Source organism: Amblyomma maculatum, chromosome 5 (genome assembly GCF_055883805.1).
Source record: "Amblyomma maculatum isolate TAMU_Amacu chromosome 5, ASM5588380v1, whole genome shotgun sequence".
Taxonomy (NCBI): Eukaryota; Metazoa; Arthropoda; class Arachnida; order Ixodida; family Ixodidae; genus Amblyomma; species Amblyomma maculatum.
In genome coordinates, this window is record NC_139348.1 from 68,058,083 (window position 1) to 68,202,261 (window position 144,179).

The window sequence follows — 144,179 nt, forward strand, 5'->3', positions numbered from 1 at the left end:
ATCAATTAGAAATGTGTTCATTTCACAAAACACGTTTTTCGCTACTGGACGATGATTACCACTACTTTCTTTATAGAAACCAGTTTATAAAGATGCGTGCTTTAAATTAACATCCATGCATGCTCTCAAATTTGAGACTAACTGCATTTGCAGAAACGAACAGGCAGGAAAAGAAGTGAAACACAACATAAACAAATTAGAGCCATAAAAAAAACCTAACACAAACACATCACCAAAATTTCTCGCTCAGTATGTGATAGAACAAAAACACGATGAACATTTAAACAGTATATTTTAAAGGAATATCAAAAGAAACAGTTTTCTATGACTCACTAAAACAAACAAAGAGAACACACGCAGAACGCGCCAGCATTTTCATTTTTCGCACATGGCTTACTAAGAAAACAAGTGATAAAATTCCAAGTATTAAGACTGCTCACACAAAATAAAACAGCAATGAGCATCAAAGGCATTCGATATTGCTTAAAATAACACACTAATATGAACAGTACTTATTTCCGGATGGCTGAAGTGGAGGTAAATATAATAGACGTTGAACAATATATAAATGTAAATTAAAAAAAATACAAACGCAAGGAAGTGTAAGCGTAAATAAAAACAGAAGTGGAACTTGAAATGTGACCTGCACAGTTTGGCCGCTTTTTTAATCGAAACAAAATAAGATAAGCCTCAAACACCACTTTGAGGCTTATCTTATTTACATAACTCGATGTAAATAAAAAGCCAATTTTAACATGAATATAAGACGACTAGAACGATCCAGGAAGACGAAAACATAAGACCGTGGGCAGACCATATTCCAATATAATTAATGACAGGAAATCTATAGATTGATCCGCACAGATTGAACCGTTCGGCAGTAATGCGTCAACATCTCGGCACTAATCTACTCCTACCGTCTGCGTTTCGAGGGCAACTGCTCGCCATCATTTTTTCGAAGCAAGTGCAAGGGCTACGTGGACAGGTCACTGGATCATATGATAGTCTCTGACGACACCCACAGCTATAAAAACGACCACGAACGAAGCAAGCTTGTCAGCTCGGCAGCAGTGCGTCAGCAGCTCGGCACTGAACTATATACTCATAGTCTCCGTTTGCAGATGAGGGAAACGATTGAAGGTTTATTTCAGTTATCTTATAGTAACTATATGAACTGCTGCCGAGTTGAGAAAGAGCCAGTTTGATTTTTGTGCTTGCTGTAGATGGTGTGTAGCATCATGGATGGTAAAGGTGCTTCCAAGGATGCAAATGAAGTTGTTGAATTCAAAGGCAACAAAAAACTTGCAAAACTCCAGGAAAATACCAAGCGCGATATGAGGACCGAACTGAGGGAAATCAAAGAGAAAGTCCACTTTTGTTCTGAAACATGTTATGCGTTAAGAACATCAGTAAAGATATCGATGGCCTGCGGGACGAGAAAAGAGAGTAGGCAAAGTAGAATAGTGCCCTGAAGACAGAAAATGTCGCGCATTCGCAGAGGATGGAAGAACTTGAACAGTACCAGCAAGTAAACATAGAACTAAAAGGCGTCTCATAAAGCAATGATCCCATGAAAGTTGTAGAAAAAATGGTGAAGTAGTCAGAGAAAATTCAGGAGGATGATATAGATGCATAACACTGGGTTCCCACCTTGAAGACGGAAGACCGTAATGTTATTGTCCATTTTGTGCAAAGAAACAAGTGGAACGAGTTGCTCGCCAGGGCGCGGAAAATGAAACTAGATGAAACTACACTTGGGTTAGAAGGCAGCAGTTCAATATACGTCAACGAGCATCTCACACAGCAAAACAAGAAGCTGATGGCATTAGCGCGCCAGAGAAAGAAGGCGGCAGGCTGGAAATTTGTTTTGACATTGGGCTCAAAAGATTTGTGCTGGGAAGTACGATGGATTACCCATGGTGCGTATTGCCACTTTCGGTGACCTGGCAAAGTTTGTGACGGTGAATAGCTATAGCATGCCCATCAAAACAGAACATTTAAGTTTTATCGGCCCACCATGAATCCGTGCGCAGAACTCTGTACCTATTACACAATACAATATTTTATTAAGGAATTTAGCAGACGTGTCTTTTCAGGAATACACATTAATGCTAGAAGTATGAAGAATAAATTGGAGGAGCTGAAAACTTTATTTCATTATCTTGACTATGAATTCGACTCGCTTTTCTTCACAGAGACGTGGATTTCTAAATCAGATGTAATGCCGGTATTATGGATGTATTATGGAAGGGATATGTTTCGGATCATCTCCGTAGAGATAAGAAAAGAGGAGAGGGATGCCGACATACGTTAAGGATTCTGTAAAATATAGCATTGACGAAGAACGTACGGTTCTTAATAGTTATATAGAGTGCCTTACTCTGAGCCTAGGAAAAGGTACTGTTTCTGTGAAATACTAACTGCCAAATGGAGATAAAAAAAGGTTTGGTTTCGTTTGTGGGGTTTAACGTCCCAATGTATCTCAGGCTATGAGAGACGCCGGAGTGGAGGACTCCGGAAATGTCGACCACCTAAGGTTCTTTTACGTGCACTGCACACCGCACAGCATACGGACGCCTTGCTTTTCGCCTCCATTGAAAAGCGGCCGCCGAGACCAGGATGCGATCCCCCATCCTTGTGAACAGTAGTCGAGCGCCGCAACCACCGCGCCTACCTGGCTTTTTTTTCTTTATTGCGTAATTTATTATCAGATTTTACACATAAAGAACATTACTCTACCTACACACACAAACACACGCACACGCACACACAGAGATAATATGACGTGAAAAATAATCAACATGGGTTAAACCACATGCGTGATCCTGTACAAATCAGGCATTGGAAGTAGCACTTCCATTCTCGGATGCCAGTCAGGCACTTCGTCGTGCGTCATGAAAACTTCAATAAAACTCGCAACAGCTTCACGAAAATACTGCCGTATTTTCCTCGGATCAACGTCCCTATTGAAAAAACCTATATATAGGACCTATTCATATCGGGTTATTGGACATGGGAGTTGTGGGAGTTGAGGGAGTGGTAGGAGTAAAAGGAGCAGTAGGAGTCGCATGCAATGTGCGTTGCAGAATGTGGTCAGCGCTCCTCGTTCTGGGGAAAATGAGGATGGAGGCTAAAAAGACGTTCAGGTAAATAAAAAAATGCAGGTAAATAAAAAAAATGAAAAAAGAAAAGCTTGGCGCGCCAGGAATCGAACCACGATCTGACGCATTACAACGCATACCAGCCCAGCACGCTAACCACCACACCACGGCGACTTTTTATTTTATTGCCTGACCAGCACAATACACAAAACCACTTACAGGAGACAATGAGCATTCATTAATACAACAATCAGCCAGGTGGGTTGTGGCGTCGTCATGCTAAAATTCTCTTAGGGTCACTAATGGCTCCAATCTTCCGAGCCACTCGGGAGCTTCAGGAGCAAGTTTCTGAATTTCAATATATCTATTCATACCTTCCTGAAAATAGATTCGTGCTGGCCGTGCGTCAGGATCGCAGTGGTATCCTGCCATTCTCGAGCGCCAAATACAGTGGAGGGCCATTAGCATAATAAGGTGAAATGGCACCCCATCCTCATTCTCTACTGGCAAGTACCTAATACCATGCGAGTCTAATGGAAATTCCTTTTTTAAAGTCCTTTGTAAAATATCCCAAAAGTACACCCCTTTCCAACAATGTAGGAAAACGTGGTCTATAGTTTCTGGCTGTTTACAAATAAAGCAATGCGAACCCCAAGATAAAAATAAATTCTTCCTTTCCAAGAACTTCATTACTGGCAGTGTTCCCGTGTGTAACTTGAAGAAAAAAGTTTTTGCGTTTGATGGGACCTGCATCGCCTTCACCCGCTTAAGTACGTCGCGTCCTGGTCCTCCACTGTATAAGGCCCTGTACATTGGTATGGGTAGAACTACGTCGCACAAATCCTTGTACAGCTTCTTCCTGCAAACACAAGATAAATATTCATAAGAAAATCGAACAGAAAGGAATCGCACACTAGCGACAACTTCTCTAAAATAACCAAAAATGCGTCCCGATACACTTTCCGTCGTAACAACAAAGTCCGGCAGTGCATTTCCGAGCCTTAATTGGCACACAGTACGCAAAAATGGATCTTTTACATCGCGAACAAAAAGAAATCTGCTGACAATCTGTCGTAGAAACGAATGCCTCAAACCCAGTCGACAGATGGTTTGTATGCTTATATTCGTCGTTTTCCATTGCGATGTTCTTTTTCGCACTTTGCATCTTTTTTTGTAAGTGCGGTCGTCCTTCGACGATTGCACTCTAAACACGCTGAACCTTTTTCTTTTCTATCAATTCAAACGTATCAGTGTTTTGCACGTACACCTAAGAATATGCGAATATGTTACGTACTCGCAATTTTTTCGCCATGTTAGAGCGCATTTTTCTTTCTACTACAGAGATATCTCGTACGGATCCGCTTGTCATCTGCGACCTTTTAACTTCACATGCGGCCAGCGGTGCAGCAGCGGCAGTATTTTACTTCTAATCACTCCTTTTGAATATGCAAAGTCTTAAATAAGCATCACTGTTGATATGCAGCTATCAATGAATGGTTCGGTGGGCGACGACGTGTGTTTTGAGCTATGCTCGAGCATATTTACGTTCATGTGAAAAGGCGAATTTATTCCCTGCACTTCCGTATTGCAGACTCGTCATCAGTTACAGATATGAACGTGCGCCATAAGGTCGGAAGACGTGCAGCGATTGTTGATTGTAATTACCGCATGCGCTCACAGCAGCGCATGCAGAGATCGACATGCAAAATAAACTTTCTTTTTCATTTTATTCAAATTTGAAAAGGGCTTTTTTGTTTTTAATTCTTGATTCAATTTAGCGGGGACACCGCATGCGTATGTCAAACTTTGCCTTTTCAAACTTACATAAACAAATCCTGAGTAAGGAGCCCATCCAACTCCTGTATCATGGTACACAAGACCTATTCACAACTCCGATAACACCTAATATATATCCCAGATGTGATATACAGGAGTTAAATGAGTCTGAAAAGGAGTCATAGGACCTGTATGCATATCCTGCGCGTCCTCCTACTAGTCCTGAATGCTTCTTTATGGGTCCTTTATGCTCCATTTCGGCTGCTGCATACTCCCATATTATTTCATATAGGACCTATTAAAACCGCAAATAGGTTTTTTCAATAGGGGTCTGCATGCCTGAAAGCCATTCTGGATCGCCAGATACTGTGCAGGCCCAATAACATGATCATGTCCAGCGGTAGCCCATCATCATCCCCAATTGGTAAAAATCGAATGTCCCAGAAGAAAAAGGCTTCCCAACAGTCTAAGAAAGCGTGTTCGATAGTTTCCGGTTTGCGGCATATGCGGGGCTGGAGATAAAAAATGATTCATAGCGTTCTTGGAAAAACTTGTTGAAGCTGGGAGCTGCTATAATCACCCATGCACTATTACGGGGGATGTAAACATAAACATGCACTCTCACGAGGCTAGATCGATGCAACTAAAAAATATACTAACGTCATCTTCTTGCATAACCATGTCAAGCTCCAAACCACGAATATGTACCGTGTCTTCAAGTTAAAAAGATATATGTATCCAACTTGACAAATAGCATAATAGCAGTGGGTGCTTTATCAGCAAACATCAGCGATCACGTACCTGTATTTTATCTAGCATACATTTACGCTGAAAGAAGGCGTATAAACAATGATAATAGTCATCACCGCAAAATAACCACTGAAACACCAGAGCATTCAAAGCATTAGTTGCTGCATTAGATTGGGAACATATAAATAACAAAAAAATGCTGACAATGCGTAGAATGCATTCTTAGCGTGTATTCTTGATTGCTATATAGCTATATTGCAAGCGCTCAACTCAGTGGCAAGAAAGACGTCGCTAGCGCTATGAACAAACATTTTATTGAAGCTGGTGCACATCTATCGGCGATTTACAAAAATGAGAATGACGATGTGTCGAAACACTCATCGTACATGTGTCAAGATCTATATTCTTGAAACCGGTCACTGCAGAGGAAGTGCACATGTTTATAAAGAAGATAAAGAATACTGCTGCACCAGGGGTGATTGAAATTATGCCTACCCCGGTCTGATATACTGGGCCCGAAGTCAGTGACGTGTTAGCTTATATTAATATTGCGAAAGCAGTACTACTCGCACTTTCAAGCCTTCGCGTGACCCGGCCGCAGTTACGTCTTACCCAAGTGACACATGGGCTGGCAGGAGCTACCAACTTGGGTCTCTCGTTTCACATGGCACGGTTATGTCACAACCTGCTGCGAGGACTCTGGCATTCACGTTACCCCTATAGGCCACTAAGGCACGTTCGTATGGGTTGGTTAAAGCAGGGCTTTATATGTGGGCTGAGGAAGAAGAAAAAGAGAAGAACGCTCGGTCACCCGCAACTAATGCTTTCGCTCGAAATTTGGTTCAGCAGCGTTGAACCCTTGTAATTTTTATTCCAGCAGACTATTTTATTGCGTATGCATTTTAGTTTATGCACTTCAATGTATACTCAAAAAAACATATAGCTTTATTGACTTCCTTTTGCTGTGTTGTATTTCTGAACGACACAACCGGCACTTCCGTTGCTGCAGTTTTCAGGGAATGGCAATACGCGTGCCGCCACCCATATGCCGTCCGCTATGGCGTATTGCCGTTCCAAAAAACCTGCAGCAACGGAAGTGCCGGGCGCGTCATTCAAAAGTGAAACACTAGCTTACATTTATTTCGGGTATGAAGCGCAGTACGGAAACTGAAATGCAATATTAATAAAATAGTTTTATGGATTAGAATTACCTACTGTACAGAGCTAAATACATCAGTGGCGTCCATCCCGCCATATTTGCGGCGTTGAATAAGTTATCTTGAAAAACCGCCGTGGCGGCGTAAACCCGTAAAAAAGAGTTTAAAGCATGTTAAAAGGGGATTGTTGCTGAGAGCTGTCTCTGAACGCAACCTAAAGGTAACATAAACTCACTAAAGACAGAAATTGATTACGGTGAAGGTAATTGTTCGGTGTAACCGTTGTCATACCGTCACAACCTGGCTGCGTTCGCGGCTGCTTCTGCTGCTGTTCGGAACAAAAACATGGTAAAATGCAACCAAAAGGGGAACATACTCCAGGAAATATGCTCGTAGTTTATTTGAATGTTGTGAATTAAAAAAAAATAGAAGTGTACCTACAGGAATCGAACACGCAACTGGCATGGTCAGAGGATTACCGCAAGCAATTTCAATCCATCAAACTTTTTTATTGTGTATGCATTTTAGTTTGTGCACTGCAATGTATACTCAAAAAATATAAAGCTTTATTGACTTCATTTTTGTTGTGTTTTATTTTTTAGTGACGCCTTCAGGCACTTCCGTTGCTGCAGTTTTCAGGGAATGGCATACGCGTCAGCCAGCTATGAGGACGCTCCATCGCCGCCGGGCGGGGCTTCTTGCCTTCCGACAGATCCTGCTCCATTCCTTTCCTGTAAACAAATTATAGAACGCCGGTCAACTTAGACGCGCTCGACATGGTAGCCAAGGAGGGTTTAGCTGCTGACGAACGCTGCAGAAGACTGTAGAAATGTTCTTCCGATTCCGAGGTAGTCACTACTTTTCGCTATACGTATATCCAGGCATAGCAGAGCTAAGCCATGTTAAATTTTTTTCGCTTCTCTCCGCACGAGGCAGCGGAGGTGGCTCCGTTACAGAGCCAGTAGCAGGAGAAGGAGGCACGAATCAATGAATCAATAAATGAAGCCTTTATTGGATTGAAGGGATGGCTCTCGGCTGTATATGGAGTTAGGAGGGACATGAGTGTAGCTTCGTCTTCATGGTTCAAGCTGTTGCTCGTTGCTTGCCATGCTGTCGATCTGAACGCTGTCAGTCGACTTCTCTCACATTAATCGAAGAAGGCCGCTCTCACTGCCGTATATAGTAATGGAATGTTGAATTGCGGTATTTGATGGAATCAGATCTGCTAAAGTGAAAATGCTCTCGTGTGGAATTTCACGTATGTTTGCTTCTATCGCACGAAAACGATGGACATTGCAATATAAGGTGTTTAGGAGGAAGAGAAAACAATTATTTACACTGAAATGATTTGAGAAAGGCAGGTGCGTATGGTTGCGGAGCTGGCCCGTGCATTTTCTTATCCTTCTTCCTACAGTCGCAAAAACAACAACAAAGGAGGAACGGTTTACGTGTACACGTTGGTGTTCGGCAGTTAGCTGCAGCTGAGGGTGATAGCTCTTTAGTCCTACCAACCAGAATGGTCCCCGCCGCCTGATGCCCTGGTCTTGTGAACCACAACACTAAACCCGTCTTCGTAGCGCGGACTCTGTGTCCATACCTCCGGAACGTCGACCGAGCCAGCGGCTGCTGCTGCTTCGTCATCGGTGCGAGAACGCTCGGACGCCGACATTCAGCTAAGGTGACATGACAGCACCGAATTACTTCAGCTGGTCCTCCTCAATGCTCCTCTTGTGGAACAGTGGCATCTCCTGAGACAAGCTACAACTCTGGCTATGGTCCGTACTCCGCGTTCGAGATAGTTTGCGAACCACCTACGTTGTGCAACTGGGCTGTACGAGTGGGGCTGTGCCTTACGCGTGCGGACCGTTTGTTTTGTAGTACTGCCGTGTTTTCTATGGGACGCGGGATTGAATCCCGCCCTCGGCGGCCGCTTTTCGATGGAGGCGAAAAGCAAGGCGCCCGTGTGCTGTGCGATGTCTGTGGACGTTAAAGAACCTCAGGCGGTCGAAATTTCCGGAGTCCTCCCCTACAGTGTCTCTCATAGCCTGAGTCGCTTTGGAACGTTAAACCCCACAAACCAAACCAAACCTATTTTCGTTTATGTGTAGTGCGCTGTTTTGCTGGTTCCGTCACATATCAAGTGTGCCCTCATGAGTTTTTTCTTCGAAGCCTTCTCTCTGCTCTTTAAGCTTCCACAAAAAGAGAGCGGTTACCATTCTACAGCGTAAGCAGATTTGTGTGCGTGAGAATATTTGGCCAGCCTGCCTGGTGGAAGCTCGTAGCATCTTTGGACGAATGCCAGCAGCTGAGTCTTGCAGTACGACAAGTTGAAAGATACTTTGCTTAAACTATTTCGGTTGACTGCACATGGGTTTCGTGAAAAGGTAGCTACAAAACCTGCGGCCGCAGAGACTGTAAGTAAGTTTGGTTTTTTCTGAGCGGGTATTTAGATTGTTGGATCGATATGTCTAACATTGAGAAGTCTTTGGAGGGGGTCAAGGGCCGTAACTAACTAATTAGTTTTTGACGCGTGGCAGCTCCAAGCTTGGATTATTTTTAGGGATCGAATATTGAGGTCGTTGAGTGAAATCTCAGACAACGCCGACCAGTTTATAGAGGCACACGGAATTAAGAACTTAGCCCAGATGATGGATGAAACACTCAAAAAAGAGTTTGATGTAAATGGATCACGATCGCCTGATGAAGTGTCCCGAAATTCAGAGTGTTTTTGTGTAAGCATGTAGGACATCGAGCGACCAGTTGTTGGTTAGGTGGTGCGCGTGATCAGGCTTAGCCAGTGTGCGAGAACTGCAACAGGAGGGGACACCAAACAAATGAGTGCCTACTGCGACCGCGGGCAAACGGTGTTTGCGCTTTATACTCGAAAGGTGATCGAGAGTAGGGGCCGCAAAACAGCAAAAGTGATATTAAGGTCGACGTATTGAACATCTTAAGTTAGAATTAATTTAGGGCTAACAAACACATGCATGCTGTCGCGGGAAAGATTCACGGTAAACGCCTCTCTGTGCTGTGAAACAGCGGAGCAAATGCGGTTTTAGTGAAGAAGTGTCTTGTGCGCGATCCACAATTCACAGTACTTGAAGCGAGTGTTGTTAGCAACACGGTGCGTCACTTTCCAGAGGCAAGGATCACACTGTCGACCCCATATTATAAGGAATAGTTAGCTGCAATGTTCGTAGAGAACCCACAGTATGACTCGATTATTGAAAATGCTTCTGGGCCCCGTGTTCATGATCTGCAAGTGAATCTGAAGATGCCAATACGTGGAGGGGAAAAGGGTGCAGGTGTTGCCTGTGATGGGCCTTTGTTTGCTGGACAAGGGCCATTATGCTGTCCTGTGCTGCTCTCTAGATTTTGGAGGCTATCCTATCATCGCTCCTCGATCAATCTGCTGCAATATATAACCGAAGTAATATAGTTACCACTAGCGTCTCCATCTGAACATTGTCTTTTGTCATCTTGAATGCGTTACTGTTTTCATTGAACCTTTTTATCAAGCCAGCTTATATAGATTCATAGTTTGCTTGCTCCGCCTTTAGTTATGTCTTGAATTCCTGTCATGCTATTTTTACTGGACTGCTTCCTCTTTACTTCGAACGAGGGCCTTTACTTCGTTTTGTCAAGATTGCATTCTTGTTCAGTTCCTTCCTCAGATAACTACGCCTTCGTTCCCTATCGCTGTTCTACTGTCCTCTTGAAACTACCCATCCTTGTTGGATTGCTTCAATATTGCTCTCAAACAACCAGTTTCGTGGCTTCCTCTTTCCGTTCCAAAGGTTTCCTCCTTTTACGTCCTTAGTTTTCGTACTTAGGAGTAATTCCAGGTGATTATAGTCTCTTTTTTCACGGGAGGGTTGTCTATTTTTATCTCAATGCTTGCTGTTAGTATTTGTTCGTTTATTTTGCACTCCCTTTTCGACTCTTCGGCACTTGTCCTTTTATCATGGCCCTCATCTACAGAGTACTACGCTTGTGATCACATCAGAAATTTTACTCCCCCTCTGGCGTATTTGTATTTTTGTGGCCTTATTTGCTTGCGAAATTAAGCAGTATTATACGGTCCTCTTTTTGTTCTCGAATTCTTACGTGAATATTTATTCACATATATTTCTCTATTTTCAATTACGCTTTTCCGTCGCTCTCAAATGTCTAAAGTTATTTGCAGTTACAATCGATTTATTTATACAAATCATCAATATAGCCATTGATGCTCCACACAATAAATTATCTGCACCGTCTATAACCTGGTTTATTTCCACATAAGACACCTAATGAGATCGCTGTTTTTGACAACACTTCTCCCCTGTCAGCAAAATAAACAACCCTATCAGCACCTTTCTATCAGAAATAGTTCATAAACAGATATGTTCTGTGCAAGATGCTTTATTCTGTGACAATTTCTTCTTCCTTGGTGTATCAACATGCCTACACTTCCACCCTCCTTCTCCGTGTAAGTACTGTGGCGCCTTTCCAGACCTAGGCAGACATAATTGACTTGTTTCGCAAATGCTTAGAATAATTCCTCCTCGTGTATTTGTTCTATATTTACCACTTTCACACTTTTAGCCCCTTGCACCTTTATCTAACCAATTCTGGTGCTAAATTTGTTTCTGTTGTTTTCTTTCTATTCCGCCACTTCCCCATCACTAAAATTTATTGTGCTTCACATCAACCTAGCCCTGCGTCCAGAGCCCTCCAGAAGCCTTACAATGCTTCTGTCTGGACTGCCAGGCACTGGGAGTTCTCTGACCTCACTCTTTTATCAAATTAGATGCCATCTCACTGAAAACCTTTGATAAATCCCGCTGTACGCAGTTGCCTGTTCGACGTATTTCTCTAGTCTTCCTTCCGTTCCGATTAACCATCGCCATATCCTTGTTAACCTGAGTCTTCCGCCCAAGCCCACCCGTTTCTATGCTCACTACGATCTGCAGTTACTGTGATATCGCACTTATATGCTCAACTCCCTGAGCTAATTTTCCCCCCCTTGAGCAGCATCACCACTTAACCTGCACAACTGATGGAAAGGTTATTTGTACACCATCCTCGTCATATTTCTGAACTGCTACCTTTCAGTGCATTTTTGTGCAGATGGCACTACCTACTTTTATTTCACCTGTACCTATAAATTATATTATTGTAAGTGTGTTGTGGACGCTGCAGCAGTTAATTTTTAAATTTTATAGTAAAAAAAAGACATCTACGCTTTTAAAGGTAAATTTACCAGAAAAAGCTCTGGAACAACCCAACTGGGTATAAACATCTTGCACCTATTATACACTCTACCACAAATAAGCTCAAATCATCCTCACCATGCATATTCCCCGAAAATAACAGAGTAAAGGTTGAAGGCTCCGCCTTCTATAACACGGGTCCGCTAGAAATTTTCTCGCCAGATGCGTCACTAACTCACAGTTTGTATAAAAACACCTGTTTATTCAGGGTCCCAAAAAGAAAAATCGGAAGACACTGAGTAGTACTTGCGAGTGGGCTAGTTGGCTAGACGACTTCGAAGACCTCGGGAGCTGCATAGTTATACGCAAAGAACATACACACAAGAACTTAAAGCAAGACGTTCACCCGATGATGTGCTCACTACCAATTGGCTGTTATTGGTGATACGAAAGAAGAAGAATGCATCACAAAAACGAAGGGTTACAGTAAAAAGAAGAAAACAAAAGATTCAGAAAAAATGCGAAAATAAACCAAAATAAAAAGAATATAATGACAAATTGTGTCTACCTTTTTGTCATATTGTCCAAACGAAGCAGCATCACCTCCTTCCGGTTCAGCGCCACCGACAGAACGCTCATGCACCCACCTTTTTCCCCCAAAGAAGGTTTGGTTTGGTTTGTGGGGATTAACGTCACAAAGCAGGTCAGGCTATGAGAGACGCCGTAGTGGAAGACTTCGGAAATTTCGACAACCTGGGGTTCTTTAACGTGCACTGACATAGCACAGCACACGGGCGCCTTGCTTTTCGCCTCCATCGAAAAGCGGCCGCCGAGGGGTGTCACGAAATCGGCGCCCATTTTCATCAAGCCGGTACGGCGCGAGGCCCGCACGGCGTCGCGTGGAAGGCATGGAGAGAAAAGCCCCCTTCCCCGCGCGGGAGAGCGCGTAGCTTTGTACGCGTTGCCGTCACCCTCTTTCCCATTGCCCGGGGAGGACGGTAGTTCATCGGACTGGAATCAGCCAGAAATTTCCAGCATGTTCTATGGGACCTGGCCAATGGCGACGCGCGGCTCGACGGGAGAAAGAGAGAGCGCTATAACCAGCGAAGCTAAGTGTGTGTGCGCGCTAGCTTTGACGCGTCCTAACAAACAGACGCGGCGCGCCCTATTTAAAGAGACCGCGCCGTTTGATGAGTCAGTCAGTCAGCCAGTCAGTCAGTCTGTCAGTTCGGCCGTGTTTTGCGACGTATTCGCCTGTGCTTCGGCTGGACTCCCGGGGATCACCCGCTGCTGGCAAGCCCACGGACTTTCAAGGGAGCGGCGCTCGTCTCGTATGGCGGCCACATCGTGACTCTTGAGGCGTCGGACTGCAACAGTGCCCGGTGAACAATTTGGTGTTTGTTTATGTACTCTCTCGTGTTTCATCTGTTGCAAAGCCTCTACGTTATTGGATACCTGTGTAATTGCATGCTTAGCGTTTGTATTCTGTGAACCTCTCGTCTATGTATTTCAAGTGATCTTGTGTATTCCCTTGTATCGTCTCTTGCTGTGCATGAATTGTGTTTTGTTTGTTACTTCTGACTCCGATCCTTTCTCTGGTTTGAACCGGCGACCGCTGGGCACCAAACGACCACCCCCTTCTGTCACCACAAGGTAGTTGAATTCCGGCTGAGCTTGCCACGCAGGTCGAGGGCATCTCCTTTGCGACCGGAACAGCTACCCCCACTCACTCAAAGGGTGTCTGGGAGTGTGCGCACCGTTAAGGGCGCATCGTTAATAATATCCCCTTAATTATTAACGGGTGACAATTAATCTGGCGTCCGCGACAGGACGTTTGGTGCACTCAAGCTCAGAGGACGGTGAACGAGTTGGAATAGTTTACGAAGAGGTCGTAAGCAGTGTAACAGCAGAGCGATAGCGTGAGGTACCGCGCTGAAGCGGCTGTATAAGGTCCATTGATAGTGCTATGTATTAGCATTAAGCAGTTCAGATCGAAGATGAATCTCAAAGAGATTATTGCGTTGGGGCTAGAGGAAGGTCTTAAAGGAGCTGAACTGCGAGAATGGGTGGACCGAAAAGAAATGGAGGTTCTAGAAGAAGCTGAGAAAGAAAGAGAGAGGCAAAGAGAAGAACGAGAGAGAGAATGGCAGAGGAAACAAGCAGAGGCAAAGAGACAAGAAGAAAGGGAAAAAGAATGGCTCAGGAAGAGAGCCGAAAGAGAAAAAGAATGGCTGAGGAAGCAGGCAGAAAAAGAAAAGGAATTCTTAAAAGAGAGAGATATCCTTCTTAAAAAGCTAGCTGAAGTTCGGCGTTTGAAAGGTATTACCGAGCCTCCGGAGGTTACCTTTCCTTATATTAGAAAGTACAGCGAACCAAGCGATACATTGACAGCCACAGGTACTGTAGAAACTGGCTCCAGCAGCCAGAATGAGGTTGTGGATCAGCGTGTTCCTGCAACAGGAACTTCAGATGACCTAACAGGAGTTCAGAATTCTCAGAAAAATGAGATTGTGCCCTCTGAGACGACAGGTTGCAGAGAAGCTGCCACGGCAGATGTCGAGCCAGAATGCTCATTCATTTACTCTACGCCTGAAGATGAAGAAGGGCAGGACTGCAGCTCCTTGTTAAATGACACCATGGCTGAGTGCATGAGTGACCGGGATGAGGAGCTTTCAAATAGCAGTGAGCACGAAAGCTTGAATGAAGGTGGCAGTGCAGATCCTAACCTTGAGGATTCAGAAATGGAAGAAAGTGAAGACTGCACGGCAATGAAGGAATTCATGGAAACATTTAAGAAAGAAGAATTAATTAAAAGTGAGGAGAATGAGTCTCTAGTTGAAAATGAGTCCTGCTTCAAGAAAATACGACTGAAGGTCGTAAAGAGAAGAAAGAAAATGAAAACGATTGAGGGAGAACAAGATTCTCAAAAGGACGCTCCTTTCAGACAACAATGTTCTGATTATGCGGGTAAAACTGGATCAAACGTTCCTCGGCCAAAGGTGCGAATAAAAGTGAAAAGGAAAAGAAACAACTTCAGACCTGCCAAGTCAGGTGAAATGGAGCCGGAAAAGTCAAGAAGAAAGAAAAGGAAGCTCAAAGCGCGAATGAGGAAGAACAGCAGGACACTCGTAAGAAAGACGTACCAGTGCTTCGTAAGAAAGAGAACTGGCGCGCTAGGTAGTTTGAGAGGGGCTCACCTGTTCGAAGGAAGAGCCACAAGCCGTTTTTGGAAGTATAGGCGAAAGCATGCCGTGGGTTTGTGCGCATCACATTTGAATAACTATGGGTTTCTGCGTTGATTCCTATGTGTATCCGAGAACAGTGTGTTGACATGTTTGTGAATTTCATGGCATTGATGTGTGAATTTTGTAAGGTGTTATTACAGTTTGTGAAATTTGTGCAATATGTGTGTTGTGGACATTTGCCCCATATATTTGTGAGCGTATGCATGTGCGCGCGATGTTCGTGGTTGTTGTGAATATTGTGGGACAATATTCTTTAAGGGAGGGGCAGTGTCACGAAATCGGCGCCCATTTTCATCAAGCCAGTACGGCGCGAGGCCCGCACGGCGTCGCGTGGAAGGCATGGAGAGAAAAGCCCCCTTCCCCGCGCGGGAGAGCGCGTAGCTTTGTACGCGTTGCCGTCACCCTCTTTCCCATTGCCCGGGGAGGACGGTGGTTCATCGGACTGGAATCAGCCAGAAATTTCCAGCATGTTCTATGGGACCTGGCCAATGGCGACGCGCGGCTCGACGGGAGAAAAAGAGAGCGCTATAACCAGCGAAGCTAAGTGTGTGTGCGCGCTAGCTTTGACGCGTGCTAACAGACTCGGCGCGCCCTATTTAAAGAGACCGCGCCGTTTGATGAGTCAGTCAGTCAGCCAGTCAGTCAGTCAGTCAGTTCGGCCGTGTTTTGCGACGTATTCGCCTGTGCTTCGGCTGGACTCCCGGGGATCACCCGCTGCTGGCAAGCCCACGGACTTTCAAGGGAGCGGCGCTCGTCTCGTATGGCGGCCACATCGTGACTCTTGAGGCGTCGGACTGCAACAGTGCCCGGTGAACAATTTTGTGTTTGTTTATGTACTCTCTCGTGTTTCATCTGTTGTAAAGCCTCTACGTTATTGGATACCTGTGTAATTGCATGCTTAGCGTTTGTATTCTGTGAACCTCTCGTCTATGTATTTCAAGTGATCTTGTGTATTCCTTTGTATCGTCTCTTGCTGTGCATAAATTGTGTTTTGTTTGTTACTTCTGACTACGATCCTTTCTCTGGTTTGAACCGGCGACCGCTGGGCACCAAACGACCACCCCCTTCTGTCACCACAAGGTAGTTGAATTCCGGCTGAGCTTGCCACGCAGGTCGAGGGCATCTCCTTTGCGACCGGAACAGCTACCCCCACTCACTCAAAGGGTGTCTGGGAGTGTGCGCACCGTTAAGGGCGCATCGTTATTAATACCCCCTTAATTATTAACGGGTGACAAGGGGGGAATGCGAGGGGCACCCATTGTGTACCAAGGTTCGCCGAAACCAAAGACAGTTTTAAAAGACAGATTATCGAAGCATTCAATATGATTTCAGGGCAATAAGGGGAATGCGCGAGTGTTCCGTCGTGACGCTAAACCGGAAGGAGCTGATACTGCTTCGTTCGGACAATATGACAAGAACATAGACGCAGTTCGGGGTGGCGCAGTGGTTACTGCTCTCGACTGCTGTTCCCAAGGACGCGGGATCGAATCCCGGCCTCGGCGGCTATTTTACGATTGGGGCGTAAAGCAAGGTGCTCGTGTGCTGTGCGATGTCAGCGCACTTAAAAGAACCCCGGCTGGTCTAACTTTCTGGATTCCTCCACTACGGTATCTCTCATAGCCCGAGTCGCATGGAGACGTTAAATCCCACAAACCAACCAACCAATTTGTCATATTTGCTTTTAATTTTCGTTTTATTTTCGCACTTTTTTCTGAATCTTGTTTTCTTCCTCTTATTGTAACCCTACATTTTGCTGTGATGCATTCTTCTTCTCGTATCACAAATAGCGGCCAGTTAGTAGCGAGCGCATCATTGCCCCACCTGGGTGGCGCAGCGGTTACGGCGCTCGACTACTGTGCCCAAGGAAGCGCGATCGAATCACGGCCTCGGCGGCTTGGTTTTGATGAAAGCTAAACGGAGTGGCGTCCGTGTGCTGTGCGATGTCAGTGCACGTTAAAAAAACCCAGGTGGTCACAATTTCCGGAGTCCTCCACTACAGCGTCTCTTATAGCCTCAGTCGCTTTGGGACGTTAAACCTCACAAAACCAAACCAAACTACTTCTAGAGGCGGTTACTGAAGGGCTGTTTGTGGCAAGCAACTGTGACTGCAAAGCACGTGACTGGGCTGTGAATATAAATGCTGCAGTATTTGTGCCATACTGATAAGTCCTGTTTTGAAGGTCTATCAAGATTCCCGCCTCGGCTATGAAATTATGGCCCGCTATCACTAAATAGGAAAGGCCGAGAAGGTATAGAAAACGCTGTCTGGTCTTTCGCCCATAGATAGTGCCTGTCAAACGTGCTGCTGAGGTTGCGGACCTACGTGAGATGACGCCATACGAAGGTTACTGTTTACACTCTACCATAGAGTTTCTTACTCTTACCTAGAGGGAAAGCTGTGCTCCCGTCTATGGGAGTTTACATGGAGTTTCCAGACGGCCAGTTCAGCCACCATGGGCGCTCAAAGCATCTTGGGCCGGAGAGCTACCGAGTGCAGAACTACAACTTTTGGCCAAAACTAATGCAAGGATAAGCGTTGTTCTACCGTAAATAATGTCCTAAGATTGAATATTGTAACTATAAATTGCAAAAAGAGAGAGAAACAGCATGCCAGTGTGATATTTATCCAATATAAGCGAGGGCTCTTTCTCCTATTGGCTTAGTTTTGAGCAGCACAAATACCAATATTTCGCACTTAATAGGCAAAATGTGAAACAGAAAAACGTTATAAAAATATTTATGGTTGTGCAATCACTTAAGGAAGTTTTTAGTGGCATTTCGGGAAACAAAAACCATTTATTGGTGACGTCTGCTTTTGCGCCTTCGCTACTATGGCTTTCGCGGTCTATGTACGCACCTTCAGATGATGATGATGACGAAAAAGAAACATCGCAGTAACGCCACTCCTCCTATCCAAAAAAGACCGACTGTCCCGCAACAAGTAGCACACCGGCCCATGATTCTTAGCGCGCCCATGGTGGCTGAAGGGCAGCGCCCTCAGCTTTCCCTCTAGTTAGTGTAAGGAACTCTATGCACTCTGCAAGTGCAAGCGTTTCATATCCCAGTCGATTTTGACTCCGATTTTGACAAAAAGACAACATCGGAAGACACTGTAGAGTCTTGTTATGTTGTTGCTATGGATACATTTGAGGCTTGCGGCAGCGCTCTGCCGCAATTAGAAAAAGCATGGAGACTGTGCTATTACACGGACCGGCAAGGCAAAACAAACTAGGCGCGAATAAGGGGAGGCAGCATGACAAAATTACTCCTAGCGGTAACAGAGACATTGCTTGCCGCGTGGCAACAACTCACGCAAACAGCCTAACCCTTCTTCTTCTTCTTCTTCTTCTGCCTTGATATATGACACATATCCACGAAGGGGGATTGGACAGGGTTCTGTGTGGACTGCCAAATGTCCGAATGCCAATCTGTCCGAATTAGTGCAATAAAGTAATTGACAACTAAACAAAAACATAAGATTTAAGATCACAAAATTGACTGAAGAAAAAAATACAAAGCAAAAATTTTGAATTTTGTAAATGTGGAATACAATTAGCAAGGGAATCTGTCCGTAGCTGTGATGTAGTTATGTAAGTACTGAAAAATTTGAGGCAACGCAAATCATTTCACACGTCAACGGACCGTCAACGGACCGTCACACGGACCGTCAACGTCATTTCACACGGACCGTCAACGTAAATCCCAAGCGTGCAATTGAAGTTTCTAAATGCACTCTCCTTTGATGTGAAAACCTTCGGCAAGCGAGAAGAAAGTGATCAATATTTTCATTCTCACGGGAAGCCTCACAAATGTTTGTGGGGCTGATCCCGCATCTACATAAATAAAGATTTAGGCGAGGAATCCTGTATCTCATGAGAGTCATCGTTACCTCACACTGCCGTGATTTGCATGAACGAACTTTCCATGAGTATATGAGGTGCTCGTATTCGGCTGTAGATAGCAAAGGATCATTGCATGAAGCGGCTAGGTATTGATAACGCTGGAAACGGGGCATTCCTAAAATGGTGATATTAGGGATGGTACATGAAACAGATGCATCAAGAGATGATTTAGCCAGAAAATCTTCCGCTTCGTTCTGGAAAATACCACTGTGACCGGGGACCCAAATGAAGCGTATTTCTTTCACCCAGCCCGGTATGAAATACTTTCGTGAGCGGCTCAACAGAGCATCCCGTGCTGACTCCAGTGACAACAAAACAGAAAGAGAGTCGGAATGAAAATTATTTTTGATTGACTGCAGGGAAGCTTTAGTATTTCTAGTCCAATTGCCATAAACGCTGTTAGAAATATCGGTGTGTAGTCCGGGACACGCATCAAAAACCTCCAGGAAAGAGACGGAAAAATTTCCAATCGTTGCTTTGTGCGCAGTCACAGACGCATCAGTGGCAATTACAGTGTGATCAGGAAACTTTTCAAGGTGATCACATAGGAGACCAGATATTAGACTTGAAGGTAAGTGCTTCACATTAGATTGAAATATAGAATCATAATTTATATCCATAAAAGACGTTGAGCAACCAATAGGACATATAGAACCAAGGTCCACACCAATGTTTGCTAAAATGCTCTGCATGAAAACAACCTGGGGCAAGCAGACCCTTGGACACTGGTGAATGAGAAAGAGGGCGGGGTTTGACACAAAAATAGGTATAGCGACACCGGGCGTAGCCTCAAATGATCGCAACAACGATCTAATAGTTAGAATGCGGAAACGCGGAGTTAAGGTCCGGAATGTGGGCCTCAAAGTACAGAACAGTGGTAGAGACTGACTGTGGAAGCCCTAGGCAGAGGCGCAGCGCCCATCTTTCTAAAAGCAGCAAAGGATGCAGCTTATATTTTGGACATCCAGAAAACAAAATGCAGCCAAATTCAAGAATCGGTCTTGCATAGCCTTTGTACAAAAAGTGAAGAGTATCTCGACGCATACCAAATTTCCTATTACTTATCCGTATGAGACTACCAAGGGCACGCTCACCTTTCCGAACATTAGACTTGATGTGAGGCCTCCAATCCAAACTAGCATCATACGCAATGCCTAAATACCACACAGATTCCACTAGAGGTATGACATCTGAGCGGTAGTTTACCGAAACATACAAGGGGGTTTTGGTTTTAAAAACTAGCACACTACTTTTGGAGATATTTAAAACCAATTTAATATTGTCCAACCAGACCTCAAGTACATTTCGGTAAGCTTGTAGTGAACGCTAGAGGTCATGAATATCTTTTGCAGAGGCGAAGAATGCTATGTCATCTGCATATAAATATACAGGGACATCAGTATGAACCGGAATATCGCACATTAATATATTAAAAAGGAGTGGTGAGAGCACAGAGCCCTTAGGCACTCCTCTTGTCGGTGCATAGGTGTCCGAGATTAATGAGCCATCAGTGCAAAAGAATTGTCGTCCTTTAAAAAATTTCTTGATCGACGCAAAAATTTAGAACGGAGGACGTGATAATGACAACTTGTTTAGTATAATGGAATGTTCAATGCTGTCATAGGCAGTATCATATCGAGCGTCACTAACGCTGATACCTCCTTGTTGTACCTTGCAAGGTGAATCCTGCTTTCTAAATCTATATGTACAGACCATATCGAGCGTCCATTGCGGAAACCAATCTGGGAAGAACTCAAAGCATTAGCCTCTGAAATATGCTTTAAGAGGCGGCCATGCACAATTATTTCTATTAATTTTACTAAATTCAAAGTCAAAGCTATCGGCCGAATGTTTTCAACATGAACTCCTATACCGGGGCTTTCAAGAGCAATATAATTTTCGCCACTTTCCAGACGTGCGGCAGCCATGCAGATTCTAATTATTCGTTAACCAGATTCAGGAGATCCTGAGTGAATTCAGTTGCTAAAATGTTGAGTATACCTACCATAAACCCATCCCAACCTGGAGCCGAGTTTTGCACGGAAGAAATCACAGATAGGAGTTCTGACCTATCAACCTCAACATAGTCTGAGCAGGAAATGGGAGCATGCAAGGGAACTCTGCACTACTCCTGGTGACGTAATGCTAGCCCTTATGCAATTTGTTCCAACTCATCCTTTGCCTCGTGTGGAGACAACACTACTGAACTTAACGACTGAGAAATGTGTGTTTCTATTTCGTTCCATGAAACGACACAAAGCCTTCCTGTGCTTTGGGTTTGACAAATAAGTATTTAAATTTTCGTTGTACTCGTCCTTTGCCTGCGCTATGGTTCTTTTAAATGACGCCGAACAAAATTTGTAGTTTATCCAGTTTACTGGGCCCTGGTTATAAGAAAGGCTTTTCCATGCTGCTTCCCTACGGTGGAAGGCTTTCTCACACGCATCAGTCCACCATGGGGATGGAGACCTTTTGTTTACTGCAGACCGCACAGTGAACTGGGAATCTACAGTAGCATTCGCAATTGAGGAAAATACCTGTTTTGCTTTGTCTGTCCTACTTGAACAAAGGTTTGATTTGAGGGAGAAGCGTAGCGAAGCTGCATATTTGGCGTTGTTTACTAGTTTACGGTCAAAAGTGCTATCTCGTGTTGGGCTCATCATGATGGTAAATGTTATTGGAAAGTGGTCGCTAGATGTACCACTGTTTACTGTTGACTATCCTCCTATACCTATCCCACCTGCTGCCAGGGATAATTCGATGAAAGATCGCGAATTTCCGCGCATGAAGGTTATAGCCCGAGAATTGCAGCAGCGCACAGCATTTGCCGACATCCACGTCTATAACAGCTGTTCACCTGCGTCGGAGTAGCTATCCCAAAGAGTATGGTGCAAGTTAAAAACGCCTGCAATAACTACCCTATTAGAATTTGTAAGTAATCTGTCCAAATAGTCTGTGCTACGTACACCTGTGGGGCAGTAAGCGTTAGCGACTGTGACAGGGACACACTGCGGCAATGTGATATCTACAGCCAAACTCTCACACTCAGAATTCATTACTGCTTTGCATACTTTTGCCCGGTGACATAATGTGGACGATATCAAAGTTAATAAGTCACCGCCCGTACCATTTACACGATCCGCGCGGAAAACACGAAATTTCTTAAAGGTAAATGACTTTGCGGGAGAGAGCCAAGTTTCTTGCAAGAGCACTATGTCTGGCTTATGTGTTGAAAGAAGATATATATCTGGAAGTGAAGATACAATAGAGCGACAATTCCACTGAAGAACTTGTACACCTGCCATGATTACTTACCTAAAATTGAGGCCGCAACAGCCTCTTTTAATACATCGAATTGCTGTAGATTTTTGGAAGGCCCTTTTTTAGTTTTGGTCTCAGAAATGGAGGACTTAGAGGGTGAGTAGAAGCGCGGCGCTTCTGAGTAGGTCATGCCATTTCAACATCATTAGAGCAAACACCTTTGCAAGAAAGGCTTACAGGGACACTGTCGATAGGCTGCAGTTGAGCCAGAACTAGAGGAGAAGCTGCATTTAAGCTTTCAGCACAGGTTTGAGATGAAATAGAAGCTGGAGTCATCACAGGTTGAGGTGGGCAAGATGACTGACTACCAACAATCCCAAACAAGGCTTCAGTAAAGCTGGTAAGCATACGGTCAACCCCGACAGAATGGGCTTTTTCAACCGTTGTCACAATTGCGGTAGACAACGTATCCTCAAAGTCTGGAGTAGAAGGGCGCACACAGTTGGCATAAGTGTGTCTTTTCCGATCAAGAAGGGCATACGCATCTACTCGAGAGCCACAATTCTCTTGAACTAAATCTAGTAATGCCTGTTCCTGAGAACGTTTCTCACAACTGGCGTCATCAGCCGAGTGCTCGTTACTACATAGACAACAGCTAGGTTTTGCAGCGGTACAGCCATTAGAAGAGTGTCCTTCCCCACACACACTGCATCTAGTCGCAGATTTACACGCTCTTCCACTGTGTCCAAATCGCCAACAGTTGTAATATTGAAGGGGGCGAGGACGTAGCGGGTCAGTGCGATAAATAGTTCGCCAAAGTTTTAACTCAGATGGACACATGAGACCGGCAAAAGTTGTTTGACTCTGTAGCAACACGCACCCCGGCCACTATGCGAGAGCAGCGATACACTGAAAGAACACCAGCTCCTGCGTCCTGAAATCCCTCCAAACTTTCTTGAGCAGTAGATGCAGGATCCACACCACGCACAATACCCTTAGTGCAAGCCAGCTGTTCAGGAATAAAGGCTTTGACAGGAATCAATGTAAAAGAACTGCAGCGTAGCAGATCTGACACAATGTTGGCAGATTTGGAAACTATACCTTGTCTCCCGGATGGTCGCACCTCAGAGATATCAAGGTACTGATCCGTCAGACTTTTAGGTTACTGCTGAATAGTTCTCGGTTTTTTTTTCATTTTCAGCATTCCATCGCCCATTGAGATGAGTGCGACAGGAATCACATCGACACCATTTTTAGCAAATGAGTCCAGAGGCAAGCTTTCAATAGGCATGCTGGTGAACCAATCTGCCGAGCCCCCTCCCGGGGATGTGAGACATGCCTGTGCGCAAAGTAATGAAACCTTTTCATTACCAAATCCTAGAAAGCTAGGCTGAACCCTGAACCGAAACCCCCCTGAACTTGGAAAGGCCTCACCACGAAGAAGCATCAGGCACCGAACACCTTGAGGACTTCCAGGTTAATGTCAAGCGGATGCCGGCTCTGCTCTTTGAATGTCGCTCACCGAACATCCAGAACACCTAGAAATTCTTGCTTTCTTTCTTGAACCTCACAGCCAACTCAGCTGGTCAACAGCTGGACTCAACAACTTGTTTGGACGTCATGGAAGAGCAATAATAGGACTTTTCGGGAGGCGCTTCTTCCGTCTTCATCCTGGTACGGCTCCGCTCCGCCTAAAGCCCATTGATAATTAACTCCGCCGCCCGTATTTACCAGGGATGGGATGCATCGTGCCGCGTGTTGACAGCATCACCGCGTCCCAGCCGCGCTCTCTCGGAATTCTCTAGGCGTAGCTGAAAGAGCGCGCGTAGTTCAAAAACCAAAAGATGCGCGGGAGCCTCACTGGGAACCAGCCTATTGCGATGCGGCCTGCGGGCTAGAAAGGGCCGCGGTCATAGAAGTGGTAGATGGGAACCACTCCCAGAAAGTAATTGTATCTATAATACGCTTAACGCTGTAATAGCTGAAGAGGCTGCGATAGCGCTAGCATGTACAGGCACTAAAGCCAGACCTATCCTTTCAGAGCGGCTGTTAGTAACTTCACCAAAGACCTAATTTCCAAGCAGGCGGTCAGTCTACTGAGAAAGCACCCGCTAAACCGGGAGGTTTCAGTCATCTGGGTTCCAGCTCACGAGGGTCTGCCAGACAATGAGGCTGCCCATCGCTTCGCTCGAGATGTATATACCCGAGCGGCAATAGAGACCCCGCTACCCGGATACAAAGACCCCCTCATCACCTACAAGGAGCTCTCTGAGAGTCCCAGACTAATCAGAAGGATCTGTCCACCACCGGTCTCTAATACCTTCAGAATGCAGGGCCTGGCGAAAACTTCAGGCCAATCGTTTCTTCACTCATGTTACTCTGCATAATGAGTTGACAGGGGGCCCAGAGGCTTGCAATCTCTGCAACGTACCTCTCAATCAGAATCACCTAATCTAGCAATGCCCCGATTCTCCGGGAGCTAAAGAAGCTGATCCCCTTCCCAAATGTGGATGAACAAAAGATCGTCCTACGCCTGGCGGAGGAGACTTACTCCAAGACCTTCTCTGCGGCCACGGCGCAGGAAAGCCGGCAAGGAGACAGCCCCCCCCCCCCCCCCCTGGCTGAGCCCCTGTCCCGAGGTGCATGTCGGTGTAAATAGTCTTCTCACTCACTCACCTCACAAGGTGATGTTCAGACTAGCATAGCGAAATATTTTTCTGCGCGAAACATGACGGTTGTTAATGTTCATCATTAGTAAAATTTGAATTTTTTGTTTAGCTAATGAGCAAAACAAACAATTTGATCAGCGATACCTATCAAAGACGACGAGGCATGTTCATTACATCTTCGTCAAGAGATAAAATTGCATAGTCTCCAAGTATGCAAACAAATATTTCGCCGCAAGAAAGTGTACGCACTAATGTTATCACAGAAAACTTTCTCATTTACTACACAAGCAAAACTAACCTGACTAGAAAGCTAATTTATAAACGCAATTTCTAAGTAATGCTGAATTACATCTGATCTCATAGCACTACGAACTGCTTTTCCATGGGGATGTGTTTCATTACCTAGAATACCGTGAGACAAGTTGAGCTTTTCTGAAAACCGTTCTTTTTACGATTCCCTTTTTTATTTAAGCAACTTTTCATCTATAGAGAAACAAACGCACCTTTTGAAAACAGAGAGAGAAGAGTCTTTCTTATGTTGTTTGTCCCATTTTTATTCAAATTTCAAGCCAGCTCTGTTCGCCATAAAAATGACGCAAAAATGCCTTCCTTCAACGCCGGAATTGTGCCCACAACTTAACAAAAGTAGCCCGGACTACAGTGAAAAACTTGTCGGCAACGGTCTTGACATCGATGATGACTTTCAGAGTCGCCCACAAGTAAACGGTAGTCTGGTACAGCAGGTATTTGATGCTCTCGAGAGGAATTTGCCCTGAACGCTGCCCGAGCTCATTTTCTGCATAAAGAAAGAAATCGCTATCATCACTATAGTACATGTTAAGATCGTGTGTAAATATGCTGACGTCGTGAGCACTACTGCGATTACTGCGCTGACTTCAGGATGGCGATAGTAAAAGACGGATGAGGGTGAGGCAGATGAAGGTCGTAAAGTGAAGCGGTGACTATGTCAGTAACGCGACACTTCAGGAACGCATGTTTTCGGTAGGATACAGGTAAACATTCACATGTTGCGCTAAATTTGTCTGCAGCTGGTGATCTTGCAAGGCAAAGTGCTGTCCTGAAGGGACCGCGGAATATTTATATGTCAATTTTGGCATAAATTATGTTCTCTTTGGCATTGGACAACGTATTCGAGTAACCAGAACTACCTATCTAGCAGATCAAAATCTTTTCGGATCATAAATTCATGCTGTGTTTGTGAACGCGAAAACCGTCAGTTCGAATCACTTTTCTGAGAGCAGTTGTCATCATTATTCAAATTAAGATTAAACTGCATGCACATATTTTACTTACTCCGATATTCGGAGTGCTTCTTCTTAGATCAAATTTTTTTATAAAAGGCAAACTCTCATTGAAAAGACTGAAATGGGTGCAACCTGTGGCATGCTCGGTGTTTTAAAAACACCTCTGGATACGCCTTGGTTCGCTTGAACACGCTGCTCTTAAGTACATGTTGCAGGAATACTAAAACACAAACGCTCGTTTTTGCAGGCAATACGTACCGTAAGAAGGCGCTGCCAGTTCTTAGCGCGACGCCAGAGCAGCATGCAGTTATTTATTTACTACTATTGTGACTCAACAACGTTCTCGAATACTCTGTTCTAATGTCCGGTACTATTCACCATCTGAACAGGCGATTTTGCGTCACCTCATCACCACCGTTACTCTTAGCACCCCCACCAACAAAACCAGGCACACTGCAGGCCAAGATGTCTCTCATAACCCTCTAAATAATCTGTTATGTGCCAGCTGCATGCGCATAACCCACGTAAACCTCCTCAGTTAATTCGCGCACCTAACGTAGTGCCGCCGTCTGCTATGGTTGTCCTACCTAATTTTATTATAAAGTCTACCTCCGTCAGCGGCCATCGGTTTTCTCGCCTTGTATTGAGTGCCAGACATATATCAATGTCGTGTTCTTGACCTGAACTAAAATATCATAAAATGATGTTTCTGCCTTGGTCCACTGTATAAGCTCCCTACCTCATTCTTACATCCACCTTTTCGCGTTCAATACTCCTGTGCATTGTATACGAATTTAAATTAAACTTTTTTGTTGCCTTCCCCATATGCGAGTACCGGTACGATACATGCTTTGTCTTGAGGAATAATTGTAAGCTGTCATTCATGATATGAGAGTGGTTGTCAAATACATTCTTTCCCAGTCTGATAGTTCCAATTAGTTCCATCTCGTAATTCGGATCTCCTGCCACAATACACGTATCCCTTTACTGCTTGAATTGATTCCTCCATATTTAAAATACTTTTATTTCTCTAGGCTATTGTTGAGCGGCCTTCGGCATATTAACGTAACCCCACCTTTATCGGTTTATGAAGCTAAGAAGGTATCACGCACTCCCGTTGGCTTAATATATATGCACACCATTTCGCAGTCTGGCAACTGGGCTCCGATTTTAAATGTTTTCATCGTGTTAAAAAATTACATTAGTTACACTCCACGCTGCCAATTGGCGATCTGAGCGGCATGAAATCTCTCACAACTTCAAAACCTCTTTTGGAATCTACTCCCGGAGTTCCGCAATGAGACAGAGGTTCCGACACATTCGTCGAGATGCTGCAGCCCACTCCCTGTTCCCTCTTCACTTGTCAGGTCTGATTAGTAATCCGCAAGAGACCACATGCTGGGAGTTCCAATCCCCTACAGAAGAGTTGGGATTTCTCGCATTTCTTCTTGAAACTTTTGACGCCTGGTTTCGGTGACTGGTTGAGAACGCAGGTTTTGGCTCCCTTTGTCGATTTTTTTTAAAGGAATAATTGCTTGTATGTTTAGGGTTTTGAAAAGCACTATTCATGGGCGCATAACATTATTTTGACTTTTTGTTTTTCGAGCACGAACTGTCAATTTACCAGGAAACAAATGCGCACTATTGCGCCTTCATATTAGTGCGAATGGCTTCGGTCGAATAAGCGTCAACATTTTTCTTACTTTTACCAACTGCACTGTGAAGCTATTGGTGGCTGGACCAAGAATAGGCTGTGTCGCGTGATTTGCGCGCTACAGCAAGCAGCAAAATAACTGTCATGGAACCCCTGGGGCGAACCATTTCTCGTGATCCTTTTTTCTCAGTGAACGGGGCCATCTAACCAAATACCCCAAGCGGACGTCGACCAGTTATGCACACAGGGATCCGTAGCATAACAAGAGGATATTGAGGCCCGCTGTCCAAAAAGGGGTCCACTGCATTGCGGACAATGCGTTCAAAGGGATATGAGCGGTAATATAAAGATTAATGTCCCGATGTGCCCTAATAACCTTCCTTTGCGCTGAATTTATTCTTAGGTCAATAGGCGGCTAAGTTGTGCATGCACGTTAGAGCTACTGAGCTCATTTGGCTTTACCTGAATGAAGAAATTTGCACCCAGACTATATTTCCGTTTCTTTTTATCTGCAACTGTAAACAATCACATTTATAAAGCAACGGAAAGAGGGAATCTCGTGCAGTGAAGCCACCAAAAGCTGTTGCGATCCACAGACAATATTTTAAAGCCACGCCTTCAGCGAGAAAGCCGACCTTGTATCTTGTCGGGTAACATGCCGGAAAATTATAATTAGTAGACAATGCCATGATGACATGATCTCAAACGGGATTTTCAAAGCCCCCACAGCGCTTACTTGCAAGGAAAGGGATTAAAATATCCGCTTCTGTATTATTCAAGCCTGGTCATTTTCCAAGGTCCTTCGAGATTTATATCTACCAGTTCGGGATGCAAGTGTCGCTTGGTGACGCATATTTGTTTCGGTTTATTGACGGCACTTCCCTGCGACCATGGTGAGAAATATCAAGCCTCAGAAATTCACTTCGGTCCTGCCAGTGACTGAACTTATATATCCACGAACACCTTTCTTTTCCCGATGAACATTTGTTTTACAGTAAACAAAAACATGGTCACTTATATCTTCGGCAGGATAGCTAATGACCGAAGCTGACGGAGCTGGAATGACGGGCGTCATGCTTCCCGTAAAATTCTTTCTTCTGCCGATGGATAGAGGTAGCCAGCACGCGGTCAGCCAAGCTCTTTTCACTACCGTACACACTGCGCGAGCGTCAAGTACCAAGTATACAATAAACAAAAGGTGCTCACCATTATTGACCTTGAAGCCATCCTCACGTGCACTGGGTGATTTTCTCTGACCTAGGTAACTGTAACCGAGATTATTAAACTATGATATTTCCTTATCATAACCAGCCTGAAAAAAACCGCTCTCTGAGTAGAGGCCCCTCCTAGACGCCTCTAAGTAATTGCCAGCCATCATTAGAATTATGAAAGGTAGATTCCTGACTATATTGAAGACAATAACCCAACCTTCAGAACATAATAAATTTTCTCTCTTATGAAATTATAATGAGCATGAAACGTTTTCGACTACTGCAAAAAATTTTTTTGCAGAAACTTCTGCGCCTCCCGAGAGGATATCTGAGGGTATATTTACTGGAATAGGGGAATATTAACTTTTTAGAAAATGCGCTTCACCAAATTTTATCTATATGTCGTCCCCTTTGAATAATTACAATAATATTACCACGAATATGAGAAGTCTGTAATTTTTGCTTTGAATAACTGCCAGCCTGTGTCCTTACGCATGTACACAACCGACGGATCGATCATGCGCTCTTTCTTTTTCATACTCTGCAGTGAAAGGCGCGAATTTATCACCTTATTTGTGGTGTCAGGTGCACTGAGCTAGCGTGGAATGTTCGGAGGCAAGCACAAGCTTTTTCCTTATAATTAGGAACTTTTTCATTATTTCGTTTATTTTCATGTTCCTACCCAGATTTCAGGTTTAACGCAGCCGCATACAAAGGATATACGTATTTCGATTAATGACAGTGACAATTGCTCCTTTCGACGCAGCCGTGTTGCTTAATTATTTTGCGGGCTCACGTAGGCGCAATAATATGTTTATTTGAAACTCTAGTACTTTCGTTTGTGACTACCTGGCTTCGCGCTAATAAATTACAATATGAGCGTTTTTCAATGCTTCTCGCATGGTCTACACGCTACGCGGCACTGTGAACAGCGGGCGGAAAATTTCTTTAACAGCTATCTGCACCATTTTTAGCAAATAAGATTTTACCGGACCCTCGACATCAGCCTTCCTTTCTTGGATATGGTCCTTCCCGCTGTAACACGACTCAAGGGCGCAAAACTGCTTCCCTTACCTTGAAATATAAAGTGCTCTATTGCTGGGTATCATTTCACAGGTCACAAGAGATAATACGTGTTCTTTGGTTGCAGTCGAGTGTTAGGCGGCTTATTTTTGAGCCGAATGTACGTACTTTGCTTCAGCTTTCGTCTACTGCTGACTATGTTGTAATTACTCACTGAGCTAGTGAATATATAGCCGGCTATACATAACAGCCAGACCAATATAGGAAGTGATTGCAACCATTATGCGCACGCACGATATGCGCAGATGTATCGAGTATGCCTTTATATTTGCATGTAATATTTCTCCGTTAGATATAAGGCAATACTGCTTGTCTACGGCAAGACGTGCTAGGAATACTGCCAGATTTCTCGTGCCAGAACTGCCAGTTTCAATTAACCAGTGCGTGAAAAATTTTAGACGGTGTGCTCCGCTTACTTTCGTCAGTTCCTGCTTGTCTTATAAAAACCCATACATACCTCTTTTCGAAGCAGCGCTCACTGTCTTGGTTACGTTTCGGAGATGAGAGGCCCGGCGCACGCGAGACATGGGGCTGTTTGAGAAGAAAAAGAAATGACGCTGACATCCACACAATACGAGTGCGAAGGCTATAAGGCATAAATGCATTTTATGCTGCAATGTCTAAGCTACGACGAATATCACTGCTGGTGGACAAGGAATGTTAGTAATAAAACAAGCTCCTCTCTACCGACTCCTCTTCATGTATCAGCCTTTTCAAGACACATGTTAGTTCATCATTCTACACTTGATACAATGAAGAATTAGGACGTGATAGACAGCTCAATCACCAATTGCCGATAGTAGACTGAATACATTGCATTAACGGTTCGACGCAGTAATTTTTCATCCGGTATGTTAGATTTGAACTGCATGTCTGGTGTCGTACTGGGCGCACAAAAAGCATAGAAAACTCTTCAAGCGCATTCTTTTATGTAATAAGGCTTCTCATTGGTTCACATTTTCCACGCACCTAGGCTTTCTTTTTCCGAGTGCCAAGCCTTTCATACGTGCAATATTTTTTTGGATGTGTTTTCTCCAGTTCACGATAGGTAGAGTAATCGGGTGGAGCTCAGCCTACACCGGATATAGTGCCAAGTGTTCTTTCCGACAATCTGAATTTCATCCAGAAATACGTCAAACTTTATGTCCTATTAATACTTCGGCATAGCACTTTCATCTTCTCAATAGCTATAGTGCAGTACCGAAACGTTGAACGGCAGAGGCACTTAAGCTGCGTTTTTAAATATTTATAGCTGTAGCATCAGTGGCTCCTGTGCTGCTGCCTTTGAGGATTGTTGTTCGCGTACATTCACATCGCTACTGATTTGAGCACTAACCTCCTTAATTGTGCTATCTCATCTGGTAAAAATATGTTCCAAGAACATACATCTACAATATATGTAAACATATGTAAATATAGTTACTTATATTTGCTAGCTAAACATAATGTTTAGATTGCAACAACGACTGCAAATTTTATATCCGCAGCGCTAAAGGTCCTGTTCTCCAGAATTTCCTACATCGATGTTGTGAGCGAACCGTCGCCAGCATGTCCTTGACCGCTAGTAACCGCCTGGTTACATGCAAACACAGTTATTCGATGCTGTGTTGTATTAAGTTATGATAACATATCACCTAAATGAGAAAAAAGAAGCCATCAACTCAGCCTGCTCTTTTCATTGGAGAGGGTGAGGCGGGAATCAAACCCACGTTTGGATGAGACAAGCGCTTGCCATGCAGGTACTTTTATGCCGTTTGGAAAGGTGGGGGCTTTATATCGATTTCGGCGGGTGATGTTTCAAAATGAGAAACTTTGCTACTGTATGGGCTGTATGGGCTGTAAGGGCTTTATGGGTAGATAGCGGAACCAGATTTAGCAATGGTAAATAGGGGAGGAGCAAAGTGCATGCCCCCTTCATGGATCACTGCCTTGTCGTGACGGAGCTAGGGGCTTGCGAAACTCAATGAAGTCGTGGGCTCTGCTTTGTAGGGCCACCCAAGATAAGACAGGTCACGGCCGAGAGTTCTGACAAAATATGATTCACTAGAGAAGGTAACGGCGACCCACTCCAGTATTTCCTGCCAATAAAATTCTATGGCCAGTCTATGGCCAGTCACAATAGCATTGATGATATGGCGCCGGAAGATGAGCCCCCCAGGTTGGAAGGAGTCCCACATGTTACTGGGGATGAACAAAGGGTGATACCTAGTAGCTCCAGGACGAATGACGAGGCTGGACTACAGCCAAAAGGTCGCTCAGTTGTGGATGTGTCGGGAAGCGACCGGAAAGTCCGACAAATTCTAATGTTAAAGCTCAGCTACTTTGGTCATCTCATGAGAAGAGAGGAGTCGCTGGAGAAAGATTTGATGTCGGGAAACATTGAGGGTCGCCGGAGAAGGGGTAGGCAGCTAACGCGATGGTTAGATGGCATCCTCGAGGCGCTGCAGATAAAGTTATGTGATGTTAGGAAGATAGTGAGAGACCGGAAAGCGTGGCGTGACATGGTCCATAGGGTCACGAAGAGTCGGACACGACTGAACGACTGAACTGAACTGAACTAAACATGCATGTGCAGGAAAGTGGCTTCACAAGAGGTCCCGCAGAATGCTGCTTGATATCCTCAATGGCGGAACTGATATGTTCGGCGTATTATTTTTGAAGCGGTCATTATATGGTGCAAAACGTCCCATATTTTTTTTTTTTTTTGCCGTCTTCGAAGCCCCATTCACTTTCTTTTCCCCTACGCAATATATACCCGAAAAGTTTTCTTAAAGGATGTCGGTGATGATACAATTGGCTTTACTCTACTTGACAAATGCGACATTCTCTGAAATCTTCTTTGGGATTTTCCCTCTGCACGCCGCTCTCGCAAGCCAGAATATTTTTTTGCACCTTGCTCGGAAGAACTGTCACTCAGTCAAAAGCTGGAAAAGACGATAGGAAAAGCGAAGGTAATAATAAAGTACAGGTGAAGGTTTACTAGCATTTTCAAGATGCCGCAGTTTGTCCAGACAGCACGCTTACTTCCGCAGGGCACCCAGTTGTATAGCATGTGCAAATAATATTTCCATGGGCCGCTCTAAGGCAGCTTGCAGCGACTTGTGCGCGTTTGACAGAGCACTCGAGGATAATCATGCTAGGCTTCCTTACCTTGTATTCATCAAAAGCGCGGCATTCCTGTTGTGAATGAGGCCGAGCCGCAGACGGGACGAAATATTAGAGCGCACACGAATGTGCCGCCGTTTTGTGTTACTTGTCTCATGCTCGGCTTTCACTTGAGGCGTCGCATTCGTGAAACTGCGCCGCCCTGTTGGTGTCACCTGCACCTGAATGAAAATGTGGTAGCGGTGGCAATGTTCACTTCTGAAATCGCCTATTTATTGTGTGTGAGCGGCATTTTTGTGAAGCAGAAAATACGGGCTGGTTGATATTTTTTGAAGAACGGAATAATACTACGCTACGACAACGGGCCGTGCCTTTGTCCATATGTTGGTCTCCTTTTCGTAACGCTTTTATTTGGTCATGCATTGTTGCAATTTTGAAAAACCTTACCGTATCTCATCTGGAAAATAAGGGCCATGAGTAAGCACGCAACATTGATGCTATCCAAAAAACAGCATTTTTGGAAAAGCAAAAAAGGGACAAATGATTACTCGTGGCTAATGTCACACGCAAACTAAGGGACAAAAATTTGCCGCACCTGAGTTTGTGGAAAAAGTAATTATTTATGTGCAGTTGGGCAAATAGGAAGAAATAAATGTGCTGGGTCGCGAGGGGGCATGCATTCCAAATTCTGAGAAAAATTATCAGACAACAAACTAGCGAGGCAACGAAGAATGTTTTCTAACAAATCAGGTACCGCAAACTTTGTCCCTGACTCTACGTAGCGCCTACATACATACATACATACATACATACATACATACATACATACATACATACATACATACATACATACATACATACATACATACATACATACATACATACATACATACATACATACATACATACATACATACATACATACATACATACATACATACATACATACATACATACATACATACATACATACATACATACATACATACATACATACATACATACATACATACATACATACATACATACATACATACATACATACATACATACATACATACATACATACATACATACATACATACATACATACATACATACATACATACATACATACATACATACATACATACATACATACATACATACATACATACATACATACATACATACATACATACATACATACATACATACATACATACATACATACATACATACATACATACATACATACATACATACATACATACATACATGCGAGAGGCATTCAGAAAGCAAGTTTCATTATTTTCACATGGAAACATTTTCACACACGCACATATATATATATATATTGTTACGAAGCGGGAAGCCGATGAAGACAGGAGACAGAACATGACCGATGACGATGGTAGATGACGTTTAATGAATGTTCGCGGCGGGCCTAGCGCGAGCGCTCCTGCCCGCGCCACTGCCCGCTTCTTCTTCCTTGTCGTCCGTTACATGACCCGGGGCCACCGAGCGATCGTCCCGATCGTGGACGAGGAATTTTAGCGATGTTAATGATTTTATGGCGTGATGATGGGCGTGTCTGGATGCTTGAAGAAGAAGAGGAAGACGGAAGAATAGAATGACTTGCCGGTACGATGTCTGATGCGTGGGTGATCCACCTCCCTTGGAGCTATCAACCATCCGTCACCAGAGTCCATGGGACCGATGGCTTGAGGTCACGTCGGGCAGCTTGGGCGGGGGTTGCGTGTTCGTGTCCATCGGTTCCTTCGGGTCATTCGGGTCCTTCATCTCGGTTCTGAGTGGTCTGTTCTCCTTGTCTTCAGGTCCGGGCGGGGGGCTGGGCGGTGGCAGTTGTTCAGGTCTGGGCTTGAAGGGCTGGGGCGAAGCTGCTCGGCGATGTCCTTGGGCCCTCGGTGATGGTCCCGGCTTGAAGATGGCCTCGATGCTCCAAGGCGAGGATGGGGATGTCGTACGCCGCACCTCCAACCAAATGTACGAAGCGGCAAGCCGATGAAGACAGGAGACAGAACATTACCGATGACGATGGTAGATGACGTTTAATGAATGTTCGCGGCGGGCCTAGCGTGAGCGCTCCTGCCCGCGCCACTGCCCGCTTCTTCTTCCTTGTCGTCCGTAACAATATATATATATATATATATATATATATATATATATATATATATATATATATATATATATATATATATATATATATATATATACATTATATATGTGTATGGATATGTATACCGCAACAAAAATTGGGTTGATAGTTTGCGCACCTGCATTTTGTGCCGTGCTTCCTGTGTGCACAAGTTTCTCATTCATGTAACGATGTATGAATAAGAAAATAACCAAAGAGCCCAATTGCATGAAACCATTGTGGCTTTTTATTCCCATCTTGAGCATTTTCCGCTGCATATTCGCTATAAAATTTGACTGGGGCTTAGCTTTGGTTAGGCCTGGTAGGCAGCGAAAGCAATACATTTTGGCTATGCCTCAGCACGGCTTGTGGTTCTTCACTGGTAAATGAACACGTGGATACAGAGTCAGCTTCGCATTTCAGACCATCCATCATGCTTCAGTCTGTATTATCGTCAGATGAGCAGGATTGACGAGAAGATCAACGTGCCCGCCTAGTTGCACATTGAGCACGCCGTCGAGCGAGACGCTCTTCACGCAGTTCAACTGTCTCCGTAGCTCGCCGTTGCTTCCTAGCAGCAGCGAGGCGACACGTCTTCTCTTGCAGAGGCATGGCGACAGACTTGGCAGATGATGAACGCGAGTATATCCCCCCGGCTCCGTCACCTACCTCTCTATTGTGACGTCAAAGCGAGCGCAGCGACTCTACTGGGAGGAGCGCGGCGCGCATTGGCAACCGGCCGCCGCTACGCGACGGCTCGACTTGCTAGTTCGCCTCTCGCTCCTGTATGACGTCAGAGGTGTAGAGCGCTGTGACTCTAGTGGGAGGAGCGCAGCGCGCAAGGGCTACCGGCCGCCCCTACGAGACGACTTAACTTGGTAGTCCGCCTCTCACCCTAGTGTGACGTCAGAGGTCATTATAAAGGTCAAACGTGGCTACCGGCCGTCGCTACGTGAAAGGCCGTTCATGAGCCGAGTATTGCTTTCAAAATAAGATTAGTCCAACCTCAATTCAGAATGTTTACTCTAGGCTTCCAGAGTTGTTCGACACGGAGAGTGGCGCATTTTCGATGCACGGAAGAAAATTATATCCTGTGCGTTGGGTTTCTGGACATGTTTGCTCTGTTGCTAGAGCTGAAACGTTCTTTGTTCATGGAATAAAAACAGCTCCGTTTTCCGCCGGTCACTGTAAAAGGTTCTCATTCTTAAGGCAACCATTTGTGAGTTATGCAGCGCGACTGGTTTAAATGCACCTGGAAAATTTACTGCTGCAGTGAAGCATTTCTGTCGACCTGTATCTGTGTTGTTAAGATATTTGAGCATTGTTACAGCACTTTTTTATATACCTCGTGCTTCAAGACGTGTTGATAGCTCCGGCATAACAAGTCGTTCTGTGCAACTGCAATTACGACGACCGTTTCTAGAAATCAGCGTTTGCCTGCATTACTGCTTATTTGCTGCTGGCAAGACAGGTCTAAAAAAGTAATAATTGGTTCACAGGAAAGGAAAGGCGCAGTATCTGTCACACTTGCTATGTGGACACCTGAACCGCGCCGTAAGGGAAGGATGAAGCCCGGCCGGGGTGGTGCAGTGGTACGATGCCCGGCTACTGTCCGGTGTTCCCGGGTTAGTACCCGACAAGGTGCGGCTGTGTTTCGATGGAGGTGAAACGAACTGGCGTCCGTGTGCTGTGCGATGTCAGCGCACGTTAGAGATCCCCAGGTGGTCGAAATTACTGCGTATCCCTCCACTACAACTCTCCTTTCTCTCCTTCCAATTTCAAGAGAGTTTTCCAAATTTCAAATTAAAGAACCAGTGCTATAGTGCCTAGAATATACCAGTGCTATCGCAGAAGCAAGGTTCGGGCAGAATGCGTCTGTGAGGGTGAGATAGGCGAAAACTGTCTTAAAGACAAATTTTTCCCAAATTATATGCGAGATGTGTTAGCAATTCTATTCCACGTACCTTCATCCTCTTGAATGAGCCCACAATTGCAGCGCCGCGCTAGCGTAAATTCACATCACAAAACAAACTTTCTGCTACTGCCTCACCAACAAAAGATAAACTAATGATTTTTAACCCCATGGTTTTTTTTCGGGGTCATTGTTGTTTTCGGCATCACAGTTCTCGTAATTGTCTGCGCTGTACGGAATGACAAAGATGAACCAGTAGTCAAGTAATTACTGAAGAAGCCTTTTTGTTAGTTGGTTATATTTGCCTACGTATTTGAGGTTTTAACGTCCCGAAGTGAATCAGGCAATGAGAGACGCCAAAATGGAGGGCTCCGGAAATGTCGGCTGCCTGTGGTTCTTTATCATGCAGTGGCATCGCGTAGAACACGGGCCCCTTGCTTTCCCCTTTATAGAAAAGCGACCAGCGCGGCCCGTATTTGATCCTTAATTTTGCAGTGCAATAGCCGAACGCCCTTACCACACAGCATCGGCCTGCTTTGGTATATGGATATGCATGAGACGGAAACGCTTGCCGCATGTATAAAAAAAAAAAACTTTGATCAATATTGCAAATATAGATTACATTCACATTCGTGGATTATCTATTGTGAACACATGTTCTGAGAGCAACCCAGCCGAATTGGGCCACGTGAACTGTGAGCATTTAAATGCACTCTGCTCTGCGCTACGCATCACTAAGGCGCTTCGTGAAGTCCGCTAAATTAGGGCAATTTAGACGCGGTGCACGCATTTGGACCACTAGCCTTCCAGGTTGGCCAAGCAAATCTTATCCTGATGTGTCATTGTCCCGACCTATTATCGATTATAAGCACGCACCTTTCTACGACATCAGTAATGAAAGCGTTTATTCTGGTCCACATCTTCGCTGGAAACAGCGGATCAGTAAAATGTTAACAATTTATTTACATGTACTGAGACCTATTTTAAGTTTATGAATGCCTGCATAGTGAAAAAAACAATTTTGTGCGTGCTAATAGCATGCAAGTCATAAATTGCACTAACGGAAGGAATATGTGTCTAAAATAAAAATTCAGGTTCAAGAGGGCTACAAAAACTACGGACGCAATTTTATAATTATGGTTCTCGAGAGAAAGCAGTTCCCACTAGTCAACTCACTGCACCGCCCTGGTAATACGGCTGGACGAATAATAGGACGAGCATAAAAAAGAACAACATTTATATGAAAAAAACTAACCAATAGGTGACAATTTTACGTTTACCGCAATGGTTAACTAAATAAGAGAAAAAATGTAAAAATCGTCGGCAGCTACAACCAGACTGTTTGAGAACGAAAGCATTTAGGTACCGTCCATGTAATTATGCCTCCATCTATCCATCGCAAAAATGAACAAAAAAAAAGTGAGTAATGTTTCAGATTGTCCACACTCAATTTGACATGGAGCAGATAGTGGGGAACTGTAACCACACACGTCTAGTTTGTGGTTTTCTGCTACGAGGATTAGTAATTGGAGTTACACAATAATATACACAGCTTGAAAAAATGAGGAACGGAAGTGAGTACGCAACAGAGAGCGCAAAAACATATGGGGTCACAGTTTCTGCTCAAGGACTCCGTACCTTGACGCGGTGCTTGAGGTTATAGGCCGGGGACGTTGCATCGACTAAACGGGAATCATCCAGTGTGGCATAAGGTGTCGCAGTCCGGCCACTGCTCATTTTTTCCCAGTGTCCGAGACCTCAATCTGTCGACCTGGATGAGTAAAAAGCGCAACGTTTCGGTGAGTTGGACAGACATACTTGACACAAAGGGTAGGAAACTTCTCAATGCACTTCGGTGAAGCATTTTTGTACATTACCTGTCTTTATAATAGCTCTTTTTAGGGATGAGAGCCGTTGTACGACATTGCTTCACCGTAGAGATGGGTCGCTCAGGAGCGCGCCGGATCATTTGAGCGGCACTTTCAAAAGAGTGGCTGAGCGGTGGCTCACCAAAAGTGAGCGGGCGGCTCTTTTGGAGAGCCGGCTCTCTCGTTCAGTGGTGCGATTCGTGCCGAAAGATTCCTTGGGAGCCGGATCTTCTTTTGGAGAGCCGGCTCTCTCGTTCAGTGGTGCGATTCGTGCCGAAAGATTCCTTGGGAGCCGAATCTTCTCCTCGGTTCGACTTCGGCGCCATCTATTAGTGATGCGAGATAGCAACAGCCCTCCCGCATGATGGCCTCCCGCCCTTAATTGCAAAACATCCCCTCGCATTCCCTCGCCTTCGGCTGTCTTTTCAACAACTCTTTCAAAAGAATGGAATCGAGCGGCGGCTCACTGAGCGACCACTCTTTCGGAGAGCCGTCGCTCAGTGAGCGGTCGGGAACCGTGAGCGGCGGTCCTTTTGGAGAGCCGTCGTTCATTGAGCTGTCAGGAACCGTGCTGCTTGCCTCGACTTCAGTGCTATATCTTAGCAGTACAAAAGCAACTCCAGTGGGAAGGCATGGATGGATCGAGCCGGCATATAAAGAAAAGAAAAACGTCTACCATTTGCATTGTCCTCCGCACGCCATCGACTGCCGTCGGTCGGAGTCCGATCGGCTGCTTTGCCGCTGTGTCGAGGCTCCGCGCAGGCGACCTAGCAGCCGCAATTCTGCGCGTATGCTTCGGGTGGTAGCCGCCGGTTTGTGCGTCTTTTGTTTTGCTTTCCATGCTTGCTATGAGTAGTTTCTTCAATCTGCATTACCACAAGGCGACTGTGGAATGCACAGCCCCTTGCGCAGCCAGCCCAGCAGAAAACAAAATCCAATTCGGACTGCCGCTTGTCGTGTGCACTAAACGAGGAACAGATGCCTTGAAAAAATTAAAACCACACCTCACAGCATGAATGCCAAGCAATGCGGCTTGAAATAGACAAAACATGAATGAATGAGTGAATTACAGTTGCCGTGTGTATATGGAGAAAAAAGGAAGGTTGAACATTTTAATTAGGGAACTGGAGAAGGAACCTGTTGTCAGATAGGAAGGGAGCAACGGGGGAATCCGCTGGCTGAGCGCCGTGGGCCTTGATCAAACTGCCACAAAGTGGAACAAGAGGGTTTTCAGAATATACAAAAATCGAATCCGAGAAAACAAAATGGCACCGCCGGTGTGGTGCAGTCCTTGATACTTCTAAATAAATTCGTGCGGCTAGGATGGCGGCGTGGGCTTAGGGCATTTTTTTTCCGTCAGATTGTCAGCAGATTTCTGTTCCTGCCTGACGTTCATGATCCATTTTTATTCACTGACTGCCAAATTAGGCTCAGGCGTGCACTGCCAGATTTTGTTGTGCCAACGGAATGTTACACGGGAGGCATTTTTGGTTACTTTAAAGAAGTTGTTCAAAGTGTGCGATTTTTTTCTGCAAGATTTTCAAAAGGATATTTGTCAACTGTGAAAAAGAAAAAGAGGTGATCCAGGCACTGGTAGTGGGCACTGGTAGCGAGCAAGACCGGAGTGGTGGTGGCACAGTTTGTAGACAGCTAGTCCGCAAAAGGCACTTTCTCTTTCTCGGCGATCTGACCACTTAATTGGAACTTCTTTACAATCTGGCCCCCGCAGAAAAGAGGAGCCATCCTGGCGCCTCAAGGAGACGAAAGGATAGCGGGATCATAATAAGGCTTCAAACAGTCGACGTGAACAATCTCACGCCCACGGCGGCGAAAGTCGGCGGAAGCGGCTAGCGGTTCAACTAGGTAATTGACGGGAGAAGTCTGTTGGAGGACTGGATAGAGTCCGCTGTACTTGGCAGTAAACATGGTGGTCAGACCTGGTGGTGTCGATGGGATCCAGAGCCATACGTGAGCCCCGGGAGAGCATTGGTGCACAGAGTGGCTGCTGTCGCTGTGCGCTTTCTTCTGGGCTTGCTCGTCCGAAGTAAGCGAGCGAGCCAGCTTGCGACATTCTTCAGCGTGACTGGCAGCTGCTGAACGTGATTTATACTCTGAGATATCACGACGGTAGGGGAGTGTGGTGTCGAGTGGAGACGAAGGTTCACGCCCGTACAGCAAAAAAAAAATGACGAGAATCTGGTAGTTGCTTGAACGGTGGTGTTGTAGGCATAGGTTATAAATGGTAGAATCTTGTCCCAATTGGAGTGGTCGGAGGCGATGTACTTGGACATCATGTCACCCATGTGGGGTTGAAGCGCTCTGTGAGGCCGTTGATTTGAGGGTGGTACGCACTGGCTGTCCGGTGAATGGTCTGATATTCTCGTAGGAGCGCTTTGACAACCTCGGAGAGGAAAGACTTGCCTCGATCACTTAGAAGTCCACGAGGAGCCCCGTGCCGCGGAATGAAATGATAAAGAAAGGACGCGATATGGGGTCCAGTGGCATCCTGAAGTGCTGCTGCCTGCGCATAGCGAGTAAGGTGATCGACGGCCACGATGATCCAACGGCTCCCTGCAGGTGTATATGGCACAGGTCCATACAAATCGATGCCAACACGATCGATTGGTCGGTACGGGCACGGAAGATGCTGTAGTGGAGCCAGCTGATGGAGAGGAGAAGGATTGCGACGCTGGCAATCGAGGCATGAACGCACATACTAACGAAGGTGTACATGCCGCGCCAGTAAAAGCGCTGTCGCAACCGTTGATAAGTCTTAAATACACCCAAATGACCACACTGCGGAGCGGTATGGTAAGATGCACATATAACTACAGAGGTGGCGAGGTGCGACGAGCAGCCACTTATGGCCATCTTGCATATAAGTGCGTCGATAGAGGAGACGGTCATGAAGGGCAAAATGCTGCGCTTGACGACGAAGGGCGCGAGGAGCCGGTGAAAGTGACGAGTTCGCAAGAATTTCGATGAGTGATGTTAGCCACGGATCCTTGCACTGTTCTGATGGCATGTCGTCGATGGACAGGGAAGACAAGGCGATGTTGGAGGTAGGGGACAACGGAGCGTCAGGCGGCACCGGCGAGTGAGATAAAGCGTCTGCGTCGGAGTGCTTGGGCTCTTATGGATAACTCGGATATCATACTCTTGCAGTCTAAGCGACCAGCGGGCGAGACGGCCGGTATTCTTCAACACCGGGGTTTTGTTCGGCAAGCACAGCGCCGAGGCCGGCGTCGCTGGCATCGGTGTGCACTTCGGTAGGAGCAGCCGGGTCAAAATGGCGCAACACAGGGGGTGAGGTAAGTATCGTGCGCAATTTCGTAAAAGCAGTATCGCAAGCGGCGACCAGGCAGAAAGATCTTTGTGAGCGCTGAGAAGTCGCGCCAGAGAGGCAATGATGGTCGCAATGTTTCGAACGAAACGCCCAAAATAGGAGCATAGGCCTATAAAGCTGCGTAGACAGCTTGTAGACAGCTAGTTAGCAAAAGCACTTTCTCTGACTCGGCGATCTGTCCGCTTAATTGGAACTTCTTTACAGTAAAAAATATTTGTGCGACGTTGTTCTTGCGAAGCTAGTCTATAGGGCAATATACAGAGGAGGCCCTATCAGGAATGTACTGAAGAGGGTAAAGAGAATGAAGGTGCCGGCAGCGGCTAAAACCTTTTTTAAGTTGCACGCTGGAACTTTGCCAGTCAAGGTGTTTTTTCAAGAAATAGGTTTATTTCTTCCGTGGGGCTCACATTGCTTAATTTGTAACAGCCAGAAATGATAGATCATGTATTTCTTCACTGTTGGGAAGGGGTTTATGTTTGGGACGTACTTCAAAGAACCATAAAGCAAGATTAATCTATTAATCCTTACGGAATACGGTACTTTCCCCCGCAAAATAAGGAGGAGGTTCCATATGATTTAATCATGCTAATGGGCCTCCACAGTATAGGGCGTTGATGCATGGCAGCATATCACTGTGATCCTGTTGCGCGTCCTGCACGAATTGTTTTCCGAGATGCTCTCCATTGGTTTATTGAGATTGTGAAGTTTTTCGATGATAATTCTGAGTGGTTGCCAAAGGTAGGACCTTTGATGGATCTAAAGGAATTTTAGAACGATGAAGCCAGCCCCTGGCAGGCTTATTATATCAATGTCTTGTGTCTGTTTGTATCGTCTAACACAAGTCAGGCAATAAAGAAAAAAAAGCCGGGGTGGCTTTTCTTTTCTTTATTGCCTGACTTGTGTTAGACAATACAAACACACACAAGACATTGATATAATAAGCCTGCCAGGGGCTGGCTTCATCGCTCTAAAATTCCTTTAGATCCATCAAAGGTCCTACCTTTGCAACCACTCAGAATTATCATCGAAAAACTTCACAATCTCGATAAACCAATGGAGAGCATCTCGGAAAGCCATTCGTGCAGGACGCGCAACTGATAAAGAAAAAATAAGGCGGGGTGGTGACTTCTACTTCCGGCCACCGGCGTGTACGGACGCAGAAGCCTGAGCTCCGGCGGAGCGGCGTTTGCGGCCCAGGCCGGCCGCGGAAACAGGTTTTTGGACGCTTCGGCTGACGAGTATCAGGTGATTCTGCCAAGTTTGCCAACCGGGCGCATTGTGCTTAATACTTCGCGTTGTTCGTTTTCCGGTAAAACCCGATTTTACCCGAATTTTGCACCCCTAGCGTGATTCTAAAATATCGGGTAAAACCCGATTTTTCCCGATTTCTGAAACAACTGTGTCCACGGAATTGCTGTGCCTCCAGTTGGTGCGCAACCGAGAAGCGGCCAAAGCGGCCGACAGACAGAAAATCGTTGATTGCAGGCCCCGTGGCGCCATCTAACGTCGGAGTCCCAAACACAGCGCCGGTAGCTTGGACACGCGCAGCGGCAATATTTACACATCGTGCATTCGCAGCGTTCAAGATGGGAAGAAAACGAAAGACATTGGATGATTGGTGCAAAGAACACGAGGATTTGCAGACTACAACAAAAGACTCTGAAGGCAGCCGCGCTCTGGTGTGCAAGTACTGCAGCACCGAGATTGTCACCGATCCAGGGAAGAAGCCCTACGACGAATTCGCGAGCATCTCGCGTCATCGCGTCATAAGAAGTTGAAGATGGCGGTCCAAGATGCTGAAAAGGCGAGAACATCTCAGCCAACACTCCTCGATGTTTTCTGCAGGCAGCGTGCGAAAGAAAATGAAGCGGGTGGCGTGATTCACGACTTCGTTCGTGCCCTGGCGTACAGTGGAATCAGCATGCATCAGGCAGACGGACCTCTGGGGGATTTCGTACGCAAATACTGCAAGGCCGCTAAAACTATGCTCACTGGACAGCGACTTCGGATTAAATACCTGAAAGAAGCTTTTGACAAGGACATGGCGAAAATCCGTGATGATATGCAAGCCGTTAAAGTGAGTGTTATCGTCGACGAATCCCCTGACATAACCGGAGTGCCTACCATTAACACTCTGATGTGCTATTATAGTCAAAAAGCAAAAAAGAAGCAGGTTTGTTTAGTCGACGTCGACAGAGTTAATGCTTCGAACAGCTGCACAGTGCCCGGGTAGTCGGCAAGGCTCTCCTTACTGTGGGCAAGACGTGGAAGGATGTTGTAGCCGTAGCCACAGATTCCGCGGAGTACATGTGAAAAAAGGTACGTGAGATCTGCGAAGCTCAAGCGATCCACATCTTGCATGCAAACGACTTAGCCCATTTGATCCATGTGAGCGTTGACCATGCGATTTCGTCACCTTGCGTGTCTGATGTTCGATCCGCAGTGATCAAGTTTGGAGCATTATTTAATCACGCTAACAAGCTGCACCAAAAGTACATCGAAATATGTGCCTCTAATAGTCTGTTTGGCGCTGATGCAAAGAAGCCTCCTTCTGTAGTTCCGAACAGATGGCAAAGCTTCTACAAAGCGCTTGTTGTCGTCATAGAAATGTTGAGCTCATTAACAGAACTTGCTGAATGCTGCATGATAGCATCAAAGCGGAAGCTATTCGAGCGATACTTTCTAAAAAAGAGGCTCTTTATGCAAAGGCAATCTTAATGAGAGATGCACTCGAGCCTCTTTTAGATGTCCAGAAAACGCTTGAAAGCGGAGAACTCCTCATGCCAAGCTTCGATCACCTCGTAAACGTCAAGCTCAACGAGCTTTCCACGACGATCGGTAAAAGTGATCGAGTGAAAGGTGTTTTGTCTATGTTATTGTTGCCTAAGAGCAGTGCCATATTAGTAAAAACTTGTGACGAGTTTTGAGCCAAAATCTCCACAAAATGGGACTGCACTTTGAAACGGAACGTCTCAGACAAAGAAGAAAACCAGTTGACATTGTGGAAACTAGGAGCCGTACTCGATCCGTCCCAGAAGCGGCTGCTGAGTCAGTCGTTTAATGACTACCGACCTCTCTTTAATTCCATGATGGACGATGTAGGCTCGCTTCGCGAGGAGTTCAACCAGTACTTGCTGGAAGCAAGCCCCACGAATGAAGGTGTTGAAGTGATGGACTTTTGGAACGATGCAACTGTGCGTTACCCAAGGCTAGCATATGCAGCGTTATCATTGTTGTGCCTAGCTAATGGCAGCTGTGACGTTGAGCGAACGTTCTCTAAGCTAAGCTACCTGCAGAGACCAGACAGGCCTCGTATGGAAACCGAGATGTTGCGCATGCAGATGATTATGTATGTTAATAAGGACGTGTAGAACGTCGATGACCAGCCCTCGTGAATAAAATGTTTCTTTTCTCAAAACTGACCGTTGCCTCTCCCTGCGAGTAATAATTATCAAAGAAACGCCAAATTTTGCAATATTTTCTTGAAAGCAGCCCAAAATCTAGCCCTAATTGTTACCCTTCGTTTAGAGCACATCGAATGAATTATTAGTTTGCGCATGTAACCCGATAAAACCCGAATTGCGGAATTTTCCCACAAAAAACCCGATTTCTCCCCTAATATCAAGCCGAAAAATAACGCCCGATTTTTACCCCCCGAATTTGAAAAAATATAAAACCCGAAAACGAATAACCCTGTTAATACTGTTTTCATGCATGGTGATGTGAAGGCTCGACCGTACCGAGTTGAAGACTTCATTGACGCGTTGGTTCGTCTTGGATTGCTCCCAGAGGTGGTCGCCCTGGGGGCGTACCAAATGAACCACGTTTGGGCAGTGACGTTTAAAGACGCCGAGGCCACACGTAAGCTGCTCGCTGTCAGTGATGTGAAAGTGAAGGACCATCGCTGTGTAATCGTCGACCCCAACGACCAGGGTGTCCGGTTAAAGATTCACTGGCTGTTGCATGGCGTTCCTGACGAAGACGTGCAAGCCGCACTGTTGCCGTATGGTACGGTGTCTGACATCGCAAGGGAAAGGTGGCGCGCACAAGTCGTCACCGACAAAGGGTCAACTACGCGCACTGTGTCCCTAAAGCTGAAGACAGGGGTGAAAATTGACGACCTCCCACACCAGCTGCGAGTTGCCGGTGAGCCAGCGCTCGTCGTCGTTCCGGGCAGGGCTCCCCTGTGCCTTCGCTGCAAGACGACGGGTCACATCCGGAAGGAGTGCCAGGTTCCGCGCTGCGCTCGTTGTCGTCGTTTCGGCCACGACGAACCGCAACGTGTAAATACGTATGCAAGCGTCGCAGGGCCCGTGAGGAACGACGACATGTCGGAACACTTCATGGACGAGGCGGATGCGGAAGAAGCAGCTAAGGAGACAGGCACCAGCTCAGCAGAAACAACGGTTACTCCCCCCTCCCCAAACGCGGACGAGGTCAATGAGCAGGGTGTCAAGAATTTGCAAGCGTGTTCCGTCGGCGTTGCGGCCGCTAAGGTGGCCAGCAGCAGCAACTCAACTGGGGACACGGTGGTCAGTCACAACACAGTATTCATTCACGAGACAGACAGCATGGTCGAATCTGAGGCAGCGAACTCGGCAGCGGTAGCGAAGCGGACACACGACGACACGGAGGACCGAACACCGGGTCACGAGAACGCAGACGTCGAAGGACCGCCGACAAAGACTTCCGCGCCGGTACGGCGGGCGTCCTTTCGGCCTTGGCCGAACTTGTCAGAGAAAAGAGGGGTGGCTGCACCGCTCCCACCTCAGACTTAACACCTGCCACCATGGAGGGGTGCTCGGCACATCACTAAAGGTATGACCATGCTCCCGGGTATTCGTCCATCAGCAATGATTTGTTTAGACAAAGCCATTAGATTCGCGACTATTAATGTTCGAGGGCTCGCAGCAAGGCGCAAGCAAAATCAACTGTTTCGTTTGGTTAGCAAGCTGGAGCTAGACGTCATCGCGATTCAGGAAACTAAAGTTGGTGGTGAAGAAGAAACCGGTAGAATGGTTAGCCTTTTTACTTCAACATACAATGCCGTTGTAAGTAGTGCAGTTGGAGCAGCGGCTGGTTGTGTTCTGTTTGTGCGTCAGTGCCTTGGTGTCACAATTCAAGCTGTCACGACTTGTGCGTATGGCCGCTTCGTTGTTTGCGATCTCGTGCTGTATTCATACGAATGGCGCATCATTTGTGTTTATGCACCGAACAGCGTTGGTGAAAGGCGCGATTTCTTTGAAGGTATTCGTCAGTATTGCAACTCTGAAAGGCTAACTGTGATAATGGGAGACTTCAATTGTGTACTCTCCGCATCAGATAAAACGAGTAGAAGGCCGCATAGTGATGCCAGCACCTGTGTTTTTGCAGAATTGGTAAATGAGTTTAACCTTGTTGATGTGGCTGGATGTCTGAGGGTGGACGAGCTGCTCAGTTCACTCATTTCCAGGCTTCTAGCTACGCTCGACTCGATAGGATGTACAGGGTGGTCCACACTAAGTGCGAACACGGCTCCGCGTGGCCGTGCTCCGCGGAGCGCCAGCGGATCCGGCGCGTTCGCGCATCGAAGCAAAGCCGCGCAGGCGCACAGGGGCCCGGGGGAGGAGCTTCATGTCGTCTGCTACAGCGCTGGCGCGCACCTCGCTTGCATTGCTGGAAAGCAGACGATACGAAGCTCCTCCCCCGGGCCCCTGTGCGCCTGCGCGGCTTTGCTTCGATGCGCTAACGCGCCGGATCCGCTGGCGCTCCGCGGAGCGCGGCCACGCGGAGCCGCGTTCGCACTTAGAGTGGACCACCCTGTACATATCTCTTGATCTGGTGCCTGTATGCCACGAATACCACGTTAAGCCAGTATCGTTCAGCGATCACTGCTTGGTCACCGTCACTATCGCTGGGAACACAACTAAAAGTCAAGGATTTGACTGGCAAATGTGGAATTTAAACTCAAAATTATTATCTGATGACAGTTTCCAAGCCGACGTTGAAAGGCATATAGCAAATATGAATGACAAAGGCGTAACAAAGTGAGGGGCTAAATGGGAGGTGCTTAAACAGAATGTCAAAATGATGGCATTGGAAAGATCGAGCGCTATAGCCAGACAAGAAAGGGCCGAAGAAAGGTCCCTTCACGTGAATCTACAGCGTCTAATCGATGTGGAAAGCAATAACCCCGGTTTGTTCATAGACGAAATACGAGCCCTTAAGGGCAAGCTTGAACTACTCGACGCTGACCGATATCGCGGTGCCCTTGTCAGAGCTAGAGCCGAACGGCTGATAAGGGGGGAAGGTCCGACAAAAAGGGCGTTAGGCACAGAAAAGTGGCACGCTCGAAGGAATCAGATAGATGAAATTAAATACCAAGGGACCATTACCAACGGAAAGAAAGAAATCCAGCAAGCTTTCTTCGAGCATTATCGTCAGCAGTTCGCACGGCGTGCAGTTGATATCGAGAGTTTCAAGAGAGTTTATTTACCTTTAATGCCACAACTCGACGAAAAGACGACACGTGTGCTAGAGACCCCCATCACGGAGGACGAAGTGAAATGCGCTATAGGGAATTTGAACCCCGGCAAATCGCCTGGGCCTGATGGACTTAGCGCTGCATTTTATAAAGCTTCCAGGATTTTCTCTCGCCGCTACTGGAAAAAGTGTATAATGAAGCATATGAGCTTAATGTGCTGCCGCCGTCCTTTGCATCTTCTCATACTGTGCTAATTCCCAAAATGGAGGACCGAGATCAATTACGCAGTGTTACCTCTTACCGGCCGATTAGTTTAACCAAAGTCGACTACAAAATTTTTATTAAAATACTAGCTAAAAGACTGCAAACAGTTATTAAAGATATTGTTGGAGACCACCAAACATGCGGTATTAAAGACAGGTCCATTTTTACGAACATTCACATCGCGAGGGCCATTCTTGAATGTTGCGATGCTGGTGGACTTGGAGTAGCAATGCTCCAAATAGATCTTGAAAAGGCTTTTGATAAAGTGCCCCACGACTTGCTTTTGTGTATATTAGACTATGTCAAGGACGGATGCGTCATCAGAGAAGGAGTGGCTATGGCTTACAGTGCTTGTACAACTAGGCTAATTGTGAACAAATCTGTCAGTGACAGTATTGCTGTCCAACGCTCAGTTCGTCAAGGTTGCCCCCTTTCACCTCTTCTCTTTTGTATCTATCTTGAACTTTTATGTTTAAGCATTATCAAGCATGAGAAAATGCGGGGCTTCAAGCTGCATCAAGCAGAAGTGAAGCTTTTGGCTTATGCCGATGATGTCGCGATGTTTTGTGTAGACTACGAAAGCATCGTAGAAGTTGTGAAAACTGTAAAAGATTTTTGCACTGTAAGCGGCAGTGCTGTTAACTGGGGCAAGTGCCTGGGCTTCTGGCGCGGTGACTGGCCAGCGACCCCAGGCATTTTTGCTAACATGAAATTTGTTACCAACCCTGTCAGCTACCTTGGTGCCCCTCTTGAATCGTATCGGGACAGTGACCCATACTGGAAAAACCAAGTCGGTAAATTGAAAGATAGAGTGGACAAACGGAATGGATGGCAGTGGTCGGTGTTTGCTAAGGCCACGATTTGTAATTTGTTTTTAGTTACAAAAGTTTAGTATGTGCTTCAAGTGTTATATTGTTCAAGAGCTAATGTCCAAAAGATGCATCGTATCTTTGCCGTCTTTTTGTGGGGGTCTTCGTGGGTACGCACAAGTCGGACAAATCTCTTCCGCCGGGTGAAGGACGGCGGGTTTGGTTTGGCACATCTGTTTCTGCGCCAGTTAGTCAATCGTTTCATGTTTTTGAGGAATGTGAAAAATCCATTTCTTCGTACGGTCTGTCAGTTACGCCTGGGTCAAGCTCTCCCGGGAATTGTCGTTTCTTCTGACCGCATGTCAGGAGGTGTCCACGGGTATCTAAGGGAAGTGGTCTTGGCGTACAGGGTCTTGATGGTGCGGTTTACTTTAGACTATTTGTAAAGTGTAAACCGGAAAAACTGTATAAAGACTTGTGCGATGTGGTGCTTCCAGAACCGTTGTACAGAGCTGTGTACTCGTCCACAGTGGGCAAAAATGTTCTTAAAAGAGTGAAGATGATGATGGTGCCGGCAGGGGTGAAAACGTTCATTTTAAGCTGCACACTGGAACATTAGAGGTAAAGAAATGGAAGGAACAGAAAGGGCTTTTTGTACCCTGGGGTGTCCACTGCATAATATGCAGGAAAGAGGAGACGATTGAACACGTGTTTCTCGAATGCTGGAATGCCGTATTTTTATGGGACGTGCTCCAGAGGACGCTTAAAAAAGAACTACCCATAAGCCCACATGGTATCCGATTCTTGCCAGTAGAAGCGAACAATGATACACCGTTGGATCTTTTGAGGCTACTGGCTCTCCACAGCATATGGAAAAGCAGAACGGCTGTAGAGCACGGTGACGTCGATGCACGTTCAGCGAGACAGCTCTTTAGAGAGAGCATACGGGCATATGTGGACGAACAGAAAGCTTTAAAACTAGAGCCAGAAGGGTTAGTTAGTTTTGAAGGGTTGTCACATATGAGGGATTTTTAATCCGACAACTTCAGCTAAGGAAGGCTGAAGCTTTAAGTCAATGCTTGATCTTTTATTTTGTCATGTTATTGATGTCACATGTGTCTTTTTTCTGTACGTCCTCGGTCAGGAACTAAAGAAAAAAAAAGCCGGGGTGGTGCAGTGGTAAGACGCTTAGGGCGACTACTGTGCCGGAGTACCCGGGTTCGAACCCGACCTCGGCGGCTGCGTTTCGATGGAGGCGAAGCGAATAGGCGTCCGTGTGCTGTGCGATGTCAGCGCACGTTAAAGATCCCAGGTGGTTGAAATTACTCCGTAGCCCTCCACTACGACTCCTCTTTCTCTCTTTTCACTTTAACGCCCACCTTCCTTCCGTCCCTTAGGGTGCTGTTCAGGTGTCCACAGAAACAAGTGTGACAGATACTGCGTCTTTTCCTTCCTATGAACAAATTATTATTATTATTATTAAAACATAAGGGAGGGGGGTGCAAAAGTTCCAATTTAGAAAGGAGAAAAAGGACTCTCCCAGATTTGAGCTAGAATGCGCACAATGCTTTAAAAAAGGGCCATGCATTTACATTTTACTTCAGACTCCTCCTGAATCCATTTTCTCCAGAAATATAAGACGGAGCTCGAATCAGTTTATCTGATTTTTTTCATATGTACAATTCACTGTCTATATCTTTCTATATCATCCCTATGTTTATTAAAAGTTAGTCCAAATGATATTTTGGCTCTTTTTACAGAATAAAGCCTCAGGTATCTATTAGGGATAATTCTCAGTGTGGTGCATGATGGTCCGTGTTACTCAGATATGTTTGAAACGATATCCTTTCTAGGGAATGGGTGCAACTCCAAAATATAGTGGACTTAAGGAGCAAGAATCGCGTCTAAAAAACTGACGATGATTGGTCACCATGAAGAGAGATACAATAAAGGCACAAGTATTTCTGCACTTCCATTCAGTTTCGGGAGGTCGAACCGGCGCGGATCATTGAATGAGAGAAACAGCCATCTTTCTCTCTCTCTACAATAGACCACTGCTCGCTCCTGACCAAAGCAGATAAGTGAGCAGGTGAACCGTTCAAATTATCCGGCTGCCTTAAGTGAGTTGAGCCGTTCTGAGCCGCTCACTAAAGCGAACAGCTTTGTCCATCTCTACTTCACCGACGGGCTTAAGAAGCATTCCCATCATTCGACAGCAAGGAGCATATGCCTTCAAATCACGCGTCTCAACTCCGTGGTCTGCCAGGCCACGTTAGTTTCAGCAGCCGAAAGCCTGCAAAAAACATTGAGGCATGTTGGGGAACTGAAGCTCGGTAGGAATTTATGGCGAAGAATGCGAGGAGCTCAAGGAAACTACGGTGGCAGTGATACCCTATATACACGCGGTTTCTGATAACCTAAAAGTTCGGAGCATGCGCTAAGTTAGAGTGGTATGCTAGACTCCCCATCAAGCTTTCAAAATTTTTCACGGAATCGTGCCCCGGCTGAAAGCCAAGCCGCAATGCACTACATCAAACATATCAACAGATTTTAAGCCTGTCTCAGAAGGAGTTGTCTAAAATATTCTCCTCGCGTGTGGCACATGACGCATAAGCGAAGCAGGAAATTGCATTAATGACTGTGCGAGTGAGCATCGCACTAATTAAGGCAATTACAATTGATGACTCTTTCTAAGCAGTGCCGGTCACCAAAATACAGAGCGCTCATGATATGCTCATTCACCTGCAGGCACAGTGACCAGCTAAATCCAGGAAATAATAGAAGCCCCGGAAATAATAATAGCAGACAAAAAAGTGACAGTGTTGCATCGAATGTCCTTTCGGATAAAGAACCGTGTTTCTTAACTGAATGTGAGCGGTCACGAGGTAGCAGTGGCCATTAAGGGTTCTTTGCTGCCTCTCGTACAAAATCTAGGCTCGTTGCATACAGGTTGAATTTTTCGTGCCTCTGTGGTGTCTGTTGCCTGTTTAGCTCTCTGTTTTATGCGACGTGGTGTTGAACGGTAGTTGTTAATATTCATTGTTCACTTTCTGCCTTGCTGTTGCTGATGGTTCACTTCTCGTTCTCATGTGCTAAACTCGTCGTGGTGGTTTGCCGTGTTTTTTTTTTACTGTTTAACTTTTGGTTCTGTTGACGCGCTTTTTAACAGTGGTTCTTAAATGAATTTTTAAATTGGTCGTGTTATTGGTGGTGTTTCACTTCAAGTACGTATGTGTTATGCTCGTTGTAGTGCTTTCTTTTTTGCTTGCAGATTTTCATGCTCATGCTTTTGAGTTGTCATATTTTTCCGTCTAGTGGGTAAACTCATGTTAGGTTTAAATGTAGCGTCATATTGTTTTTATTCTTTTTCACCATGTTTCTTCCTGCCTTCCTCTTTTGCTGGCCATCTTGTTGTCCATTCGTTTTATGTTTTAGGTGTTGCTTTCAAACTAAATGGTTTTCGAGGTGCAGTGATCCGTTCCTTGCATTGCTAACAGATATAGTGCTTATGCACGAGATTTGTTTCCTATCGTATTTAGCCTTCACTGTGTCGCCGTGAATTGCGTTCTTCCTGTTTAGGTGCGTGTTGCCTTGAGTAATTTCGGCGTTTCCTCAGACTCCTAGCAAAAGCTGAAAGTTGGCCCTTGACCTGGTGATTTGTATGCCGTTGTCTCTTTCTGTTGCTCAGTTCATTTCAAGTATGATCAGTAAAGCCTCAACTATAAAGAGCCTATTATATCAGGTCTTTGTTTTAAAGGCTCCAATATTTTGAAAAAGGGCTACATTGGTGTTTTTGAGGGACACTAGATCTGGGGAAGACTACTTCAATCAGTTTGCTAGCTATGGGGCCACGTCGTATCTGCAGGATTATAATTGTCGTCCAAATACTGTAGCCGAGGAAACAATAATAAAAAGTGCTGCTTTGCTTACAGGTCCCGAAATGTGACCCTGACACTAGGGTTCACGTTTTAGCAAAGCGCTAACCTGCATTTTGCTACACGATAGCTACATCCAGATACTTTTTTCCTGTTTTAGTCATTGCTTGCGACCGGCCCGTTGACAACTTCGCTTCTGCCCATGCTCCACTGAGAGCCGCGGAGTCATAACATAGTTTGGTTGGTTTGGTTTGTGGGGTTTAACGTCCCAAAGCGACTCGGGCTATGAGACGCCGTAGTGGAGGACTCCGAAAATTTCGACCACCTGGGGTTCTTTAACGTGCACTGACATCGCACAGCACACAAGCGCCTTGCTTTTCGCCTTCATCGAAAAGCGGCCGCCGAGGCCGAGATTCGATCCCGCATCCTTGGGAACAGTAGTCGAGCGCCGTAACTACTGCGCCATTCCGGCGGGATTCATTACATAGTGGGCGCAGTCTTTTTAGTAGCAGTCAGACTTCAGAGCGGAAAAGCGCTGATATCTACGCCGAATACGACAGATGGGGCTCTTACGATATGCATTCACCTATCTGGATGACATCAGGGTCCTTCAACGTGCGCTATATATTTTTAAGTTTTCTTTCTTTGATATACTGTTCTGAAGACGGGCGCTTTTTCAAAAACTACTGTGAACCCCCTCATGTAAATATCAAATACTAAATTAACGTATTTAATGATCGACGATGTAATTCAACTACTCCGCTACTGACCGGCTGGCATCCGCTGTAGACCGCCACCTCCCGGATGATATTCCTCCAAGACCAAATAAATAGCAATACCCGTCAACTTTGTTTAACCTTTAATTGCTTGGACGCTAGCAAAAACGCACCCGTTGTGCTGTGTATTTAGTTCAACGATAATCTAGTTGAACGGGCTTGCACCCTCTGCGATAAGACCGACAGGTGAGAACGAACCAACACAGGCAGCGTCAGCGCATTCGGCGCGGTCGCGTATAGAAGCAAAATTGCGCAATCGGGCAAGTGCCTAGAGGCAGTGCTTCGTGTCGTCTGCTACGGCACGGAATCGCATCGTGTGTCTGTACTGAGAAGCGTACCTGTGTACTGGCAGCGGCCGAACGCGCCGAGATGGCGTTATCGCTGTTAACTCACTGCAGCTTTTGCTCAGTTCTATGGAAGGCTATCAATTGGCACATCATACTAGCTTGAACATGGCGATGTCTTATCTGCCGACAATGCTGACAAGCTCTTGCAAATGAGTGCGAAGCTAAGCCGCTGGTCTGTCTTAGTGAGTGGTGCTCGGATGATTTGACAACGCTTGTTCCATGACACATTCTGTTCGTCGTTCGACAATCGACACGCTATCAATTTTAAAGGTACGAAAGCCATTTTTTTCTTTTCTTGCTTAAATATTATGCGGTCGCAGTGATGGAAACACTGGCAGTCTAAGGACAGTGCGCGTTCTCGCTGCAGCAGACGATACGAATCATCACCTCCAGGCCCCTGTGCGCCAGTTTGCTTCAATGCGCAGCCGCGGCGGATGCTCTGACGCTCTGCGGAGCGCGGTCACGCTTCGCGGTGTTCGCACATATTTAGGACCACCCTGTACGTTCCCAAAGCAACTCAACTATGAGGAGGAAATGCCGGTTCGGAAGACTTAGAAAATTTAGACCACATGGGTTTCTTTAGCATACACTCACCTCGCGCAGCAGACGGGCGCCATTTTTTTTGCCTACGATTGATGAAGTCTTCGGGTTGATTTTTGTGCAACGGTCAGAGCCTATAGGGACCCTGCACTGGCTAGGCGGCGCTGCATTATTTCCGCAGCATGCTTAAAACATGTTGCTGTTAGCCGCTTGTTTCGCGATAAAAGGTCGAGCATATTCATAACTATAGTAGAACGCATGTGATAGATAAAGTCCTTGCTAGGCGCTCTCGATGTAGCCCAGTTATGTGATACACGCAACGCAAAGCTACCACATAGCGTGCAATATGAACCCTGTAAGCGCATGCGGGTGGCGTGAAATCGCCCTACGAAAACGCCTATAAGTATTGGCTGTTCCAACTGAGACATATTTTACGGCGCGGCGATCAACAAAGCAAACTTCATTGCAGGTTATCTATACCCCTCTTTTTTACACCCAAGCAATAACCAGTGTCACATGGCTACGTCTGTGCGTGTGTAACCTCGTAGGATGAAAACGCAACCTGCCTTTCCAACACTATTGTCACATGCTCTGCGGGGGGAACGCAGTTGAGTTGTGAAAATATCTTTAAATTGGCGTCCATGGGATAATTTAACGAGATAGTGTTTGGCTTCCTTTCGATGAGTACTAATAGCTTTCGGTGGAAAGGTAGTTGCCATTCGCTGAACAGCGTCTGCGACGTCACTCGCCTTGCAGCTTATGCAAAAGTAAGCCATGGTATTTAAACTCTCAATAATGACCTAATAATTATTTTAATAATGATGGTAAATTTCTGATAATAGGGATGAAACTTTTGTGCCTCTGTCTCGAAAGCACCGTGCTACCTCTGCATCGTGTAGGTATACGCGAGCAGAAAATATATTTGCCAACCCAACCTATGTGCAGGGAGGTGTTTTTTAGTGTGTGTTTTTTGTGCCTACTGCCGTGCTGGATTTAGAGTGATTTGTTCTTGCCTACTGCCGCGCTAGCTCGATGAAAAGAACAAAAGCGAAAGAGATGCAAATTGGTTAATGTAAAAAAGAAATGTAAACAAGTCGACAGTGAATGGTTTACTCAGGCTAAGAATTTTCAGGCTGAGGGATTCCTGCTCGCTATCGCACTGACCTCTCGTTCCGATCAGCAATGCGTCCTCGAAGTTCCTATAACAAAATTAAGGAGTTGGTGATTCGGCTTGTAGGAACTGTAACAGTGCGCCACAGAGTTCTGATAGTTTTCGGTTCCTTTACTGATTCCTGAAGTAAAATAGCGGAGGCTTGCACCGCACGGTGCAGAATGGCTAGAGAGGATATGACTCCCCAACATCAAGCACCATCCTTATTAAAGGTTAAATTGCTTTAGAAACATACCACCTAGTGCAAAGACGTGCACCATAAAAAAATTTATTAAAAATTTATTAACTTAACTGACATCACGCGCTCTCATCTGGATGCCAACTGGTTCTCTCCATTGTCGTTTGTTGCGAGCATCACTTCGCTCTGTTTTATTCACCATTTCGTCTGCCCAGCCATTATTATTGAGCAAGTTAGGTACGAGCGGGCGCACCACACGTATTACATCGAACGTCAGCGATGAGAACCCTTACTTCGCACTTAAGTCTAAACATGAACTTTAATTTAGTGAACGTTATCTGAAAGTGACATGTCAGTTCGCCCACATAAATATATTGATTGTAGTCTTCTGTTAACTATCTGTTAGCTTCCATTTCTGTGCGTTTTGCGAGCGACTATCTTGTTCAAGCACGCCGTCCACGCCCTCTTTCACATTTCTTTGGCAGGACAGAAACAGTGCTTACTGCTTGTTTCCCGTTCACTTCGTACTGTGTCGCAGACTGCTTTTTTTGCCGTCTTTCGGTATTTCACACCAATAAATGTTCGCCTCGGTATACGATGTGGTAAGCATGACGATGCATGCATTTACATTTTAGAACAGAAAGACGTTTAGGCAGATTGACTCCGATTTTAAGAGCACAGTGCGCACGAAAGTAATTTCGCGTGCACAACTGTCGCACAGGTTTTCCATGTCTACCTGTGGTCTGCCTATAAAAACTCGACTTGTCCAACTTTAGGCAATGAACACCGATGACTTCAGTTTCGATGCGTGTTAAGGGCCCCTATAAGTTCAAGACCACACATGCGTTCCCAATGAAAATGTAGTCCAGCGAGAATCACGGGTCGTAAACAAGAAGTCTGAACTAAGGTTAATTTATAAACGTGTTTCGTTGCATTTGCCCCGCTAGCTGCACGCAGCAGGTATGTGCGATACGGCACCACCGGCGTTACTTGCTTATGATAAGTCGCCAACGAACCAATGCTGAAAGCGTTCAACCATCTAGACCGACAACCGCAGCAAGAACTCCACTTGAGGCTCAGCCAATTGCATGCCTAGTCTCCCATGTAGTACATACAATTGAGATGTTGCTGAGCAGCTATGGCGACATAAATTCACTGTTTAACCAATCCTTGTCGATTAATCGATCCATTCATCTATCATACCGTGTGTGCGACCATTACGGTCCATCATTGCAGAGTCGGCTAAGCCCAATGTTCGATACCTATTGGCAGGACTGCGCGAACCTCGCAACAGCGACAAGTTGCGGGGCATACCTGAATTGAATGGTCCGAAGGGTGCAGAACCCTGGGCGTTTTCGCTGGCGGGACCGTCGACGACTGGCAGCAGAACAGCCCAAGGATGTTCGTTGGCTTCGTTCTTACGTGTGGGCTCGCGCTGTATGAGCACGTGACGCAGTTTGCACGCTTCGTCTTCGTTTGAGCGTAATCAAAACGGTACGGTCGTTGTCAAAACTTAACAGCCCATGAGCCTGCTTCTAATCAATATTGCCGCCTACCCTTAGGCTAAAGGTAAAAATTGTACTCTCAGCAGCAAAAGTTTTGCGGACTCTCCAATGCGGGGCGGAGCGATGGAAAACTGCATTGCTGCGCCCTTTGGCGCAAATGCGTCCTATGACAAGCTAACACAAATTGCCTCTGAAGCATGTTTTGTCCATGCCTTTCGTTTTGCTAGCTATGAAACATATCTCATCGCTTGCTTTCCCTTGATCCTCTTATCAAACTTACGGCAAAACCTGAGACGTTGTTTTACATTCGCTGCAATTAGCACAGAATGTCTTGTAGCCGTCTCGATGTTGCATCGAAACCTTCAAAACTGTATTTGTTGTTTTTAAAAGCCACCGGCATGCGGGCCTATCACTGGGATCCTGGAACGCATATCAATTCTGTATCCCGTGTTTGTTCATGCTCGTTGTCGCAATACGACGCGTTATCATTTTCTTTGTCGCGAACTATGCGTCTTGATCTGTCTCGAAGATCCGATCTCTTGCGTATGTTTTTGCAGTGTTCCAGGTTGTGCTTGTAGCAGTTTGCGACGTTATCTACATTGTTCTGAGCAGCCTTTAAATTGAGCGTTGATGAGTGTGACGGGCATTCTTTGTTCGACGATCGACGAGCACGTTTGTTGCTATCGCCGCCGCCGAGTTGCTTAGTTCATTTGCCGCCGCAAGTCAGCCCAATGAAGAGTTTCTTCAGTGCAATCATCGACTCTTCATTTGCGTCATCGACCTTGTCACCACCACGTGACATCTGGTGGAGGTACTGCCCTTGATCCTTCAAGTGAAGACGCCTGCCTTGTTTCTGTCGTCCTAGGGGACCAGCCAACAGGTCGCCGTGCCAGCCGCCGACTTCAAGGGCTACAACCCGAACACGGTCTGCTGCCTGACCCCGTTCGACTCCGGAAGGCATCAACTTTGGAAAAGGCCCAGTTAAGAGCACCAGTCGTCTTCGTGCAGCCCAGGGAGCCCCCCATCTTCCAAGGATTGTCCAGCGAAGATGCGGAAGACTGGATGGACCTTTTCAACCGTGTGGCAGAATTCAACGGCTTGAATGACGCCGCGAAACTCCGGCAAGTCGACTTAGTTCTTTAAGGACATGCCCGAGTTTTGTTCGAAAATCATGAGAAAGCTATGAAGGATTGGGAGATTTTCAAGGAAGCGTTTTTGACTGCCTTTACAAGTTCTGCCCGAAAGGAAAGAGCTCAGGTCCTCTTCCAATCAAGAGTTCAACTCCCTAACGAGCCAGTTCTGGTGTACGTTGAGGAGATGAAGCGCCTCTTTCGCCGCGCCGACCCTAACATGACCGAAGCTGAGAGTCAAATTTTTAATGCGAGGCGTTAAAGAATCGCTTTTTGCAGGACTTTTCCGAAATCCGCCAAACCCTGTGGCGGACTTTGAAATTGAAGCCTCTACCATCGAGAAGACGTTGGACACCCGTATGCGCCACTACGAGCGACCACTTCAGCCGGACTACTCAAGCCACTACCCCAGCGCATCTGCAAGGAGAGAGAACCTTCGGGACCTCATCCGAGAGGTCGTGCGAGAGGAGCACCGCCGATTGATGCGATCATCGCAACAACCCCTGGTGGCGACGCTCGCGGAAGTCGTCCCTGAAGAAGTCCAGCTGGCGCTGGGCCTTCCTCAAGCGACGGTTGAGACTGTTCCGGCACAAGAGGCAACAGCAATGAACTACGCAGCTGCATTACGTCGCCCTGTGCCCCGACGTGATGACTTTCGGAGTCCTCGCCGCTACCGTCCTGTTCCTAAAAACCGCCCCTTGGTCCTCGCCCGCCAAGCCTACCAACGACCCGGATGTCCCAGTAAGTGCGACGCCTGGAGGACAGCAAACAACCGGCCATTATGCTTCCACTGCGGTGAGGCCGGCCACATCCTTCGCTACTGCCCGTACCGACGAATCAATCTCCGCGGATTTGCAGTCGACGCTCCACGACCGTGCCCAGGTGAACGATCGCAAGAAATCGACAACTATCTGCGTAGCGGTAAGAATGCGCCACCAAGCCGTCGGTTCAGGTCTCCATCGCAGCACAGGGCCCGCTTTGCGTCGCCGAGCCGTAACTACGATGAGTATGCGGGAAAGGTCGCCAAGCTCGCACAGGGCAAACTAGATAGAGCAACTTTTGGGGGTGAGGTTGCTCAACGGCGAAAAGACGAACATCCTCCGCCGCCGACGACCACTAACGACGACACAGCCATTTCATCGCCGCTCCACACGGCGACATTGACGAGAACACGACCGGAGTGCAAGCCGACACTGCCGCCTAGCGAAATAACGGTATGCCCCGGCCATGACCTGAAGAAACGACGGAGGCGAGATCAGACACAAAGGCCCACGCGCAATCCAAGGACGCGAATAAGCGACCTTGAAGTTGATGTCGACGGTCGCAGAGTAACTGCCCTAGTAGACACCGGAGCTGACTATTCAGTCATCAGTGGACCGTTAGCCTCCCATCTGAGGAAAGTGACAACCGTTCGGGTTGGCCCGCTGATTCGCACCGCAGATGGCAACCTGATTACTCCATCGGGACGATGTACTGCAAGAATAACCGTAAGTGGGCGTACTTTACACCAGCTTTGTGGTCTTGCAGCAGTGCTCCCGCGGCGTGATTTTAGGCATGGACTTCCTAAATCAACGTAGGGCTATCATCTACCTGCGATCCAAGCTACATCAAACTATCTGCAGACAAAGACATTCCTGCTACAACGACTTCGACGCAAAACATCGATCTAAACATCTTCGTGGGAGAATTGACCGTGCCGCCCCGATCAAGCGTCGCCGTCTGCGTAGGTAGCGCAAACATCGAAACCGCTGAAGATATCATCGAAGGAAATGTCCAATTGCTCTTGTAATGAGGTGTCGGCATCGCAAGAGCTCTCGCGAAACTCTGGAGAGGTCAAGCTCAGGTGCTGGTGACAAACTTCACCGCAGAAAACTTCCACCTCAACAAGGCCACGACGATCGCTTTTATCGACGAATTAGCGGACCTCAAAGATGTATTCACCCTCCACGATGAAACCCTGGAAGAGGCACCGCACCAATTCCGTCAGCCCACATTTGACATCAACCCGGCATTGACCCACAGCAATAAAGACCCGATTGTCAGTCTTCTGCGAAGCTACGCGGAGTGCTTCTCATCATCATCGAAGGTACGACAAATGCCACTGGCCAAGCGCCGCATTATAACGGACGAACACGCCAGACCTCTGCTCCAAAGCCCCTGTCGTGCATCGCCGCCAGAACGCCAGGCCATACGCGATCAAGTTGAGGAAATGCTTCGTGGGGACGTAATTCAGCCATTGAACAGCCCCTGGGCGGCACCAGTCGTTTTGGTGAAGAAGAAAGACGGCACATTTCGCTTCTGCACTAAATACCGCCGCTTGAATAGCATAACTAAGAAGGATGTCTTCCCGCTTTCTTGCATCGACGACACGCTCGACCGGCTCTGCAATGCAAAGTACTTCTCATCGATGGACCTGAAGAGCGGATATTGGCAAATTGAGGTCGGCGAAAGAGATTGCGAGAAGACCGACTTCATCACACCGGACGGCCGTTTTTAGTTCAAGGTGGTGCCATTTGGCCTCTGCTCCGCACCAGCCACGTTTCAACGAGTAATGGGCACAGTGCTGGCAGGCTTGAAGTGGCAAATTTGTTTCGTATATTTGGACGACGTTGCTGTGTTTTCGTCAAACTTTGAAGACCCCCTAAAACGACTGCAGAGAGTGCTGGGAGCCATCAAGTCGTCGGGACTAACGCTAAAAGCAGAGACGTGCCACTTCGCCTACGAAGAACTGCGGTTCCTATGCCAATACGTTAGTAAGGATGGTGTTCGTCTAGACCCGGAGAAAATAGCTGAATCACACAGTTCCCACCGCCTGTGGACAAGAAAGCTGTGCGCCGATTCCTTGAGTTGTGCGCTTATTATCGACGACTTGTCGGAGACTTTTCGCGCATGGCCAAACTGTTGACGCAACATACAAAGGCTGACGTACCTTTTAAATGGGAAGCGCCGCAAGGAGAAGCCTTTGACGAACTCAATCGCCGCCTGCAGTGCCCTCCGCTACTTGGCCACTTTGATGAAAACGCCGAGATCTAAATTCACACCGACGCGAGCAGAGTGGGCCTAGGAGGCGTGCTCGTCCAGAAGAGTGCCAGACAGGAGGAAGTAATCGCCTACGCTAGCAGGTCCCTCACAAAAGCCGAAGTCAATTACTAGACGACTGAGAAGGAGATGCCTTGCGATCATCTGGCCTGCTTCTAAGTTTCGTCCATATCTATACGGCCGACCATTCAAGGTGGTAAGCGACCATCACGCGCTTTGCTGGCTGGCCAACTTGAAAGATCCCTCCCGCCGCCTTCCCAGATGGAGCCTACAGCTTCAAGAGTTTGACTAGACTGTAGTCTATAAGTCGAGCCGGAAGCATTCCGACGCAGACTGCTTATCACGCGCTCCCGTCGACTCTCCCCCGAAGGACGATGACGACCACGCCTTTTTGGGACCGGTAAGCGCAAGCAGTTTCGTAGAACAACAGCGATCAGACCCTGAGCTGAAATCGCTAGTCGATTACTTAGAAGTAAAGACCGCTCCCTCTTGGTGTGTTCAGGCGACATTTATCATTGTTCGCGTTAAGCAATGGCCTCCTCACGAAGAACTTCGCACCCTACAGGACCGCGCAACTTCTTGTAGTGCCTAAAAACCTCCGCAAGAAAATTCTGCAGGCGTTGCATGATGAGCCCACGGCAGGCCATCTCGGATTTGCACGCACGTTGCGTCGAATCCAGGAGTACTACTGGCCGCGACTGCCTGCCGAAGTTGCCCACAACGTGAAGACATGTTGCGAGTGCCAACGACGCGAGACGCCGCCTATCAGACCAGCAGGACTACTAAACCCGATTCCGTCCCTAGACCTGCCCTTTCAACAAATTGGGATGGATTTGCTCGGCCCCTTTCCAGCTTCGTCTATGGGTAACAAGCGGATCATCGTGGCCACTGACTACCTTACCCGTTACGCCGAAGCAAAAGCACTGCCCAATAGTACCGCGGCAGAAGTTGCCAAATTTTTGTCGAACAAATTCTCTTGCGACAAGGCGCCCCAGAAGTGCTCATCACGGTCAGGGGAACGGCGTTTACGGCAGAGTTGACGCAAGCCATTCTGGAATACAATCATACAAGCCATCGACGAACAACTGCGTACCATCGCTAGACTATCCGCCTGAACAAAACGTTCGCGGACATGATCGCCATGCACGTCAACGCTGAACACGAGAACTGGGACGCCATCTTGCCGCACATGATCTTCGCGTATAACACGGCAGTCCAGGAGACGATCAGAGTGACCCTGGTTAAGCTTTTGTGCGGCAGGTAGCCCGCGACGACGCTCGACGCAATGCTGCCGCCCGTAACCAGCGAAGCCAACCTTGACGTCGCCGCCTACCAGAAGCGTGCAGAGGAAGCCCGACGACTCACACGGCTGCGTATTAAAGACCAACAGCGCACCGACAGCCGACGATACAACCTACGACGACGCCACGCAGAGTACACCCCAGGAGACCAAGTGTGGGGTTGGACTCCAATTCGCCGCCGTGGACTAAGTGAAAAGCTGCGGCGTCGATACTTTGGGCCATACAAAATCCTTCGCCGCGTCGGATAACTGGCCTGCGAAGTCATTCCCGACGGTACGACAGCATCACCACGGCGACGCGCGCGCCCAGAAATCGTACATGTTGTTCGCCTGAAGCTTTATTACGCGTGTTAAAGAATCCGTTGTGTTTAAACTTTGTAATGTTTTTATTTAAGTTGCTTTGTTTATTTTAGAACATCGAGGTTGTTCTTTTAAGGGGGGAGTAATGCCGCGAACCCTTCAAAACTGTATTTGTTGCTTTTTAAAAGCCACCGGCATGCGGGCTTATCACTGTGATCCTGGCACGCGTATCATTCTGTATCCCGTGTTTGTTCATGCTCGTTCTCGCGATACGACGCGTTATCATTTTCTTTCTGGCGAACGATACGCCGAGATCTGTCTCGAAGATTCCGATTTCTTGCATATGGTTCTGCAATGTTCCAGGTTGTGCTTGTAGCAGTTTGCGACGTTATCTAGATTGTTCTGAGCAGCCTTTAAATTGAGCGTTGACGAGTGTGACGGGCATTCTTTGTTCGACAATCGACGAGCACGTTTGTTGCTATCGCCGCCTCCGAGTTGCTTAATTCTTTTGCGGGCGCAAGTCAGCCCAATAAAGAGTTTCTTCAGTGCAATCATCGACTCTTCATTTGTCTTTGACCTTGTCACCACGTGAAAATAAGTCTATATTAATCACAAATATCTTGAGCTACGAAATATATCTACAAGGTTTAGTTTGGCGTCGTTTGATGCTAGTCTAGAAGACATCATCGGCAAGATGTCTGCAAGCCCTCTTTAAGGATTTGTATGTCTGCAGCTACACAAGAGAGTTAATAGCCAGCTTACGCAAGATTTCTTTCAGAGTTCTGCTTCTGAAGTCTTCCAGACTTCCTCACAAGACGTGTCAGGGTCACAGATATGCATCTGTAGTGCAATATGTCCACACTTCAACTCTGGCACTGTGTCCAATGTTTGTTCTAGCAATTTTTCAGCTTGCAAAATGCTGCAACCAAAGTGCATGCACTTCTGAATTAAGCATGCAATCTAGGTTATTGCCAGCATGCAGAACCAAAATGGCACCAAACAATGCTGTTTAGGCAATCGGTATCTGTACAGAATGCACAAAAGCTGCTGACACCTTCCTTTCTGCATCGGTTATCATCACACCATGCTGTGTTCGACCTTGCTGGGCGCAGTCCAGTTGGTCGGAAGACTCCAAACTCCGAGTGTTCGCTCTGGCAAAATAAGCTAGCAATGTATCCGTGTAAGATAAAAGCGAGTAGTAGTTCGCACAGAGGAACAATGTGCTGCGGAACGTACCGAACGCCAACAATGCACTCTCCGCCATTTCCAAACTTCGCGCGCCTTGGCCCTTTTCCGCCTCTCCTCATTACAATGAAATGGAATTTAATGCACCAAAATAATTACGCAAGACGCAACTCGTATTTACCGTTTTAAAAGAAGTACGTTTTAACAGTTGCATTATACTTGTATAGCTTGTTTTATGAATTATACCGCAGATCTTTGTATTGATTTTGTAGTTATTGTATCGCCATGCGTCGTTGCCGACGCTGCCGACCATTTCGTCCTGTCTCGTCGTGTCTCACGTTGTTTTGTAGCTGTGTTGAAAATGTATCCCACACAACGGCTGCCACTTATGGCTGCAAGGCAAGCTTCGCTGGGAGAGTAAGAAATTAGTTCTTCTAAATGAGTCGCTTAATGGAGCAGTAAAGTGACTGAATGTTTTTGTTTTAGACAAAAAAGCTGCAAGGACCGCTGTTTGCTTCCGCAGGCGCAGGCTGCATGGGCGAGCAAGATAGCGCGCCCGGACTGTTTAGTTGGTACGAAAGGCGGTATTTTATGGCGCATATAGTTTCGTGCATGCAGGAAGGTTTTGCGCTTATAATTCGACTCGCCGCGTTTCGTGAACTGCCACTGGCGGCGGATATCGTGATGTAATTGTTCAGAATAATTTTGGTAATCCGTCGTCTTTCGTGGCACTTTCGCAGGAAACACAACTGTGCACGGAAGTCTGCACGCTTGTGTAGCCTTCAATCTGCAGCAAGATGCAGAGTGTACGCACCGTCGAGTGGAAGCCGTGCATTGTTTATGGCAGCCTATAGAGCCTACGCGCCAAGTTATGCCGCGATTGCGACAAAAACGATCGCAATAAGCCGGCTTAGAGGCGAGGTTAAGGTACATTCTAACCACAGCGACTCTCCCTGCTGCTGGCAAAATATTCTCGGCCTTTTCACAGACATCAAGTTGAAACACATGGCAAGATAGGAGCGGCGTGCAAACATTCAGCAGGGAATTAATTTTAATCGTTCATAATATGTTTACAGCCATGCATTACATATCCACAATATTACCTAGTCCGTAGATATGCAGTGATTACGTTATGTTACATTTTCATATAATCAGGAAGCACAATTTAGTTTTTATTTACTGAAATGCATGTTGTGAGACGTTGTACTATGTAATGTGCTGGTGCCCTATTTGCTTTGCTTTTCGGGGTTTTTTTTATTGACACAAAAATGTTTTTTTAAGAAATGAAGTTTCAGTTGAATTTGTACAGAAGGAGGTCGAAAGCAAAGCTTTCAGGGGGACCTCCTATAACAAAAAGCCTTGTATACATATGCATAAAATAGCAATTTCGTTCGCTTCCTTGCTTAGGACCAATAGACTCTTCTTGTCCAGAACTGGGAAAGGAAAATAGAGTGCACTGAATCTTAACTGACTTTTAGAGCCTATAGAATGTGCCTGTGTTATAGTATGGCTTCAGTGTATGCATTCTGGCTGTCCTCAACAACGAAGCTGTGACTCCATTCAAACCTATGGACTCCTCACGAAGCGAAGGTGTTTGGCCGCATACGCAAAACGCCCACCTTTAAGTTAATGCCCCTTTTTCGCATTGTGCTGTTGAGTTTGTCTGGTGCTCTTTTTTGTGTGTCTGTGCAAGTTCTCGTGTAAACAAAACTTACCGAACAGCGCAAGCAGTGAGCTACGCACTCCTTTTTTATGCTCTCTGGGTACACGCTCAATGTTTAAAATATTGCTTTCATATGTTCTTGTAAAAAACTGGTGGTGCATACACTAGCGTAGAGTTTTTCCTCTCTACATAATTTGAATGAAGCCCTTGGCAAATTCAGGGGCATTAATCTTATCCAGGATAGAGAGTGACCCTCCATAAGAAAAAAAAAGAATGTATAAATCAGGAAAATGGTGGTTCTTTCAGGTACGTTGGTTGGTGAAGACAACAAGAAAATGTTTTAGCCTTCGAGGTCATCAAGTAGTTCCTAATGCACATATAATATACTCAGCACTATTTTTGCTGCAACTGCATGTCTTGGTTAAACATATTTTTATTGTCTACTCAATTTTCAACCAGGTGTGACGTATTTTGAGGTTAAATTATTATCTTAAAGTGGCATCTGCATCAGTTTTCGTACTCAGTGGTTTGCTTTATTAAACTTCAAAAGCAATCACTAAAGCAGTTGAACGCCTCCCTATTGCAAAAAACAGTGCCTCTGGATCCAGTGTCCCAGTGCTATACCTGATTATGGGCCCAGTGACACACACTGGACACTGGTATACTGTACACTGGCATACTGGGACACAGGCATATTGGGACACTGGCATGCTGGGCACTGGCATGCTGGGGCGAGCACCCAGGCTAAAATGCCATAATGGAGGGCATGAATATGGCAGGACTGGGGGCTCGAAAGAGGACACTTTTTGATTGGTTGCACCAGTTTATTCATTCGGCAACTTTACTCCTCTTTCCTTGTCTGGCTGTTTCTGAGAAAAGGTAACGGATAGCTTTCCGCGCACTAGACTCGTTTTGCTGGCAACTGCTCCCTTTCGAAATCTTCGATGGCTTTGTCAACAACACCTGAAATAAAAACCATATGCCCCAATAAAACTTTTGAAGAAACACAGCAATGACAGCAATGCAGACAAATGCTATAATCTCTGCATTTTCTGAACTACCTGCTTTAATATACACGGTGTCCAGGCGAACTTTAGCCAAGAGTTAAAAATAGAACATTTGAGGTAGTCCAGGAAAAGGAGTTGCAGAGATCCCATCCACCTTGCATATCACAGGCATTTTTTTTATTTACAAGTAACTAAATGTACCTCGGAAGGAGACTGCAGCCATGAAATTAGGAGACGCCTGCTTCTGGGAAAGAGAGCAATGGTTAGCCTTGACGGCCTAGTAAAGAGCAGAGACATTAGTCTGCCAACCAAGATCCGTATAACCCGTGCTATGGTCTTTCCAGTTGTGATGTATGGATGCGAGAGTTGGACTGTGAAAAAGGCTGACCGCCGAAGAATTGACGCGTTTGAATTGTGGTGCTGGCGAAGACTCTTGAGAGTTCCTTGGACTGCCAGAAGATCAAATCAGTCGATATTGTCGACCATAAACCCTGACTGCTCATTGGAGGGTCAAATTCTAAAGTTAAAGCTCAGCTACTTTGGTCATCTGATGAGAAGAGAGGAGTCGCTGGAGAAAGATTTGATGTTGGGAAAGGTTGAGGGTCGCCGGAGAAGGGGTAGGCAGCGAACGCGATGGTTAGATGGCATTCTCGAGGCATTGCAGATGAAGCTATGTGATGTTAAGAAGATAGTGAGAGACCGGAAAGCGTGGCGTGACATGGTCCATAGGGTCACGAAGAGTCGGACACGACTGAACGCCTGAACTGAACTGAACTAAATGTAAATTAGTAACTATTGCATGTAGACAACAAATGTAATTTGCAAAAATGAAGAGCGCCTTTTGAGACCTCCACTTCATTTATTTTCAATAAAGAAAGCCGCATGTGTATCTTTTTTCCAGGCTCTAAAGAAAGTCCATGAAATACCAAAAATATCACGTGACTGATTCATTTGCGCGCCGCGACTGTGCTGCTCTCAGCCACGGTGTATTGAACAATATCAGCTGTGGCCGTGGCTCCACGGTTACATTGCAGCGGCAGGTGAATGTCTGCGATGGCTTCTTTGTCCGCTTCAGGCAGTCGAGTCGGCACATGTGACAGTGCAAATAGCAGCGATCTCACACCACGCTCACTGCAATCATTGCAACATATCATCCCACCACTGGAACTGGGTTGTCGTCACGACCGCAACTAATTTCGTTTGCTCAAGCCACTATTGAGGGAAGCACATTCGTGGCGCGTGAATGCGGGTCACATATTTCGTGTATTTATCGGGGTTTCTATAGCGCTTAAAAAATAGATACATGCTAGTTTTTATCGGCAATAAATGAAATGGGGGTTTGAAAACGTGCTCTTCAACTTAGCCGATCATATTTATTATCTAAAGGCAATAGAGTTAATAAATTATAAAAATTTCTAATTAACAATCAGTTGATTGCAAGCAAAAAATTGCCTGTGGTGCACCAGATAGCTGGAAGCTGTATACAAGTGGTTTTTATGGCCTACCTGAAGTGCCTTACATTTTACCTCTTGGTTAGCTGAACACCCTGTACAGTTGTCAACAGATTTTTCTAACTCCAATAATTCTGATTAGCGTGATATTTCGGATTTCAATCTGGAACAGTCGCGCACCCCATAGGAGCCATAAATCTAAATACGTCTAAATGTTCAGTTTTTCTCAGACCAAACTTGGCGCCATGACGCCAAATGTGCTCCGAAGCAATCTTCACAGGATTGCTGCAGCAGTGCTGTGGAGATTGTTTTTTGACCGAAGGCCTTTTTTTTTTTAATAATACGAGCGGGCATTGCTGTCGCGAACAGCCCGGTTTTCTGCGACCGTAAAAGCTTAGGCGAAGCGAGTCATTTCGGACGAACTAGCTTGGCTCTCTGTGCATACTAGTTGGCGTTGGAGACAGTAACAGTAAGGGAATCCTCAGCCTCGTCATCGCGGTAGCCTAGAGCGTGCAGTCGGACCCGCCACGGGGAAAAGAAGGGGGGGGGGGGGGGACTCGGGCAGCATATTTTGTAGGCTTTTGTTCCACTCTTTTTTTTTTCACTTGAGTTTCACCTCGCATTCTTTGCGACCGTCATTAAACATGAAAACGGAAACTGAATGCTATCAAGATTATTGCTTTTGCACGGCTCGTGCATGGACATGACGAAAGTGTGGCAAAAGCTTGACTGGCCAAGATATTGTTATGTAGTGTACCATGCTGGCATTCAGCAAGTGAAGAACGAAGTGTCTGGGTATGTGGACGAAGACGACGCTGAGTGTTGAGTTGTTCTCTCTCTCTGAAGATTCTCTGAACGGCCCTGTATTGCCCATCCTCCCGGCAACAGCGTACATAACAGCAGCACGATTTCAGCGGCGTGCCTTATTAAGCACGCAGTCTGAATCTATTTTATCCTCGGATGACTACCTGCACCTCAAGTATTCCTGGAATGGGAAATCATGTCAATCAAGGCAGACCGAGGTCTCTCTAACCAGGCTACGCTGTCGTATTCCGCCCCTAAATTTCTATATGCACAGGTCTGGTTTGGCGCTTTCTCCTGTCTGCGCATTCTGCGGGGAACCGGAAACAATAGATCATTTCTTGACATTTTGCCGCCGTTTTACCATGAGAAAACGGTACTTAGAGAAGCCGTTACAACAGCTGGGTCTTAATTTGAGCAGCCAAATTTTATTATCGTTTGGTGCCACCATGCTTGGGTACAGCCATAGGTATGTTTTAACGCCATTCAAAACTTCTTAATAGAAACAAAACGTCTGCCTTGCTAATATGCTTTGAAGTTTTAATCTGTACGCATAGATCTTACTATTCTCCTACTGCGTGCGTTAGTATTTACTCTTATATATTTTGGTTTATCATATTTACATTTCCTTTTCTTATCCCTAGTATTTATTTTTTTTTATTTTTCCGATGTAGTTATACATCTCAAAATCTAATATCTTTGCACCCCAATTCTTGGCCGATCCCCTTGTGTGTATGTGCCATCACATTAGAGGAGAACAACAACAACAACAAAACGGTGCCCATCGATTCCAGAGTGATGTTGCCCATCGGTGCGTGATTTCCACTCGTAACAATATTCTACCTGGAGGGCTACAGTTGTGACAGCTTAGCACGACCAGCTTCTGCGGGGCACCACTGCACATGCAGTGACCCCTTTGGGCGAGTTAGGTGCTTCCCGGCGATGCGCACACCTACAGTGTCGGGACCAGTTAAGGTGCCCGCGCTGGCGGCTGGGCCCAATATATCAGATCGCGCTATCGTGTGCGCATGAGCGGTGCGCAGAAGCTGATCACAGTAACCGATCGTGTTATGCCTTAACTCGATATCATTATTGACTTATAAACGAAATATATAGGGAGTGACTAAGTTCGTGATTTTTGTAAAGCTGATTTTTCGCAGAAAAGTTTTTTTTTTCAAGTTCGCTGATTTATCGGACTGTGCGGTTATTCGAAACATTTTCCGGGTCCCGCAGAGTCCGCAAAAATGGTTGGCGACTATGTAATGCTCAACATGGTCTCCCCATCTTAAGTTCAAGAACAAGTCAAAACTGTTTTTTTCGACATCAACTATAAACAAAGCAGCAATACTACTTGCCCATCAAGCCTTCTACTTTCTCAGGCGTTGCCTGAAGCTTTGCACCATTGTCAGGCGCACGGCGGCAGGGCTCCCAGTTAGGCATCGCTCTTTCATTTCTTTGGCTGTCCACAGATAGCTCGCCATTTCTAGTGCCACTTTCACCTCATTTTTTGTTTTTATTGTGAAGGCGAACTTTTTTCTGGGATATTGAATCCAATTCCAAGATCCACCTGGAAGTGAAATAAGCAACAGTGCATGAGAAAAAAGGTAAGTTGCTGGTATCCAAGAACCATGTAAATCTGATAAATTCAAGTTACAATATCTCACACACAAAAGGTTAGACTATTTTCAAGCTGCAGTTTTTTGAGCTATGATACTTGCTTTGCATGCTGTTTGGTTTATGACGTTAACAGCCCAAACGCTCACTCTATAAGGGATGTCACACTGGAAGGTTTCGGGTAATTTCGGGCAAGAGGTTCATTATACGTGGACAAATATTTAAGCGTACAACTGCCAAATAAGTCCACTCCATCAAAACGTGACCAGGCTCCAACCTGAGTACCAGAATCTCAGCAGCAGCACCACCACCAAAATGGAGCCTTGCATGACATGATTTTGATCAGGGTAGCAAAGAGCACCTAGTAAATGATGCTATCTTAGACGCTTTATTTCTATATTTTAGCGCACTATTGCTGCATTTCTTAGAATGTACCTCACACACACCTGTTCAACGCTTGAGCCATGTCCCTAGCAGTGCAGTGTAACCAATTAAAAGGAAATCACTAGCCAAAGAACTTATCAGCAGCATGCGATAGTTTGCACGACACATTGTCCGCGTTGGTCACGCCAATCCCAGTACTGCCTGCCAAGCAGAGCAATGCAACCAATGGTGATGCATCTGTCGCTGCTGCTAAACGAGCTGCCCAAGCAGAAGCTCACCGGTACTGATGCTAGAATCCAGATGTATGCGCCGCCAAAGCAGCATCTAGCTAAATGCTGCTGCTGAGAGAACATTGCCGTTTGTTTCACTGAAGCACTAGCTAGTCGCCGCCTCCAAGAGAACCCTTCATAATCCATATGCTTGCAGTAACCAATCGCAGTAACCATCAAGGAGAGTAGCCGGGCCAGTTCGTACATGATCACAAAAAAACAGCGCACTCTCGACAGAATACAGGGAGTAAGACAACGCACTGCGCTTCACTAACAACTGAAGAAAATTCGTTGCAAGCTTGCAAAAAATAAGAAAAAGGCCTTGAAAATGAAGCCATCGAATCGTCCTCTTGTCACTCCTTACCGTGGTTGCAGGTCCAGATAGCTGATTTCATTTTTTAGGGTCAATGATGGGGTGCTTATATATATAATATGCACCCCATCATTGCCGCTAATGCTGCAAGCATTATAATTACCCCCATATATATGCACCCTATTATGGACGCTAATAAAACAGGAAATCAGCTATCTGGATCAGCAGTGACGGTAAGGAGCGGCAAGAGGACAGTTTCATGGCTTCGTTTTCAGTGCCTTTTTCCTATTTATTGCATGCATGAAATAAATTTTCTTCAGTTGTTAGTGAAGCGCTGTGTGGGTTGGTCTTACTCCCTCTGTCCTGTCGAAAGTGCGCTCTTATTAAGTGGGCGTAGTAGCCATGCTCGCGTCGCCAAGACAGCCGCCTGTTTTTATTTCTGTATTTACGTTTAGCCCACCCCGTTAACTTACACATGAATAATTTGAAATCCCGGGTACTATGAAGAACTTGTAGTCCCATAATTTGTAATTTGGACTTGACCAGATAATTCAATGCGGCGGCCTGCATTGACCCGGTTAATGCAAAGACAAAATTTGTGCTGCAAAGCAATGCGAATTGTGCCACAAATAAATACCTCTCTTGACACGCAGCACTTCAACCCCAGAATTCTTAGCATGGGAAAAACTATGGTATGGCTTGTGGACTGCTGAAGTGCGTGCCTGCAGAGATGTCCTTCCCTACAATGCAGCCATGGATACCAGTTTCAAAGTAATGTGCTCTCAGCGCTTCGTCAAAACTCGGCAGGACAAGAGGAAGAGGTGCATGCATTCACTGCTCCTCTGGCCATGGGTTAGGCAGTAAAACCAAAGCACCTCCCACTTAAAGCAGTGGCACTGTCTCAGAAATCAATCGTTCTTGCTGTAAACTAGCAGTAGGCTGGCAGCCACATCAACCTGTGCTTTTTCTTTTAAAAGCATGCCATGCTTAGAAAGTGAGATTACCAGCATCTCGATTATTTCGGCACTGCAGAGAAGTCAACCTTTATTCAAATAAGCTACTATCCGAAATCTGGCAAACTTGTTTGCTAGGTGTAAACTAGGTTTGGACAAGTGACAGGTAGTATGTGCCATGCGTTGATGTTCATTTTCCCGCTGGACAAAATTGTGAAAACGTTCATTTGTATGCACATTGGCTTGGCTATAAGAGATTCGACTTGCACGTGCTGTTTGCTCATTTCATTCCCGCTAGCAGTTGCTCCTTCGGACAAATGGCACATAGCGAGAAGGCCACTTGCAATAATCTCGATTGCGTGCATACGTGACCGAATCCAAAAGTGCCTACCCATGCTAACTTGCCGGAAGGTTAAGGCACCATGTCACTTATAGAATTGCTGGCATCTTGACGTGCTTGTACTTTATTATTTTAAGGTGCACACTCACTGCAATACAACCGCATGGGAAACAACACGAAGTACAGCAGCAGAATGAAGGGGGTACGCACATTTTCGCAATAAAATTGTATGCCTGAGCTCATCTTTTGCTGTGTTTCTTCATTTGAAAATCCGCGTAATTCAGCGTTTTCATGGTGTCAATAATATCACATTAATGACGTTTTACTGTATTTCTGCTTACCGCATTATACATGGTTTACTGGCCAAGCCTGCAGAGTGGCCTAAAAAGGTTGTGGCCAGGCGCTGATTGGCCAACACGTAATATAATGCCCTAAAACAAAACCACAGCACGGATGCTTTGGCAAGGACAGCCTATTGGCTGCTCATTTGAGATGGGACGGTCTAGAGAATTGATCCCTCTGGGACCCTCGGTTCTCAAGTCAGGCAGGCTAACCCTGTGCCACGCAGACATGTTCGTACACTGTCAGCAGTGCTTTTATCCATGTCATTAGATTGTTTAAAGCATTTACGGTCCCAAAGAAACTCGGACTATGGGCCAACACAATATGGAGGCCTCCTGAAGTATTTACCACTAGGGATTCATTAACGTGCACTGACATCACTCAGTACATTGGCGCCTTGCACTTTACACACAAACACTGCCTCCACAGCTGGGATTTGGTCACATGTCCTTGGGTTCAGTGACAGGCACCCTAACCATACAACTACTATGGCGGCAACCATGTCGGGCTGTTCGTCACGTAATGCTGTAATATACAAGTGTATGCTAAAAAGTGCGTGACATAAAACCAGAAATTAGGGAGTTAGTAATTAAGCAATTTGCAAAATGCATACATGTGGATGAGCGTTAGCAAAGAAAGCCGAAGACAGACACCCCTGAGACAGTCATATCACACTGTTAAAAGTGTCGCTTGAGTACTTGAGTACTTAGCTTTTTCAGCTATACTTTGAGTAACAACTTCTATGATAAGCTGGTGACTGAAGCCTCAAAATGATTCTTATAAAGGCACAAAATTATCCTGAAAAGTGTTGAGCTACCTTACATTTCAGTACAAGCCCAGTTTTAAAGTTAACTTACGAGGCAGCATACGCGCCTTTTAGCAGTAAGATGCCTATTGGTAAGCAATGCAGACTGCAAGAAAGTGGCCACATTAAAAAATTTGTGCATATTCTGCATTCACATATATATTAAGCCAAGCCCTCAATGCCATATTAAAACTTACATTTCGATCCAACAGCTGAAATGGCTGCGGCGCAGGCTGCTCCTCATTCACACCTGAAGGCAGAGTGGCATTGTCTAAAGCAGCAGAAACAACTTACATTAGTAAAGCCATCAACAGCAGTAATTCAGTAAATGCAATGACTTGTTTTCTGACGTGACACTATATCTGCCACTCCTGATGAAGCAGACAAGGCAGTTTACACTGTATTTTAGAACTTTGTTTCATAACAAGACAAAAATATCCCATATGTGTTGAAAAGTAGGAGCTAGACGCTCCGAAACTGCCAATTACAATGTAGTCCCCTTATAACAATATTGGAAAAAAGAAAATCCAATCGTTATAACCAATTAGTTATATCTGAATCGGTGAAAAAAAGGCACGCACCTACGTATTTTGCCACACATGTAAACTTGCCTACTTACCAGCGATGAGTAAATCGGGTTTAATGACGCTAATCATTATAAACAGCACTAAACACTATTATAGGATACATTCATAGCCATAAAATAACATGGGCATACTGAAAAAAGTCGGAATCCCGTTCGCTTGAGCAGTAGCTGAAGCCTGACAATCACTAAGCATCACTTTCAGTAGCGCACATGCTGACGGCAGTACTTTTTGCGTGCGCAAAACTTATTAGCGATTTAGTGAACTGCAGGACATCCCCAGATTTAATGATCACTAAAATCGTAGAGTGCGAATCTCCTTTCACTCCCACATTCGTCCTTTCCCTTACGGCGCGGTTCAGGTGTCCACAAAGACAAGTGTGGCAGATACTGCGCATTTCCCTTCCTTTGAACCATTTATTATTATTACTATTATTGTTAATGTCTGTATTTTTTCACGAGGCTTTAAACCTTGCAAGCGTTCATCTTCCACGGACGCACAATCGGCGATGGCGATACGGCCGCACCCTCTGCGCAGCAACAGGCAGCGACTGCGATGATGAGTCTCATTGTTCTCGCGCGATTTCTCCACAGCAGTTCAATTTCGATCATATGTTGAGCCTTCGAGTCATTTTCTCCTTAGTAGTTTATTCTAATTAACAATCAGAAAAGTTTTGTGGTAAACATTTAGTGGGCGGCGATGAAGCTATTGTTGTATCCGATGTACCACCAATATTCTATCGTTATACAGTCGAACCCGGATATTTCGATTTTTGGTATTATCAAAATGACGGAATATCCCTTTGAAAATCCCATGTAAAAGACCAGGAAAGCTGCGTCATATACAGTTGAACTCAAATATAACGAACTCGAAGGGGATCGCGAAATAGTTTGATATATCGATAATTCGATGTAAAGAAATCGGCTTGAGACGACACTTGCGAAGTTGAAAAATACTGTATCTGCCGCGTAATCAACCCACTCGCTAATGAACCCACTCTCCACTTTTGCCTTCGAGAATTTGAAAAAAATAAACCGTTCGGTGGCGTGTCGCTCCGTTTCGACCGTGGCATCCACAGTTCATTTATTGGCAGCGCGCCAAGATGCTACGCAGGGGTAACGTTTCGGCGTGTTTATTTTTTGACTATATAGATCATGCGGTGGCAGGGAGCGAACTTGGCAAAGTGCCCGTGATGGCTTGATTGCACAAGCCTGGTTCGATTTATCACGCCGCGCTTGGGGGGCGGGCGCAGTCCACTGCCACAAAATCATTAAAAAGCGTGACAGCTGCAAATTTCATTTGAAACGATCAATGTCAAAAGACAAAAGACTGTGGAATAATTGCAGTCGACCTCGTGCTTCCGTTTGTTATATAGAAGAATGGACGACTCTCGCAAACCTGGGTCCCTGGTGGGGTCGTCGGCTGGCCAAGGCTGCCGCCGAGACCCAAGAATAACTCCTCTGCCTGCGCTTATATGCTGACCAGACATATGTCCATGCATAGTTTATCGATCCATCCATGCATCCTAACAATCTCTCTGTTGGAAGAAATAAAGTCTATTTCCACGTCTTTCTCTCTCTCGATATTTAACCGATTTAATCAATTAGACCTATCGCGCGCGCAATTGTCGCGGCCGGTGCTCTCCAGACTTGAGTGGAACTTAGCTGTGCAAAGGAGACGCACATCTGTGACGTGATATTCCTGGAATTATAGTCACCGAATAAGTCCAATGGAGATTATAAGTAGAAGTTTAACTCAGCTCAGCAGGCCGCACATATCTACGAAGGCTGAAAATGGAAGAAAGCAGTTTTAGGTTGTGTCCGCGTGATAGGCCGCGTGGCACATAAGCTGCGCACAAATCCAGATGCGCGCTGCCAATTAAGTGCGTGCTACGATCAGTGCGATACTAACGCACGGCTATACATATACATATATATATATATATATATATATATATATATATATATATATATATATATATATATATATATATATATATATATATATATATATATATATTCAGACAATTGACGGGAATTGAGAGACTCATTATTATAGAATTTTTAATGAGCTAACAGACTACGAGTTCAAGGCAAATGTTGGGGATATATGAGGATATATATGGGGTAGGAATGATGCGCCTTCCCAGGATAAAATTATGAGTTATATTCTGGAACGAGAGTAAGAACTCACTCGCGTCCGCGGGAAATGAGGTACTCACCGCCCGGCCGATGAAACCTCAGGCATATCGTGAGCCTTCTCGTTCCCGGGATTGCCCGAATGGCCGGAACCCATACCAGTTCTATCGTCCTACCATGCACTGGACGGTAGCTTTTAAGGATATTCCTGGCGGCAGCCAACAGACGGCCCATTCCGAAGTTCCGTATGGCTGTTTTGGAGTCAGTGAATACAGCATATCTGTTTCGGGCCTGCGCAAAACCCGTGACGCAAGCGGCTTAACCCGACGCTAGTATACTACTTTTTGTTGGCGACAATGAAGTTCATACCTGAAAAGCCTATGATCAGTGCACGTTAAAGATCAGGTGGCCGAAATTAGTCCGGAACCCTCGACTATCTCTTTCCACTTTCACTCCCACCGTCCCCCCTTCCTTTAGGCGCGGGTCAACTGTCCACAGAACAAGCGTGAGAATGCGTGCGCTTGAATTCCTTTCCTGTGAAGAAATTAAAATTGATGTCTGAACACTTTACGACTCGAGCTTACCTGCCCATTTATTTTGTATTCTGAATGAGGTAATACCTATTTTATAAAAATAATAATAATAATATTATTATTATTATTATTAATATTATTATTATTATTATTAGTAGTAGTAGTAGTAGTAGTAGTAGTAGTAGTAGTAGTAGTAGTAGTAGTAGTAGTACTAACGCGGCGCTGGCTACTTTTTTACAACCAAGAAACACCTCGTACAGTGCCTCAAGGAGGCACTGCCTCGTATTATACGTCTCTACCATGGCAGGCGCGTTAATAATTCAGTGTGTCTGCCAGTGGTCTGCCATTTAATTTGTGTCTGCTCAGTTTTATATATCCTCCTTGTGACTGCTTTGTGGCGTGCGAACAGTCGAAAAAGCTTTTGTTGTGGCACTGGTCCTCCTGCAAATAGTAGCCGCTACGGGAAGCGCTGCCATACATCATGGCAAGCGTTCAAAAGAAACGACGCAAATATTTGCATCGAAGTAAAGACAGCGAACAGTTCTGTGTGCCCAAAACGACATTTTATAGGCTTGAAAGGAAGGCTGATTAGCCAACAGCGCAGACTACGCAGCAAAGTCAGACCGCTACATTGCCCGGACCTTGTAAATATAGTGATAGCGCTCATCGGTTACGAACAGTCATACCCCTACTGACTGCAATTACGAAGTCGACCAGGCCACTGACTCAGGAGGTGAGACGACGAAGCGTCTCGATCTTCGGATGTCGCAGCACACAGCTCCGTGGGTGAAGGTGATCCGCGTATGGACAGCTTCAGCGAAGAATTGTTGGGAGCAGCGTTCGCTGCATTTAGCTCCGAAAAGCTGCCTAACCTCGGCAAATCGAAGGCTGGCGCAATTGCAATGGCCGTGTCATTTGCAGTGGCTCATGGCCCTACTTGGGTGGCATTAGGCGACCTCTGCGTGCTTATTAATAATATCACAGGAACCGACGTTTTGCCCGCAACAAATACGGATTCAGGAAGCTGTGGTCGGCGAGAAAAAACGACCTTGTTCAGTCGCGCTATATTTGCAGTGTATGCTAAGTTTCTATGACTACAAGCAGTGGCGAAACGATATGTTCTCATTGTGGAATGAGAGAACCGGAGTCCAAAACACAGGCCCGAGGTTCGCACTTTCTTACATTCGACCCAGAAAAACAGTTAACTTTACTTATTGAAAGAACTAAACAGAGCCTTGAAGAAGGGCTCCACACGAGAAGGAGAAGGTTGATGTAGCGACTAACATCACAATTGGATTGTGTTTTGAAGAACTGTGCAATGACGAACATGTGCGACATAATGACTTGACACTGACAATGAACACAGATGGAAGTGCAGTGTTCAAATCGTCCAAAACGTCAGTGTGGCCATTGCAGTTTGGGCTGAATGAACTGCCGCCAGCAGTTCGTTTTCAGAATCCTGTTTTAGCTGGACTGTGGTTCGTTAACACACACCGTGACATGCAGACGTTCTTAAACAAATTTGTCAGTGGGCTCAATTCAATGAAACCAATCATTTGGAAAAATGGAACTTCGGTGCACCGCTTCAAAGCCACGAAGGTAGGCGTGAACTGTTTTGCTGCACTAATATGATGATAATGCTAGCACGTATCTGTGATTCAACTTTTATAGGAACAACAATTATCTGAGGGACATATTTTAAGACGAAGTGTGTCAAGTAACATGAGCCTTATGTCACCGCAGTATTTTTATGTATGCATGAAAACAGCGTATGCATGCAGCTCCTCTGATACAATCTACAGAAAGGGCTCGTTTACTGCGCGCAACCAACATTTTGGAGACTTGTACACCAAAGTTCCTAAAATAGACCATCAAGGTATTATACTCATTAGTTTCTTTTCAATCTCATGGTAGTGTTACTGACAATTATAACTTTCATATGGATGTTCACTTCTAATGACATACGCCTGCAAGTGCAGTGCAGTCCAGTAGCTTAACAAAATGGCATATGTACAGACACATTGTCGTAGATCAATCTCACTTATGAATCTACAGGGTAAGTTGCGCGAAGATATTCTAGTAGTCGAGCATATGTAGCTACTGACATTTTTCACTCTACCTGGCTCAGAACTCTGATTGCATTCCCTCTGATAATTAGTTTGTTTAGTTTGGTTTTTCCTTCTACTGTCGCGCTCAGTAATGAGGAATGGGAATTACTGAGCGCGACAGTAATAAAGAATAGAAACTTCTAGAAAGGTATGGTCGCTATCAAAAATTGTGAAGGTTTTTCCCCACCACGCAGTAGCTGATGTTTCGTCTTAGCCCTTGTTAGTATCTGGCGGGCAAGTTTCTCCCATCCCTCATTTCCTCTGCCCTAAGGCTTGTGCCTGTGGTTACGTCAAGGGTTTTGGTGGTTCTTTTTTGCATGTGTTGGAAATCTTGCTGTTATTGGTGCTCAGTTTGTCACGGTGCAGTGTTTTTATCAGTTCATGGTTGTAATGTCTGTTTTCTCTAATGTCACCTCTGCTTGCCTTTAAGAGGTCGGTTTTAGCCTTCACATCGCCTTTTGAAGATTTCTTCCGCCACTACAGTTTTTATTTCGTCTTTATATTTTTTGTTTTGTAAGGTCTTTTTCATATATTCCTCGCGTCCTTTTTCACCTTTTCATTTCAGGGTTATCGAATATAATCACTCCAGTGCATATTGCAAACGTGACGTTTTTTTAGGCGGCTTTTATCACATTTGACGCGACTGCAACTATAGGCGGCACCAGTTGAGCAAGTGAAGGAGGAGGGGGAAAAGGGAAAAAAATGATATTTATAAATGTGTCCTTTCCGGAATAAATTTCAGTTGCAAGTCCAGCGTGTGTCCTGTCCGCCTACCCGCAGTGTGTGTCCTGCTTGTGCGCTACCACTATACCTAAACTCATAAACTAGTTTCTGTTTGGCAGTCAGAAGGATCACTTCACAGAACATGCGGTGATCAGACTTAAACAAACCAAGGTTCTACGGTGTGCTGCAGTTCTTCGCTCATGTTCCTCTTTGAAAGTGTTTTATGACAACGGAAACCAAAAAGAGGCGCACAAGTACTACAATAAGAGCAACATTCTTTTTTTTTCCTGTGCTTGGCGAGCGTATACGTTTTCTTCTGCCACTATGTTTGCCCCTCGCCAGACAGATTTCTGTCGAACCCTTGACAATGATAGCAACTACGAACGCAGCAAAGATGACCACTCAGTCGTGGCTGCTTTGCCGGTGCAAAATCAATGCACCCCAAACGTTTGAAACTTGAGTGCGCATTGTTGCTCTGTTGTCATTCCACCATCGCTGCTTGTGGGTTTTTGGAACCTGAAGTATTTCAATATCATTCTCATAGCAGCTTTCAATTAAGAACAAGTCTTGGTATGCGTTTCACCTCTTTTTATACTGCTTCACATCAGACTTTTTACACCTTGCTGACACCACTAGCGTCGTCTACTATCGGATTATACGCCCATAACTCAATGATAATTGAAATTCATCATGTGGCAGCAGGTGTATCTGGATAGCCATCGAAAATTTCAATAGCCATTTACTCAATGGGCATTGAGATTGCTGATGTGACAAAGATATAAGCCATGTTGAAATTGAACCTGATTTCACCTTAATGTTTACTTCTGTTGTAATTTATATCTCAGGTTTCAACCTTGTGGCAGGTGTGTGTGTTGAATACATGCACTGCGTGCTGCAAGGCGTCTCCAGGCAGATAACTGAGGCACTGTTCAATACAGCAAACTGCTCTGAAAGGTTTTATGTTGGTATGTTCTCGTATTGTGACTATGCATTTTGTCGCTCTCACTTATTTGCTTACTATACTGTCTTCAAGGACTGCATATATTGAAAATAAGTATTGGTTTTAGAGTTATGAAATGTGGAAAGTTGAAAGAAATGCAATGAAAAACTGATGTTGGCAAAGCTAGTTATGTCCAAAACAAAATTTCTTATGGGCCATTACTGGAGAATGTTGCTGTCTAGTAAAAGGGGGGCTTGTTGGACTAGTTCGGTAACGATTTATAATAAAAACAGCGCGAAACCACGGGATGACAGAAAAGAAGCACGGACACGAGCGTGTCCGTGCTTCTTTTCTGTCATCCCGTGGTTTCGCGCTGTGTTTATTGTAATGCTGTCTAGTAGTTTCACCTCTATGCAGCAAAATACGCGTGCTCTTGATTATGCAATGGCTAAGAAATCACTGGAGCCCCTTTTACAAAATGCATTAACCAAGCCACACTGCATGCAACCACCAGCAGCTTAGCTTGAACCATGAACATTCCACTGAAGGTTAATTTGCATAGATAATTCACTAGTGTCCCACTGAACATAAGCCCACACCTGCCAGCCACTCCCCCCCCCCCCCCTCTGTGGTCCGATGGTTATGCCTGCTGTGCCCAAAGATGCGGGATCGAATCCCGGCCGCGGCAGCCGCTTTTCAAAAGGCGTTTGTGTGCTGCACGATATTAGCACATCTTAAAGGCTCCAGGTGGTTGAGATTTCCGGAGCCCTCCACTACAGCGTCTCTCATAGCCCGTGTCGCTTTGGAACGTTAAACCGCACAAACCAACCAACCACGCCATACATGGACAGGCTGTAGTGCTCGGATGCAGCAGATTGTAGCAGCATGATCTTGTGCGTTTCCTCCTGATTGCTCGAGATCATCTGTGCCTTTTGTTGTGCTGCAAGTAGCTTGTGAAACAGCGTATAGGCATTTTGCTTTCCCAGCCGCTCCGAGAAGGAATCTTGTCTAAATTAGTTTCAGTGAGTACTTTCAGTTCTTACATGGCGGTGCCCTGCAAGATAACACCTCTATCTAATTACATCTATTGTGACGAAAATTTAGAATGCAAATGGGATTCCATTACAGTTATGGACAAAGTGCATTTTACGCTAGATCATGAAAACTATGGTGCATTCTTATGTATGCTGGCAGCCCATCATGCATGAGGGAGGTCAATGAGCGGTTACTGAGTATCCAGCCGCCTCACTGCATTACTCGCCTTCCTCGCCGGATTAAGGAAAGGACGCACAGGAAAGCATCAGAATGGAAGCACTGGATTTTGTTATATGCCCTTCCCTGCCTTGAGGACCTCATTCCACCAGAGTAATGGAGACATCTCCAAGCTGTCAGAAGCTGTGCACATTCTGCTCAGAGAAGCATTGTCTGCCCAGCAGATATGCAGGTAATGTATTGAAGACATTCTGAACATCTTAATCTTGTAGTCTGTCTTCTTGTCCCTTGGTGCTCACATTTTGTCAATCTTTTCAGCGCTAAGCACAAATAATTGAACCATACAGAGTAGTTTGACTTTATTTGTAGACTTACAGATGTCTTTGGAACACAAAAAGGCCAAGAAAATCTGGCCTACACAGTGCATCAATGTTTCATGCTTTGTCATATGCACTAAGCAAAAAAAATTTTCTTTACTTCCTTTTTCAAAAACACCTTGGAACGAGCTACCATGACCTACATAAATGTGCGAAATCATTGGTTTCTTTAACTCTTGTACTATTTTTCTAGCAAGGCTTTTTTTCATGATGCTGGGCCTTTAGGAATGGTGGATGCAAACATGCTGCAATTTCAGTATAGGGGCTCTTACAGGGCATATGTTTTTCAGAAGTATATATGTTTTGATAAGAAGCAGGTTTCTCACTTCTTGGAGGCAGATCCTTACATTGAGCAGTACATATGACACCTGGCATGTTAGAAAATTGAAGGGAGAATGAGGGGCTCGTTATGATACAATGAAAGGAGCCAACAGTCTGCAAGCCCAAGGTAAATTTAGGGAATATCGTTTTTTTTTATATTTTTTGTAGTTGATATTGATCAGAATTAGTCCTATAATAATTTTAGGGAGAAGGGTATTGAAATACAAATCGGAAGGAAAAACAACGCGTCATTGGTGGGAGTTGGCCGCTTTCAATGTATTACAATGAGCCCCTCATTTTCCCTTCAATTTTCTGCACAATAGCTTGTGAGGATCTCGGTTCGGACAGTCTGGAGAAATAAAAGGGTGGCGTAAGAGGGTTCTCGCAAAGCTTCCGCCCTCCCTAATGATCATGTGTCACACGCTTGCGGTATCACAGGGCGTTCCACATCCGCCACTATGGAAGAGGGTGGCGCTGATAAACACTCTCAGGATTTTGCTACAGCCAAAATAAATACCGAAGAAAGTGGAAGGTTGGACAGCTGTCAATGTAGCTCCGTTGGAAGAGCACTGGACGCGACATTCGGAGGTCATGGGTTCGTCTTGCACCATCAGCACATTGTTTTTCCTTTCACTTTGTATTTAATTGCCTTTCTCCATAAAATCATTGCAGGGCTAATTCTGGTCAATATCAACTGCAAAAAGTATGAAAAAGATATCCCCTATGTTCACCTTGGAGCCGCAGACTGTTGGCTCCTTTCATTCTGGCATACCAGGTGGAACATGAAGAGGGAGAAAGTGAGTTTTTGGTTCTGACCCTGGTGTGCCCTCTGATAAAGGCTAGTTGGTCTGCTTTCTATGGTAATAGGGAGGGAGATGCACTCTTCAGTTTTTGTCCGCATACCTAAGACTGCTAGCAAATACCATTTATTGATTTCTGTGTTCCATACATGTCAGTATGCTTCTGTGCTGTAGCCGACTATAATCATAGCAGCATTTATGTACATATAAGCCAGTTAAAATATTTTGAAAGCTTTTGCTAGGGCAGGCCTTCCTTTGGGACAGCACTTATACAAATTGGTGAATTAATGGGCTATGTTGTGCAGTTACAGTTTCGAAGAAAATCATGGTTTCTTAAAATTTGATATATTTATTACCAAAAGCCTCGTGATGGCTCACAAGTGCATTGCTTGGAATTGACCGCCATTCAACGCATCTTGGCAGGTTTTGTAGGCAGTGCAAGCCAGCATAGCTTAGCTTTGTTTTTGGTGTCAGCTGTTAACAGCCATAATCGAAGTCGGAATAAGTCTAAGGAGGCTGCAACAAGTTGAATTTAAAGGAAACGGCAATCAGGTTTGCTGAGAATATTTGTCAAGCATGTTTTCAAAATAAAATGATATTTTTCATGCCTGTCTCATCAAGGTATCGATGTAAGAAGAAAGGGGGGGGGGGTGCATTACAGATTTTTCTACTCTAAGCACCCCTGTCACTTTAAGCATAGCGACTGTGAAAAAATGGTGTACTTTGAGTCGATTATGTACCATAATTTTTTGCTCTCACATCACATGAGACACTCTCAAGGATGGCTAAGTGTTTCAACAACTTAACACCAGAAGGAGAAAAGCATATAATCGTCAATTTTGAACCAGCGATAAGTAATTACAGTATACTGGCACATATAATTTAACTCTGGAAAGAAGTCTGCCCCTCAAATCACTGCCCTTGCTAACCAAAAAAAAACCTTTTTCATTGCCTTCAAACACTCACATAAGCTGCCTGTAACATGGGGAAACTATTTTATTTGTAAAAGAAAAGTTTACTTGTGTGCAGCTTTAAGATAAATTAGTTATTCTAACAGTATGTTGAAGATTATTGAAGTACTATTATGACATGCTGGTGTATGCTTGCTTGCTTGTACAACAGTGTCACTCTTCATGCTATATTTTTTTGTTTTCAGAGTCTCTCCTGTCCACATTTGTGGTACGTTGCCAGGCGTTATATGGTGTAACAGCTGCAAAGTTTAACGTGCATCAGCTCCAGCATTTGGCCAACAGTGTTCGAAATTTAGGACATTTATGGATCCATTCTGCCTTCATTTTTGAAGGGGGCAATGGATAACTAGTAAAATCTGTGACAGCTGCTTGTGGCCTTCTTCATCAAATTGTGGAGTGTGTGGTGATGACACAGCGAATTGAGAACTTCACTGCCATCGAAGGCATCACAGAAGAAGAGAAAGTGATCTGCAATCGGTCCCTCAGACATCCCTATGCTACAAATGCAGCAGAGGAGAATGGAGCAACACTTCTCAGCCAAAACAATTGTGCGACCTTGACTGCTTCAGAAAAATTGGCTCTAAATCAGGCTGGCTGTGACCCCACACAAGCGGAGTAGTATGAAAGGTTAATATATAGGAAACAAGTTTACCATAGCACTTTGTACCAAAAGTCAGAAAAAAAGTGACAGCCCCTTTGTGAACACCTCAGACGGGTACTTTCGAATTAAAAATGTGGTTGGTGCACCATTTGAGGCTGGTCATGCTTGTTTCTTACTGTGTCGAGAAGTAATTGTTACAGACTCCATTCATTATCCAGATTACATCAAACCGCGTTTTATGTTTGGAAAATCTGAACTGCAAGTACTAAGGCCATGGCAGATCTTAAGTAGCTGCATATACATAGAGTTATGCAGGTTGCAGACAGCATTTGTGTGCTGCCTGCCTAATATGATTGAGCGAGATTAGGCCTGTAATAGAGTGCTACTATTTAGGCTTTTTTTCTTGCTTTACCTGATTGGAGATTTAATCATTTCTTCGCAAGTTTTATAATATGTTGCCTTATTATGATTGGCACGAGCCAATGGATGTTTAAGTGAGAAGGCACATGCCGCTTGGCTAATATGAAGCTGTATGCAAGAGGCTTAGACTTTTGTTTCTGTTTGCACATCTTCATGGTCAGATCTTAACGCGGTGCTCTTACCATTGAAGCACGTGCAGTGAGCTGGAAACCAAAGAAAGATGTCTCACACAGTGGTGCAGCTGTCAAATAAATCTTGAAGCTCAAAACCCTAATAACAGTTTATGTAATTCTGGAAATGCAGGTAGCGCCCATGGTGTAGTGAAGCACCTTTATCAGGCAAACACCTTTACCTGTCATAGAGATTATCTTTTGCTCTCACCATGTCTTCCACTGCTTCTGCCTGATGTAGTTACCTATGTTTTGCACTTTTCAGCTGCTCATTTGAAACAGTAGTATGTGTAGGCTGAAAGACATTGGCTTTGCAGTGTGAAGAGCCCTACCACTAACAAACTAGTGAAATATAGCCACATCATCTCTATGGATAGCTGGAATGTTTATGAAAAACTAAGTGTGTGGCGAACATTCACGAAGGCGAAGTATGCTTGCTGAAAGGTATTATGATGCTCTGAATAAGGCATATTTGTGACCAGGGTTTTGTACATATTAAATTTGTTATTTCTGCCATGTTACATAGTTGTGTTTTTGTAACTGTGCTAAGCGAGTGTTCTTTAATTGTGTGACCTGTGGTTTTTAGAGTAGAACAAAAGAGAAAGAGAATTAACACTTTATTGTCTTGAGTAGTGTTACTGAGTCTTAGTGGAAGAGCCAAGTGGCTGTTAACTGGTGGCTTGTGGTGCCTTTTCAGCGCAGTTTATGGCGCCCAATTGTATATCGAGGCTTGGGTACCATTTCTAATAGAGTATAATTGGCCTGGACAATATCCAATTCGTGCTGTATAGCTGTAATGTTTCTCTGTATTAAGGTTGCTGCAGGCTGTTTTTTGTTGGTACCCGCATATTTCTGAGTGAAAGTTTTACATCCGGCTAGGCTGGTATGTCCTTTATTCTCCTGGAACAAGAAAAAGATGGCTACACAGTAAGAGAGGCACTGAACAAGTGTAGAGGGTGAGCCTCAATTCGCAAGTCGAGACAACATTTTGACAAGTGGACTTGCCTTGGTCTGGGCCAGGCGAAGACACGTGGGCTTGTAGAAACATTGTGGCTCAGCTTTCGACCTGAGGCTCCCCTCTACCCTTGTTCAGTGCTCTTCATACTGTTACTGGTTTTTTTAGTGTTGCATGGATTGCAGCCTACTTGTTTACAGTATAAAGACTTTGTGAAGGTGAAGATTTTTTCAGAACAGTTGAATGCATATGATGCTGCAATTTGTTTTATGCAAAATAATAGATAACATTTCATCTGCCCACAAACATCTTCAGCACATTTTAAGAGTGAAATAAATATTGCTTGCTCACTCAAGGCACTGCTACAAGGTGTGGGGAGCGAAAAAAAAAGAATATAGAAAGCTACTGGTAGGCCTTGTCATGATCAGTTCTTAATTTTCACAGAACTTGTCAATGATTGTGCCGATTCAGGTGGTAACATTGTTCCTGTAGGTGTTAACATATGGCGTGCTCCACTTGTGTTCAAGGACTCTTATACTGACAGGATTGCCACTAGTTTCTAGCTTCAGCCCAAAATAGGCAAGTAATCAGTGTCCGCAAAGCTTTACGGCAGTCGATGCCAAAATGAACCAGCACCTGCCTTGGCCGCCATGACTGTGGTAGGGCCAGATGTCCGCACAGATGCTTAAAGCAACAGTGCATACTCGGGGCTTTAAATAAAACACAATTCCATCAGTCTGTTACCATTCAGTGTTTTTTGGAAAGCCGAAGGATTTGTCCTACGTTAGAGCCAAAGGAGCTTGCTTCACAGGCAAGTAGGGATAACTTGTGGCACCGACAAAATATAGGAGGTGGTTTAATGAAATATTGTTAGTTTTGAAAGGCTGGTGATGCGTAATGAGCCACATGGCACCTCGACCTAGCTACACTCGCCACACGTCAAATGCCTCCACCTTACCACTGTATTTAACCTGGCCTTGACCCAACTGCATTTGCATGATCCCTGGAAGTTTTCAAATCTCATCTGCCGAACTGAGTTTCTGTCGGCCCCTGCACACTTCCCTTCCTTTCGAATCCAGTATCCTGATAGACTGTATCCAAACAGTAACCGATGGTCGCTAAGGGTCCCTAGAAACTACAGGTTCTCCTTTGCATTATATGTGTCCTGCCCTGCCCCCAATTCGTCATTACAGCTACGATGCAAGTAACTTGCATTTTTCTAGCACTGTACACTTCCTGACTAAATTACTGGGTTACACATACCATTTCCTGTTCCATTTAGCTGCATGCTTGCCCACAGTTTTCATTAGTCTACGCATTTCCTGCCCATAGGTGATTCCCACATCGTGTTAGTGTACTATACACCGGAATATAGCACCGCGGCATCGCCTTGGACTCTACAGGAAAGGATCGATCACGAAATTTACCGCGAAAATAAGCCCTCAAAAAAGAACGGCGGCAAGCGGTACCGATCGCTTCGTCGCTCGATTCTGCCTGTCAAAAAATTACTCGACCGTTACCCGGAAACGCACGCCTAATTGACCATTCACACTTTTTGCAATCTCTAGCTCTGCCCGGACTTAATTGGTCTTTTGACTCGATCTGTCGATGCAGCGCGCCTAGAAAACCGACTTATTTCTTGAGCGGTTTTGACAAATCCAATGAACGCGAAAGATACGATCGTCCGCCTGTTGGTAAACACGCACGGCCAATACTTGAAGCGGGCTACATGACCTACGGAGGGCGAGCACGTACGTACAGTACGCTTCATCTTACGGTCAGCTCATGAAGACGAAGCACGAGCGGCGTTGTCCTTTCGCACATACAATTTCGCACATTCGATGTGACAGCTGGTTACGGGATGTGTTCTCTGAGACCAGGCAACGAACGAAAGCACGTTTCGAGCAAACGACGAAAAACAAAATCATGATTCTGTAAATATTGATAACAAATGTCCAACGCATACGCACGTGAATTGTGCGTTAAGGAAGCCAAAAACATTCGAGTAATCCATTTTGCTCTCTGCATGTAGAACGCGCGATGTCCCGTACAGCCAGCGTCAGGGCAGCATATGTGGTACTGGCGCACTGGCGCACTGGCCTAGTGACCATCGATTTTCAGCGCCCGAGCCAGTGACTCCAGTAAACTACTCGGTGTGACCCTGCGACATCGCCTACGCTGCACAGCAGCCAGCCCAATTTCCCAGCGCACACCAGTGTTCTCTTACTGAGACGAGTGAAACCCTGCGTTGCCAATACCATTTGATTAGTACCCAGTGGGCGCAGTTTCATTGCCAGCGTCAATCCAGTGCACCCCAATGAGCCCAGTGGCCTCCGAGTGCCACTGGCAGCGCCACCAGCGTCTTCGAGTGTAATACCAGCGTTACCAGCGCGATAAATACGCTGGAAAACCACTGGTAGTCGCTGGGATACGCTGGTTTTTGCAATAGGGCTTGCAGGTTGCCAAGGCCTCCAAGGCTGCGAGCACTTATCCTTTTCCTGCCTGTGCTGCAAACACAACTGAGTGATCATGCAGTCGTGAGCTACTGACTGAATACGCAGGTATGATTTGACAGCGCCAAACATTTGCGGAGCTACCAACAGTGGGACTTTTTCCTTCTGTTTTAGAGCTCATACCTAAATCATGCTTTTGATTTTAATCCTCGCAGATGTGACATGCAAAGCTGTCAACACTAATGGAACTTAGTTTTGCTGACATCACATAAGAGTGGTTGGTGTTAACCTTGGGACCAAGACCAAGTCCACACCTAAAGGCGCTGCGCAGCCACCATGAACAGTGCCACAATAGGAAGCAGCTCGGATCAGGATGCCTTCTGTGCTCAGTTACAACTCAAGATTGAAGCTCTGTAATTTCTCAAAGATAGGCCTCCAACAATTGACAGCGAGGAGCCTCCCAATCAAGTAAACCACAAAAGAATTCCCGCCACATGGCAGTAGGTGACCAAAAAAAAGCATGGCATCTGGTGTTCAGTACCAACAAAGAAAAAAGCTGCCCAGCCTAGTGAGCTACGGACAAATACTGGAGTGGGACCAGTGCTGAGAACGGTGTAATTGGCAGAAAAGCCTCCTTTGAGAGATATTTGCCCCCTTCATTCTTAGCTTATAACTTACTGAAGTAATTGTATAAAAAGGTAGCCCTGGCAGTGTCAGTTTTCTCTCTGCCCTATAGTGGTTCTACAGAATAACAGATGCACAACCCTTGCCAGCTCCCTCTCTTTATAATGCCTTCATGTAAGAATTTGTGGCAGTGGCATTCAACCCTTATTTTTTTCTATGCCTTCATGCATAATAACAGGCTATTAGCATACCACACTTTCACACAAGACAAAGGACATCACGAGCAGTTACTACAGATGTTCACCAGAAAGCAGCCGATATATATATAGCCTACTCCGATGATGCACACGAGTACAAGGCAACATGGAAACAGCACCAATTTTATCAAAGTAGGAGTGAGAAATTTTTATATCAGCCTCATAAGAAAAATCAATTTGTTGCTGACACAGCTGTGCAGGTGTGAAGAACATATGATAATTTGAGAAAAGACGAAGAAAGAAAATCACATTTGAAGAAAGAAGGAGGAGAAAGAAGAAGATGAAAACGTGGAGGTTGGCTCGAAGAGCGCGAGGCGCGAGCAGGAGAGAACAGGCGAGCAGCGGAGCCGATTGGCTGTCCAAGGAGCTCGGAGCGGTACGTCTTCTGCCAGGCCTGACCCAGGGATCCAGACCGGGGGCCTGCCGGCCGTATCCTGTCCTGTTCTCCTGTCGTCCACGGAGCTCGGGCGGTTCGTGTTCCGCCAGGCCTGACCTGGGTATCCAGACCTGGGGCAGCCTACTGCATCCTGTCCTGGCCCGCCTCCTGTCCCGGGTGATCAGACCTGGGAGTGCTGCAGCTGCAGCTCATCGCCGCTGCTGCAACTGCGGCTCATCACTGACACGGACGTTCGGCGTCGTGCTGGGCCCCTGGCACGTCGGGGAAGCCTGAAGCATCGGCCGCGGAAAGGCAACCCGAGGCCTCTTGGCCCCACTGGGCCCCATCCGGTGGCCTAGCCTGCCGCTGGGCTTACCGAGGCCCTCCTGCACCGACCCTTCAAAACTCTGACTACCCGGAGCGTCTGCACCGGCTTCTCCATCCAACATCTTGGTGACTTTTTGGCAATTTGTGTTTTGTCATCGTCCCACTTGCTCGTTCTACGCTCGTCCCGTCCTTGTCTGTACATAAAAGTATTCGTTGTTAGCTTGGTCAGTCTGGTCGTCTATTTAGATTACTGTCTCGAAATAAGCCACAGAATAAGGTGGCCGGAAGATCTAAATAAAAGAACCTCACAGCAGGGGAAACTAAAAAGACCAACCTTTGGAGGTGAGGTTGCTCAACGGCGAAAACACGAACATCGTCCGCCGCCGACGACCACTAACGACGACGCAGCCATTTCACCACCGCCCAGCGAAGTAACAACGGTATGCCCCGGCCATGACCTGAAGAAACGACGGAGCCGAGATCGGACTCTAAGGCCCACGTGCAATGCGAGGACGCGAACAAGTGACCTTGAAGTTGATATGGACGGTCGCAGAGTGAATGCCCTAGTAGACACCGGCGGTGACTATTCTGTCATTAGTGGACCGTTAGCCTCTCAGCTCAGAAAAGTTACCACCGCTTATGATGGCCCGCTGATTCGCACCGCAGGTGGCAACCTGATTACTCCATCGGGACGCTTCACTGCAAGAATAACCGTAAATGGGCGTACTTACCCCACCAGCTTTGTGGTCTGGCAGCAGTGCTCCCGCGACGTGATTTTAGGCATGGACTTCCTAAATGAACATAGGGCTATCATCGACCTGCGATCCAAGGTCATCACAAAGCCATTTCTTCTACGATGACGTCTACGCAACACATCACTCTAAGCGTCCTCGATGAAGAATTTACCGTCCCGCCCCGATCAAGCATCGCAGTCTGCGTAGGTAGCGCAAACATCGAAACCGCTGAAGGCATCGTCGAAGGAAATATCCAATGGCTCTTATAACGAGGTGTCGGCATCGCAAGAGGCATCGCAAAATTTCGGAGTGGTCAAGCTCAGTTGCTGGTACCAAGGTTCTCCGAAAAATACCGGCATCTCAACAAGGGCACGACGATCGCTTTTCTCGACGAATTAGTGGACCTCAAAGATGCATTCGCCCTCCACGACCAAACGCTGGAAGACGCACCGGACCTATTCCGTCAGCCCACATTTGACATCAACCCGGCGTTGACCCACAGCAGGAAGGACCTGATTCTCAGTCTTCTTCGAAGCTACGCGGAGTGCTTCTCGTCATCATCGAAGGTACGACAAACACCACTGGCCAAGCACCGCATATACCGGACGAACACGCCCAACCTCTGCGCCAAAGCTCATATCGTGTATTGCCGCGAGAACGCCAGGCCATACGCGATCAAGTTCAGGAAATGCTGCGTGATGACGTTATCCAGCCATCGAAAAGCCCCTGGGCGGCACCAGTCGTTTTGGTGAAGAAGAAAGACGGCACACTCCTCTTCTGCGTTGATTACCGCCGCTTGAATAGCATTACTAAGAAGGATGTCTACCCGCTTCCCCGCATCGACGACACTCTCGACCGGCTCTGCAATGCAAGGTACTTCTCATCGATGGATCTGAAGAGCGGATATTGGCAAACTGAAGTCGACGAAAGAGATCGCGAGCAGACAGCATTCATCCCACCGGACGGTCTTTTTGAGTTCAAGCTGAGGCCATTTGGCCTCTGCTCCCCACCAGCCACATTTCAACGAGTAATGGACACAGTTCTGGCAGGCTTGAAGTGACAAATTTGTTTGGTATATTTGGACGATGTTGTCATCTCGTCAAACTTTGAAGACCACCTAAAACGACTACAGACAGTGCTGGAAGCCATCAAGTCATCGGGACTAACGCTAAAAGCAGAGAAGTGTCACTTCGCCTACGAAGAACTCCGGTTCCTAGGTCACATCGTTAGCAATGACGGTATTCGCCCAGACCCGGAGAAAACAGCTGCAATCGTACAATTCGCACCGCCTGCTGACAAAAAAGCTGTGCGCCGATTCCTTGGGCTGTGCGCTTATTATTGACGATTTGTCAGAAACTTTTCGCGGATCGCCGAACCGTTGACGCAGCTTACAAAGGCTGACGTACCTTTTAAATGGGAAACGCCGCAAGGAGAAGCCTTCGACGAACTTAAGCGCCGCCTGCAATGCCCTCCTGTACTTCGCCACTGATGAAAACGCCGAGGCCGAAATAATCGCCGACGTAAGCAGTGTGGACCAAGGAGCTGTTCTCGTCCAGAAGAGTGCCGGAGAGGAGAAAGTAATCGCCTACGCGAGCAGGTCCCTCACAAAAGCTGAAGTTAATTACTCGACGACCGAGAAGGAGTGCCTCTCGATCATCTGGCCACTTCTAAGTTTCGTCCATACCTATACGGCCGACCATTCAAGGTGGTAAGCGATCACCATGCGCTCGGCTGGCTGGCTAATTTGAAAGATCCCTCCGGCCGCCTTGCCAGATGGAGCCTACGACTTCCATGAATTTGACTTTACTGTAGTCTATAAGTCGGGCCTGAAGCATTCCGACGCAGACTGCTTATCATGCGCTCCCGTCGACGCTCCCCCGAAGGACGATGACGACGACGCCTTTTTGAGGCCGGTAAGCGCCAGCAGTTTCGCAGAACAACAGCGATCAGACCCCGATCTGAAAGCGCTAGCCGATTACATAGAAGGAAAGACCACTTCCCCTCCTGGTGTGTTCAGGCGACATTTATCTTCGTTCGCGTTAAGCAATGGCCTCCTCGTGAAGAAGAATTTCGCACCCAACAGGACTGCGCAACTTCTTATAGTGCCTGAAAACCTCCGGCAGGAAATTCTGCAGGAGTCGCATGATGAGCCCACAGCAGGTCATGTCGGATTTGCACGCACGTTGCGTCGAATCCAGGATAAGTGCTACTGGCCGCGACTGCCTGCCGAAGTTGCCCACTGCGTGAAGACATGTCGTGAGTGCCAACGCCGCAAGACGCCGCCTATCACACCAGCAGGACTACTAAATCCGATTCCGCCCCCAGACCTCCCCATTCAACAAATTGGGATGGATCTCCTCAGCCCCTTCCCAGCTTCGTCTATGGGTAACAAGTGGATCATCGTGGCTACTGACTACCTTACCTGTTACGCCGATGCAAAAGCCCCACCACATTATACCGCGGAAGAAGTCGGCAAAGTTTTTGTCGAACAAATTCTCTTGCGACACGGCGCCCCAGAAGTGCTCATCACGGACAGGGGAACGGCGTTTACGGCAGAGTTGACGCAAGCCATCCTTGTATACAATTATAGAAGCCATCGACGAACTGCGTACCATCCCCAGACCAATGGTCTTACGGAGCACCTGAATAAAACGATCGCGGACGTGATCGCCATGTACGTCGACGCTGAACACAAGGCCTGGGACGCCATCTTGCCGTACGCGATCTTCGCGTATAACACGGCAGTCCATGAGACGACCAGAGCGACCCCGTTTAAGCTTGTGTACGGCAGGGAGCCCACGACTACGCTCGATGCAATACTGCCGCACGTAACCAACGAGGACAACTTTGAAGTCGCCGCCTACCTGCAGCGTGCAGAGGAAGCCCGACGATTCGCACGGCTGCGTTTTAAAGACCAAGAGCGCACCGACAGCCGACGAAACAACTTACGACGACACCACGCAGAATACAATCCAGGAGACCAAGTGTGGGTTTGGACACCAGTTCGCCGTCGCGGATTGAGTGAAAAGTTGATGCGTCGATACTTTGGGCCGTACAAAATCATTCGCCGCGTCGGACCACTGGACTATGAAGTCATTCCCGACGGAATGTCAGCATCACAACGGCGGCGTGCACGCTCAGAAATTGTACATGTTGTACGACTGAAGCCATATTACGCGCGTTAAAGAATCTGTGGTGTTTATACTTTGTAGTATTTATGTTTAAGTTGCTTTGTTTTGGAACATCGAGGCGATTTTTTTAAGGGGGGAGTAATGCCGCGAAACCTTCAAAACAGTATTTGCTGTTTTTCAACAGCTGCCGGCATACAGGCTTATCACTCTGATTCTGGATTGCGTATCAGTTCCGCAATCTTTGTTTGTTAATGCTCGATGTCGCGAGTCACACCTTTATCAGTTTTGTTGTAGGACAAGATGCACCGAGATCTATCTCGAAGATTCCGGCCACTTGTGTGTCTTTCCACAATGTTCTAGCCCGTGCTGGTAGCTGTTTGCGACGTTATCTAGATTGTTCTGTGCAGCCTTTAAATTGAGCGTTGACGGGTGTGACGGGCATTCTTTGTTCGACGATCGACCAACACGTTTGCTACTATCGCCGCCGCCGAGTTGCTTAGTTCTTTTACGGGCGCAAGTCAGCCCAATAAAGAGTTAATTTCCGTACCATCAAGCCTGTGTCTTCATTTGTGTCATCGACCCTGGTCACCACCACGTGATAATATGAAGGGCCTTCTAAAGTTTCATGAGGGCTTGCATCAATTGTACATCGCAGTTCCATGATGTGGAGATTCTGGGTAGAAGCAAACAGACGGCTCGTAAAAATTTGGAATTCTTTTATATGAAACTAGCAGGTTCGAGCTGTGTTAGCGACGCTTCAGTTTTTGTTTGAGGCTAAAGAGAAATTTCTCTCATGCCTATTTTAATATTGGTGCTGTTTCCATGTTGCCTTGTACTCGGGCGCTTCATCTGAATAGGCCCTATATATCGGCTGCTCTCCGCTGAACAGCTGTAGTAAGTGCTCGTGGTGTCCTCTGTCTTATGTGCTACTGTGTTATGCTAAATAGCATGTTTTATGTCTGAAAACCAACTAGCTCAGCAGTTAACTTCCTTATTTTATACCAGCAGAATGTAAATATCAGCACCATGTGCAACCCTAAACTTTTTTTTTGTAATGCTTTCTGTACTCCTTGCAAGCTGTTTGCCGCACTACAAAAGTTATGGGCGGCATGTGCCATCATGGCTGATCCATGCTGCCCTTATCTTTTTTAGAGCTGCAAACAGCTTGCAAAATGGAATATAGTGGTTGGTGTGTACAATAACTTGGATGCAAATGTTTTGCTTATGGTTCTTTCTATGTTTTCATGTAGAGTGATGTGCGACCCTTACCTGCTTCCTTTTCCTTACAGTGCTTTCTAGTTACGATAGTAGAATGTGTAACTGTGACATACATGCAGCCAATGCATTTTTCTTCGATGCATTCTAGTTATGGTAACAGGAACAGCAGCAGTGAATCATTGTCTTGGCTCCTTTTTTGCAGTGTAGATGTTTTAATGGGTTCCTTGTCAAGCCTAATGCTGAAGTGTGTATACAGTTTCCACCAGGTGTATGACCAGTGTTCAGTGGTTGACATGCATGCACATATAGTATTATTAAATTCAACACTGGTGATGATGGTCCTTTGTGTCGGCACCCTTTTTTCTATATACTACAGCTTTTCTGTTCGAATTTGTTGCTTTGTTTTATTTTGTACAAACATTATATAAATAGTTTATTGAACTACTCAACCAATTTAGTACCCTTGTGCATGTGCATTCCGGTTTTTGATTATGGTCATTTCCTGTTCCTGTTTGGAGTATTAATTTTTTCATTGTTTTGTAGACGAATAATTTTAAGCTTGGAAAGAACTGCATTATTATCTTGTCATTTTCACACAACTGGTGATGTCTAGTTTCTGTGCTTTTAACTTTGCAGTGCACATTATTGAAAAAATCAAATGTATAATTTATGCATTTCGTTTCCTAGCATCTTGTGCAGTTATTGCCGAATCTCCCAAAGAGTACCTAACTGATGGCTGTCCACCGTGTAGTGTGGCAATGTTTGTAACAAAAAGATGTACAGATCTCACATATTGTTGGCAGTTTCAATGTCTGTGAGAATGAATGATAATTTGTATAATTCCTATTCATGTAATGCGTTCACGAGTTGGCTATTTCTGGTGTTCTCTTCCTTAGTGCAATATTAGACTTCGGAGAACCGCATTTTGTCATTTGCATACTGTTGCTTGTGGCTTTCTTTGCTTTTAACATGTCAGATTTTTATGTTGTCTTTTTACAATGCATAATGTTGAGGAAATTAAACAGTTCTGTAGTTTACCCATGTTATTTCCTAGCAATGGGTGCAGTTACTACCGAACTTTACAACGAGCACCAAACTGATGGCTTTTCACATGAAACGTGGCATGCTTTGCAACAAAAACATAGTTCTCATTACCTAGACGACACTTCTAGTGTGCGAGAATTAATGATCGACAAGTGTACATCAGTTTAGTTTGCATCGTTACTGGGTGAAACAGCGCTGTGGATGTGTGACACCAATGCAGCTTTAGTTGTAATAACATCTGAATTTATTTGTTTGTCTGGCAGTGGTGTTGAATACCTCTACAAATACACAATCAGTTCAGACAATTTTGCTGGAAATAGCATTGAATAACTAATTTTGAGCACTGCAGGAGATCCCAGAGCTCATTTTAGACATTCAGAATCTGTCTTGATGATTTCTAGAAGATGTCTTGTAAGACGTCTTGTAACTTCAAAAAGTGGGTGCATTAGCTGAGCTAGAAGGCAGGTACAAGATATACCAAGACATATATAAAATCGCCTTTTATATCTTTGTCAAGGCTTCTTGTAAATGTCTAGCAGCTGTCTTGGGTGCTAATTCAGACGTCTATAAGGTGGCCTTATAGCTATCTGATAGACTGACATATGTTCAGATTATTATTTGTCTTTTAGATTTCTACAAGATGTCTAGCAAGACAACTTGTTGCCCAAAAAAGTGGGTGCATTAGCTGAGCCACAAGATTGCTACAAAATATTTCAAGACATCTGGCAATGTCTTGCATACTTGGTCGAGACATAATATATACGTCCAGTAGCCATCTCAGGGGTCAGTTGAGACTTCTATTAGGCATCTTGCTTGTCTTGGCAAGATGGTTTAGAGCCGTCTCATAGATTGGTTGGAGTTTACATGCCAGTCTACCTTAGCAGGCGTGATGAACGCAGTTCGCCGGTGCCTTCGCACTGCGTCCAGTGCAACAATGGTAATATAGCTATTAAGCGGCGCTACTTTCTGAGGAATTCTACTGCTGAAAATTGAAGACGTCACCATCGGCTGTAATTCTGCTGGAAAGTTTGTACCGAAAAGCACATTACGATGTGGAGAATATGTTTTCATTAAGCTCAAGTCAATATGGTCCCCTGTGGATTAATACCCCAGACACCTTGCAGTGTATTTGCTTGGAATGTATGCAGAAAATAAAATAAGAGTACTTATTCTATTGTGAGTATTGTAATGTATGTGTTTTTACTCATATTTTGCAATAGTCTGTATATCTGTCATGCTACATTTCTTTACCCACTTATGTTTTCTTGCCTTTTGTAATATTTGTGCCATTGTTTTTCCTCATATGCCTGATTTCCAGATTGCTTTTTTTGCACCAAGGGGAAGATAACTTATCGGTTTTGCCTCGATTTCTAGAAAAATAAGTGTTTATTACACAATGCAGCTTACATCTCTTCGCAATACTGCAGCTTGTCAACGGCCGTGACGGGGCTGCGTTGATGGCCAGTCAACAGCAATATTAACCTAACTTTATTTTCCAATGAAATAAATAGACAAACAATAGTACAATGCAAAGAACCCAAATAATGCGCGAACAGGGCGTGGTAGGACGAAAGCGCTTACCAGCATTGAAAATTCGTGCCTTGGTGCAGCCCATGCCGGCTTTCATACCCCGCGCATTAAATCGATAGCGGACGTGCCTCAAGCACGGGAGCTTGGAGCGTTACAGTCAGTTTGGCCGCTGTATCCTATGGAAGTGTCCACTCTTTACCGAATCCTTTCTCTATGGCGGAGACAGCATAAGAAATGTTTTGGAGTGGTCGCCTTGCAACCACTGTCTTCGCGTCACTTGAGCCCATACATTGGAGCAACTATTATATGCCACTTTTCGAATTCTGCAATGGTTGACATTTTCATCTCGTACGCCCGCGCGCTGAAGAATGTTACTTAAGCGGCACGGTTCTATGTATATGCTCATCCTGGGCCCACTTGCACGATAAAGTCCGAGCGAAGTCCAAACTTCAAAGGGGTCTTTAATCAGACCGGATTGTATAAGACCAGACTTGTTCAGGGCTGTTCGGTGGGTCGTGCGTGTGTGTGCGTGTGTGTGTGTGTGTGTGTGTGTGTGCGTTTGTGTGTGTGTGTGTGTGTGTGTGTGTGTGTGTGTGTGTGTGTGTGTGTGTGTGTGTGTGTGTGTGTGTGTGTGTGTGTGTGTGTGTGTGTGTGTGTGTGTGTGTGTGTGTGTGTGTGTGTGTGTGTGTGTGTGTGTGTGTGTGTGTGTGTGTGTGTGTGTGTGTGTGTGTGTGTGTGTGTGTGTGTGTGTGTGTGTGTGTGTGTGTGTGTGTGTGTGTGTGTGTGTGTGTGTGTGTGTGTGTGTGTGTGTGTGTGTGTGTGTGTGTTAAAGGCGCCAGGCTGCTGAATCGAACGTAACAGCGCTAACTGTTAAGGAGCGTCAATTAACCGCAGTTCTCGAAGGCAAGTATTGAAGTGGTTACGGCGCTCTACTTCTGTCCCCACGGATGCGAGATCGTACCCCGGCCTCGGCGGACGCTTTTCGGTGGAGGCGAAACGCAAGGCACCCGTGTGCTGTGCGATGTCAGGGCACGTTAAAAAACAACAGTTGGTTCAAATTTCCGGCGTCCTTCCCTACTGCGTTTCTAATAACCTGAGTCGTTTCGGGATGTTAAACCAACACAAACCAAACCAAACCAAAAACAAGTATGTCAGCCCCATGTGAATCGGTACTGAAGTATTTTATTCGAATGAAGCTATTTTATTTTGATGCTGTCACAATAAAATGTAACACCTATCAAAAACTAAACTTAATTCTCCCCAAAACGTTTAGAGTATTCTTCTCACTACATTGGGCCCAAATAATGTGGCCTCGCACCATCAACCGAAAGACACTTCATTGCAGCCTCAGGATATTTCGACCCCTTCGAATTATCTATCAGGGTCTGTGATTTACCAATCGTGCGTTTTATCTTGCTCCGAGAGATGCCTGTGTGTAGGACAGAGGAAATTTCGACCATCTGCGGTTTTTTTTTTGCCCTCCAGGCTGGAGAGTAACACTGCTTTGCCGGCGCTTTGTTAAGCAGTTTCACCGTTAAATATGCGCATTTTGGTCCGAGTAGGTAAACTATTCTGCGCACTTTGTATTCATGCGCCTTACGCTCGTAAAACTATGCTTAACCGCTATAAAAGAGCACTGAACAAGGGTAAATAGAGTACGCCTCAGTTCGCAGGTCGAGTCAATGTTTTGACAATTGGACCTGTCTTCACTCAGACGAAGACAAGTCCACTTGTCGAAACGTTGGCTCGACCTGCAAACTGAGGCGTAACCCATTTACCCTTGTTCAGTGCTCCTTCATACCGTGTAAACCATCTTATTCCTCTCGTTCTACCTTTATGCTTAACCGCGATACATATCCACAAATTATTTCTGGCTGCGGACGTTGCCAAAAGCTTACTGCGTCTCCCCCCCCCCCCCCAGCAGTATGCAGGAAAAATTAAGCGTCCCTTAACTATTCTACTCGCGAAGAGAATAACCATCCTCTGCGTACAAGGTGGTCATGTAAACAGTGTGCATTAGAGCACACGGCTCAAAACAGCAAAGACGCTATGCACATGCACGCGTGCTTATTGACACCTACACATTATTAGCCCCTGTTTTTAGAAACCTCTTGAATCTCTACCACGCTTGCACTCTCCCGATTACAGGAGTCGTCACTACATCCTTTTTACTACATGGTATTCTTAGCAACCGCTAGAAATGTGCCCCTCACTCAGGGCAATGCCTATGAACCTATTTATCAGCCATGCACAAATACTAACAGTAAAAGCATTACATTAAAAATGCGCTTAGCAACAGCTCAAGTATAACACATGCCTACGACATTCATGCATTGAAAACGGCGACATATTGACGTACTGCGTGATAGGCGGTTTTCGTTTTATATGGGGGTATGAAAAATCGTTTACAAATGAAATGTTGGTTTCATTTCGATTCCTGTTGCCAAAATTGACAATTAGAATTTGTACATAGTGCTAACATTCTATAAATACCATAAATGTTCCAAATATTTTTAGTTTGACCGCTTGCACGCTTCACCTTGACCGCTTAGACCACGCAATGAAGTATTCTCAAAACGCGACCGGGCCGTTATCTAAATAGGGCCTGTGCAACAATGTGCGAAGAATGAAGTGCTTAACAAACCCGGAATATATGTCGTTTTCACTACGCTTTAATTTGCAACCTAGACAAAATTGCGCTAGAGTGCATCAGATAAAATGACTGCGATGCAAAGTGCTTCTGTCAATTTCTTGAGGCACACTAAATAAACAGAGCTTTCTTATACATCGCAGATTTTGTTTCTGAATATTTAAACCCAAATTATTCGAGGTTTACTGCATTCTGTCGCGATGACAGCTCTGACAAGTTTCATACCAAGCCTTCACGAGAAATGTACAACGCTGCTTAAAATTTATAACACAATTTTCATTCTGATGTTAGTCTCTGTACAATTTCAGTTATGTGCAAATGTTAGGCTGAGATGATGCTCAAAATTTTATTTTTTCATCATTTGTAATATATGCCCACCCAGTTGTAGAATAGATATTGCAATGCATTTTCCCGACGAGTTTACTCGAATTGAATTTCAGAATGTCCATACTCAAACTCCCCAATTTCAGAAACAGAAAACATAAATTCGTTATTGTATTGTTGACAAATAGAGATGTTTATATAACCACAGCAGTTGTCAGCTATTTTTCTCCTGCAGTCATAAACTCTGTCCTGTTCTGGGTGTGAAATGTGGAGAGGTTTTCAGTGCAATTGCAACCACACAAATTTGCCGCTTTTGGTCTGGTTTAATGTAAGCGTGCGAGCAGGACCAGCACGATGTTGTGCGAAATAATTGGCCCATACTGCCTTTGCAGTATGAAGTTGAGGAAAATGTGGCACACAATGGCAAGAAATACTGTCTTACAAGTGAAATACCATACATTTGAGAAAGCTACAAGGTCACAGTGGCAGATGCTGTACACACACACCGGCTACTGTGTTATTTTCACTATTGTGCGCATGCGCTTTTATTGCTGTTTTTTACTCTATATAAAGTTAAGTTTCATTTGTAACTCCTCCGCCGTCTTTCTGCGTTTTTACGCAAGAATTACACATCGCTCGCCAAGACACCGAAAAACTCCGAGATTCAAGGTTCAGAAAGGAGCTCTACGGACCGACTTTCACTAGTATAATGAAGTAGAATTAGGAGTCTCTCTGGAATTTTTTCTTTGTGAGAAAAAACAAAGTGCAGTTTCGAGACTGCAAGAAATATTTTCATTCATAGCAATACGAATTTCGCAAAGGATGCGCCTGTGAATGTGAACTGGCTTTTTTCATTCATGGTACGCATGCGAACCTAGATAGTACCCTCCAAATAGATGCAATTTTCTCGGCGTGGTTAAGATAGTTGATAACAAGCCTCATAACCGCTATTCCAGTCACAGCGTTATTTTTCAGCTGCATAGCGAGACGTTGCAGTTAAAGTGTAATTACAAAAGGAGGTACTTTAGAGGCTTTGGCAATTCACTGTGTTTTATCAAAAAGTGTGACAACATTGAATATGTTTTTTGGTCCGCTGGGGCGCAGTTTTCTTCTACGACGTACTGCAGGGGTTCTTAAAAAGATTTTTGCTTCACCCTTAAACATCTGGTAGCCCAATGGTACAAAATAGGACGTTTTTCTATATGACCGTGGGATGGCAAAATGGTATACGTTAATAAATGTAAGCATTAAGCGCCTATGTTTGAGGAGTTTTTCACCAGAATTGTTATCAGGATTGCATCGAAGTGAAAAAAGACAGAAAAAGCGAATGTCTGTAGTCGATGCAGGATGGGATGAAGCAATTTCGCGAAGGAACAAAAATGGTTCATGTGCAGTCAAAAACAATATTTAGAGTCTATTAAGTCAATTAGGTGTCGACAGAGCCAGGAAGGGTTATGTTGATGTCCAAAGCGATCACGTGGTGTCTCACTTCAGTCAGCATTATTTATGAGGACGTCGATGTGACCTCAGTGCGTGCTGTCAACGTGTGATGTCATAAAAACAGAAATAGACGTGCTTGGACAAGAAAGAGCCGAGCAAACGAGTGAACGCTATGAGAAAGTGTGTAAAAGTTGTTAATTTTAGAAACGAAGTATAATTAAAGCATACACAAAAGAAAAAAGCGGCCAAAAATACGTATAAGGTATATGACGTACGAAACATGCGGTTGCTATAGCAGCTAACCCCATGTCTTCATTGCGCAGAATAGCAAAGCGTGACGTGATTAGGCCTTCCTCCTACGCGGGTGGCTGCAGTGATCTCAAGCAGAAGAGAAGATTGAATAATGAATAATGTTCGAGCTTGTCTTCATTTGCGATCGCGCCAAGTGTCGCTGTGCCGGCCGCGTCGGTTATATTTGTAGCGTCAGAAACAATTTTTTCGCACGCCGCACCTTTCGCGCGCCTTTCGCTGGACCTTTCGACCTCCAGTAAAGGTAAGGTTCTTCGTTGTCTTCGACAGTACGATTCGGCAACTGCAGCACTCCGCAAGCCCAGCCCGTTATTCGAGCAGTCGCAGAGTTATCGGCACTCACCGAAGTCTACCAGTCGTTCAGAGTGGAAGAGCTTCGCCGCGTGCAAGGACCTAGAGATCCAAGGGGTGACGAGGTAAGGCAGCGACGAGGGGAAGTGCTCACCAGCGGGGAGCGACGCGGCAAGGAAGGAGAAACCGTCGCCGAGGTACCGAAAGCTCCCGGTCGCTCGGGGTAAGACCTTCATCGACGCGTGCAAGACCCAAGGACCCCCAGCGGTGACGGTCAGAAGCAGCGACTGTCGGAAGTGCCCCACAGCGAACAGCGACGCGGCGAGCAAGGCACAACCGTTGCTCATGTGAGCGGAATTTCTTGCGTCCGTTGGTTTACGTGGGTCAGGCATTTGGAACGGTAGGGGTGTGGTGGTGAAGTTTAGTTAGATCAGTAAACATGAACACTAGAAAGTCAGCGTTTTCCGAATGGACCAGTGTATCCGTAAGAGCTGCACTGAGACGGAATGATTACGTAACAAAGACGAAAAGTACGGACGAAGTGAAGCTTCGAAAGATAGAGGCGAAACGAGAGGTACAGAGATGAGAAATCCGAACACGAAAGGCAAAGTAGAAATCAAAAAGATAGAAGCTGAGTTGTAAATCAGATATTGCGGCAGAAGTGAGAAACCACGAACTGGATGCCCAAAAAGCGATAACTGAGGCAGAAGTTCGAAAGGCTCAAGCTGGAATTAGATTATTAGAAATAAAACAAGAGCCCCGGGGACGCCCAATCGAAACAGGTATTCAAGCAGAAGAAACTAAAAAGACAGCTTCGAAATAGGTGCCCCGAACAGTACTTGTAGGGAGTGTGTCAGGTGACGAAGCAGCCGCGCCGCCCGATGCTACCGCGAGATATAGCCGCCGGAGACGACCTTCGCCTAGTAGTGCGATTCAGTCGGCGTGCGCGGCGGGTGGCCGACCAGCGAAGTAAACCACGTCAAAACAACTGCGGAAGCCTCAGCAGTAGAATTGCCCGCATACGCTCAAATTTACAAGTGTGTCAGCGTTTCGACGTGGGCACCACAAAACGCGTGGCAGCGAAAGATCAAAAAAATACCCTAAATAGACGACATAATCGAAGAGCCTAAAGCTGCGGCTTTTGAAAAAAGTTGTTATGACACGTCGAATGCAGCAAAGGCGCGTAACAGCGGCACCACGCGCGAACGCTGATCAAGAACAGAGCTCCACACTTGACGAATCACTGACAATGATCGCGAGCGATGCGATCGCCGGGATCAGAGATCATGCGTTGACCATAGCAGATACGGTTTGCAGGATAGCGGCCTTAATAGCGGGCGGAATTACGAATATCGGATCAACGATAGGCGCGGAATTAGCCCCTGCTCGCAACTGTGAACAAATAACACTTCACAACTCAGCGAGCGCCGAGCGCGAGGATAAGCTGGCAGTGGGTAGCATAAACAAAAACACAAGAGAGTCAGACGATACGTCTCAACCCCCTGGCTCTAAAGAGCAGGACGGAAAGAAAACTGCCAAAAGAGCCTGAGCCACGTGGGGCCGGAGGGCGTGAGCGGCCCGCTCGCCTCTGCATGAAAGTGTGTGCGCTCGTGAGCAGAAAGTGACAAGCGAAGTGAGCAAAGAACACTTGCCGGACTTAACCATCATGAAATCTGATACGTGCATAACTTTGGAAACCGAGACCTGCCGCGCAAGTTTTGCATGCAGTGATGTGATTTTGAACACGAAAAGTGCTTGTGAACTTTGTTTTACAAGAACTATAACCAGCTGCGAATGCCATTTGTGCCATCCAAGGCCTGTGAGCAGGAAGTGTGCATGTAGACTGTGTTCTGTCGGACGTAAAGTCGCGGCCTTTAGTCAATGTTCGATACGGCTGGGCAAAAAAGCCCAGCAATCCTCCTCTTATTGTGAGGCGTGTAGGGCAGCGATGGCCCATTCTCTAATGCTTCGGCGCAAGAACCAAGGCCCATCGCATGGTCGCGTAACTTGGAACTGAACGGGAACAGAAACCCATTGCCTGCGACACTAATCGCTTAAAAGGACATCTTAAAATACCCTAATCGAACGGCCTGGCTATGTCGCTTTGGAATTTTAACTCTGAAGGTGAGCAAGCGAGCATTTAAATGCCTTTCTGGGAGCGCGTGGCATTCTGCACAACCTTCCTGCTCATTTCGGTTACTGCGCCACATTTATTATCATTATAATTGCATCACTGACTGCATGAATTAACTCGAGTTGTTATTGTCGTGTAGGCGCGTGAACCATAGTTTTACATGATCTACGTGACTCCATTAAAAGAATATGTCAAAAGAAGTTTACATTGATACATTGTATACATTGATAGAATACACTTGCTCCTCTGGGACTTCATAGTAGTTTTAAATGTAGTGCTCAAATAGAACTTAACATTAGTGTTTCTTTGAATGTCTACTTTCCTTTTATTACTCTTATTGATGAGTTTGCAAAGGTGATTATTACCGTATTACCACCTTGACAAATGCAAACTCTGCATGTGATATACGGGTAGCGGCAAGGTTCGGCGAATGTACTCATGCTAAACGAACGCGAAAGAACAAACACTGAAGATAAAACAGCACAACGCAAGTGTTTGTGATGTGCTGTCTTCTCTTCCGTGTTTGTTCTTTCGTGCTCGTTTACCATGAGTACCTACCACCTCGCCCAACCTCTCACGTTGTCGGTCAATGTGTCTACTCGGTTTACACCTCAGACGTTATGCAGTCTGGCACGCATTTCTTTCAATTACTTCTAATGCATACTGCAACTTCCTCTACTGGCCGCCGTTCTACCACCAGGAACATCCCCAGCCTCGAAAGAAGTACCAGATGCCTAAAGAGCGCATCCAGAAACTTGAGCAGCCCGCACAACGACGTCGCCAGAGGACCTTGGCCGAGATAGTAAATGATATAAGCACATTTGTATAGTCTTCAGTTCATGCACTGGTTGAATCTCAGCAGCGTTAAACGCTGTGATTGCCTTTTCAGCAGCTGCAACAAAGCATTTACCTGGACCTTTACTTTCATCTCAAAAGGGCTATGGATAATTTGGACAGTTTTTAATGTGAACCTAAGTCAGGAGTCTGCAGCTCCAGTATAAGGTGTGTTTTCTTGTAAATAAATTTTTTGTAATTATATGAACTAGTAAGAAGCAAAAAGCTTCGTTTTCGGCAATTGGACGTGCACGGATTATAATCTGTGACGAGATGTATGCAGAAAACGTCCTGCAACATACCTTTCGATACGTTTGAAGGCCTCGTGGAATACTCTACCATGCAGGGTAGAATATTTGCGATAAGGCACTGGTGTTTATAACTAGAGGCATTGGAACCTAATTAGAACACGTTTTTGCTTTTTTGTCTTTTCAAGGCTTTTATTGAGAGACCTGTGTCTAAAGGCAATATCGGTCAAGCCCTTTCTTTGATTCATCCTTGATGAAAAATTAGAACATTATTGCCATTGTGCAGCGGTGCTGTATATGATGAAATGTTTTCCTTCCTTCTCCATGTGAGTTAGGCTTCATTCGGTAGCGATTTAGAGGAAGCCCAAGTTTTGTTACCTGGCTGCTCATGCGAAGGCAGCACACAGGCACGAAGGCTAAGTATTTGGGTCTATATTCAGATGTCCGAAATTTTATTGCGGTTGTTAGTGAAGGGTTGTTTTGTGGCATGTATATATTTCAGTTGCGTAATATTTGGGTTGATAGGAATCTTACTGCCTAGGCATGATGTATGCAAGCTGACCGCTGTTTGTAAACAGATCATTCCACCAAATACAATACGCTTTTTTGTGATAGTGTGTTTGTACAGAGTGCTGTCATTAATTGTTGTGGAGGCTCCCACGCGTTCGATTCCATGCGGGCTCTCCTTCACTTGTATCCCCTGATTCTGTGGGCAAAGAGTTGTGCACAATTTAACTTGTAAAAACCTATACACACGAAAAAAAGATGTGTTAACAGTACGCGCTTTGGTATGTGTATTTTTCATCATTAGGCTACGCCGTACTGCTGACGCGACATACTACTTTGTGTTATTTTTGGAGCTGTATATTCAATTTTGTTCTAAGGCCTTCTGTTCAATCTACTGCACCATGTTGCTGCTTGATCACGCCCTAGAGCTGACATTAAAGGAACACTGCAACACTTCTTGCTGAAATCGAGCTTTTAATGGCTTATAACAGTTTCTCACGCCGCGAACTCGACTATCAAATTAAATTTAAGCAGAAACAAGCGCCAATTGTCTTTTTTGTAGTTAAAATATGCGACCGGCACTGCCAGCACCTCACGACACGTCGCGGGCCGCGCCGCCGCCTGCGATTGGTCGACCTGTTGTGACGTAGACGTGAGGACCCGAGACGCTGCCGATATGCATCCTGGGCTACGCTGCATGTAGATCGCAGCCGTCAGAGCTCTCAGCTACGTTATAAAACCTGTTGCGCGACGCTACCCAATCGGAAAAAAACTACAGAAAATTTTCTGTTGTTACGACAGAATTTCTGTGCGGTTTTTGACCGCCAACCTGTTGTGACAGCAGAGCGTTCTGTAGTAACATCAGAAATTTCTGTAGTTACAACACAGATGTGCTCCAGAACTATAGACAACAGAAATATACTACAGAAAAACTGCAGAAATACAGAAAAGTACTACAGAACTACAGAAAAATCTGACGTTTACGACAGAACTACAGAACATTTTGTCGTATTTTTGACAAGATTCTGTAGTTTTTTTCGACTGGGTAAAGTGACTATCCGGGTCTCGTCGTATGTATACGCGCCAGAAACGGCCGCAAACGACGCAGCATCGACGAAGCGAAGGCCAGCCATCAGCATCTACTGGCATCGAAATGTAGCTCTTGCATGTAGAATGGCTTTTTGCAAAGCTGCATAAGTTTTTATTAGCTGTAATTAGATGTATGTGTGGGAGCGTTTCTACGACCAAGCGCTTCTAACATTACCTTTCCGACTCGGAGGCAGATTCAGGCATCCCTAACGCTCTGCCCAGTAGAGAAGTGACGAAACCCGTTGAGATCTTTGCTTGCTGCCTGGCTTGCTTCGTGCGAACCGAGTACTCAGTGTATTCTTGATTCTGGTGTAGAGTATTTTCGGTTCTCTCGAGACATGGTGAGACCGATGATTCGGGACTGCATGTTCCACATATTTTGATCGTAGCAAAAACCAGCGTCTCCCAGCGTCTTCCAGTGCGAAACCAGTACGTTTCTCGCGCTGGTTTCGCACTGGATCTGCTGGGGGCGCTGGAAGTCTGTGATAATCACTGGAGCAGTGACGGGAGGACACTTGTTGCACTAGTACGATGGGAGAAAAACGCTGTGATTAGCTTTTTGACGCTAGGTGTGCCGCTGGCATCTACGATACACTAGGAGAAGCGCTCAATGTGCGCTGGGGTCCCAGTTAGTATCCCTCAGGGGCCAACACGGTAACAGCGTACTCGCAATATACCATCGGGGTGCAGATGAACAATATGGTTCAAGTAAGTGCTATTTGCTGCGAAGTCGTTGCGCACCTGTAAGAAAACGATGGCAGTATCTTCTAGAGTTTCCATATTTCGATAGGTCGTTTCGAGCGTTTCGAAAAAGCCCACGATCGCCGCGCCTCTGATATCTCATGACGCACTAACAATTTTGTACAACTAATACTGGGATTGAATAATGTGGGCTACCATGCATATCAAACTTTACAGCTTATCTTGAGGGCACTCTAATACCCTTGTTACACGGGCGTGTTCAACGGCTTTCAGTTGGCGGTCAGTTGAACTGAACGGCAGTTAGCGATGTTACATGGCAGCGCCAACTGCAGTTTAAATCTCAACTGCTGCTCAGTTCAACTGAGGTCGGCGCTCCCAGTTGAACCAGTCAACTGACAAGATGGCTGTCAGCGGACGCGCCACATCGACCGAGTCGGCGGCACTTCCAACCGCTGCGCGTTGTAAATCGCACGGAAGGTTGCTGCCCTAGCTAGCGCAAGTCCCAGCCTGCAAATTTAACTATTCCAACGAGTGTCAAAACACAAGCGCGCAAAGTAGCACCAAAAAAAAACAGCGATTAAGCAGCGAATCCAGACGCTCCTCATATGGATTGACTTTGCTTGTGTCGAGTTTATTTGTCGCATACTGGAAAGAGAAAACGCGTACAAAATGCGCAATTTAATAATATAAAGGGTGCAAATATTGTACAAAGTAATTTATAATTAAAAATAAAGCACTTTGTTCAGTATGAATTGATTGCATATAGCGGGATCACGTGATTCTGAGGGTCAACTTAGGTTCGTGATATGCTCCGTGTAGCTACAGTCTACTGCCGTTCAGTTCAACGTCAGTTGAAACGCTTAACTCTGATTTATGTGAACGTCAGTTAGAAACGACCCGTGTAACACGGGTATAACACAATGATTCCTACCAAATGTTCAATGCGGGCTCACTCGCAGGCTCCGAATGGCCTACGCATTATAGAGCGTAGCCTGCACAGCGGCCAAGTATAGACAGCAGAACGAAAAAAATAAAACAAGGAAGAAAGTACTTTACAAAGCGATGGGCCCATGACAGAAACAGCAAACATACAGCGCCTGCAATGCATAATATTTTGCGTGTTTCTCAATCTTTTGAGCTCCATCCAGCTCTGCGTTAAATTAGCCTAGCCCTCGGTCATCGCATCGCTTCCCGAAATGTTTGCATACAAACAAGATTTAGTTGCCAGTAAAATATTGTCCTCGCTGCTGCGCATGTCGGTATTGACGCTTGGTCGCACTTTTTCCTTCAAAGTTTGTGCTACAGCTCCGTGTTAAGCGACAATTATGCCCACGGTAGCAGAGCACCACCGAATAACCGGCGCTGGTAAAGTTTGCAGCGATGCCAAACTCTACATGTTAAAATGATTCCAGGGCACAAAATAGCGCGCATAGGCATCAAGAACATTAATTTCAAGTTTTGAGAGCAGGCAGCAAGCTCCAATGGTCAAGACGTTGTAATTTTTAGAGCGGCAGCAATGGCCTGAACACTTCGAAACATGATGTCCGAATCTTATAAATACAATTATGACATATGACAGTGTCAAACTTTCGGACCTCTTTCTGTAACTGTGTGTATAATCAAATGAATTATTTATTTCTGAATAAGCTTTGAACTTTGAACTTTTAAATATTTCAACGATGCCCAGTCCTCGGCGTGGCCGAGAGTCAATAAGCAACATCCTCGAGGTAACTATTTTATTCTCTGCCACGCCGAGGACTGGAAATTATTTCCTGCTAGTCCACAATCAAGAGGGTGTGCCATATGACTTATTCTTGTTGCTGTGCCTCCACAGCGCATGGAAAACGAGAATGGCTATGAGACACGCGGACGAGGATGCTCTCTCAGCGAGGGAGTATTTCTTTTAGAGCATCAACAACCTGACCGACATCTATAATACCCAAAGTGAGAAACCTGAATGGATGCCAGTTTTGAGTGAACTGGCCAACCTAAAGCGTTTTTGAAACTGCGAACCATTACTTTTGCTAGATCGCATTGTGGCATTATACGTTGACTTTGCCTCACTGTAAATATCATTGTTAACAGGAAACAACTACCAAAAACTCGCCATGGCCGAGTGGTTAGCGTAGAAAGCTACGGAGTAAGAGGTACCAAGTTCGAGTCGCAGTTTCTTTTTTCGCCTTTTTTTTAGCTTCCTTTAATGTAATGTAGGTGGTTCGTTACTTTACAGCTTTTCCTTTTTATCCGAGGCGTTTTTTTTTTCCCCGGGCGACCGGGGTCACCAGTGGGGCGCATGCCAGTATGCCGCGTCCCAGTACGCCAAGTCTCCGGCGTCATACTGGGCCCATAATCAGGTATGGCGCTGGGGCGCTGGGAGCGAGCGGAACTAGTTTTTGCAATAGGAATGCGGCAGTGGAATATGCTATTTTAGCTTTCATATGAGCACAGATCCACAGCAGTATATTCGCAATATTGCTTTGCATGGTTATGCTCGAGTGGTAACTATGCGGGAAGCTTGACGCAACAAATAGTCGAGGCTCGTAGCTGCTGGTGGAAACTCTCCTTCCGAACGGGAACTGCCCAAATTCGCTCGTGGTCAATAAAAAAAAATCGGGTATATTCCCGTTGCTCGTGTGCGATTTGTTTCGCGCGAACAATCGTTTTTTCGCTTAGGACATTATGTTCTTTCACAGTAGGTGTTTATATATTGCTAGAAAATACTCTGCCAGCTAGACACATTGCAGCTGCTCTCAGAATACAACATACTAAATTCAGCAATTATTGCAGTTTCCATTGCCCAGTAATATGATCGGCGTGAACTATTCCCTTTTCACAGAAGCCACCCACTGCGCTCGGAGCTTTTTGTCTTGTATGAACTTGTGCAAATTGACATCGTCGCTGCCAAAGGTGGTCGTACACCCGAAGGTACAATAGTATCGCATATTGGGACGGGTGTTCAACTGAAGCAGCACGTTGAACTTCCGCATCCTCGAAACACGAGCAACAACATCGGCTAAAAACGCACTCGGGCTGCTGGGAGTGCCTGGCCTCTGCACACGATGACGCCATGCACGCCGGCGCGGGTGAGGTTTTTCTCTTCATTCGCCTCCTCTCTTACGCCGTCGCGGGCCGCGGGAAGATTGAACGATGCGCTTTCAATCGGCGATTGCTCTGGTGTTTTCGCAATAATCATGTTACAGACCGGACCAACAATGAGTGTACTTCAGTACAGTGGAAGGTGAGCAAGTTTGAAAACCACTGCAGTTTCCCTTTATGCTGCTGCTTCTCCGGCCTTCCATTCTGCCTTCGCGTGTTCGTGGTATGCAAGCACTGCTGCGCATTTTTGACTCATCAGGCCAGTGCATGCCTGAAGAATGAACGTGGATGTAACTTGCGGTGTAAAGCTGCATGGTTTTTCATCACCAGCACAGAAATGCAACGCCAACGACGACAAAGTCTGAACGATGCTTGGCCAAGTCGGCTAAGAATAGACCCTGTTCAACATCAAGAGTTGCCTTAAATGACCTATCATATGCTCTGACAAACTAAATTTCCACAACAGTTACGGGGTCAATTTTTGCGACTTGGCCGAGCATCGTTCAGTCTCCGTCGTCGTTGGCCTTGTGTGTCGCGTCTACGAGAGAAAACCAAAATCGAAATCCGCGCCAAGCATGTGTCACGGTGATGTCATGCTTTTTTTGTTAGCACTAGTATTTGGAACCATTCGCAGAGGGCCAGGCGGTTAAAATAAACTCGTGCCTCACTCAGTTGGTCCATATGGGGTCTATGGAAGTTTCGCTACTACGGGATCTATCTTGCGAGCGCCGCAGAAAGCGGCGATGGAAAGTTCGACCAGATTCCATATGACGACGCGACCTATTGCGCAAACTCGGCCACCGCGCTACGCCTCTTCGCCCTCGTCAACCTGGGCTGACTCACGCTTGCATCCCCGCCCCGCAAGGACCTGGCCCTACTTCTCACTAAGAATGCCGCGAGCGCTGACGATGGCTTTCTCAGTTCAGTTCAGTCGTTCAGTCGTGTCCGACTCTTCGTGACCCTATGGACCATGTCACGCCACGCTTTCCGGTCTCTCACTATCTTCCTAACTCACATAACTTCATCTGCAGTGCCTCGAGGATGCCATCTAACCATCGCGTTCGCTGCCTACCCCTTCTCCGGCGACCCTCAACCTTTCCCAACATCAAATCTTTCTCCAGCGACTCCTCTCTTCTCATCAGATGACCACAGTAGCTGAGCTTTAACTTTAGAATTTCAGCCTCCAATCAGCAGTCAGGGTTTATGGCCGACAATATCGACTGATTTGATCTTCTGGCAGTCCAAGGAACTCTCAAGAGTCTTCGTCAGCACCACAATTCAAACGCGTCAATTCTTCGGCAGTCAGCCTTTTTCACAGTCCAACTTTCGCATCCATACATCACAACTGGAAAGACCATAGCACGAGTTATACGGATCTTGGTTGGCAGACTAATGTCTCTGCTCTTTACTAGGCGGCCAAGGCTAACCATTGCTCTCTTTCCTAGAAGCAGGCGACTCCTAATTTTTGGCTGCAGTCTCCTTCCGAGGTAATCTTGGAGCCCAAGAAGAGAAAATCTGTCACAGCATCCACTTCTTGTCCATTGATGCTCCAGGACTTGATAGGGCAAGACGCCATGATCTTCGTCTTTTTAATGTTCAGTTTAAGCCCAAACTTCTCACTCTCTTCTTGTACGCGCATCAGAAGTCTCTTGAGTTCCACTTCACTTTCTGCCATTAAAGTGGTATCATATCTAAGGTTGTTGATACGTTTTCCAGCAATCTTCACTCCAGCTGAAGACTCGTCCAGACCGGCCTTCCTCATGATGCACTCTGCATATAGGTTAAATAGACAGGGCGACACTATGCAGCCTTGCCTCACCCCTTTCTCAATCGGAAACCAATCAGTAAGACCATGCCCAGTTCTGACTGTGGACTCTTGCCCTTCATAAAGGTTCCTGAGGAGACAGATGAGGTGAAGTGGAACTCCCATCTCTTGGAGAGCTTGCCACAATCTGCTGTGATCTACGCAGCCAACCGCTTTCGCATAACCAATAAAGAAGAAGTAGATGAGTTTCTGGAACTTTCTTGCTCTTTCCATGATCCAGCGATGGTTGGCAATTTGGTCTCTAGTTCCTCTGCCCTTGCGAAACCCAGCTTGCACGTCCGGAAGCGCCTGATCCACATACTGCTGCAGCCTACCTTGGAGGATTTTCAACATCACCTTGCTAGCATGCGAAATAAGCGCGATCGTGCGGTAGTTGGAACAATCTTTGGCACTGCCTTTCTTTGGAATGGGGATGTAAACTGACCTCCTCCAATCCTGTGGCCACTGCAGGGTTGTCCAAATCTTCTGACACAATGTATGCAGAATGTTAACAGCGTCATGGTTGAGGTTTTGAAGCAACTCAGCTGGAATGCCATCAATTCCGCTAGCTTTGTTCTTGGCAAGATTGGCTAAGCCCCATTCAACTTCACTCTTCGGTATGCCCGGCTCGAGATCAGTAACCACAACCGTCTTATGTTGGGTTTCAGAGTCGGGTCCTTCTTGTACAGTTCTTCTGTGTATTCCTGCCACCTCTTCTTTATCTCTGAGGCTTCAGTGAGGCCCTTGCCTCGTTTGTCCTTTATCGCGCCCAGCTTAGCACAGAAGCTTCCTTTGATATCTTCGATTGTCTTATACAGAGCTCTTGTGTTCCTTAATTGGTCGTTGTCCTCAACTGCTTGGCACTGTATGTTCAGGAAGGCATTCTTATCTCTTCTTGCTATTTTCTGAAAATCCGCATTGAGAACCTTGTATCCTTCTCTTTCCCCCATAACTTTTGCCATCCTCCTTTCCTCAGCTATTTGCAAAGCCTCTTCAGATAAGCAGTTTGCTTTCTTGCATTTCTTTTGCTTTGGAACTACCTTAGTAGCAACTTCTTGTATTATATCACGAACATTAGTCCACACCTCTTCGGGCTCTCTGTCTTCTAGATCTAATTCCTGAAATCGATTCCTCACTTCCGCAGCGTATTCTAATGGAATTTGATCCAGATCATACCTGAAATGCCTTCTAGTTTTCTGCGTTTTCCTCAATCGAAGCTTAATTTTGGCAACAAGAAGCTGATGATCGGTGCCACAATCGGCCCCAGGCCTCGTTTTTACTGCTTGTATAGCGCCCCTCCATCTCTGCCGGCAAAGAATATAGTCGATCTCATTCCTGTACAGACCGTCCGGTGAAGTCCATGTGTACAGGCGCATCTTGTGCTGTTTAAAATGAGTATTCGCTATGGTCAGGTTGTTCTCTTGACAAAACTCTACTAGCCTCTGCCCAGCTTCATTTGGCTCGCCAAGACAGAACTTGCCTATAACTCCGGATATTTCTTCACTCCCGACCTTAGCATTCCTGTCTCCTATGAGAAAAACGACGTCTGATGATGGGGTGCGGTATAAAAGGCATTGTAGGTCCGCATAAAATCTCTCATCGTCAGCTTCTTCAGCAGTAGTGGTCGATGCATAGGCTTGGATAAGTGTTGTGTTGAAAGGGTGACCTTGGATCCGAAGTGAAATCATTCGGTAGTTTTTGGGGTTGTTGGCTTTCTACACGATGGCTTTCTACTAGCTCCCAGTTCTTTCTAGAAAGCAAAGGGGGGCGGGCGTATCTGTACCTTTTGTTTGTGTCATATAAAGTTAGTTTCACCGTGTTACTTCAAGTTCGTTATCCTACGTCTCATTGTGTTTGTGTGTGTGAACTACACGTTGCCTGCGGAATCGACGAGCACCCAGGAAATTGGCAGAGGATTTGAATAGCACTAAGAACCAGAGATTTTACTCACAGTATATTACGGTGTCGTGTGGTGCTGGAGTGAACGACGTCACATATTAGGTAATTATACAATTCTGAGCGCATCTCCCAGGCCTTAAGGTGGAGAAAGCCTAGGCTTTGAATATAGCTCAAGCCAAGGTTTTACTATTTATTGGAGCATGACGCCCCGCGACGTGACAATGTCTTCGTCAAATCGGTGTACTCACTGGAGCCTTGCAAACACACTACACTTGGGCGCTTGGCTTTGGTGGGGCCGCCGTGAATGGTTGTGGCGCTAGAGTGGGCTATCAGTCACATCTCCTCCATTTCGGGGTTAGATTTGTGTTACAAAAATGTGCACTAGGGGCTTACAGGAACAGGGAGAAATATTTGAAGTACTTAGATGGCTGTGAATAGAGATGAATTGCTGCTGCAAAGCGGGATTACCTCTCCTGGCGACCAGGCTGGGGCTGCAGGCTAAACTTCGCAAGGTCTGCGTTGTGATACGAAGCGATGGTCTGATGTGAGCAATTGAACATCAATAGTTCATTTTTCAGTCAGCGGACATTTATTGCCGAATATGCAGTGGTGCAACCCCCGCAGGGGGCATCTGCTAAAGCAGATGTTTGCGTGTACTGTGCGCAACCACGGACCCGGAGCACTCAAGCTTAGTCCTGCATGGCATCGCAGTGTCTGGGAAAAAGGGGATCCTAGTGGTTGACGCGATGCTGGGTTTGGACCTTTAAGGCTTCTCAGCAGAGGCAACACACCAATTTGCCCCACGCTTCCCACAGACGGCACCTCCAGACTAACCCACTAAGGGGAAATCAGCAGTCGCGTTTTCCTATCCTCCCCTTCATCTTTTGCTCTCCTATTTTCTTTCTTACAACTGTCGTGTCTTTTCTACCTTCTCTGTTTCTTCCTACTTCAGGGCGGTAAGGGTTAACCTTGTGTTGCTAACCAGCCTCAGTTACGTCGTATTGAGTTGTAGTTCCGGTGTATAGCTGGCGGGAGCAGGACATGAATTCCAATTCTTGTCCCGTCCCCTCGTTAGGCTCCGGGGTGGGTGGCTAGCACCGCAGTCGAACAATATACTCGTACATTTTCAGGGCTTCCTCTTCTTTTTTAACTGATCGCCCTCCTTCGAAATGGGGGCGCACCAACCAACCTGCCCATTTTTTTTAACAAAGAGCACCTTTCCACACTTTCATGTAGTACATAGTGAGCACTCAGAAAAGACAGTAAGGTAGATCTCATCTATAATTATTAAAAACAAACATTGACTGAAGCTCTAGACAGGTCTTACAAGATCAAGAAGCTTGAAAATGAAGACCTGCTTGTGGAATTCTTATATTATCATCAGTATAAGACATTTTACAAGTCAAAGCGTTTGGTGACATTCCGGTTATGATTAGCCGGCATCGTTCTTTGAGCACTGTTCGCGGCGTTCTATCCGACCACCAATTGAAGTACATGACAAAGGAGGAACTGCTGGATTGATTGAAAGAGCAACGAGCGACAAATGCATACTGAATAAAATTAAGACGTGACCACAAAAAAATTTGACTAAACACTTTGTCCTTACCTTGGCACAGAGAGTACTACCCTATTCTGGAGATAGGGTACACAAAACGCAACCTCAGACCCTACATCCCGAATCTACTACGTTGTTTTAACTGTCAGAGGTATGGTCACTGTGTACAGAGCTGCCGAGGCCTGCTCACTTGTGCAAATTGTTCTGCACACAAGCCTGTAACTGATGACTGCTAAACTAAACAACATGTTTGTGCAAACTGTCAGGGCGACCACCCTGCCTATTCTCGTAGCTGTCTGGATGACCGAAACAGATATAATCACTCTCAAGGTAAAGGAAAATATAACGTTCACCGAAACGCGCAAACGTTTTTCTATTATGCGCCCTTTCTATTCAGCTGTGGCGCAGCAGGGCGTGGCACCACAGGGGTCTTCAGCACCTACCCAGGCCACACACAGTGGGCCTGGGGTGATGCCATCCGCGCCCATGGTGGAAGTTGCTGGTGCTGCTCCACCACCCCTTAACACACGCTGCGCTTACCCCCAGCTGATCAGGCCTGAAGGCCTCGTCCCAAGGGGCGAGGTCTAAAACAAGTGTAGCTGTGCTTTCGCTTCTGCACTTGTTTCTAGCGCTTCACTTCCGCGTTGATTACCGCCGCTTGAATAGCATAACTAAGAAGGATGTCTACCCTCTTCCCCGCATCGATGACACTCTCGACAGGCTCTGCAATGCGAGGTACTTCTCATCGATAGGCCTGAAGAGCGGATATTGGCAAATTGAGGTCGACGATAGAAATCGCGAGAAGACCGCATTCATCACACCGGACGGCATTTTTGAGTTTATGGTGATGCCATTTGGCCTCTGCTCCACACCAGCTACGTTTCAACGAGTAATGGACACAGTCCTGGCAGGCTTGAAGTGGCAAATTTGTTTGGTACATTTGGACGACGTTGTTGTCTTCTCGTCAAACTTTGAAGACCACCTAAAACGACTGCAGACAGTGCTGGAAGCCATCAAGTCATCGGGACTAACGCTAAAAGCAGAGAAGTGTCACTTCGCCTACGAAGAACTGCGGTTCCTAGGTCACATCGTTAGTAAGGATGGTGTTCGCCCAGACCCGGAGAAAACTACAATCGCACAATTCCCGCCGCATGCCTATAGGAAAGCTGTGCGCCGATTCCTTGGGTTGTGCGCTTAATATCGACGATTTGTCAGAAACTTGTCAGAAATTTGTCAGAAATCTATTCGGACAGTTCTGAAACCCAGAACTGTGGCACAACAAACACAAATACAAGCGAAGAGACACAACACACGCGCATGCGTTGTATCTCTTCGCTTGTGTTTGTGTTTGTTGCGCCACATTTCTGGGTATTATGCAGCACCAACTAGCCCCTCAAGCTGTTATTTTGGGACAGTTCTGATGTGGACAAATTAAATGAAACTTTGACAGCAAGTGTTATTGACGCCGCTCACCTAGTCATTCCTCGGACTTTGGGTGTGGCAAGAAAAAATCGTAAACCTTGGCACACCTCAACAATGCTGGAAGCACAAAAAGGAACAAAACAAAGCCTGGGGAATTTTACGGCGCTACCCAATGCATAAAAACCTGGTAAAATTCATGAAGGCAAACACTAAAGCGCGGTGCATCTGCCGCACAGCTGAAAAATAATCAAAGCAGAGCTATCTGTCTTCCATCAAAAGCCCGGTTACATAAAACACGTGGAAAAAGTTCATGAACTGGATGGAAAATACTCCCTCTTTACAGTTCCATTGTTGGCAACACCTGGCACACAAACAAGTATGAATGAAGAAGCAGACACATTGGGAGATTATTTTGCTGCAGTTTGAAGTTCTACACACTATGCACAATTTTTTAAAGCACACATCGACAGCTGAAAACCAAACACTTCAAATGACTGGTAGAGTAAATGGGTTTTTAATACTTTAATTGCGCTAGACGAAATAGAGTACTGTTAGCTATAAAAACACACTGCATCAGGGTCCGACGATATTCACTAGGAAATGTTAGCCCATTTAACAGATACCTCTGTAGAAGCATTGTCAAAACCCTTTAACAAAATCTGGACATCCGGGAAAATTTGAAACCTGGAAGAAGGTCATTATAGTACCACTTTTGAAGCCTGGTAAGTCGCCAAACTCCAAACGCTGTTCTAGGCCAACAGGCCTGACGAGCTACTTGCGAAATATTAGTATGATAGCAATACTACGCCATGCTTTGAGCCGTCGCGTGGTCCCGGTGGAGGCCACGCTTGACCTTGAACAACCTAGGAGGAGGAGGAGGAGGAGAGGAAAATCTAGAACAATACAAAAAGTGGTAACTTACGCTCTCACGCCATACTATTAAAGGATGAGCTTAAGTGTCCCCAGTAATGTAGCACCTTATAGGGCGCGATAGGTGAATAAGGTAGCAGGCAAAAGAAGCTTCCGCCGTTGCTATCGCAATTCATATTGGGTTAACCAGATTTAAAGAACAACTTTTTTTTTTCTAAATATACGATTGAGTTCTCGAATCCCGAAAACTGCTTGACATTCACCAGTGCGGTTTCAGGAAAACATGTTGCACTACTGACCAACCACATTGTCCGCCTTGAAAGTACAGTTCGAGTGCGTTTTTGCATATGCAACACTGCCTGACGTCATTTTTGACCTTGAAAAAGCCTTTGATACTACGTGGAGGTATGGGATCCTGCGTGATTTAGGAGAGCTTGGCTTTCGGGGCAGAATGCTAAAATGTCTTAGGGTCGTTTTGCCCGGTCGCTCATTTCATGTACCTACTTCTTGCTTCCACCCTTTCGAAGAACTTCATACATGAAAACGGAATGCCTCAGGGGCGCATTTTAAGTACCTAGCTTTTAACAGTAAAAATGAACTCTATAGGAAAAATAATAATGAAGTGTATTATGTACTCTATTTACGTAGACGACTTGCAAATTACTTGCACATCATCAGTGTAGCAACATGTGACAGGCAGTTTCGGCTAACAGTAAATAAGCTGGTATCATGGGCAGATAGGAATGGTTTCAGGTTCTCTGTACAAAAATCTGTAGCTGTTCGCTTTTCTCTTAGACGAGAACGGCACACTGACCCCACCATCTGCCTAAATTAAATCACACTACCACTAAACATTAACACAAATTTCTAGGTTCAACTTTTGACTGGACTCCCTTTTTCCTGCCCCATATAAGAATCCTGAACAAGAAATCTTACAAATCTCGATATACAAGTCCTCTCACGCAAACACTAGGAGTCTAAGCGAACCTGCACTTCACACATCTACCGTTCTGTTGTAAGCACTTGTCTAGACTATGGCTGCATAGTATATGGGTCAGCAAGACCTTCATATCTGAAGGGCTTGGATCCTGTGCATAATTCAGGTTTACGTCCTCTAACTTGCGCTTATAGGAATCACATATCACCAGTCTTTAAGTAGACACAAACGAACCATCGCTAGAATTTTGGACTGTGCTCACATTTTCATATACCCCGAAAATGCGCTCCCTAACAAACCATATATGCTACCCAATTGTCCATAAGTGTGCCTCCAGAGTATTGTACAACAATAGGCATCCATCAATAAAATTCTTGTTATTTCGAGTTGAAGATAAATGCGAAGAACTAGGAATGCAAAATGCCCTCCCTAATATCGTATCGAGACACGATCCACTGCCACCATAGTACAGACTTCCTGTTGTTTGCAATTTCACACTAAGTTTTCTAAACATCAAACACCACCAGAAAACATCCTGCAAGAATTTATAGCTGCTAAAGAAAAATATGACAGTCGCTCACAATTTTATACGAGAAGCTCCAAGACAACTAAAACACATTGGAAGTGCAATAGTAGAAGGAAAATGGCAAAAGAACGGCGAGATTACCTCGGTGTGCAAGTTTTTCACTGCTGAATGTTATGCCCTTGCTGTGGCTTTTACCAAAATAGTCAACGAGAACATCAAAAACAGCATTATTTACAGACTCGAAAGTGTTCGCACAGCCCTTGACCACAAAACACAGTTTACTTGGGGATGTCATACACAACATATCAACAGCCTCTGCTCAAGGACAAAGTAACGTTTTGTTGTGTCCCGAGTCATGTCGGAATTGGAGGTAATGAGAGAGCGTACTTTTGCGTTACCAAAACGCATGAAAAACGAATAAAGAACATACATATGCCGTACAGAGACTGCATGATGTTAGTGCACAGCAAACGAAGGGGAAAATGGCAGGTATCATGGAGCAGGAAGGTAGATAATAAACGGCTGTTGGCGAAGCCAATTTTAGGGGAATGGAAATCATGTCGCCATAAAAAACGTTCTATAGAAGTGATTTTATTCCGTCTCCGCATTGGCCACACCCACATGAGACAAAACCTTTTGTTGAGAACAGCCTCTGTGTGAAGCCTGTGTGAAGAATGTGGACAAGAACTCACCATAAACCACATTTTATTTTTATGCACGAAGTTTGAAATGAAAAGAAAAAATTGCCGACGATTATTTACTTGTTATGCGAAATTTGAGCTCAGTTTATCAGCTGTTTCACCTTTTTCGACAGACTGAAGCAGAGATATCGAGCAAGACATGTATGTAATATTACAGACAACTACTTTATTTTTTACACACATTCCTTCCATTGAATAACGACAGTTCTGGTCGCGAGTTGGTGGCGTTTAAGGAGCCGCTGTATGGCCGCAGCAGTTGCACCTTGCGAACCCGGAGTAACGATTTTCTTCTAAGCTTCATAGGAATCAGTAAGATTACACATTGAACCAGTTCCGGTGCAAGGCACTCCTGACACGCTCCCGAATTCGCGAGGAGTTCAGCATGAAGAGGGGTACCTGGAGGTAGGTGGAAGGGGGCAATGCGACAGCACACGCCGCGGCTGCCTTGGCAGGTGGGATTTCCACATTTACTTTCCCAACCCGCAGTTACTTTCCCAATTTCCCAACCCACATTTACTTTCCCAATCCTTACTCTACCTTGGGAAGGCAACACACCCTTGCCCTTATGCGCAATACACGGGCCAGTCTTCGTAGCCTCAGTCAGCATCGCAAGCAGGTGGCCGCACCAGACCCACTTTTTACGCGAGAAACCCACCTCCCCGAAGTCAAGAAGTCTTCTTGAATGTGCTCATCGCCCATGCGGCTTACACGCCACGTATTACAGCCCGCTGGCGTCAGTATACACAGGAAATGATTACATGCCCCCACTGTACGACTCTAACGAGCGGCGACATATCTCATCTACTGTGAGATTGCCCTGCTTTTTCTACTTGACGCTCCGAGATCAAACCCTACCGCCTGAAATACCGTTCCCTTCTAGAAACTGACGCAAACACACAGCTGATATTTGCCATGTATGGCTCCCGTAGTGGCCTGGTCAGAGCAATATGATTTGAGTGACGACCTGTGCAAACAGTGAAAATTCTGTCTACTCCCCTTTACCCCCATCCATGGCCAGAAGCCTTCCCATTCAATCAAGGACATTGAATCAATCATTTCCTTCAAGAAACACTTCACTTACAGTTCTTGACTGTCATGAAGGAAGCTTTGTGTCGGAGAAATGAACAGAGCACTTAAAGGTCCCCAGAAAGGGGTCACCAAGAAGGGTAAACAACGCCATAACACTGATAGTTATTGAACCACCCATCATTCTCCCGCAAAAATTTTCGATCTAGCTTCTGCAACACCAGAGATATCGGCGATTAAAAATGACCCTTCCAATTTTCCCCCTCAACTCGTACGCCGAAGGGAGCCATAAAAAAACAAAGAATACAAGCAAGTTCAAAGCTCCGCCCAGACATACGTCACCTCGACGAACTTCCGGTTGCCGCGCGCTCGCTCGCTGGCGTACTCGTGCCAACCCGTCCTCGCTCGCACACGCCTGAGGAGTTCGCCAGTTCGCGCAGCGACGGTTAGTGTAACCGCGAACCCGTGGTTATCCTATGTTACACGGCGGACCAAACCATGGTTGCACCACTAACCGCGGTTACCGCAAACCGAGCTTGACGACCTCGGTTTGCGTCGTTAAAGGGGCCCATAAACACCTCCCGAGCACTCCTCACAAACTATCTCAGTCGCTAGATTATGCTGCGATACACATTTGAACGCAATAATACACGTCTACGCGCAGTGCAGGTCCCACAATCCCATTCGAAAGTTGGCGCGTTCTTTCCTTCGACTTTTGCCAGTCCTCCTCCTCCTCTGTGCAACGCTGCTACGTGCATGCGTTTTCGAATGACTATTGGTCTGCTTCTTTGCGACGTCACACAGCCATTAAACTATCACTTATGCCAGAAAAATCGAAATACGCTTAACTTTTAATTATCAGGAAAGAAAATTAGGATGTTTTGTAGACAGAAACATTTTTTCAAAGCTTTTTTTTCCTGCACTTCCGGTCTCGCGCGCGCACGCGCGCATCTTTGCCCTTCGCGCAGGCACCAAGGCAATCGCGGCGCGGTCGCGAGCGGCGATCTCGTTTCAGTTCCTTGCAGTGTAATTGCGGGGCACTTTCCGCCTGTGAATGTTCTCGTTTCTTGTGTCGCCCATGCGAAATGAACTTCGAAGTCGGCTTACAGGTTTACAACATTAAGTCGGTGCTTTAAATGTCGGGCCCCAATCCACTGCGCCTTACGTAGTGCAGCAAAATTTCGGAGGCAACCGCTGCTCCGTTCCTGTGTCCACCAAACCAAAATACGCACCTCGGATCGAGTCAAGGCGACAACATACGCTGGTAAGTAATGTGTTTACTAGCTTGAACATAGCGCACAGATAAGCGACGGTTTCACAGGTGCAATGAGTTAGTCATTGTTGTGATGCATCATTACTGTGGCGGCTATTAAAATCCTACCGTCTTAACCGTTGACTTGATTGCGTGAAACTACTCACGGAGGTTGCATTTTGTCTCGTAGTAAGTTTGTAGGTTATAAACTTTTGCCTTATAGTAAATTAGCTAAGACAACTGTACCTACCTGGCTTGGCCGTGCGCGATGCGCGAACCCGTGGTGTCATGTGCCGGCGTTGGCAGCTTTCGGCCCCCGATACTGGCGCAGATTGGGGGTTCGCATTGTACGCAGCAGCAGCGAATTAAGCACCCTTACCTAACTTACTACGAGCAAATAAAAGTTACCGCAATATCAAAGCTCCGTGTGCAGTTTCACCACAAACTACTGAGCGGTTAGGCCGGTGAGATACAAGACGCCGTGGTAAACACGTATTAGCATTCACATGCTGTATCTGCCCCTTGCAAGGTTTCACATGACGTGCAGTGATGAGGAGGCACCGAAGAAACAAAGAAAACAACTTTATTTCGAGAGAAGGCCTACAGAATTTCTCTAGATAAGTCCTAGAGCATATTCCATTATGTCCTGAGGGTAAACAATTGACGTTATTAAAAAAAAAAAAAAAACTTCTCTCCGCAGCGAAGCGTTGTGCTTTCTTAGTCGCTCAGCAGTATAAATTACCGCTAAGAACACAGTATTATATCGCGCACAGAGTAATAATCAGCGCAATTACACTTTTGTCTCGTAAACTTTGTACCTTAACGGATGGGGCACAGCGAGCCTGTGAATCGAGAGATGTGACATGGTCACTTGTGAAGTCGGCTCACTTTAATTACTTCCATTTACTTCCAGCTTGGCCTCAAAAAGCTGAACAACTCTGATCGGCATAATTATTCGCTATCTAGCTTTACACGTACCCTGAACCCACAGTTGCTCTGTCTTTCCTACTTTTTGTTTCAAGTGGCAGCTTTGATGCAATACTTGAAGGGCCTGCGAGCGGTCGCACACCATGTGGAGTTGCCGCGGTAGCAAACAGCAACATGCTTTGTGTGCACGTTTGCTTGGCCGCAGCCAGAAGCGAAACACAGAGACATGGGTACAAGACTGCACTCACTACGACAAAAAAAAGTCATATGAAACTGCGCTCCAAATATTGTTAGTCGCAGCAAACATATTGAAACAATTGTTTTGGCTCCAGCGGCCAATGCTGTGCCTCGCTGATGCCAGTCTGTTGAGCATTTGGGTTATGTATACTGACAATTGTGCTGTGCAATTGAATAGTCATGATGAAGCACAAATCTGTGCCTGTGTGCAGCAATTACTTCTTTTGACGGTCTTTCATAGGCGTCAGTCATAAGGTGGCGCTCTGAAGCTATGCATGCAGCTGTGTCTCTGTGTGAAGAGCCCTGAGACCGTTTCTCCGCATCCTGGAGGAGCCTCTGGACGTACGCTGCGCGAAATAGCCATCGTGATTACAACAGTTCACTTAGTTTTTTGTGTAATAATATAAGTAAAACGAAGTTTTAACTTACAAAAAGTATGCTCCATTTTCACTGAAGCGGCACTGAAATGTCCTTTTCTTGATTTTGCCATTTTCACTTTCCAGCCGTCCTCTCCTTTCTTTTTCTGTGCCTGGAGCTTAGAAGAATTTTCATTGAAGTGAATAACGGCCAGATGTGACCTAAAAAGAAGGTAAATATGAATGAATTTCTCATACTTTGGAAAAAAATGTGTTTCTTGTTGCCTACTAGCAAAATTATACCAATTAGAGGCTACTATAAGAAACCATTATGCATTATATTCACATCACTGCAGCAGAGATTGCTTCTGTTCTAGCTTCTATGTCCAGTACCTTTATATCAAATTAAAAATGTGATGCAATGATCTTCAAGCAGCAAAATGAATGTATGACATGGGCTATACAACTTCATATCGTGGATCACCCGTGTTCTCCCTGCTGTGGTGTTCTAGCGATCATCATTAGTCCAAGTGATCACCTCGAGCATTCTTTCAGTTTCAATACATTAGCTTCAGGACATTCGAGATGGTTCTAGAGAGGTCGGAAACTTGCGCTGATAACTTCCAGTTCTTTAAAAACTACCTTTGTCTTGGGACTGCACTAAGATGAGGAGCACAAAAGAGAGACAAGGTGTTTTTCCAGCCAGCCCTCCATGCTCGCCCTCAACTTTGTGTCATTGCAGTGTCTCAGCTCATGTCATTTCTGTCTGTATGTATTCCTGGTGCACTGTTCTTTATCTCATCCCATCTGCCTATTCTAATATAACAGCAATGACTTTCAATGAGGACCCTTGGTGGCCTGTGCAGTACGTGTATAGCCTCCTGTCTCACTTTTTCCACAGAAGGGGATTACAGAATGGCTAGTGCTACCATTCTACCAAATATGTTTTTACCATATTATATGAAGCATCCTTGAATGTCAGAAGTGTGCACTGCAGTCTCCTCCAAATGTATGATAACTACCTTTGACATGGAAGTGTTCCAAGTTTCGAAAAGAAAGACACAAGATAAGTTCAGCTAATTTTACAGCAGTGTATTTACTATCAGGATGGAAGGATTGTGGCAGCTGGCTCATAAGTTGCATTGAGTGCCTACTTTATGCAGAAGTTGGGATTGAGTTACGTGGAGGGCACTTTTTTTGGCAGATGCCAGGGTCGACTCCTGTGAATCGCAATTGTAGGGTCTCATTTTACCTGGCCTGATAACATGAGAGCTCCAGATCAAGCACTGCACTAAGGAGACTGAAGTCAAGCCCAACTTCCATAAAAAGAAGGCGCCAAATGCATCCAGTAACACAGCAGCTTCCCCCTCCTCACATAAAAAAAAAAAAACCTTTGAACTTTTTTTTCTCTAAACCTCAGCACTAGACCATGAGAATGACTGTTTTGAGGTGCTTGAAATTGGTCACAAAGCAATTTTTCAGCCCTCCAGGGCTATTCCATAGCACGAACTAAAAGCAATCTGCTTAGTTGCAAGTTTCAATGGGCTGCTTAGCAAGTTGAAGAATCAAAAGGAGCAAAAGGAAATGGAGCAAATGATATGAACTTCTGGTTTTCTTTTTCGCACTGTGTTCTATTTCCTATAGTCTCTGTTCCTTTTATAATGACAATATTATGTACATACATTAAAAGCTTCATGCAAGGACTTATTGTTTGCACATGCCATGCAGAAAAGTTGGACTACATAGTCACACTGGAGGGAAAAATAATGTCTTAGTCTTCTCTTTCATTCAACAAACCTTACTTGCGTCCCACCATCCGAGTATGCAATTGATTTGGGAGCAAACTTGATGACAAATTTGTGAAAAGATTCAAGGGAAGATGTTCGGGCTTTGGGAGACAGTTGTCGAGTGTCAGTCAAAAACTGGGAGTTCTTCAGAATGGAGTTCAGCTTCTTGAAAGCACATGAATCTGTTAAAAATATATACATAAAAATATATATAAATATTTGGCTGATGAGTTGCAGTGTTGGTGTGTGTTCTAGTCAGTCGTAGATGCTGAACCTGCTTACAGCTGCTGCATTGCAGCTGAAAACAGTTTTAGCATCATATTCTTAAAAACACCCCAGGTCTTGTACTACTATATTACGGTGAAAAGAAATCTAAGAGATGTTGTCGAGCAAACATGCTACACTTTGTCTTCTTTAAAATTGTCAGTATAGGACAGTACGGAAAATCCCATTGTATTTGTGTTCCATACTAGCATGTATAACCAAGCTGCCTCAGTATTAAAATATCTTGCAGTCTCAGCACTCACATTTACATTATTTTGTTTCTTCACTTCATTAGGGGTTTCTTTCTCAGCTATGTCATATGGGAACTTCCTAATATGTGCGAATGTATACAAAATTTTTTCTGTGAAGTTCTATTTGCACAACCTATCTCTTAAATTTATCATTGGTTGACAAATGCCACAAGTGAGAGCAGTGCACCTTCCAAACAACATCAAAGTGAAAACTTTACAAAAAAAAGAACTATACAAAACAGATTACCTCTGCTAATCCATTGCCTGTTTGCAAGGGGCTAATGCAGGCACTTGATGTATGGTCTATCATGGCCATCACGCTTATCGCATATGTGGTTCAACAGGCTGCTACATGCTGATGATCAGGTCACCATTACCCTGGCCCAGGGCAGCAACATAGACTTGTGATTGTCTGGATCCATGGTTCTATTGCTTCACAGCCCTTTGACCTGCTCGCAGCTTCCAACTTCTTAAATGCAGTATAGAATATTGTTATTACCATGTATTCGCCCTAATTATTAAAGCAAGCAACTGCATGCATCTTTAGTAATGCACCAAGCGTCAAAGTAGTGCTGTATGGGCGATTTGCTGCTCTTGCAATATGTCCAGATAGCTAGGTGGTGGTCTGTAGATAGATGAAATTAAAAACTCATTACATAATAATATATGTCAGCAAATGTACCTCTTCACCAATGGTTTGCAACGATAAAACATTTTGTAATTCAATTGTTTGTACTATATAATGATTAATTTGATTCTTTTTATGTATAGACATGCAAGCAGCACTTGCCAAGGGCACTCTTGGTGAGGCTGAAAATAATTTCTCCTAATAATATGCAGAAATTGTCGCCTTTTGTTGAAGACTGCACTGAGGCTCGTTAAGTTGAGGCCAGGCCCCATGCTCGCACTATTGGGCACTGCAGCTGACTTCACACAGTTAATATGAATTGCAGCTTGCCAATTTTCATATCGCAGCATTGCCTTACCTCTCCTATTCTTACCTTTTCCCATTGTAGAATATGGTCAGTCTGAATGATAACAACGTTGTACGTGCAGTACTTGGCGCTGTAGCCCGGGGAGTCGCAACGCCCATCTCCGGCGAGGTCCACTTCCATTCCATCCAGCTGGCTGATGATCTGCACCCGCTGTTCCTGGAAAAGCTGGGACAAAAATAAATTTGCATTTGTGAGCCACTTGTAACATTGTGCCGAACTGTGTCACTCGATCGTTGCACTACTGCATGCGCCCGCGGTTTTTTCTTTTTTATTACGCAAGCTTGCCATAAGGCATATTATAAGAACCCGTGCAAATTATTTTCCGTTAGGAACCGGAGAAGGCTCTTGCTCTTTTTGCTGTCGGTGAGCCATTTGGAGAAGTCCTCTTCCCTTGTTGCAGTTAATCCCCCCCCCCCCTTTCCGCAGGAAAAATCTAGTTTTGTATAACTCCTGTCTATGCTCCTTTCAAAACCAACTCTTACACTTCCGATCGGCAGCTGATCGCTTAAGGATAAAGAGGCACAACTTTGAGCGACTAAGCCAGTTCACGCGAGTGATAAAGTTTCATTCGTGACCCCCCCCCCCCCCCTCCCGCTGAAGGGTAAAGCCTCTTGGCACTTTTTTTTTCTGTTTCCATCTCTTCATTCCTGACTTCCTTCTCTTTCTTCTTATCAACGCCCATCTCGGTTTTTCACGTGTTTCTGATTCCTGGCCGCCTCGGTTGGTAAACTTGGACGCGGCTCCATCCGCGCGACATTTCAGGGTGCGCTTTGTACAAACACCACACGGCGTTAAAAAAAAAAGAAAAAAAAAAGCTACAGGGCGGGAGTCATGCTGCGATAATAATCGCGCACCGAACAGAGTTTGTTTACTTCCTGTCGGCGCGCATGTTCGCCGTTGCAGTCAGCTGATGCCGAACCGAAACTGACAAACTACACCACAGCGCACAACTACGCAGTCCCCTTCTCCTCATCCCCTTCCTTTTTTTTCTTTACAATCGATCGTTATCTTTCACGAAGGGGCATCATATAGCCAAAGCAAGAGGAACCTAAACACGGAGATTTCAAGGTTCGGGCAAGGTGCACGAGAGAGTTTCCCTCCGCAACGCCCGGAAGACCGCTCTTTGCGATCTCGATTCTGAATTTCTAGTCTTTCGCTAACATCTCATGCCCTTGCTGCGGTACGGATATTATGGACCCCGAGCTTGAAAAGCGACTTCGGCGAATGAGTACCGAGATGGGACTCGACCCCCACAAGTACACGCCGTTGAAGAATCCGCTGCTGAACCCCGACGATGATAGTATACGGCTTATATGGGTGCATTGGTGCGTGGGGTCAACTAGCATAACATTAAAAAATAATAAAATCCCATCGTAAGCTCGCCACTGGTTTATTTTCAGCAGTGTAGTTCACAGTGATCATGACAAATCTTGCTATATGCATGCCACAACGCCGAGCAAGATCGCCTGAGTTAAAAAAAAAAAACAATCCACTCTGTACTGTGATAACACGTCTAAAGCTAATATTATCACAATCTTTTCATTCTACACTTACCGGCAGGGTTGGAAGAAACAGCGTTGGTACCGCTCCTTCACGCAGACTCAGTCTTGTTGGGATCCACAAATCGCGAACCACATATCCGGGTAAAGCAAACGTAGATAAACGCTGTCTTTACCAATGCTGGCTATCCGATGATCTGTACCCACTGTTTCCGGAGGTTGGCGTTTTGAAGCACTTGATGCAGAATGTTTTTCCTGCCGTCACTAGCAATACCTTCGCAGCCAGGGACTGCACACTGTAACAACCTCCCGCTCATGTCCCGTCAACAGCAACAATTCAGCGCTTCGATAACTGCCTTCGCGAACTCAAGAGAGTGGCCAGTCTAGCCCAGAACTGTTCTGCACCCGTCGCGCACACGACGTAACACAAAATCGAAGGTGAGGTCAACGCCAGGGATGTATAGCGTGGCAACAAAACTTGCGAGTTCTTGCCGAAGGGCGATGGCGATGAAGCAGACGACAAGAGACCCCCGGCGGCGCGTCGGCAAGCAAGCGCGACAAAACGGAAGTTGCGGCGTGTGGCGCTAAGCAAAAAAAGTAAAAGCGCAGATGCGTCAGTTGTGACGTGTCAGTGGGCGAGGCCTTGGAGGAGGGCCAGCCTTTGCGTGCGCTAAAAAGTTGAAAAGAGGAGGAAAGCCGCGAAGGCGCAGATATTCAAAATTTGATTGCAAATAACTCTGCTTCCAAATGCCGCATTTAAAAAATTTTTGCGGGAAGGTTATCTTACATCGACATTCTTTCACATACTAGGCATAGGGAAACTGTATCGCTAAGGCTGTTTTGGGCCCCTTTAACCGAGGTTATGACGGCGTCTGTTGACGGAAGCTACTCGTCGGCGCCCGAGTGCGCGAAACGTACGAGCGGGTCTGCTTCACAAAGTTATTCATTTGCCCACTGTATCACGTTTAAAGATCGGTGTATAGATTATGGTGCCGCCCGACGTCTTCGATTACGGCCGACAGCGCAGCGACTGCGTACTGAAGCCTTGTCGTGCCTACAGTATCGTTTGAACGGCTTGTTGCTGAGCAGAACGCCAAAAAATACGCGGCCTTAGCTATGAAAGTGCACGAGTTTGCAACGCTTGCAGCACGGGATGCCGCGAGCAGGCTGAGGTACGTTACACAATTACCGCGGGGGTGGAACGTGCGAGCGCGGCGAACGCCGGCGCCGTGCGTGACCGTCCCTGGTCGTCGCTAGGCCTATTGTTTCGCTTCGAAGCAGCGGCGGTCGACGATTTGGAACATGATCGACGCTGTCGTAAATCGTCTACTTATGAAACTGCCTTATAGTGATTCCTATCCTGCCATAGTAAAATAATTATAGGATTAACTCTGCCGACGCATTAGTCGCAGAGCTAGTACGAGCAGATCGGATCAGCCGAAATGCACCAGTGGCAGCTGGCTTGAGCAGAAACTAGCTTGTATCACGGCTATCGCTCTTACCAGCAATTTGCTGCTGGTCAGCGATCCTCACGAGGGCTTCATACTTGATATTCGGCTCAGTATTCCAGACACCAACAAATTTTAGCACGCTTTATTTCGGACATCGGTGCTAACGATCCGCCGTGTCGTTCGCGAACGGTATGCGGGAGGAGGGGCCACAGCAGCGGTGTTTACGGCGGTCGAGGAGGTGCTGCCATCGTGCGGTGCTTGACTGTGCTGTTGACGCCTCGTCGGACGACACTCCGATACTCCTGAAACCACGTTATATAAATAAGATATTTGTAAATGCAGCTTCGTTCTGCCGATCCCTGCGTCGCTTCGGTTGCTGCACTTAATGGGCAATGGTCACCTAACCGATAAGGGCGGCGGGCTGTAACAGCCCGCACAGAGTTCGAGCAGCGCACGAGCAGACGACTTTGGCAGCTACCGGAAGTGTGTTCGTGACGTCATGGTTGCAGTGACCGCAGCGAATGGCAGCTTCTAGCAAGCCTTGCCAGTCAACCGACCCGTGACGTCACGGGATTAGGAAATAGTTCCATGCGACACCGCCAAGCGACATTTCCTCTGCCCGCGAATTTCAAAAAACGCTGTTTTTAAAAATTAATAATAAATCGCTGGCTTTGTTCCAAGGAGTTATACTTTGCCTTAATGCTCAAAAGGATGTGTTCTACACACTGAACACGTTTATCAGTGGTTTCTTGGGGGCCGTTTCCGTGGACCTTTAAAGTATTGGGAGTTTGCGGGAGGCAGCGCTTAGGCCCAAAGCGTTGCGCGGCGAAGCGACTAATCTCACAAGCTGCAGACAAGAAGAAAAACCTTCCAAAATATTATAAACTGCCTTGAAAACGCTGTAGCCAAAGTTGGTTAGCAAAAGAATAGCAATATGTTTTAAAAGAACATGAGGGTGGGCTAGATCTGGGCCAGGCCTTCCTCGAAAGCCAAGGGAAGATCGGCTAGAGAACCGGACTATCAAACTAGCTGTATATAAGCAAACTACAACAAAATATGATGCTTTTCTCTGTCAGTGTGTGAATTCTCGGTTACTGCACATGTTATTCTCCAGTTGGGAGTGGGCGCTCGCATTATTCATGAATTATCTTAGCAGTGTTTACCATGTGTTGTCGCGTCCTCCACTTGAGCTCTGTAGCGTTAAAAATTAAATTGGTTCACAGGAAGGGAAAGGCGCAGTAACTGTCACACTTGCACTGTGGACACCCGAACCGCGCCGTAAGGGAAGGGAGGAAGGTGGGAATGAAAGTGGAAAGAGAGAAAGAGGAGCCGTAGTGGAGGGCTACGGAGTAATTTCGACCACCTGGGGATCTTTAACGTGCGCTGACATCGCACAGCACACGGACGCCACTTCGTTTCGCCTCCATCGAAACCTTTCATAACTGGTTCACAGGAATGGAAAAGCGCTGTATCTCACACACACTTTCTTCTGTGGACACTTGAATCATGCAGTTAGGAAAAGAAGGAAGGTGGGAGTGAAAGTGGAGCTGGTTGCAATGAAAAGGCGCAGTATCAGTCACACTTGTTTCTGTGGGTATCTGTATCATGTCTTAAGGAAGGAAGGAAGGAAGGAAGGAAGGAAGGAAGGAAGGAAGGAAGGAAGGAAGGAAGGAAGGAAGGAAGGAAGGAAGGAAGGAAGGAAGGAAGGAAGGAAGGAAGGAAGGAAGGAAGGAAGGAAGGAAGGAAGGAAGGAAGGAAGGAAGGAAGGAAGGAAGGAAGGAAGGAAGGAAGGAAGGAAGGAAGGAAGGAAGGAAGGAAGGAAGGAAGGAAGGAAGGAAGGAAGGAAGGAAGGAAGGAAGGAAGGAAGGAAGGAAGGAAGGAAGGAAGGAAGGAAGGAAGGAAGGAAGGAAGGAAGGAAGGAAGGAAGGAAGGAAGGAAGGAAGGAAGGAAGGAAGGAAGGAAGGAAGGAAGGAAGGAAGGAAGGAAGGAAGGAAGGAAGGAAGGAAGGAAGGAAGGAAGGAAGGAAGGAAGGAAGGAAGGAAGGAAGGAAGGAAGGAAGGAAGGAAGGAAGGAAGGAAGGAAGGAAGGAAGGAAGGAAGGAAGGAAGGAAGGAAGGAAGGAAGGAAGGAAGGAAGGAAGGAAGGAAGGAAGGAAGGAAGGAAGGAAGGAAGGAAGGAAGGAAGGAAGGAAGGAAGGAAGGAAGGAAGGAAGGAAGGAAGGAAGGAAGGAAGGAAGGAAGGAAGGAAGGAAGGAAGGAAGGAAGGAAAGTTGAGCTGGTTACGAGAGACAACGCCGACGCCGCGAAAACCAGGAACGGGAGCCAAAGAGCTGTGCTCTAAAAAGTATTTTACTCAATTTTAGTATGAACACATTCCTTTCCATCCAGCTTTCATTTTAAGTGAAAGCGAACTTGTTGATCTATGTTGAGGGCTCGCCCCCGCGCTGCCCTCATGTGTTGAATCTGGTATTTTCGAGGCTGCCCAAGTTCCATTAATCATCAAGTGTGAAACATTGAGCACTATTTATTTACCTTGTGGAGCTGGTTGCAATGAAAAGGCGCAGTATCAGTCACACTTGTTTCTGTGGGTATCTGTATCATGTCGTAAGGGAGGGAGGGAGGGAGGGAGGAAGGAAGGAAGGAAGGAAGGAAGGAAGGAAGGAAGGAAGGAAGGAAGGAAGGAAGGAAGGAAGGAAGGAAGGAAGGAAGGAAGGAAGGAAGGAAGGAAGGAAGGAAGGAAGGAAGGAAGGAAGGAAGGAAGGAAGGAAGGAAGGAAGGAAGGAAAGTTGAGCTGGTTACGAGAGACAACGCCGACGCCGCGAAAACCAGGAACGGGAGCCAAAGAGCTGTGCTCTAAAAAGTATTTTACTCAATTTTAGTATGAACACATTCCTTTCCATCCAGCTTTCATTTTAAGTGAAAGCGAACTTGTTGATCTATCATGTGTTTTTACCCAGGTAGCACAAAATGGGCTATGAAGTGGGGGCCCATGTTGGGCCCGTGGGGGCAGCCCATACGGGCCCCATGCGGGATTTGCAATACGTACCCAGAGGGAACCCACGTGGGCTGCCCAAATAGGGCTGCCCGCATTCAGCTCAGATAGCTGAATATGGGCAGCATACCAGACGCATTAATGGGTCCTACGTTTATGAAGGCAGTGCCGCCCCATTGATCAAGGTTTTAATTTTTATGTCGATTAATCCCTCCAATACATTAATTGTTCCGGCGCGGGCTTTGCGGAGGCCTTTCCGTTTTGGGCTCGCCCCCGCGCTGCCCTCATGTGTTGAATCTGGTATTTTCGAGGCTGCCCAAGTTCCATTAATCATCAAGTGTGAAACATTGAGCACTATTTATTTATCTTGTATTCGACACTCAGTGACATAAAAGATATTTATTCCTAATTCACTACAATTATGTGGGCTGGCCCATATCACCCAACAAATGGTCTGAATATTTATTTCGGTGGTCTATGTAGAATAATAATGGCGCAGGAAACAATTTTGAGGTAGTTCAGTACATACTGGTAAAACGGAACAGTTACTGCTGCATATTTTCTGCCAATACTGCCTAATTAACGTAGTTTCTAGAGTAAAATTAGATAATCTTTATTCATGGCACGGATATGCATAGAATGGTTATGTAAAAATTTCAGAAGATGCAATTAGCGGCCGGTATAAGATGAATGACATAAACAAAATGGGGCCTGAAATATAAAGTGAAGATGTTTCAGAGCGGTAAGCCCGCCTACGGCCAATTTGAGGCCCACTGCGGCCTTTCATGGACAGCCTCAATTGGGCTTATCTTATTTTTACCGCATGGGGTACGAATATATGTTGCATGCCCGCAATTAACCCAAGAGATACCCATGTGAGCGGCGTGGAGGTATGCCCGATTTTCAGCCCGGATGCAAACCACGCGGGACCTGTTCAGGTTTTGAGTGGACAGCCCCATTTGGGCTAGCCCGTCTACTATTCGTTTTAGGCCCACATTTGCATCGGATGTGCCCTGAAGTGTCCCGCAAGAGACCTATGCGGGCAGAAGCGGGAAGGTGCACTTTCCTGCTCCGCTACAGGTCATGCGGAAATTATCTAGGTTTTTGATGGGCAGCCCCATTTAAGGCAGCCCAGGAATTTTCTGCATGAAACCTACATTTCCGTTTGACCTTCCCTCGAGAACCCATGAAGGGTCCCATGTAGGAAATGCGTGCGCATACCCGTATTTAGCCCCGCCGCGGCCCATGCGGGACCTATTGCGGTTTTAAGCGGGCAGTCCCAATTAGATTAGCACAGGCTTTTTCCACACAAAGGCCAAATTTTCTTTTCATCGGCCTTAATATTCCCCGAGCGGGACCTTTGCGGGCCAGATGCGGCAAATGTACTCAGTTAGCCCTTTCCACGCCCATATGATACCCGGATGGAAAAAGCAGAGGCAAGTCCAATTTGGGCTTGACCACTTGGTTCCTAAAGCGTGCCTTCAGGGGTGTTATCATGGTTGCCCAAGCCCAACTTACCCATACGGGCCCCAGGTGGGCCACGTAATGTGTGCTACTTAGGTAGCTTTTTAATGGAAACAAATATTTTAAAGAAACTGTAGAATAAATAGTATACACCACTTACAACCTTGTGCTTGGGGCACGATAGACGGAGCTGCTTATGCGCCAATAAACCCACCACAACAGCAGTGGGAAACTTGTTCCCAAGGATGCGGGATCAAATCCCGGCCTCGGCGGTCGCTTTTCGGTGGAGGCGAAAAGCAAGGCGCTCGTGTGCTATGCGATATCAGTGCACGTTAAAGAGCCCCAGTTGGACGAAATTTCCGGAGTCCTCCACTACGGCGTCTCTCATAGCTTGAGTCGCTTTGGGATATTAAACCCCACAAACCAAACCAAACCGAAACTCTATAGTGACTGCTCAATGTACGCTCCCCCCTTCCCCAAAGTGCGCAAAATCACCCTTAAAATTTCCAACGCCCTTCGTGTCACTCCATTCAATGCGCACAACGTTTAGACCCTGAGTCATATATGCTACCACGTGATATCTGAGTAGAACAACTTACCTCGCTTTGCGATTGAAGTTCATGTAATCAATTTCGCTAAATTCTGCGTACTTAGAAACTGAAGAACATGTGCTTTTGGGGGGTTCGTTGCTTTTGTTCAATGGTGCTCTAATATATTTTTCGTCTTGCAATATTGATTAATGCGGAGGCCTTTATACCTTATAGTGTGCACAGATATTTTTCGTCAGCACAGGGTGTCACAATGTCTTTATCGATAAATGACGTGGTTAACGAACAAAAATATTTTTCGCGACATAAGATGAGATGGGGGGGGGACATGTCTCCATGCACAAACTTTGTTGATGTGGAGTAATTAGTTGATTAATTAGATCCCGAAAAGTGAATGCGACGTCGAAAGGGCCATAGGCGTCGATATATTGTGTAGTCGTGAAAAGAGCCACTGACGTCGAAATGGCGCACACTGTGCCAAAATAGGCAAACATGCGGCAAAGCATCAGTGCCAGGCCTCATCATTGCGTTACAAGAGTAAAACCAAAAGAAAAAAAAAACGTAGAAGCAGTAAAAAAAGGAGAAATAAGAAAACAGAGGAAAAGGAGCAAAACAGAAAAAAAAATAAAAAAGCAAATGACCGAAAAAGCGGCACATGAGTGGAAACAGTCGTGGAAAAGTCCTTTACTTTACCGCACTTAAGAAAGATGCTGATTGCCTCTAAAAAATTGTGCACAGTTTTACTTACACTGGGCTACTTTTTGCATTTTAACTACCAGGTGTTAAAAATTTAAAATTTCGCCTATTTGCTGTTTCCGGACATCTTTCTTTCTCTTTTCGTGAACAATAATTTCGCTTCGCTATGTGACTGATTGTTTTGTGGTGTTTGATTTATCAATTATGCTGTACTTGAACGCTCACAATTTGTTCCTAGTGTGTTTCGTGTACCTCTGTAATACCGCCCAAAAATCTATTCTGCGTATATTTGGAAAAAGGACAGATTAGCATTCGTGCTTACTTGTCTTAATTTCTTTTATTGCACCACTGCAGTTAGCATTCCAGCCTTCTTTTGAGTACTGAACTTCATCCTCGTTTCATGGAAATTTACTAGAAAGATAATTGAAGACTCCGCAAGTAATGCAATTTCGTATGCTGCCGCTAACAATAAATGATCGCTAGCATAAATCACAAAGAGACTGATACAAATCGTCTTACTGTAATCTCTCACTAGGTGGAGTTAGTTCCAAGCAGCGACATCGTCCTTTAGTCGCAAAGGAGGCACGAGAAACACTTTTGCGAGACAGGTTTCTTTACTGGCCCCACTGACAAGGCTCTGGCGCTGCGAAGCAATCAATAAAGGGTGGTCATTGACTACATTCAAAGCGATTGGAGCCTTTGGAGTAGCTCCAAATGTTCTTCCAGATGTTCCGTTAGAGCCTCTAGATTCCGCTCAAGGACTTCCACTTCCATTGTGGTCTCTGCAAACACAACAGCGAGGAAACGATCGTTAACACAGATAAGGCATTAACAGGGAACAACCGCACTATTCCACGAATTCTTTTTTATCACTACCAGCACATTGTAGCAGAGAATTCACCGTCCCAAATTGACTTCAGCTATAAGAGACGCCGTAATGGAGTGTTTAAAAACTTTAATCCAGACATTTAGGGGGCGCTGTCATTGAATTTGACAGGGCTTGAATTTGACCTCCAACTGAAAGTGGCTGCGGGACCCAGTAGAAACCTGCCTTCTCATGGGTGGCAGCTAAGCGCCGTAATCATCGAGCCAACGCGACGTGGAGCACATTAGTTCGCCAATGCCACAAACTCTAAAGGGAATCCGTTATGCAGTAAACTTTCTCTCATAACGTAAATAGCTAAAATATGTTTAGAACTACTCTTGTGGGACTCAACGTACCTAACGAAGTGCTTGTTGCTAAAGGCGTATTGCCGCGTGTTGTCTCTTTCCCCAAGCCCTGCTTAATGCTTGTTGCAGTTGTCTAACTTCCTTCTCCTCTTTAAACCTAACACTGCGTCGATATTTACTTTATTCTTGCTAAACAAGGCCACATTATCATATTCAAGTGACGTAAGAATGGTGCTGATTACGACTAAAAAAGGCGATCCATTATCCGCATTCTTATGGCATGACATGGCACAGGTGCTTTAGGCTTTCAGTCAGAGACCCGTTCGGTGACGCCCTCTCTCAAATAAACTTGGGCGATCCAAGCGAAACTCGGCATGAGTGTCGCCATGGGAGCGTTGTAGATGGTATGGTTGCTGATACGTTTTGAGCTCTAGAGGCTAAGGCTGATAAAACTTTATTCACAATAAGTGGGAGGAATAGGGGAAGTCAGCTAGCGCGCCGCAGGCTTTGGAGACTTTTGGCAACGCCGGCCCTTTCGACGGCCTTGACCTGAATGCCAGGGTCATCGCTGGACCTTAGCTTTTCCCAAGCTTCTTTACAGGGATTAGGCAAGAGTTCTGAGGGAGGCTTATGGGCTTCGCACGCCTAGATCATATGCTCGAAGTTCTCTTTCTCCCCGCAAAACCGGCAGAAGAGATTCATATCCTTATTTATGAATTTTGATATGTAGTTCGGACGAGGGAGGGTCCCCGTCTGTAGCTGTCTCCATATTACTTGTTGTTTTCTGGTCAATGTTTTATGGGATGGTGGGAGTGTTCTTCTCGTTGCTTTGTAATGTGCAGTGAATTCGTGGTATGATACGGCTGGCTCACCGAAGGGTTCCGGTTCTTGATTTTGCGCCACCGCTTGGCCGGCTAATTCTCGAGCGTATTGGTGGGCAGCCTCCTTTCCCGGATTCCCGCATGAGCTTGGGTCCATATTAATTCGATATCTCTCGAGAGAGGAGATTCTTTCATTTCACTGAGTATTTGTGAGGTGGCTATAGAGACTCAACCTCTAGCAAAGTTACTGATTGCCAGTTTGGAGTCGCTTACTATGGTTGTTGCATTAGTAAAAGCGATGGCCGCGGCGATGGCGGCCTCCTCCGCCACTAGGGGTCTGGATGTGGAAACAGTCTCCGCCATAACGAGTCTCACTGGGTTAGTGTTGGGATGTGTGACTCCACACATCGAATATATGTTAGAGTCTTCCGCGTCTTCTGCGGCATCGACGTAGATGATGTCCTGTAGCCGGCTCTGGGTTTTGTGCAGGCTCTTAGCTCGTCCTTTTCGTCTGCCTTGATGGGCGTGGGGATACATGTTCCGAGGAAGAGGTTTGATGGTGATCCTCCTTCGGATATCGCGCGGAATAGTTTGAGAGAGGTTATGTAGGGGTTCGCCCTGAATACCTAATCTCTCAAGTATTTTCCTACCGGCGAGCGTGCTAGATAGGCGCCTTGTTTGGGCAGTTCGTTGTGCTTCTTTGAGTTCCTCGTTGGTATTGTGGACCCCGAGTTTGAGACGCTCTTCGGTAAGAGTCGAGCGACCCAGGCCCATTGCTGTTTTGTAAGCCATTCTAATGATGGCGTCGATTCTCTCAACTGTTTCTTTGGAGTTTTAAGTACGGGAGGGAGTATGTAATCCTGCATATGATGAAGCGTCTATGAGTTTGAAGAGGTCGTGTTCTTTCATGCCTCGTTTTCTATCAGTGATTCTTTGTATTAGTCTGGCTGTTTGGTGAACCGCCCATTTCATTTTGATTGCTGGCGCGTTTCCAGAGTGTTTCTAGCCTGAGCCCCAGGATCTTGATCTCTTGAACCTCTTTTACTTCCCCGCCCTGTATAATGAGTGTTGTCAAGGGCGCATTTAATTTGCCATTATTAAACACTTTATGCTCCGATTTTTAGGGGAGCCTTCTAGGCCCACTCTCCTGGTCTCTTCATCGATAACGTCTGCAGCTGCTTGAAGAGCGGCCTCGATTTCACCATGAGAGCCCGTAGTTGTTCACACCGTAATATCGTCCGCGTTGAGGCTGTGCTGTACTCCTGGTATTTTGACGAGTGTATCCGGGATCTTGATTAATGCCAAATTAAAGAGGAACGGAGAGAGCACAGCCCCCTGAGGGGTGCCTTGGTTTCCCAGCTTTATCGAGTCGGGTTTCAAATTGCCCACGTGCAGTTCCACCGAGTGCTCACTGAGGAAGGCCTTGATATATTTGTAAGCCTTTCGCCCAGGGTAAATTTCGTTTAGGTGCTCTAGTATAGCATAATGGGAGACATTGTCAAATACTTTCTTTAGGTCTATAGCCAGGATAGCTTATGTATTTGCCTTTTTAGATCTGTTAATGATGTCATGTGACAGTTGAAGCATGACATCCTATGTAGAAAGTCCCCTTCTGAAGCCCACCATGGTGTGTGGTATAGAAGCGCGTATTCTTCGGCATAGTCATGCAGTTTATTAAGCACAACATGCTTCATTAGCTTACCTAAGCACGAGGTAAGCGAGATTGGCCTCAGGTTATCGAGGTTTATCATCTTGTTAGGTTCTGGAATAAACATCATCTTGGCGTGGTTCCACGATTGGGATATGCTACCACTCTCCCAGCACTCATTCCAGTAATCCGTGAGCGCTGCGACCGACTTTAGATCTATGTTCCGCAGCCACTTATTATTGATTTTATCTCATCCAGGCACAAATTTTATCTTCAGTTCAGAAAGTTCAGTTCAGAGAGTGCGGTCCAGATCTCTGCGTCCGAGAAAGGCTCGTCAAGATTTGGGTTGTCGCGTCCCGTGTAGTTCGGGTACAAATCTCCATCTCTGCTGGAGTTTACATATTTATCTTGTAGCGACGATAACAATTGTTCCCCGCTTCCGGGATATGCATAGATGATCTGGTATATAGCATTTCTGTTGACTGTCTTGGACTGGGCTGGATCAAGAAGGTGGCGGAGAAGGTTCCACGTGTTCTTGTTTCCAAGCTGCCCGTTAAGTTCGTCGCATACCTGATACCAGTTCTGGCGTGTAAGGTTACTGACGTGTTCTTCAATTTCCTTCTCAAGCCGTGCAATGTGTAACTTAAGCTTCCGATTATTTGTCTGCTTTTTCCATTTCTTCACGAGGGCGTGTCCGGCTTCCCACATGTGCGCTAGCCTTGAACTTCCAAGGACTCTTTTCGCTGCACAATTTTGTCTAAAAAATGTACTTTGCTATCTTCAGTGTCGTTTAGTTATTCGTACTTGAAGTTGCTCGAGTATCTCATCGCTAGATACTATAGGGAATTCTGTGTACCCTTAAGATTGTAAATTTTCATATTATTGGGCATCGGCAAGAACTTAGTGGAAATTTTGTGGCGTCCTAATTCGTTCCTATATGGGGCAAGCAGGGCAGGATGCGTTTTAGTTTATGCTTGCATAAAAATTAGATATATCTACCCTCTTCATATGTATGAAGTATAATTAAGTGAATTGTTCACCAGCGATATCAGCCACCCTCTACTGCTTGCAGCGAGGGGCTCTATACTCCCGCACAACTATTTCTGGCTATGTACCCAAGGCTAAGGGGGCGAGGTTTCCATCACGTTGTTGCTACACCCTGTAGTTCTTGAAGGAGGAGGAGGAGGAAATAACTTTATTCAACGCACTATTAAGCATCGAGAACGTCCTGGGCCAGAGTCACCAAGGCCAACTGGTCCTTTAGCTAGTCAGAGGCTAACTAAGCCCGCCAGGTTGGGGAGGAGTGTGTGGAAAGTGAGGTGATTGTATTGCAACAGGGCTGGAAAACATGCAGTGTTCTAAGTTTTCATAATGTTCAGAACAATTCGGGCATGTGGGGGAATGTCTGATTCGGTATAGAAATGATCGCGCAGGAGGAAGGATTGTATTTA

At 45.7% G+C, this 144,179-nt stretch overlaps 1 pseudogene; it reads left to right on the plus strand.

Moving 5' to 3' along the window:
- Positions 1-72,655: 72,655 nt before the first annotated feature.
- LOC146188454 (uncharacterized) lies at positions 72,656-105,249 on the plus strand (annotated as a pseudogene).
- Positions 105,250-144,179: the final 38,930 nt, after the last annotated feature.